Here is a 144,179-nt window from a genome sequence, read left to right as displayed (position 1 = left end):
ACGAACATTTCAGGACATCGCGAGTGCTCTTAGAACACTTTCAAGTTGCCAGCGCACAATACACACAACGTCCTGAGGACACCCCCATAGGACACCGCCAGTGCTCTTATAACACTTTCAAGTTGCCAGCGAACAATACGCACAGCGTCCTCAGGACACCCCCATTTTGATAATTTACGAACATTTCAGGACATCGCGAGTGTTCTTAGAACACTTTCAACTTGCCAGCGAACAGTACGGACAGTGTCCTCAGGACACCCCCATTTTGTTTATTTACGAACATTTCAGGACACCGCGAGTGTTGTTAGAACACTTTCAACTTGCCAGCTAACAATACGGACAGTGTCCTCAGGACATCCCATTTTGTTTATTTACGAACATTTCAGGACACCGCGAGTGTTCTTAGAACACTTTCAACTTGCCAGCGAAAAATACGGACACCATCCTCAGGACACCCCCATTTTGTTTATTTACGAACATTTCAGGACACCGCGAGTGTTCTTAGAACACTTTCAACTTGCCAGCGAACAATACGGACAGCGGCCTCAAGACACCCCCATTTTGTTTATTTAAGAACATTTCGGGACACCGCGAGTGCTCTTAGAACACTTTCAAGTTGCCAGCGAAAAATATGGACAGCGGCCTCAGGACACCCCTATTTTGTTTATTTATGAACATTTCAAGACACTGCAAGTGTTCTCGCACATTTATTCTCTACCGGAAGCCACTGTGCACACTCTGACATTAGGACTTCTCCTGGTTAAACGTGTGTACTTAATCTCCCATGGACCACACCCTGCTGAGTCTGATGGATTTAGAAAACTGTTGGCTCTTAGTATCTCTGAGTTTTTGCTCACTGAAGGCTTTTTGGGACACCATAATCGTAGGATGTTGCTGTGCTTCTGGGTGGAGCATCAAGATCTATGTCAGTGCCATTTGGCTCCTCTCTTGTGCCCCCATGTGCTTGGGGAATTTCAAAATAAAGCTTAATTTGCCGATAAAAAAGTGGAGCAGCCAGGCTAAGACCCAGTTTAGGATAAAGGGTCAGCAAAGGAGGGAAAGGGAATTGAAGAGAAAAATAAAGATAACCAAAACTAAATGCAGGAGGTAAATAACATTTGTTTAAATGCTGAACAAAAGAGTAACAAGGTGAAGAGGGAAGGGGGAGACAAACACAAATTGCATGAGAAGGGAAACTGAAGTGATACCAAAAGAACAGACATAGATTAAAGGTAAACTCAAATGTAAAAAGAGAGACACTACTTAAAAACTTTGGCTGAAAAAGACAGAAGAAAATAATAAAAAAAGATGAAAGAAAAATACATGACATGGAACCATTGGAGGACAATGATACCAGAGAATTGGTGTGATAGTTTGGCACTCATGTCTTATAAGGAATTAATTAATAGCAGCCCCATGTAAAAGAATATTGCAATTGACCTCAACATTCTGTGACCTTATAAAAGCACCCATCCTGCAGGCAGCCTAGTGATCACAGAGATCTCCAGTGACGTGTAATACCCACGTGCCTGCCAGTCGGTGGGACTTTTTCCAGACAGTCACCTCGCAATGTACTTCTTGTTAGATATTCAAAAGCTACGTGTTGATATATTGTTAGGGAAGGTGCAAGGGAAGGTTGTTAGAGTTTATTGAGCACCCGTTCCTTGCAATGAGCTAATGCAGCATTCTCTGGGTCTGTAATTTAAATCATTGAAGTTTCACAGGCACCTCGAGTCACACCAACGTGATTAGCACTATGAAAAAGAAACCCTAGATCCATCTTTTAAGCTTGCTTTTCTCAGCCTATTAGCTAAATACACATCACCCAAGCGCGTCATGATTGATGGGGCTGTGCTGTGGGACACTCTATATGAAGGGCACTTTATACACATATCGATTGATTTGTGTGTTTGCAGGCTGCAATTTTCCTAGGCCATTTTCCTCTGCTTTCCATCTCATAAACAACAACAGCAATGAATTAGCATCCTGCCTCCCAACAGCCAAATACATACACACTATACCTTTTTTTTAACATCAGCAAGGCAGGCAGGATCATGCCTGCCATGTAAAAGTCTTCCAACAAGTTTAGATTTATAACTCTCATGACTCTCCTGTTTTTGTTCAATGCTAACTAACTAGGCATTGTTTTGCCATGGCACAAACAAGGAATGTGGGAAAAGCAGATCTCCTCATTTCCTTCCCAATGTGCCTCCCGCTAGTGTTCATTCTGACAGCAAAATAGACACTCAACCTTATTGCATACCGATTTAATAAGTCGCAGTGAGCTGCTGTAAGTCATATAAAGCACGAGGACCAGTGCATTCAACAGGCACAGAATTTTATGTTGAATTGTAATGTTCTTAAGTTGAACCAGACGGGGTTAGGGGTTTCCAGATCATTCTGGGTATTCTCCTTTTGGTGTATTTGATAGGTATTCTGGTGTTTGGAAAACATTTTCCAAACATTTTCCACAATTGTTAAAGTGTGCTATTGGACATCTAATATACCCAAGCCACCGTTCCCCAGAGTGGAAGATGGGCTTTGAGGGTGAACGATATCTGCTTTAGTACATGTGAGATCGCTTTGTATGTATCACGTGCTTTTTAATCAGCCATATCGATCTCGTTGTCCACAGATATCGATGTGGTTACAAGAGGGAATGCCCCAACAATGGTAGGAAATGGGGACATCAAAGTAGAACACAGGAGGGTCCCTCCTGAAACAATAAATGCAACTATTAGAGGAAATCTATTACAATTATGTGTTCGTATCAGCTGGCATAGCACAAGTAATTTAGCTACACTAGTCAAGGCTTTATTCAATCAAGGCATTTCTATTTTATTATATATTTTATACAGACACCAATGTTGTTTCTCTCATGTTCATTATTAAACACGGTCTCATTGATTTGAATATATTAATATATCAAAGTGCAAAACCAAGCACCAAACACCGAAGTGAGACAACGCTGATTCGTGGATTATTTGCACGGAAAAAAACGGATTTGTGCGCCATTCTGCCCACAAATCCCCGTTTAACAAATGGGGATTTGCGGTCAGAATGGCGCACAAATCCCGTTTTTTTCAGCGCAAATAATCCATGAATCAGGACACTCAACGTTACAAACTAATACACGAAACACAGTACAAATCACATTTTAATCGCGACATTATCCAGGAGTGATGCATAACAAACCGTGTCAGAGGGGAAAAATAATATACTGCCTTCAGGACTGGACACCCTGGCAGAGGGAAGAATAAATACAGTCATTACCCACTGAGCTACCTCCTGATAACAATAGATGCTGTGCACATTTACAATTATCCACTACTTTCGCTCACCAATTTCCTTGCAATCCAGCAGAACCCGATATCCAGAAAAGGAATACTCTAATAACTCTCCCCAGAAACTATTCTTTTTTCTCCTTCTAAGCACAGATTCTAGAAAGGGGGCATTAAAGCACGAACAACAGGGCATTAGTCCCTATTCTCTTATTCTGGAGTGCCAATCAAAAATGAAAGTCAACATTGAGAAATCTAGAAAAGCATACATACTGAAATAGTATGTCATTAGTATTTATTTGTTATTTCGATTTAAACGTATCCTTCTTTTAGTGGCATGTGTTTTTATATAATCTTACTTTTTTCGCACATGTAATAAACACTGAACATTGTTGCCGGTGACTGTTCAGTCTGTGTGAAGTGTTGCTTTTTATTATTTATCATGTGCATTTATCTCCTCTTTTTAAAGTACTATTGAAAGCATGGGCGTACTGCATTGGTATGTACTGCATTGGTATGTACTGCATTGGTATGTACTGTATTGGTATGTACAACACAAAATAGAAATAATCTATAGCACACTTCACGATGAACCTCCACTCCACAGCATGAGTTAAAAGCATGGCCCAGCTCACGGTCAATATGCCTTCTCCTCGCACGCAGCCTCTCCTCCAGTCATTGACAACTGACAGCAATAGGATCCAATATGAAAAGGTGCAGGGTGTGTGCAATGTGCATGTGACTAGATGTAACACACATTCTGCAGGAGGTTAACAACAGTATGAGTGATGCACCTCATCTCACAGCCACAAAACCCCGAAATTCCAAGGTACTCTTAGATGAGTATGAAATGAAAACATTACAGTTCAAACCATATCATTAATGTAACAGACATTCTTCTTCTTCTTCTTCTTCTTCTTCTTCTTCTTCTTCTTCTTCTTCTTCTTCTTCTTCTTCTTCTTCTTCTTCTTCTTCTTCTTCTTCTTCTTCTTCTTCTTTTTCTTCTTCTTCTTCTTCTTCTCCTTCTTCTTCTCCTCCTCCTCCTCCTCCCTTTCCTCATCCTCCTCCTCCTCCTCCTTCTTCTTCTTCTTCTTCTTCTTCTTCTTCTTCTTCTTCTTCTTCTTCTTCTTCTTCTTCTTCTTCTTCTTCTTCTTCTTCCTTTTCTTCTCCTTTTCCTCCTCCTCTTTCTCCTCCACCTCCTCCTCCTCCTTCTCCTCCTCCTACTTCTTCTTCTTCTACTTCTCCTCCTCCTCCTCATTCTCCTTCTCCTCCTTCTTCTCCTCTTTCTCCTCCCCCTCCCCCTCCTTCTCCTCCTCCTTCTTCTTCTTCTTCTTCTTCTTCTTCTTCTTCTTCTTCTTCTTCTTCTTCTTCTTCTTCTTCTTCTTCTTCTTCTTCTTCTTCTTCTTCTTCTTCTTCTCCTCCTCCTCCTCCTCCTTCTCCTCCCCCTCCTTCTCTTCCTCCTCCTCCACCTCCTCCTCCTCTTTCTTCTTCTTCCCAGAAATGAAAAACAATGGGTGTCAAGTTCTGAATCTTCATTTGTTGATGATATCAGGAGGTTATTTCAAACCATCCCTGGGCATCTCTATAAAATGAGCAAATCTTTGCACAGAACCACAAGCCGCAAAGGGTAGCTGCTCCGCCAAGTGTAAATAAGTGTACTTAAGTACCGTAAGATGTATTCTTCTTTTTTTTAATTGCTTGAAGACTGTCGAACTGAAGCATCAAAATGCATTTTTAAAGTGGGCAATTCCTAAAAGTTGTTTGTAGAGGTGGGAGTCAAGCCCTATTCCTCTGCTGGCTTCTTGACACTGGAGGCAAATACCCATGCCTATTCACAACTCACACTGTGGAGACGAAGCCAGTACAGGTACATCAGAGCATGACGCCACCCCCCAACACGTCACAATCAACTCTCTACAAAACGACAATGACATTGCACTATACTGTAGTATGCAAGGCTCATTGCAACTCCGAGTGTCTTTACAGTGTTACAGAACTATCAAAAAAGTATTTGCAAAACTACTGTTGGTTTTTATCTGTATTTGCCCCAGGCATTCACCATACACCAGTCATTTGCATCATTTGCTCTATTGTACACATCTTATGAGAGGTATCACATGCCAGCTATTGCCATAGAAAGAAGGTTGTCAAACCATTGCCCACTTTTAACACCAAACGTCTGGGCACTCAGACCATTACATGTGATTGCACTCAAATATGCATACTCAAATAACTGATAATAACATACTCTCTAGTCAAACACGTAGAAATGTCAAACCAGAGGTCAGTCACCCTTCGTGTGCATGTTTAATTACTTACAACACAGCTGAGAAGGTTTCTTGTGTATTATCTTCCCTCCCAAGCTCCACCCCACTGCATTCTAGTGTATAGATGAATCCTCTCTCCTCTTCACCTCCAATTGCTTTTACAGCAAATCAGAACACTATAAAAGAACTACTTTATTTTGTCCTCTTTTGCAATTATCGATGGTTGTCAATGGTTTCCAATCAAATTTTAAATGGAGTTTTTTTGTCAAATCTTAGCTATGCACAATAATATCTGATGCCATGGATAGTGAGGGTGTTACAGTTTGAGGTAGAGCTGGTGATATTAGGGACAGCCAAAAATGTATCAATTGAACAGATAAGCAAAATGGCAGAAATGTAGGCTATGCCAAAGAAAACACCCAGGGTGCAGCGTTCCAGAATATAAATGTATTGGGGGGGGCACAATATGAGAGAGTCTTCTCCACTCTCATCCCCAATGTCCTATGGAATACACAATCAACAATTAGGAAGGAGGAAGCCTTTGTGCTGCACCCTTTTAGGTTGCTGTCCCCTTTTAAAGCGGTCAAGTATAAGCCATTCATATTTACACTAAGGGATCTTCAACCTTTTGCTCCAGATGGACTACAATTCACTTCAGCCCTTGCCAGTGGTGTCAATGGCGAGGGATCACAGGACTTGTAGTCCAAACATTGGAAGAGTTGCAGGTTGCAGATCCCCATACAAAAGCTCAAACTAGCTTTGCCAATGCTGGTTTCTACTGGTGTGGTAACAATGTAAGTGGAAACCAAAAGAAAAACAGACATGGTCAGCGTGGCAATGAGCAATGTGTGCAGTGGTATAGTGCAACACGATTGCTACTTTTTTGCAAAGCATATTGTGATGCATGGACATGGGGTCATACCCTTTTATGCATCTCCAGGCTAAATCTTAAAGATGTTGGTGGTGACTTTTCACCTTTTTTTGCAGGAGGCAAATGGATCTGTATTCGACTCTAAACCCCTCCAACGCCTATCTGCATAGGCCATTTTAACATTTATTCTGGTGCTTTTGTTTTGATGTCTTCAACAACTAAAACAAAACAAAAAAGGATAAAACTAGTAGTGGCAGCCTAGAATACTGTGTACGTGTATGTATGTACACATGGAGCAGCATCTAGCGTCGCAGCTTAGTTGGTCAAAGGAATCTGTGTAATGACCTGCTAGCTGGAGATAGTCTCTCCATGAGTTGAGTTACCAGGGATGGTTTCAAACAATCTAGTCATCAAAGAGTACTGGCTCAGAACTACTTAACAAACATTATCATTGTGGACATTTGCGCAAAAGGGTGTGTCTGTGTTCTGGTATCTTTATTAAAATGTGTTGTAGGTTTTGGGCTGCCATTTCTCAATGTTTACCTTCTATGCAATACCTTCAGATTGTGAAATTTGTTGAGTGCTTATTACTGCCTTTGTTCACACCTTCCATCTATTCACATGGGACATCTCTATTGTCATGAATGAACTAGTGAGCAAGAGAGGTGCGTGAAGGGAGGGCCGTTTGAGCACTTAAAGACATTTTAAAAAGTCAACCGTCAGAGTTGCATGGCTCGTAAAGTGTGCTTTTGAATAGAGGATAAAAAGCAGCATTGGGCGCAACAGAGAACCAAAATGTGCACCCATTTCAAAGGCCAGCAGCTACTGTATTGCCTATGATACAATTATAACATTAAACGTATAGCGCATGTCTACTCCCATTTCTCCTGTTTGCGGTTTAAGATTTGATTTGACAAAAGACAGAAAATCGAACAAAGTAAAATAAAGTAAGGTTTGGATGATAAGAGGGTGTACATCGTTGCAATACAAGTGGAATAGTGATTGTTGGCTGTCACATGAATTTTTCAACAAGTCATCCAAGCTGTAAGATTAGCCGCACACTGCATTAGCAAAGACCACATTCTGTTTATTTTAAATCTGCAGTTCTGTCATAAATACAATGCCAAAATACAAGGAAAATTCTCAAAAATATTTTTGCAGAGGTGGGTTTTGAACCCTGATCTCATGACTGTTCCTCATTCAGAAGGTCAAGCCACATCACCTTGTCAGTTCAATGTTGTGTGATTAAAGTGAACACGTGTGCAGATGAGCTCTAACACATCCTCATATATAATATTCAGTGAAAGAAACGTTGTTAAAGGGTCGTTATGGTTAAGTTGCACTAGTAAAAAGCTATGAAATTCAATGTAAATACATTGTTATAGGGACGTTATGGTTACAGGTAAAACCGAAAACCCCAAGAAATGTGCCAGTTTGGTGAGCTAAGCAACCATAACTTGCACTACCAATGTGCATTACAAGGACTAACTCCCATGACTAACACCCATGACATCAAAGATGACATCACAAATGTCATTGATGGCATCATTGATGACATCACATGTCTGGCTCCCTTTTTTTTGTTCACTGACATATCTCGGGCAGTTGGTTTTCTTCACTGACAGTCAGGAAGTAAGAATGCAAAAGGTACTAAGGTTGCAGACCTTAACCTTTGCATATGTTCTTACAGTGTTTTCCGTAGGGTTCAGGCACATCATATGATACATATACATAGGGGAAGAAGGCAGCATGAAATACAGCAATCATTTCTGTGCATGAATGTAATCAGTTAGGTTATGAACACTTTCTGGTAGTACTGCTACTTTTTTGCTTACTTTACTTGCCCTGTATATGCTCATATTTGTATGCGTTGTGGTGTCTTTATGTTTTGTGTGTAGTAGTACCATTATATAGTAAGTGAGGCGTTCTTAGTGACTTATTACATGTTTCACAGCACACTAAACTCTGAAACGAAAGCAATCATCATTTTACTATCCAACATGGGAATATTTTGAATATTGCACCTCTATGAAGCATGCTGCAGACAATGCCTACGTTTCTACATGAGGTGGTGCATTTACTGGAAAGAACTCTGTAATGCAATGGTTTTTATAGTAATGCTTTGGTTAATGAACTATGTATGTCATGATAGTTCTTTCAATGATCTCTGGCAGTTTTCTGCCAACATTAATTACAATGACAATCCCTTTTGGAGGCTTTTTGTGAAAACTAAATACGCATGTGATGTCATCAGTGATCTCATCAATGACATCTGTGATGTCATCTTTGATGTCAACGGTGTTAGTCCTTGCAGTGCACAGTTGCTTAGCTTACCAAAACTGGCGAATTTCTGTTTTTTTTTTGCTCGGTTTTACCTGTAACAAAAATGTCCCTGTAACAGCGTATTTCCATTGATATTCATAGGTTTTGACTAGTGCAACTTAACCATATCGTCCCTTTAACAACATTTTTTCACTGAATTTCATATTTATTTTTTTATCAGGATACCCTTAGTTTGTAAAGATGTACTGTAGAACATACTGAACCTGCTGGCACCATGTAAATGTGCACAGCAGTCGGGGACTACACGTCTGGTTGCAGATTTTGGGTGGCATCCGACCTGCTCAGAAAGGCAAGGGCTCTCTTATGTAGTGGTGCCATTCACCAAACACAAGGAACATATACAAACAGCAACATGTGCATGACATGCAAGGGAAAATAGAGGAGGTCTGCAAACTGTGTACTTATGAAACAAACAACACAAAGGCACAGGGAGTACACCATAACAGAATGAACCAACAAGAGATGTGGCATCTGCCTTCAACAATCTTACTGCACTGCTATTTTACATAGTAACAAAGAACGAATGGGCAGAGTAAGGACTGGCCCATTCGTACTACAACGTAGTAAACACACTGAAGTTTGTCTGATAATTGCACAGGTGGTGCAGTATGCAACAGTTGCGAAGCATAACGTTTCTTTTTTTACGCAGCAATGGCAAGCATCTTAGATTGGCACGAAGAAAATTTCCCTCATGATGCAATGACCCCATTGGTACGCAGCACAGTCTGAAACGTAAAATATGTAATATCTATTGCTTCATGTACACCTAAGAGATTTCTTTTTCTTTAAGAGAACATATTGGAAAGAAAAGCAGTGCAGCACAAGCGGTACCTTTACGACAGCAGCATACAGGCACAGGAAAGCAAAGAAACTCTGTAAATAGCAAACTTGACAGCCTGGAAGGCAAAATGGAAGAATTGGTGAACAATTTTGCAGCCTTAAAGGATGACGTACAAGGACATATTATGGTAAAATAAAATACCACTGCCCGACCTGCACGTGTACCCCTTCCCCATTTCACAGCCCATCATCCCCTCAAAATCCATGTGATTAGAAACGTAGCGCTGCTATCTCAATCCCTTCTTCCCTTTGTGACCAACTTGTGCAAATCCCCAATTCCGAACAATAAATATCCACTTCTGCTTCCCCTCTCTTTCCTAATGACATGTATGAATGTGTGGAAGTAAACATTGATATGTAAGTTGTTGCTGAGTGTACATGTGGCTTTTCCTTTGGTTTTAAAAATCCATTATGACACAGCGGTGCACAGTACTAGTGGAAATTACTGCAATTAAGCAAAAGGGTGGTGTCCTACTGACAGCACACCTGCCCGCCGTATCCGCAATCACAATGGAGGCATCTGTACCACGCCAGTATGAACTGCATGTCTGCACCTTGTGAACCACCTATATCTAACTGTGGGTGCGGAGGTTTGTCCGTTGTACAAGTAGGCGCATGCACATCTCTTCCTCTGTCTCCTGGTAACACCACCCCTGTCCAGCATATGGAAAGAAACTTGTGACAAACTTCAAGTAGTTCGAGGTGCCCACCCACACCGTACAGGTAACTGTGCACATAAACATAAACATCCCACCTACTATACCCTACAAACACCCAGTGTGTCCCAAAATGGTCAGCGCACGTGTGTCGCACTATTAATCAGTGCAGAGATCCCAATGGTGCACATAGGACACCTATGCACATGCACACAAAATATTCCATCCAAAACGTGTCCTGGGGACAGCCGTCCCAATGGAGAACATGCGCGTCATCACCATGAGAGGGCACGCATGCTGCGCATGAGCCCTTATGTCACGGACACGATCCGTGCTCTCAAACAGTGGAAAAGGGCAATGTTCTGTGATCTACAAAGCGTTATTGGGAAATTACACGCTTACAAACTCTGCACAATGTGCCATTGCACATGTATGGATTTGGTTCAACGATGTAGGCCTCTTTGCCGGTTGCAAGGTCTCTGCAGCAGCCCTGCAAAAAGTCACACCCCAGACCTGCTCCGCATTCTGTTTGTAGCTTTTCAGAACAGAGTAGCTGTCATGATCCATCGATCACGCCCCTTTTGGTCCTCCTGGTCCCTGGCACGTCGGGGGTTACTCGCTGTAGTACACTCAACATGACCGTATTCGTAGAACGCGGTCTATCGACCTTTACTTCCATGCAGCACGTTCCATAAAATAACCACGCCCCTGCGGCTCCGCGTGTCTCAACGCTATCGTTAGCTGAGGCTAGACGTGCGTCGCGTTGTGCTCCTAGAACTGAGTTGCTGCTCTAATTCCCGGACCCTCTCCTTCTCCTTCCCTTTCCTTGTACCTGTTCTTTCCATGATCCACGCACACCTCCCCCGTGTGCACTCTTCCTTCCTGGTCTTCCTGGAGTTTCCTTGGTCCCGCACGAAGAAGCTGAACGAATCCTGGAATCCGACGACGGCCAAGCAGGCTTATACAAGACCCGAACAGCATGGAAGAAAACCCCGGCGAAGGATCCCGCAAGGCAACATAAACAGGTGAGAAAACACGAAACCTGTGACAGATTGAGACGCCACCTGACTGAATTCGACACAGACATGGAAGCGGCCATCCAGGACCTAATGCGTGGCATGCAAGAGCTGACAACCGAAGTGCAAAATTTAAAGGCAGAGAACGCTGCCTTAAAGCAATTGGTGTTGTTCCGTGAATCCACTACGAAAGAGAGTGTAATACTGGGCGGCGTTGTTGATAAATATGATGGTTCCGCAAAGAGTCTTCGTGGATTCCTTGACTCATGTTTGCTCCACTTTACTTTCAAGCCTTATTATTTTTCTACGCCCAGGGCTAAGGTGAGCTTTATTATTTTGCATCTTTCCGGCAATGCCTTGACCTGGGCCACCCCACTGGTTAACTCTGGGGATTCTCTCCTGGATGATTACGATGGCTACATACAGGCCCTTAAAACCATGTTTGACCGCCCAGAGCAGGTCTACAGTGCCCAGGAATGTCTACTCGACTTTCAACAAGGAACCCATGATATGCTTACGTATGTCACACGCATCAAACAGCTGGCTATAAAGAGGCGGATTGGTCCCCTGAAGCTTGTTTTACCCTATTTCGAAGAGGGCTAAACGAAGACATCAAGGATGAACTAGCCAGAGTGGCGCACCCAAGTTCTTATCAGGCACTAATGGATCTTGCCAGGCAGATTGACTTTCGCATTCAGGAGAGAAAGGCAGAGAAAAAGAAAAGCAAGTCGCCACTCCAGAAGAGCCCCATTGGGATACCCTCGAACCCCGAAGGTATTTCCACTTCAAGTAACGAGCCTGAACCTATGCAGCTAAAGGCATTCCGTGGACCCATATCCTCCCAAGAAAGAATGCGTAGGATCCATACCGGGTTGTGTATGTATTGTGCATCAGACAAACATTTAGTAAGAGAGTGCCGAATAGCCCCCCCCACGGCGCTCGGGAAACGCCAGCTCCCGATCCTAAATGGAGCACAGGTTCGGGAGAGAGATGCCTGCTCCACATCAATTCCATCCTTGAACTCTCCTGGACAAAATTCCTTGGTGACTTTACAGGCCTTCTTATCGCCATCCAAGAAGGAAACGCATCCCATCCTGGCCTTGGTGGACTGTGGAGCTATGGGAATTTTCATAGACCAAGAATGGGTTCTTAAACACCATATTCCTTGCGAATCCCAGACTATCATGCAACCTGTAGAAGCTATTGATGGAAGACCCCTTTCTTCAGGACCCATAACCCTTCAGACCAAGGACGTCGAACTTGCCATAAACCACCATCGAGAAAGGATAAAATTTGACATCATCAAGTCGGCCCACTACCCAATGGTTTTGGGAATGCCCTGGCTTCAAAAACACAATCCGTACATCAATTGGGCAGCGGGTTCCTTGTTCCTGGGCTCAGAATTTTGTATGTCCCACTGTTTATTGTCAGACCTTACTCCACCATCAGAAGTACCTCCTACGAATCACCAAGGTACAATCACTGTCTCAAACATTATCGGGGTTCCGGAGATATACCAGGAATACTCTGATGTCTTCTCCACTGCCATTGTCCAGGCGTTACCTCCCCATAGACCAGAAGACTGTGCTATAGAAACGGACCCTTCCCCTGTAATTCCCTTTAGGAGGATGTTCATCTTATCCGAACCTGAAAAGAAAGCCCTTCGAGAATACCTGGTTACTAATCTTGCAAATGGCACCATACGACCCTCTAAATCCCCAGCAGGGGCCTCACTGTTTTTTGTTCCCAAGAAAGACACCAAGGAACTCAGACCGTGTCTGGACTATCGTGGTTTAAATCAATGCACCCTTAAGGATCGCTATCCGTTACCCTTGATCTCGGATATTCTGGAGGCAGTAAGGGGCACAATTGTTTTCACCAAGTTGGATCTCAGGGGTGCCTACCATCTGATTCGAATTAGGGCAGGAGACAAGTGGAAAACGACCTTTAGAACACCCTTTGGTCATTATGAATACTTGGTCATCCCTTTTGGACTTGCTAATGCCCCGGCGGTCTTCCAACGCTTCATGCATAGGGTGTTCTCAGACATGCTATTCCTTTTTGTGATTGTCTATCTGGACGATATCCTAATATTTTCGAAGGACATTTACAAGCACGAAGAACATGTAAAGGCAGTGTTACAACGACTACGCGAAAAACATACTCCTGGCAAAGCCCGGGAAATGCATCTTCCATGTTTCTACTGTACACTACCTAGGATTTGTCCTTAGCCCAGAAGACATTGCAATGGATCAATCCAAGGTTAAGGCTATACTATCCTGGCCAAGCCCCACCTCTGTGAAACAAATCCAGTCTTTCCTGGGCTTAGCTAATTTCTACAGGAAATTCATACCTTCCTTTTCCGAGATAGTCCAACCAATCATTGTCCTATTAAAGAAAGATGTACCCTTCCTTTGGACCACAACTCAAGAGGAAGCCTTTCAACGGTTGAAGACTGAGTTTACACAAGCTCCCATCCTGCCTCAACCTGATGTCAACCGACCATTCATAGTGGAGACAGATGCCTCCAGTTACGCTATTGGAGCCGTCCTCAAACAGCTAATCGGGGACAGGAGGAACACCCCATTGCTTACCTTTCCTGGACGTTAACTCTCAGTGAAACCCATTACTCAGTCTTGGAAAAGGAACTGCTGGCCATCCGTCAAGCCTTCACCAAGTGGCGTCATCTACTCCTCGGAGCGAAGTATCCTGTCCAGGTCCGCATGGACCATAGAAACCTCCAAGTACTGCAGGCCTTGGAATGTAGGAACAGCCGTCAAGCCCGCTGGGCCTTCTTCTTTGCCCAGTACCAGTTCCAGATTCACTGCGTTCCCGGACACAAAATCTAATAGCTGACGCCCTCTCTCGACGTCCAGACTACAAACCTCCGGGAGATTGGGCATATCCCAAGATGTTTCCCCATACAATATTTGTAGCTCAAGCAAACAATCTCCTGGAAGGCATTCATATGCAAACTCAGACTTCGGAACTCTGGAAGGATCCTTCGAAAAGGACTCAATGGGATCTGAGAAAGCAGGACGTATACCTGTTTAAAAATAACAACCTGTTTATTCCTACACAGAAACTACAACAAAGGATAATAAACCTCTGCCATGATACCCCTCACTCTGGTCATCGCGGCATTTCCAACACCCTCCGTCTAATACAAAGACAATTTTGGTGACCCAGAATGAAGGCTGACGTTCAACTGTACGTGCAATCTTGTTCTGTCTGTAATCAAACAAACATGACAACCAGAAACCAGCAGGACTCTTATTACAGCCTACTCCACAAACAAGACCTTGGGAAGTCATCGCTACAGATGTTATTGTAGAATTACCGCCATCCAGAGGGTACACCACTATCATGGTCACCATTGACTTGTTCACTCATATGGCCCATTTTACACCTTTGTATGAGTTACCATCCTCGTCAGAACTTGCTGGAATCTTCCTGGAACACAACTTCCGACTGCATGGACTGCCTTCCAAGATTATATCGGACAGAGGACCACAGTATATCTCTCAATTTTGGAAACACCTCTGCAGGATACTAGGAATCCAACGAGCCCTCTCCCCAGGATATCATCCCCAAACCAATGGAGTCACAGAACAAGTGAATCAAACCCTTGAACAATACCTTTGTTGTTTTTCTACTAAGGTCCAGGACGATTGATCGCTTCTGATACCAGTGGCAGAATTCGCCTACAACAACTCGGACCATTCGGCCGTTAAAGCCAGCCCTTTTTTTTTGCAGTCATGGATTCCACCCTGCGGTACTTCCTCCAGTCCTTCCGCATCCTAAACCAGTTCCAACAGTCGATTCCTGGATTGAAACACTCATCAATGTACAGAGAGAAGCCAAGGAACATCTAGAAAGAGCACAGATCCAAACTAAGCACTATGCAGATTCGAGGAGAAGGCCAAGGCCTTCTTACACCATTGGGGATAAAGTATGGCTATCCTCGAAGCTACTGCCCCGACATCTCCGACCGAATAAGTTGGCTCCTCGATATTATGGGCCCTTTCCTATAAAAGAAGTCATTAACCCTGTGGCCTTTCGACTTAAACTACCAGACTCTTGGAAGAAAATCCATCCAGTTTTTCACAAATCTCTATTGAAGCCTTACATCCAAACCACCCGGACTAATCTTAGACCCAGTCCTGTGGTTGTCAATGAGGTCGGAGGTTACTCGCTGTAGTACACCCAACATGGCCGTATTCGCAGAACGCGGTCTATCGACCTTTACGTCCATGCAGCACGTTCCATAAATTAACCACGCCCTGCGGCTCCGCGCGTCTCAACGCTTTCGTTAGCTGAGGCTAGACGTGCGTCGCGTTGTGCTCCTGGAACGGAGTTGCTGCTCTAATTCCAGACCCTCTCCTTCTCCTTCCCTTTCCTTGTACCTGTTCTTTCCGTGATCCATGCACACCTCCCCCGTGTGCACTCTTCCTTCCTGGTCTTCCTGGAGTTTCCTTGATCCCGGACGAAGAAGCTGAACGAATCCTGGAATCCGACGACGGCCGAGCGGGCTTATACAAGACCCGAACAGCACAGAAGAAAATCCCGGCAAAGGATCCCGCAAGGCAACATAAACAGGTGAGAAAACACGAAACCTGTGACAGTATCAGCCTACATAGCTGTGAGCTGTAACTGAGTTTGGAACAATTTCTGCTATGCCACATTACCTTTGCAAGTAATGGCAACCATGTCAGCCTGGCTCACGATGCATAGTAATGGAGAGAAGTATTAACACCCCTTCCTGTGAAGCACACTCTCAGTACTGATAATACCCACTATCCCATTCCCATGGGCAGCATGCTCCCAACGGAAGTAGGTGGCACGTTCGCTTCCCGAAGTACTGTGAGGGCCGCACCCGAGAAAAAGCAGTAACAGCCCTTCTTCCCTTTCCACTATCTCCTTTCCAGCACCCCCTGAATCCGTACGGATAAATAGTCACACACACATCCACCAATCACAGTAAAGAGCTCTCCATGTAACACTATCAGTTCTGAACAACATTCCTCTGCGTAGACACCACGCCCAGAAATGTTATTGCGCAATCCCTTAGCCTCCACAGTCTCATTTCCATGCCCACCATCCTCAAAAGACCCGGATGTGGCTTTCGTGCTGTGTGCAGACATGGGGGAATAAATTGCAACAAGGGTAGGGGATTTCATCATCACTGGTGGCTCTGAAAAGAGCCTTTTTTTAAACGCTTCTAGAGAAACACCTTTATTTTCGGTAATTTATAGGGTTTCTGTTTTCTTCCCCTTCTCACATACTGTAACGCTCACCTGATTACCGCAGAGGCGCCGGTCTTGACTGGGTGAATGCCGTATCTTCAAAGGTGATGTGTAACATGCGGTTGGCTCTTTGGGCTGGACCTCTGTGCACTGTATGTCTGATTCGAAGAGTAAGATGTCTGCAGATAGAAAATATGGGATTAATGAACTGGGGTTATTGGGTGCCTCTCTCCTCTTCCCTTTCTCTTCTCCTGTAGAACCCCAAAGGTTAACGCCCTCACCTTAGGTAAGTGAACGCCGAGCTCTCCATCTGCCTCGGGGCAGGGTGCCGTAACCAGTTTCTTCACTGGATAAGGGTGCAGGCCTCTTGACCTCAGAGGATTGCTGTCCGTCGTTAACTGCACGAACGGTAAGTTCTGGGCACTTAAAATGTCTTAAAAGTCTTTTGTAATGATATCTCTTGTTTTGCAGGGTTCCGGCGATGGCGGATGGCGGGCTGATGAGAGTTGAGGACCGAACCCGCGTGAGGAATAGAAGCGCCTGGAAGCACGTAAGTAAGCGCTTGTAGCCTGCTTCACGATGCGCACTAACTGTCCCTTTTATCTTGCAGGTACAAGTTCGGAGCTTTAGAGAAGCTGAAGGGTGCTGGAATACCCACTGGATTCGGCGTTGGAAGGAGTAATGGCACGTGAGTAATAAAGTTGCCCAATGTCTTTAAACGCACCTTCTTTTGTCTTTCAGATGCGGGATGCAGCGCCGAAGGCCTCCGGAGCGTGCGAAGAGCTGGTAAGCTTTTGTCTTTCAGATGCCGGAATGCAGTGCGAAGACCTCCGGAGCATGCGAAGAGTAGGTAAGCCTTTGTCTTTCAGATGCCGGAATGCAGCGCGAGGCGTTAGTGACAGCCGATGGACCAGGTAAGAGATGCGCTGCCACTGAAGACCGTAGTGCTAACCTGTTCTTTCTTTGTCTTTACAGGTGCTGCTGAAGACTGGATTCCAGGATGGTAAGCCTTTGTTCCCTTAGGCCCAGGATCAGAAGCAGAAGACACGATGAGCGTTCTGCTGCAGAGAATGCAGAATAACGCAAAGCAAGATTCATCCATCGGGTGTGGTTTAAATAGCCTCCTGTAGTGCTTAGGTGTCTCCTTCCACAGCCACGCCTAGGTAAGAAAAGAGTTCCTGCTTTCCAGAAGAGTTCCAGTGTTCTGAACCTAGGGAGTGGCTCCTGCCCCACCCAACAGGAAAAGTAGTCCCAAACAGAAGAGGATCAGGGGTTCAACTGGCAGGTAAGTAAGCAGCATGGTCTGCTGCAGGTAAGTCCACCCAAGCATTATGAGCCCGGCGCTTCCAGCGCTGGGACTGGGCATCTTTATGAGCCTGGTGCCACTGGCGCCAGGACAGGGTCCAAAAGGTCCCAATTGGGACTGGCTGGCACTCGGAACCGGGGTTATGGGTCTGCTTCCAAGGGAGTCGGGCAAGTCCTGATCTTTTGGAAGCAGAGATCATGACAGCACCCCCCCTCAAGGCCCCTCCCAAACCGGGCTTCTCCGGGGGTTTGGGCTTGTTAGGAAATGTTCGATGAAATCTTTTGATTAGACGAGGCGCATGGACATATTCTGCAGGTTCCCAGGATCTTTCTTGGGCATCGTAGCCTTTCCAGCCAATCAGGTAAAATAGTTTAGATTTGGAGATCTTGGAATCCAGGATGCTTTTGACTTCAAACTCGAGTTCTCCATCAACTAGAAAAGGTTTTGGAGATGTAGTTATTCGGGTTTGAGGTTGCACGGGTTTTAATAGAGAGACGTGGAAGACCGGATGTATCTTCATGTGAGGGGGCAAGTCCAACTTGACCGCTACTGAATTTACTATGGTAGTGATGGAATAGGGACCAAGGTATCTTGTGTTGAATGTGCGTGGTCCTTTTAGAGGTAGATATTTGGTGGATAACCAGACTTGATCTCCTACTTGATATTGGGGGGCTTCCTTCCGATGTTGGTCTGCTCCTTTCTTGTTTTGTTCTTTAGCCCTTTGAAGGTGAGAAACGGCTTCCTTAAAGGCTTGGGTGATTGTAGAATGCAGGTGGTCTACTGCTGGTGTTCCAAGATCTTGGAGTGGATCCAACTCCGAGGTTCGAGGGTGACTACCGTATAAAAGAAAAAACGGTGTCTTCCCAGTTCCCGAGTGGACAGAGTTATTGTAGGCATATTCGGCTATCCAAAGGATATCTTTCCAAGTTTTTTCAGTTTGTTGTAGCATGCAGCGCAAATACTGTTCCAGAGTTTGATTGGTCCTCTCGGTTTGTCCGTCGGTTTGAGGGTGGTGGCTGGTCGAAAGTCTCACATCAATTTGAGCCGACCGACAGCAACTTCGCCAAAAATGAGAAATAAATTGACTACCTCGATCCGAAATTAGAACTGAAGGAAAACCGTGCAGTCGGACGATGTTTTCGAGAAATTCTCGGGCCAGAGTTGCTGCTGTTGGTAAGCCTTTGAGTGGAATGAAATGCACCATCTTGGAGAATAGGTCCACGATTACTAGGATCGTATTGTATCCGGAGCATGGAGGTAGATCGGTGATGAAGTCCATAGAAAGCGTATGCCAAGGGCGAGGCGGGACGTCAATAGGGCATAAGAGGCCGGCTGGTTTTTCCTTTTGACTCTTATTTTGGGCGCATACTCCACAGGACATTATAAAGTCTCTGATATCTTTTTTCCAAGACGGCCACCAGAAGTAGCGCTTGATCTTTTCCGAGGTCTTGGTCATACCGGGATGTCCTTCCATTAAAGAATCGTGATAACAAGAGATTACCTTTTTCTGTAAATCTGTGCTGGGCAGGTATAATCGTTCTTGGAAATATAATAGGTTGTCCTTCACCGTAAAGTCCTTTCCCTGCAGATGCCAATTCTGTATGTCTGCTGGAGTTACCAGTATCCTGGCTTTATCCTTAACTTCCTCTATGGATTGTGTGGCGATTACACCTAGAATTCTTTGTTCGGGAATGATAGGTACAGGTTTAGGATTGATCAAATGTTCTTCCACTCCCATCCGAGAAAGGGCATCAGCTTTACCGTTTTTTGTACCAGGTCGATAGGTAATTATGAAGTCAAACTCGGCAAAGAATAGTGCCCAACGGAGTTGCCTAGACGATTGAGCTTTTGCGGTTTTCAAATATTGCAGGTTTCGGTGATCTGTAATCACAGTAACGGTGTGTCGGGCCCCCAGAGGATAATGCCGCCAAGCCTTAAAGGCGGACTTGATAGCTAGAAGTTCCTTATCAGTAATAGTGTAATTGATTTCAGGAGGCGAGAATTTGCGGGACCAAAATGCCACGGGATGCAACTGATTGGTTACTGGGTCCTTTTGTGATAGAACTGCCCCCATGGCAAGGCTCGAAGCATCAGTTTCAACGATGTAGGGGAGTTCTGGGCGAGGATGTTTTAAGATCGGTGCAGAGATAAATCTAGTCTTCAAATTCTGGAAAGCTTGTTCCGCCTCGGTAGACCATTCAAAATGTTTGTTTTTCTTTAACAAGGCGGTGATGGGCTGGACTATTCGAGAGAATTCGGGGATAAACCTGCGGTAAAAGTTAGCGAAGCCTAACATGCTTTGAACACCTTTTACGGAGGATGGCGATGGCCATTTGAGAATTGCATCGACCTTCTTTGAATCCATACGCACTCCGCTAGTTAATAATATGAATCCCAAGAATTCAACTTCAGTCAAGTTGAAAACACATTTTTCCAACTTAGCGAAAAGTTTGTGTTGACGCAATCTCTCGAGGACCATTTTCACGTGTTTCCGATGTTCAGTTTCCGATGAAGAATAAACGAGGATGTCGTCAATGTAAACAACAACACACACATCTATGAGCTCTCTGAGGACATCGTTCATAAAATATTGAAAGGCGGCCGGGGCATTGCAAAGTCCGAAGGGCATGACCTGATATTCAAATAGCCCATACTTGGTGCGGAAGGCCGTCTTCCATTCTTCGCCCTCTTTTACTCGTACCAAGTGGTAGGCTCCTCTAAGATCCAGCTTTGTATATATGCATGCTTTTCTGACTTGGTCCAGGAGTTCAGGGATCAAAGGTAACGGATATCTATTCTTAACGGTGATCTGGTTCAGGGCGCGATAATCTATACAAGTTCTAAGGTCCCCTTCTTTTTTTGGAACGAAGAACAAAGCTGAGGGAGCAGGGGACTTGGAAGGACGAATAAACCCATTCGCTAGGTATTGATCCAGGTATTGTCGGAGGTGAAGATTCTCAGGCTCGGTGAGGGCATAAATTCTACTACAAGGAGGAGTAGATCCAGGTATCAGGTCTATCTGGCAGTCATAAGACCTATGAGGAGGTAGAGAGTTAGCCTGATCCTTCCGGAAAACATCTTGGAATTCTAGGTATTCAGGAGGTAACTGGGGAGCCTCCGAGGAAATTGCTGCCAGTGCAACACCAGGTCGAGGGTGACAAGTAGAGACACATTCTGGAAACTGAACCGTTCGTGCTCGCCAATCGATCTGAGGATTGTGCTTCTCTAGCCAAGGAATTCCTAGAATAATCTGGAACTGAGGGGTCTTGATCACATCGAACACGATCTTCTCATGGTGTCCATCTTGACTTACTAGCGTCACTTCTTGGGTGGTATGCGTTACTGGTCCGGAGGCTATCTCCGTACCATCCACCGTAGTAATGACGTCCTTTACAGCCTTTGGACAAAGAGTCAGATTCATCCTCAAAACCATTTCATGATCCACATAATTGCCGATGGCACCGCTGTCGACGTAAGCTTCAATCGCATGTAATCGATCCGGATGTTCAGGGCTAATGAGGACCATAGGTATCACGAAATGCGAGGTCACGGAACTGGTTTTAACGCTCGGCAAGAGGACCTCTATTCTTGTTGGGCGAGGTCGTTTCCCTGCTCAGAGTTTGTGACCCTGGTAACTGCAGCTCCTACTGCCTTCTTGGCTGGTTTCACCGGACAGTCTCGAAGAAAGTGCCCCGAGTTTCCGCAATAGAGGCATAATTGCAGCTGTTTTCTCCTTTCCCGCTCCTTTTGTGTTAGTGGTCCTTTCAGGCCCCCTATTTGCATGGGTTCCCCGGAGTCTACTCCTTTGGTAGGAGTTGGTGGTTTGGAAAATACTTGAGCATCAAACTTGGAACAATCGGCCTTCCTGTTCTGCAGTCTGTGGTCAATTTGAACGACTAAGTCAATATAGTCCGAACAGTCTTGCGGGGGATTTACTACTTGGGCTAACACATCTTTGAGCTCTCCACGTAGACCTCTATAAAACAGCGTAATCCTTTTGTCCTCAGGCCATCGAGTTTCCACTATCAGTCTGTTGAAAGACGCAATATAAGCCAAAAGGTCTTGATTACCCTGTCGCAATGAAAGGAGCTCATTGTCCAAGGCCTGCCCCTGTGAATGTCTTGCAAACAGTTTTTCCATACTGAGCTGAAAAGCTTGAAAATCATGGAGAACCGGATCATCTTGATTAACTAGAGGGATCGACCAGTCTGCCGCATTGCCACTAAGGTACGAAAGCACGAAAGCTACCTTAGCTTGATCAGTTGGAAAGGCTGCTGGCCGGCATAAGAAGTGCAACCGGCACTGATTAATAAATACTGCAAACCTCTTTGGGTCACCAGAAAATCGTTCGGGCGGAGCCAGAGGTACATTCCCAGGTAGGTTGATCTGCACTGGGTTCATAGAGGATGTTGAAGGAAGATTTGCCCCTTATGCGGTTAACGGAGTTTGTCCGGCTTGTGACTGTAGCAATTGTCTAGCGAGACCGTCTGTTCGCTCCTTGGAAATAATCAGTTCCCTTCTTAGAGCATTCGTTTCCTGACGGGCTGCATGCACTTCTGCTCTTAGTTCCCCAAGTAACTGGGCTAGCTGGTCGGTATCCAAGGTTTCCATAGCGCCTGGGTGGGAGTTTTGCGGTAGGCTTTGCGTTCTGTAACACTCACCTGATTCCCGCAGAGGCGCCGGTCTTGACTGGGTGAATGCCGTATCTTCAAAGGTGATGTGTAACACACGGTTGGCTCTTTGGGCTGGACCTCTGTGCACTGTATGTCTGACTCGAAGAGTAAGATGTCTGCAGATAGAAAATATGGGATTAATGAACTGGGGTTATTGGGTGCCTCTCTCCTCTTCCCTTTCTCTTCTCCTGTAGAACCCCAAAGGTTAACACCCTCACCTTAGGTAAGTGAACGCCGAGCTCTCCATCTGCCTCGGGGCAGGGTGCCGTAACCAGTTTCTTCACTGGATAAGGGTGCAGGCCTCTTGACCTCAGAGGACTGCTGTCCGTCGTTAACTGCACGAACGGTAAGTTCTGGGCACTTCAAATGTCTTAAAAGTCTTTTGTAATGATATCTCTTGTTTTGCAGGGTTCCGGCGATGGCGGATGGCGGGCTGATGAGAGTTGAGGATCGAACCCGCGTGAGGAATAGAAGCGCCTGGAAGCACGTAAGTAAGCGCTTGTAGCCTGCTTCACGATGCGCACTAACTGTCCCTTTTATCTTGCAGGTACAAGTTCGGAGCTTTAGAGAAACTGAAGGGTGCTGGAATACCCACTGGATTCGGCGTGGGAAGGAGTAATGGCACGTGAGTAATAAAGTTGCCCAATGTCTTTAAACGCACCTTCTTTTGTCTTTCAGATGCGGGATGCAGCGCCGAAGGCCTCCGGAGCGTGCGAAGAGCTGGTCAGCTTTTGTCTTTCAGATGCCGGAATGCAGTGCGAAGACCTCTGGAGCATGCGAAGAGTAGGTAAGCCTTTGTCTTTCAGATGCCGGAATGCAGCGCGAGGCATTGGTGACAGCCGATGGACCAGGTAAGAGATGCGCTGCCACTGAAGACCGTAGTGCTAACCTGTTCTTTCTTTGTCTTTACAGGTGCTGCTGAAGACTGGATTCCAGGATGGTAAGCCTTTGTTCCCTTAGGCCCAGGATCAGAAGCAGAAGACACATGAGCGTTCTGCTGCAGAGAATGCAGAATAACGCAAAGCAAGATTCATCCATCGGGTGTGGTTTAAATAGCCTCCTGTAGTGCTTAGGTGTCTCCTTCCACAGCCACGCCTAGGTAAGAAAAGAGTTCCTGCTTTCCAGAAGAGTTCCAGTGTTCTGAACCTAGGGAGTGGCTCCTGCTCCACCCAATAGGAAAAGTAGTCCCAAACAGAAGAGGATCAGGGGTTGAACTGGCAGGTAAGTAAGCAGCATGGTCTGCTGCAGGTAAGTCCACCCAAGCATTATGAGCCCGGCGCTTCCAGCGCTGGGACTGGGCATCTTTATGAGCCTGGTGCCACTGGCGCCAGGACAGGGTCCAAAAGGTCCCAATTGGGACTGGCTGGCACTCGGAACCGGGGTTATGGGTCTGCTTCCAAGGGAGTCGGGCAAGTCCTGATCTTTTGGAAGCAGAGATCATGACACATACCTACAATAAACTTTTCATCGCTTCCTGTATATTGGCAAACAAAAGACCATCCCCAATGCTGGACAAAGAAATGCCATGTGCATGGAAACACACTGCTATTTAAGAATGAATGCTGTTATGGTTGCAGAAGAACATCCCACGAGCTGACATAAAAATCACACATGCTTCTATTGATGAGACCCCTTCCAGCCTATGGCTGGGAACAGCATACATTAGGAAAGTCCTATGCTCTTCTTGGTGTTATGGCAGAGAAAACCACCTGGGTAGTGGGAAAAAGCCTCTTCCCTGCCTTCATCAACCTCTTCAGTTGATGGAACAAACGTGAACAAGTCATGTAACCCAAATGCATGCCACCATAATGCACAATGACAACGTGCACTTTAGCAAAACTGGCCACTTGTCTGCAAAGGTCAAGCATAACGGCAAAACTGCAGACATGGACAGCACACCACAATGCGTCCACTCCTTCCAAACCGAAATTGGCATCAACATACATTTCCTGGGAATACTTGTGCAGATCTACCATAAAGGCATCACCCAAAATCAACACAATGCATTTCTCCATGTCAGCCCTCCTCAATATGCAGAATAATGAAAAATAGTATTACCACCCCTTCCTGTGAACCACACCTTCAATATCTAATTGATAATCCCCATAGTCCCTTTTCCATTGACCAGCATTGTGAGAAGCGCAGACTGTGGGATGTGCGCTTCCCCAACTACCGTGAGGGCTGCGCCCCAGTAAAGCAGGACAAGTCCTTCTTCCCTTTCCACTATTTTTTGTCCAGCACTACATCATTGGGTACTGTTAAATAGTCACACATTTATCCACCAATCACATCGAAGACACCAGCATGTAATACAGTGAGTTTTGTACAACACTTCATATGTACCGTTACACATTCAGAGTGCAAGTGGCGTGTGATTCGAAAGCACCTCCAGTAGAAAGTTCTGTAAAACTATCCAAGATTTCTGCATCCACATTCATCCACATGGCCTCCCATCACCACAAAGTACAGGGAGAAATATTTTCTGTACACTATTTTTACAAGTCTGTTATAAGTGACTCTGAGCACGCTGTCTGCCACTGAACATCCACCACGTACTTACAAGACATACTGTTCTTTCTCCCATCACATACCATGTAGTGCCACTGCAATGGAATATGCTTTCAACTTTTTCATTTACCCATATTAGCCATTCTAATATCCAAACAGTAACTGTCTTCTTTCCATCCGACAATGCTACAAATTTTGTTCAGCTCTAACCCATTTCCTGCGAAATGTGTACAAATATCGCACAAAAGCAGCATTCATTGTTTCTTAGTACCGTACATCAAGTACATACAATGCATGCATACAAGCAGGATGCCTTCTCCTTACCTTGCACACTTCAACCATAACTTTCTGCAGTTCTCTGAACAAATAGGCCTTCTACCACAGTTTTTGCGTACAAACCACAACCAATTGAGCAATGCATTAGCCTCCAGAGTCCCATTTCCATGCCTGCCATCCTTAAAAGGGCCGGATGTGGCACGTGTAATCCTGAAACTTCAGCGGAATCCGCAGAGTTATCGTGCTAGGAAGGGGAGCGGGGAAAGAAATTTGAAACAGGGTAGGGGATTTATTTTTGTTATGCATTCAGCAACTTGTTCAGGTGACGGAGCAAATGTTCACACGACGTGTAACCCAAATATAGACTTCCATAATGCACCACAACAACATTAACGGTAGCCACGGAGGCCACATATATGCAAAAGCGAACCATCACGCGGAAACTGCACTTATAGAGAATGCCCCACAAAGCGTCCACTCCTTCCTACCCGAAATTAGCAGCAATACCTATTTGCATGACACACCTGTGCAGATGTTGCACAAAGGTATCACCCACGATCAGCACTGTGTGTCTCTCCATCTCTACCGACCTCAATACACAGAGTATTGGGAAAAAATAGAACCGCCCCTTCCTTTCATCCACACACTGAACACCTGATTGGATAATCCCCACAGTTCCATTTCCATGCCCACCATGCTCAGAATGGCAGGATGTGGCACGTGTGCTTTTCAAGCTACAGCGAGGGCCACGTCCCAATAAAGCAGGGACAGTACTTCTTCCCTTTCCACTGTTTATTTTCCAGCACTCCCTCATTTGGTACTGTGAACCATTCACACATGCATGCACCAATGACAGCCAAGACCTCTGCATCCAACACTATCATTTCTGTATAGCACTCTATATTTACCATTACACACTTCGAGTGCCCATCGTGTGTGCTTCTAAAGCACCTCCAGTAGAAAGTTCTGCAAAAGAATCCACAATTTCAGCATCCAAAATCATCCAGAGCGGCACCCATCACGAATTTGGGCATGCACGCAAGAGTCTAGGCCTTGCCCGCACTCAGCACAACATAATGGAGCCATGCATGTGAACATGTGACAGATACCACAATCCAAAAACATAACATAGCCAGCTGAACTTCTACCCAACCCCTGCACCATAACACAGTGATGTATAGAAACATGTAACAGTTAGCAGAATGCACAAACATACCACAGCCTCCGCCACCCCTACCCAGTTCCATTCACTAAGTATTGTGTCACTGCCAACCAATCCCCAAAATCTTCACAACATTGGCCCTACTCCCACCAATCTGCACAAAGCACAGTATCCAAGCACATAGATGATCCACTTCAACCCTACCCTCTTCTATACTGACAGTATTCCAACACTGCACCCAGTGGCCACACTGCAGGACTTGTCACTGCACCATCTCCAGCCATATACTGAAAACTGTAGGATGTTCTAACAATGACCACACCCATGGAACCAACAATGTACGCAGGTCAGCTCAATTCTGGTGCTATGTCAAGTCTAAAATGTGCTCTACCACCATTCTTTATAGGTCACCACCCTCTGACTGATGCAGAGTCCAAACTGCATTGCTGCACTGGGTGTGGTCAAGGTCTTGGCTCTTGGAAGTAATGTCAAACCTACTTGCAACCAGGGCCCATAGATGTCGATGTGTTATTGGACCTGCATGCTTGTGGGTATCCTACATTGTGCCCTTGTCTGTGAACCATGTGGATGGGTCCTCAGAATTGTATAGGCCTAAGAACCTCACAAAAAGTGTGCCCTTGGTATGCATGGGTCATGAGGGCCTGGTTGGGTGCACCTCCATGCAGCTTAGTGCCAGCTTTGGCTATGTCTATGGAATTGGTGTGGGGGATTGCCCCAATAACATCTGGCCCACCTAGGTGTGATAGTGTCACTGTGACAGACCCCTGCCAAGGAACTCGGATAGAGGGAGAATGATCTGGATATCTTCACAATTCTTGCCCCAGCACATCATCCACTAGCACAGGGAAATCCGCAGCCCCCAGGACACTGTCCCAGCCATCCAGAGAGCCAGCCAGAGGGCTTTGTCACAGGGTGCATCAAGTGTTAGATGACATTGCAAATGTCAATGGAAGGTACTGTATCAACTATGATCTCAGGTACTAAGCATTTATTGACATCATTTCTAGCCTTATAATGCAAAAACAAACTGGTGATGGCTGGAAGGTTTAGAATGAATCTTAACCACAGCCTTATAATGACATGAATGAGTTCCACAGAAAGCAACTAACACATACACGTTTCTAAATGCTGTATCTTCCTAGTAAGATGACAGCTATATCCCATTGACGTGACATCAGCATATACTTCAATGCTTGGCAGTCAGCTGCTGTCACTCTCATGCAAACCAACATTTTTGTTACTGCTCAGGGATGATAGTAGAGCCCAAAACCTGGCGATTAAGCAGGCCCATGGGCCCAGTGCTGTTAAAATGCAACACATATGCATCAGATAGTCTTTATGTGCCAAAGGCCAACTGCTGAGGGAGGACTTGCTTTGTGAAAGTGGCAGCACTGCCTTCTTGTTACAGTGACACTGTATGCAACTTGAGCACTGTTTGAAATGAAATATGCATCTCGAAATAGTAGGAAGGATAGCTAATGGAGGAGGGGGCCATATGAGAGTCAGAGAATTAGAGGGTCTGGGACGCAGAGAGCAAAAGAGACAGACAAGCGAGAACGCTATGCTTGGCAGGGGAATATACCAAGCTGGTACATCATCACTGCAAGTCCGGTACTTGCACCCATATGAAAGTCTAATTGTACCTCATTCAAGAAAGCACTGGGTCTGGGACCCAAGGAGATAAAAAAGGAGGAGAATAGCAGAGATGATCAGTTATGATTTCCTGGGGTATGTTTTACAGGAAAGGGAACCAGACATAAGCCTTCCGTGAACCAAGAAGAGGTGTTCATGGGAAACCTGGAAACGTTGGTTGTGCATCATTGGGATACCTTGAAATCCCCAGGGAAATGGAGGCAGGTCCCCTGGCTGAGTGAACATTGTGTTGCAACCTGTGAAGGTCTAGAAGTAGCCAGGGTGTGTGAAATACTTTCCCTGGACTGAAGGCACGTTCTATGGTATTGTTTTTGCAAAAGCAAGGAAACCATCTAAGAGGAAACTAGCTCCTAACTTGTCAAGTAGAACAAGAAGGGGTCCAGGGGAAAGGAGCTAATCCCTAGTCTTTGGAACATTGCAAAAGGAACATTGTTTTGTTTATTGCAACCTGCAGTGTTCAGAAATGTCTGTTGGCAACAAACTGTCATTATCAAATAAGTGGAGAATATAGCACGTTACATTTATGTTAATAGTGTTGGAGTCGGAATTGGGTGTTTGGACACAACAGTGACTGACTATTTGACATCCTGACATTTTCCTTAGATTTCATTGAGACAGGGAAGACACTCTTAGCTTTAAGGACAGAGAGGCAATTTTTTCAAAACTTATATTGGGTAAAACAAGTTTATGACCAAAACTATGCCACCTTTGTGTCTGACTCCTACTTCTGCATCCTTACAAATTGTGCCCACCATTCTGAAAGAACTTTGATCAGCAGGCAGTAGAACAAACTTTGCAATAACCCCTGAATACAATTCCAGCCTCACAAGCACCGATCTGAGAAATTGAATCAGACACAGCTCCACTCCCAAAGTTGCATCTGCCTGCACATGCACAGGGAGATTTACTAGTCAGTGACATGATGGCAGACCCGTTTTTTAAAGCTGCTGTCCATCCACTACATCCTTCCTTAGTAGTGGCTTGCACAACAGATAATCCACAACATATTTTCAAATCAGACCAATGGAAAATTAAATTGAATAAAGGCGCACACTTTGCAATCCTGATCTTGATCGAAGTCTGGATATGGGCGAATGGGAGAAACAAAGATTGATCAGGGGAGTAGCAGACATTGGATCCAGGTAGGTGGTTTTGGGAGCGAAGTGAGAGAGAGAGAGAGAGAGAGAGAGAGAGAAAGAGAGAGAGAGAGAGAGAGAGAGAGAGAGGGAAAAAGAGAGAGAGACATAGTGAGAGCGAGAGAGAGAGAGAGATTGAGAGGGAGAGAGAATGTGATGGAAGAGGACATCAGCGAACAAGAGGAGGTATTAGCAGTGATTGTTGCTGAGAAAGGAGAGGCAGCAAGCAGCATAAGGAGAAGATCTTAAGAGGTTGTGAGGGGGAAAACAGAAAAGTTGAAAGAAGAAGCGCAGCGGTTAAGCGGTTAGAAGCAGGAAACCTGATGAGTGTGGAAGGAGTAGATCTTAAGAAGTTTGAAGGAGGAAAACAGCAGAGGTTGGAAGGAGGAAAAAGCTGAGGCTGGAAGACAGAGAATGCCAGAGTTTGGAAAGAAGAAAGCAGCGGAAAGCTTCAGACTCCTCGAAATTGTAATTCCTCCTAATCAAACATCTCCTCCTTCCAACATCTGCGGTCTTCTTCCTTCCAATCCCTGCTGTCTTCCTCCTTTCATCCCCAAAGGCTGCATCTACCCTATTCCACTTTCCTTACTTTCAACCCCAGATGCTTTGTACCTACCCACTCCTTTCCTGCTCTTAGCATCCACACTTACCCCTTCACAGACTTCCGATTTCTCCCTGGTCTTATCTACCCCGTGGATTTGGCTCGGTTCTTAGGGACTTCAGGTGTGTACCATTATTTACTTTCATTAGCCACTCAATTGTTTTATTTTCATGACCATCCTCTTGTCAATTCTTTCCTCATCACTGCGTTGCTGTGGTTTTCTTTATTGTGATACTTTTCTCTTGAAAGAAGATATATTTTTTTTCATGGAGACCATGTATCATATAGCCATTTCTGATGGAGTATTGCCTTCTGTTTATGTTGTCAGGCGCAGGACCTAGCACTGCGTTCCTCTACCGTGCCCCTTGCTGGGCAACTGTGTCATTCTATTGAACATGGTGCTTATCTCTGCCACGATTCACACATCAAGGCGCACTTATTTAAGCTTGCATGGAGAGCCATTGAGAGACTCTGGGCTCAAGCGCTTATGCTTCTCCTTGCTTTTTTTTTGTTGTACAGAATCACAAAATTCTTGTTCTTTTCTTCAACTGACTCTCCTTAGTTTGCTTGTACTGCCCTACTTCTGCATTCATTGGACGGCCACTGGGTGGGTCAGCATCCAGATAGTGAAGACAGAGCTATTCACCAAATTGTTGCATTCTCTTCCACCTCTTAAGAACACAAAGGACACAAGTAATCTTTACTTATGTTTAAGGAAGGATGATTTCGTAAGCTGCAACATCCTCCCTCCCTCGCCCTCCTCATTATTCTGGAATAGCAGCCCCTCAGATAGGGGAAGTCAGTGCACCATACCCTTTCTAGATTCCACCAATATCAGGTAACCTAACATAGACATACCTTTTATTAATGTGATGAATATGATACATCTTTCCCCTTTAACACTTTGTAGGCTGTGTTTCAGTGCGATGCGCAATGCGCTTAACCCCCATAACAAATATTACAAGAAAATGCAATGGAAATGCAGTGAAACCGCGTGTTTGTTATAGGGCTATTTTTGATTTTCCTTGTTGCTTTGCAGGGGTTGATGCAGCTCATTTTTCACCAAACTGAGCCACTTCGCTGTATTCTGAACAGTCTGTGCATTGTTCAGGTCCATGTCTTCCTGCTCCACCCACACATCTTTGAGCATATCTAGGATATCCATGGATGTCATTTGGTGGTTGCCAGGGGTCTCAGTTGCTACCCCTAACAAAAAAAATAACAAAATTACATTGAAGCTCTTGGACTGTGGGCAGTGGCAGTGCCATGTGACTCTTTGTTTCTGGAGTGGCCGGAATGTATATTGAGGCCTCCTCAAAAAGACAGGGGGTTCCACAAGTGTAACACTTTGAGCAGTGACCCTAAATAAGAAGGAATATGAATAACAAATAATTAGTCTTTCTGGAACTCTATACAACAATTGTTAGATGCATTAAAGGGGTGAAAAGTCATGTTCTGTCACTTTCCATGATGTCACTTTGGGGCGGGGTCAAATAACATCATTTCCAGAACAATGAGGAGGGCATTTGGCCGAATTACCATCAAACTTGATTATAGTTACCACCATTTAGTCCTGTGTGGTTCCTCATGATTACAAGTGGAGTTAACTCCCCATTCTTGGAGTCCAGAGGACGGCATGGGCATTTCTGGTGGATTTGCCACTGGCGGAATTACTGTGCAGTAAATCTGCCGATTTTTGGAGGTTAAGTGGATGATTTACCAGCTGGAGGTGAATCTACCACGTTTCCTCCAAAAATCGGCAGATTTACCACAGAGTAATTCCACCACTGCTAAATACGCCAAAACCTGCAATTTGGTGGTGCGAGTTAAACAGTGGTAAATCCTATACCACCAAAAGAGTGGTGACCTAGAAATTATCACCACTTTGTTGCATCACTGCCAAACTTTTAATGAGGCCCATTGTTCCTTAGGGCAAAGGCCTCAGGGCAGGGAATGGCATAGTCATCAATAAACAAAATGTATGTGTTCCCCCACCGACGATGCTATGCGGGGCCCCATTATGCCCCTCTCGTGTATTAAAATGGAATGTCCATCATCAGTAGTCTATATATGGGTGCCATACCTATATCAGTGCAAAAGGTTTTCTGGCACATGTAGCAAGCTTTGCATTATTTCCTGATATGCTGAGATATGCCTGACCATAAACACTGTATCAAGATGTGATCTTGGATTTTGGTAATGCCTTGGTATCCAGCTGATCGGTGGGAGTATCCAAGAACGAAAAGAAGGTTTCTGGAATTGGTGAGGGACTAGCAAATGAAAACCGGGTTGACCCTTCCAGCTGGGATTCGTCTCAGGCCTAGATAGAACCCCCTTTTAGTTTTTTAAGTAAAGTGTTTTCTTACACCGGCCTTCTGCCAACATAATGGCTTGCTGAAAAGCTGACTTTAAATAGGGGTCATTGCTCTGGTTGGAAGGAACTATGCAGCAAAGTGCACTTGTGCTAGTCTTGGGGAGACTTGGTAATGAGGTTTCCGAGTTGGTCCTGCGCTTCTAAGGCAAGGGGATGAATGAAGGTAGCGGAATGATCCCCTGGTCTCTGCTGTTAGGAATGTGCAGAACCAAACTCCTCTCGATAGAGGACAGTCTGTGAGTTCCTGCATCTGAACCAGAAGATATACCTCACAATCTATGTAATGGGGTGCCATTCTTGAATCACAAAAATATTATTTCCCTATGGTCAAAGAACTGGACCTTTACAACTCCCCTCTAGCATGTGTCCACAATACTATCTCCCACATTAAAGCCATGGTTAACAGCTAGTTCTGACTTGGCTCTTATTCTTCCATAGCTTCCGCTGGAAGCTGGATCTTTCAACCAGTCTTCCCCTCGAGGTATTTCAACATCCTCGTTACAAAAAACCTTGAATCTTGCTGAATCTGGTGTCGCCCTAGACGACATCATTGCCCTCCGAGAGGTTCTAACAACTTTCAATGTACTAACGGATGTCACAAGTAGGCTTATAGTCTAGCCTCTGCGGGTGCCACTTATGAGACCATCTACCATGGGGCTTAATGGTGCCCACAAAGAAGCAACTAACAGAAAGACACTTCTGACATGATGTATATAGGGCTAGGCACGGTCTTTTCAGGATGTCTTCGGATAAGCATATGAAAACGGCTCTCAGTTTCAGACTCTTGGGAAGTTCAGAATGTATCCCAGTACACTGACAGTGCATTATGCCTTGGCATGTGGTAGGTCTTGGTGGTTCCTCTGTGGATGCCAAGTTATTTGGGCACAAAGTCTCTCCCTCCTGCAGGCTCCAATGACTAAATAGTCAAAACTGCTATATGGCACTGACCACCTCCCTGCCTCAGGGTCATCACCAAACTGCCCATGAGATAACTTGAAGTCTTCTCCAGGAAGCCTCTCTGTCATATAGCTATTTCTGCTTCTCCTGGCTTCTTTTTAGGTGCCGACAAAATACATATCACACCAAAAAGAGCTTCATTGCCATTTTCTGAGATAACCTAATGGTATTGAAAACAGCCTCTCATCCTTCTTTGCGCCTATCCAAGATATCTCTTGGTTACCATCTCGAAAGACGAAAACCTGGGGGTGCATTTCAGGGTTTTTTACATAGCAAACAACACCAGAGGCTGTAGCTCAGCTTTATTCTTAGCATCTTCATCCATCAGCTTCTGGAGAATATTTTTAGGATATGGTTGAATCATTTCTTCAAGCTATCTCTTTGTGGTCTACGGGTGGACGTACGTAAGGTGTCTACATGTAGGATTCTGTAGATCTGTCATGATTTTGTACATGAAGGCAGAACCTTGATTAGTAGTTCCTTAGGGGACCCGCCCTTGTGCACTATGGAAGCAGGTGCTTAAGAATGTATTGCCCAGTATTATTCCCCAGGGTAAATGCCCCTATGTAGTGAGTGGCATAGTTTAGAATAGCCAAATATTTTTGCTACTCACTTATGAAGACATATAGGGCGCAGTGGGTCCATCTGAAGTCATGGAAATGGAATGACATGTATTGGTTCTGGTTCTATAGGTACCTTGCCAACATCACTAGAAGAGGTTCGGGGTAGGAATTATATGACGGTAGGTCATGTGATAAAGACCCCATAGATCTTTAAGTTTTGTGGTATTTTTACCGCCGTTTTATACCACATTACTTACGGGTTCAAAGCACAGTGTATTGCACATGTGATGATTCCCCTTCCACTGCCTATGGGTGGGGAGGGTAAGCAGTGGATCATCTCCAGACCATCTAAGGGCCCAGCCCATCTCCGCAGGTGGCAGCACCTGCCCTCCCCTGGTTACACCACCACACACATTATGGTTGAGGCTGGACACTATGTCCCAGTGGCCACCCAACCATGGGAGTGCCATAATCATACTTCTTGGGTCTGTTTCCAGGCATTTGGCTGTGATGTGTATTCTTCCCAGTAAATACCTCAGACATCCTTTAATACCAGACATATCCGGGCTGATTCTGAACTGACCCATCAATTTGGCTCCATCAGGAAATGCTCATTTTAGGCTACTTCTGTATAATCGATTTTATTTTGTGCCTGCAATATTGGATGTTCCCACTACCCGACAAAAAAACAGATCAGCTGAAGACACCCTCACAGCATGTCATATTTGCATTTCACTTTTGTCGATACATAGGTCTGACAGGTCTGACTTGTGTACACCATGTGCATTTTAATAGGGTGCTCTGTAGAGTCGCCTCTGGCCACTCACTGCCTGAAGCCAACCGATAATTAGGAGCACTGCTACCGACAAATAGGTCATTTGCAGCCAGACATAAGAGAGTGTTTACCCAGGTCTAAACATGGTGCTTGTTATTTCCTGACCCTGCGAGGCTTACCGCCTCTCAGTAGAACATCAGTCACATTTGCATTCCTGCCAGGCCACTGTTAAGGACACAGAAAAAAAATATATATCATTATAATAGTTTTTTTTTAAAACACGCTTAATACCGAAGCGGTTTCTAAGCACGTACTGGTGATTCGAACCGGTGTTGCTTTGCTTAGTCTTGCTTACAAGACTGGGGGTTTGCCACTGAGCTATACTATCTGTGCCTACATCGGCGAGATATTGCTCTTCCAGGTGAACGTCTATGTAAAGGAAGACATTTCAGCTAAACAGATTGCTTTCCTATGCTGCAACTTCAGAGTTACTCAGCAATAGATGCATGGCTCCAGCGCCTTGGGAAAATACCCTGGTGCAGCCTTGTAAGTAATCATACAGCCGTGTTGCATTCTGCACTTCCTCTCTTGCCAAAGGTTGCAACAATTGGAAAAAAACGTTTCCAATACCACTGGCATCACTATTAATTCATACTTTTCCCTGCTCGCCATGTACACACAAAGTTCGCACCCATTTCCAAATGTAGCAGTGTGGAGCAGTGGGTGATCCAGTGCTCCTTTGTAATTGCAACAGTGCACTGTCAGTCACTTCAGCTGGCACGAGCTTGGTCTTGCTGCAAAGTGCTAATGCGTGTCTCCTTAGTGTTATTCTTTTTTTTTTTTTTTTTGGAGCTTCAGCCATGGTTTGTTGTTTGTTTTTTTGTGTCTATTTGTTGGCCCCTTTTGATTTTTTGCATTGCTTTCTCTATTCTCCATCCCTTCAGATGACAGCAATAAAGAGGTCTCAGAAAATGCACAGAAGTTATCATACAATATAATAAAAGGCCAGAAGTATGTTTGGCCGATGCAGTCATGCACAGCAGAGACTGCCCGCTTCGCCTGTTGTCACTGCTAGAGGAAGCTTTTGCCTCAGGAAACACACTTTAGCCCATGTAAACCTGCTTTCACACTAGTTTAATATAATTGCACTATTCCATACCGCATCTTCGGTAGGTCCGCCTCCAGGACTGGAATAGGACACAGCATAGCCTCTGTAGGCATGGATCAAGGCCTGACATAAGGATTATCCTTCCAACACAGAACTGATGTACTTTTGCATTATCAACCAAAATGCTGAGCCATAGTGGCCCAATTACTTCTACTTTTTGCTACTGGCTTCAACATTTTGACTTCCGCTACCTTGGGTTCCAGCATATAGGCTCATACTGACCTACAGGGCAATAGGGCAATGCCCAACGTTCAGGCCCAACATACCATTGTGGGACAGTTTTTCTGATCAAAGTGGGACATGTTTTTTTGTGCCAAAGTGAGAGAGTTTGAAGAGTTCCCTATGCAACTAGTAGTTTTGACCAGTGTGTCTGAACAAATATTCTTTAAAGTACATAATTAGCTACATTTAACCAAAAAACCCTCCCTTTGGCGCTACTCGAATAGTCAGTAACAAATGTTACACACTGATGTGCCGGTAATACCATGACCACTTTTCCATTGGTGCCAGGGCCAGTTGTATGCCAAATTCCCACCCTGCCAGCATACCAAGGCAACCAAAAGCTTCCAGAGGGTCTACCCCTGAGTCCGATTTACTTGTGCCTTACATTTTAAGACAAGGAAGAGACTTTTCAGTGCTTAAATAGGATTGGGGCTAGAAGCCCATGGCGGAAATGTTCGAGGGAGAAAAGACTGAAAATTATTTTTCCGAAAACTTTCGCGTTTTTCTCCCCTGAACATTGTAGCCATGGGCTTCCAAACCCACACACACTCACACCCACCACTCCACCCCTCTACTTACCTTGCAGCAGCACACTTCGCTGTGTGCCACTGACTCGTTGTGTCCCTGCAACGCCTGATCTCTTTCACTTCTGTGATCGGGAACCGGCGCGCAGGGACCTTTCCTTTTTTCTTTTTCTTTTTTTTACCTCGTACTGGATCGGCAGCGTGGGACACCCCTGCAAAACCCCCATTCACTGTATAGTGAACAAAGGTGCGGGGGACAGCCCCTCAGCCCCTGCAGCCCTTGCCACCAAATGGGGGATTTAGTCGAACTTTTTTGGACATTCAGAGTTTTCGAACGGCCAGAATTCGGCCAAATCTCCCATTCAGGCTTTTGTTATGGGCTTATTGGATGTTTCCCTTAAATAAACATATAATACGCGTACTGAATAGATTTGGGATGGCATTTTTGTACACCAGGCCAGGCTTCTACCCCACTCAATGAAAGGGAAGGAAATGGGAAGGTATCATGTTGCCAAACACCCTAAACAGCCACAAACAAAATCAGTGGTAGTTTATAATGAGCAGCATCAAGGAATACATCTTGCAAATATAAACAGTTAAGGGCTGTTAGCAGAGGTTGTTTAACAGTTGTTTTCTGTTTATGGAGACTGTAAATCTGAATTCCATGCTCAACACAGCAAAAATATCACCTCAGCCCCAAACACTTGGGCTTCATTACGAGGTTGCTGGCAACCCCGTAACACCTTTACTACCGCCTGACATTCCGGTGCTACCGGGATATCACAGACAGCAGCGGTACGGTAACTTCCCTTTCCAATGGGATTCCATGAGAATGGGAAACCTGAAACACTGGCACCGTTAGTAACTGTGCTGGTGCTTTAGTGAGAAGCCTGCTGGTATGTGCCTGAACTCCCAGCAGGTCAGGCTTGCCAGGAGATCTGTGGCCCCCACCAGCAGACTCAAAGTGAGCCGGTCCAGAAGAGGTGCCGTCACTTTTTACCAGCAGCTTTATTTCCTGGCTGGCTCACTTGTAACGAAGGCCATTGTCACTGCGGAAAGTTATGTTTCTAGCACATTCTAGAGAGAAAGATAACAAGTCAATTAAGTTAAAAGTTTATATGCACATATAAATAGAGTTCTTTACTGATCGTAGCTGCTCGTTTCACAGGGTAAGGCACATACTATCGCCCCCACCATTCCATTCTTACTCTTCAGCTCATTCCCAAAATGTCACTCTGACTTCTAAAAAACACCACTGCAGAGGTATGCAGCCTTTTTTTGCTCTGCAGATGTTTTTGGATATGAAGACCATAATCCCTCACCATTGATTGTACTGGATGGGGCTAATTGGAGTTGCAGTCCAAAACATCTGGAGATCAAAAGCTTTCAAACCATTGTATCAAAGTAAATGACTGAATATAAACAGTTTTATAATTAAGGCTCTTGCTTTTATGGTATTTAATTTTTTGACATTTCCGTCTGTATTAATTCATATTTATTTGTTGGTCTTTTTATCTGTATTTATCCCCATGTATTAGTTTTCTTTACTGAAATTAAGTTTTACTAGTATTTTTCCACATTTTTTCAAATTAAATGTTGATATGAGCACTTTAACTTTGAAGATGCATTTTCAAATGTAATATGCATAGGAGAATGCAAAGTAAACTGCCCCTTCTCAGGGCTTGCTGAAAATGTGTCTCGGCCTTTGGGGGCCCATTTTAGCATGAAGGTTGGGGGCCCCCATTGCTTAGATCAGAGAACAGCAACCTGAGGCACCCGTGGGATGCATACATTATACACAGGTTGGCATAACAGACAGTTTTACTAAAATGCACTGACGTGCTCTAAGGTGCAAAACAGATAACATCAATGGAACCAGCAATCGCGAGACCATACGGAAAACGCACACTAAGAATCTGGATGACTCAAGTTCTGAATTGTCTAAGTGCCTCATGTATGGGCCCCATTACATGTTTGCCGGTATACAATAAGTAATTCCCTATTCCATGGAGTCCATATGACTGGGGGATGGGGGGTTTGGAGGGAATGCTTGTATTACCGGCACTAGAAATATTGGGGTCAGTAATAATGGCTATTTTTTGCATGTGGGGTGCCTGATATAACTCCAACTTTTAGCTGGATGTAAATCAGGACACCCCACCGGCAAACTTGTAGTTTACTGATCTGGAATAGTGCCAGCAAACAATATTACTGGCACTTTAATTTCGGATTGGCAAACTTATAATGAGGCCCTTGGCCCTCATTACACATTTGCTCGTAGCCTGGTGCTAATAGCGCCAGAATACTGGCAAGCAGTATTACACTTACCGACACCTGACATGCCGGTATTACTGGCAGATTTCAGGTGCCGGCAACGGTAAGTAATTCCCCATTCTATGGATTCCATAGGACTCCTCCATGGGGGGAAATGCCGGTATTGCCGGTACCGGTAATAACCGAGTCGGTAATACTGTCAGTAAATTCACTGTTCTAAGAAATGGGAAAAACAAGTAAAATAGGGGGAACTGCTGAATAGATCAATTCACAGAAAATGCCCCACTTTTACCATTTCCACTGTATGTTAAATCTCTAAATCAGAAATACCAACCCTGCGGATGGATATCAGCAATTGAAATAGCATGTCTTGCTACCTCAAGCTTTTTTCTAGCACTTCGAGAAGTTTCCCTTCCATAAAACACATATTGTCAAAGACAATGGGCCTCATTACAAGGTCAGCGGTAACCCACCGGTGCTACAGGCGAGTTGCCGCCGACCTCATAACAATGTTTCCCCAATCTGATATCACGGTGCCACCGGGATATTACAAGTCCCGGTGGTCCGGGATGTGAGTCGGCGGAAACTATAAGTCCCCATTCCCGTGGAGTCCTACAGCCTGGAGACATAGAAGCAATGGCACCTTTGCTAACAGTGCCAGTGCTTCCGTGAAAACCATGCCTGCAGGGGCTCGTACTCCCGACAGGTCAGACATGCAAGGAGCACCGGCCCCTGCAGGCATTCTCATAATCTGCTGGTCCAGAAAGGGTGCTAGTATGTTGCTACCAGCCCCCTTATATCCGGGCCGCCAGATTTGTAGTGAGGCCCAATAGTTTTGACATTTGCAGTTGTGCATTGCATTTTACTTGTATATGTAAGAATGCAGTTAACAATCCAGTAATTACAAACATGTCTGCAAGTTATTGTTTGCAGACAAATAACATCAGTACCCGACATAGTGGAAATACTCTTTACTGTGGTGTACGCAACGTTTTTTTCTATGTGTATTACAGATGTTAAGTGATTGCAAACACTAACTTGCAGACATGTTTGAAACTTTTAAGGTGAGCATGATGTTTATGGGAATGAGCTATGTCGGTCAGGAACATATCTGAGATAAGGTGGTAGGCAGCAGGCATGGCTGAGCATGGTAGGCCTTGTTGAGTCAGTGGGAGTGGGAGTGGGGGTAGGCAGAGCTGAGGTACGGTGAGTGAGTTTAAGGTTGGCATTGAATGGGTGGACAGGTATATGGTGGGGAAGGTGTGGTTAAGTGGGATGGGGCAGTGTGGGATGGGGTAGTCTGGACATGGAGTGATGGTGAGGTAGTGTGTGATGGGGTGAGGTAGGGGTGCATGGTGTTAGGGGGCGTTGGTGGCAGTAGATTGTGGTGAGGTGGGGAGGGAGGGTAGAGAGAGGAGAGGTATGGTGGAAGATTAAGAGTGTGGTGGAGTAGAGAGAGCTAAAGGTGGTTGGAGGGTGAAGCGGGGCCAGGGAATCTAGGTGGTAGCAAGGGCTGAGAGAGGGTCAGTGTTATGGGGAGGCAAGCAGGGGTTTGTTGTAGTATGATTAAGGGAAGGAAAGTAGGAAGGATGGTAGAGAGGGCAATGGAATGGTTGGTGGGTGTTAGGGGCAGTGAGGATGGGTGACAAAGAGTTGCAAGGTGGTGCACTCGGGGATAGTGAGTGAGATTGACTGGGGAATGGGAGAAGGGAAGGGTGGATGGGGCTTGGGAGGGCAAAGAATGGTGGGTAATTGCGGGTAGAGATGGTTAGAACGGGTACTTGGTGTTAGGGTGGTGTAATGAGTGGTTAGGATGGGATAAGGGAACAGTGGTTGGATGGGGTGGTTAAGAGTGAGAAATGGTGTGGGGTAGGGAGGAGTGAAAAGGGTCAGTGGCAGTAGGGAGGCATGAGCAAGGGTGGGTGGGGGTAGGGAGGTGTGTGGAATGGTGGGTTGGGGAAAGTTGATCAAGGGAATGGTGGGTGAGTAGGAGGCAGAAGGTCTTCATGAATGAGAGTGATTTGGGTAGACATTAGCATGGAAGAGTAGGTGGGTCAGGATTGAGCCTTCTTGTTACCATGGGACATTGTTCTAAAATCATCAAGAAATGTTAGGACTAAACGAGGAGTAAGGGAGATAACCTTTTCCTCCAGAGTGCTGTTTTTTTTTACGAACTGCGAAACAGGTTATTCAATTTGGTTACATTTCCAATGTTTCTTGAGAGTCTATTACCACCCTGGTTTATTATCAGATTTGCTAACCATGGGCATGTCTCATTGATGACTTTATTTTTCATTTTGATTATTACCTGGGAATGATCACTAATTTCGTTTACTACAGCCTTCATTTCCTCACAGAGATCGAACAGGGCTGGCACAACGGCAATGTAATCCAGAAGGGAACATCTGTTACTGGATCTCCAAATGGGACTAGGGGGAACATCCGCTGATACTGAGCCATTCATGATTCTCAGATTCCAAGTTAGGAATCGTTATTTGCATTGTTTACTGTCCACCAAAACTTCAGAATTAGATCCATGGGTCTCACCCTTCTGTTCCTTACCGTATTTGTGTGCCAAAAGGCAGTCCGTATTTAAATTGCCAGCCACCAGTATGTAGGTGCCATTTTTTTCACACAAGAAGGTGTCAGAAGCATCTCCCAAGCCATTTAAAAGACTACCTATAGCGGTTCGACACATGTTATTATAGATGTTTACCAACAACAAGCCTTTCCTCACCACTCTAATAGCCGAGAGACCAGATATGGTGTCAGAGATAACCTCTGATTCCACCAACAAAGAATTCTGAACCAGTGTTATTAGGACTCCTGCGGGTCTTCCTCCCATACTCTTCATTGCCATTTGTTGGAATACAGTAAACCCATCAACAAGCAAAGAAACACATAGCCATCCCTCCTGGAAAAAAATTATGTTATACATCTAGAAAATGTTTTGCCTTTCATTATTTCCCAAGAAGGTGTTAATTCCACGAGAATTCCAACTCAAAATGTCTAGATTAGCTGCTTAATTTCTTTTGACTCTGTCACACTTTCTCCCAGCTTCCTAAGGACCACAAAAGCGACTCTGGTAACCAGAACCAGTTGTGCATGCATCATTTTGCCTTAACCTTTACATGGCGTGAAGATTCTACCCGCCTCCAACCACTGTCAATTGTCAAGCAGCTAATTTTCACTGGTGGGTGAGACTCCAAATCGAAAGACCAGCACATGAAGAGTCAATCTCTTCCACCACCATAGGGTCTTCGTTAAAACAGCTCCTTAGGTCGTATCCCATAGCCCTTAAGGTAATCTGCACTTCTATATTTGACTTAAAGTACAATTGGACATCGTCTGTTCGCTCGTCATCCGGGAAATAAACCCTATCAATGTCTCTGGAATCAAGAAGCCGTAGCTGAGGAATTTTATGTAGCAGTCTTATTGTATTAGTTCTAGTTAACAGTACAACATATTGGCCATGTTCCAATCTTTCCAGGTAGAATCGAGTGGAGGGAACAAAAACTTGAGAACTCTTTCGCACTAGTGAGCGTAACACTATAGGATTGGTCTGGCCTAAGGCCAGGGAATCTCCAACTCTCTCCTGCGATAAATCAGGCTTGTGTGCCAGTTTCCGACCCTGGGACAAATTTGAGTCAGCCCTTTCTTTCTCTTCAGCTCCATCCTTATTAAAGTTAACCCCTCGCTTCAGTCAACACCAGGGTTTATCACAAACGCTCGTAGTAGACAGGCTACTCTGTTTGATAGGCTTAGCAGCAGACTTATTCTCAGAAGCACAGCTCTTTTACGCTAGAGAACTATCAGGACATGCCCCCTCACGTCCTACAAGACCAAAGTTACATTAAGATCCCACTTCTCTTATACACTGATCTTCATTGTTTCATTGTTCCCAACGTGTAGTGGGAGTTCTGCCACAGTATTCTTTCATAACACTGCTAATTGGGACATTCCAGACCTTTCCCGAGTTCCTCCTAAATCACATTTTAAACCGCCAGTATTGTAGCTCTTCATTCGGTGTTCAAAGGGTTCTGTCTCCTGGTTCTTGTGCAACTTTGCAAAGTGGGGCTGACCAGACATTTCTTGGACTCCTCCAATGTCGCTTTGCAACCGCACACTGTTGAGTCACTTTCTGGCTTTACCAGACTCCTGGTTTGGCATATGTCTCTTCGCCATACTTTCTTGGCCTGTGTGACTAGATCTCCCTCTCTTTGACAGCAAACCATAACATCTACAGACATTTAGCGATCCCACCTTTAAAGGCTTACAGGGGAGACCAATGTCAGTTGTATTCTCCAATATGATTCCTTTTGTGAGATTGGAATCGCCAACAGATGCTATTCCCTTCTACAGCAACCTCGAGGGGCTGTAGACTTGCAGCCCTTTTCTCAATCCAAACAGCCGGCTCTTTGCTATTACCATCAGTCTCAGGTGAATTGTGATGAATTGTGTAGGGAACATTATCGGACCCCCGGGTAGGTCCTGCAAAACTTCACCCCGAGAACTTGTGCCTGAGATTGCTTGTTGGCAGGAAATGTTGTTACCATTTGTTGGGAAGTATTAAAAAAATGGGAAAGCTCTTTAATATATCCCGATCCTGCAGTTCCTTGGTTGAAGCCATTCACGTCTTATGGGCGTTAATGATTGAGCATTTAGTCCCTCCAGTAGATCAGATAGAGTATAGCCTTGCTCTTTACCCTCTTCCAATACAGAAACCCTTAACGAGGCCATACCATGGACTCTTCTTCATCTCAATTCCGTGTGTTCTCATCTTGGGCAGCTGTTGCCAGTTTATCTGTCAAATCGGGGTTTCTAAGGAACTTTCTCGCATTGAGTTTGTTGGACCTTTTTCTTTTTTTCTTTCCCTTTTTCCAAAGTTTCCCAGAAGAATCACATTGAAGGGCTTGTATCTTTGGTGACACAAGGGCTCCCTGTTCTGGGACAGTCGGAAGTACTGGAGCAGTCATGACCTTTCCCAATGACCACATTGATGCAGTCAACTCAGTAAGTGTGTTGTGGATCGATTCCAGGTTTATTTTCACGTTGCTCAACTGCAGGGTAAGGGTGTTTAATTCCAAGCGAATATTATCATATTGGGCAGAGAACAAACTCAGCAAAATATTTAGTGCTGATATTTCAGGTGCTGATAGTATGAGTTTGTTGTCCAAAAATGTAAATGTGTGAAGCATTGCATATTGGGGTATTGCTGGAATTTGCCCAGGAGCTACCAATTAGTTTTCTAGTTCACTGTTGATATGGACCATTTTATTAGAATTAGAATTGGTCCTTTTCACCGGCTTGCACAACTCGGTCCACTGTTACTGAGTCCTGTTACTGAGTCCTTCTCTGGCGGCCGTATACTTTTAGTAGGATGCGATCGCAACTAAAGATGGCACTGGTTATATTTCGATCACATTCAGTGCGCGCAATTGCCGGGTGCCTAGGACACGTACTAGTGATCAGACCCAGCTTTCAATAATATTCAGTCAGTTTCTTCATCTTCATTTTTTTACTCAATGGTATTTCCTTAATTAAGTCGGTATTATGCATATGTTCCCGACTCATGCCTGCCCCGTGATCGGGATTTGGTATGGTAGTTTGCAGATGGTCGAACAGGGAATCTGAGCCCTGTTTGCCACAAGTATCATGGATAGAAGACCAGATTGTATCAGGGTTCGGTGCTTACTGGTTGGGTGGAGGCTCTGCGCCACCGACCCTAACACACTTTTGTTGTCACTGGATGCAAGATGATCGGGGCTTCAACATGTTCACGCAGCTCCTGCACTTCACCGACCTCCTTTAGCAATGGAGGTTCAATGTTGGAGGCATCGATTATCGCTACCAGTGCCTCTTGCCAACCATCACCATAATCAAGAGGGGTATCTTTGAAAGCAAATTCTGAGCCTTTTTTCTGTAACCGTTCTCAGTCTCTAGTAATACAGGCATTACAAGCTTATTTTCCTCCATAATCCTTTTCTAGTGCTTGTGACAATAGAAAATCTTGTGGACTCTCGTAAAGCGGCTGGTGGAGGTGCTATAGATTTATGTGGTTGTGATGGTGTCAAAGGTGCCATTGTTGCGTAATCCGACAGTTCATCCAAACAACTCAAGGACCAAACATTCACAGGGGCTGTCTTTAAGGTTTGTAGGTCCAAACTTAGAGCAGCTACTTTTTCCTCACTTATGAGTGGGCCCTCCTGTGTTACACCCTTGAACATGCAGGTTGAAATGATCTCCTCGCCTGTGGCCTCATTTGAAAGCCTAGTGCGGGATCCCAGCCCCTGCGTGGGGCCGCAGTTGCTAATGTTTCTGGTGACCATTCCTCCTAGAGCAGTGGTCTTCAAACTTTTTTGGCCAGGGCCCCCCTGAGCAAAATTTGGGCAGGTCGGGACCCCCCAGAAATGCCAAATGGACAGTATATATTGCGCGCCGTCACCTGCTCCCATCAAAGTCGCTGGGCTCCCTCATCCCACTCCTACCCAGTCGCTGGTCTCTCCCCACCCCATCACACACCCAGGGCTCTCCCCACTCTGCTCCCATCACTATCCCATGGTTCCCGCCCATTGTGCTCCCACCATAGTCCCTCGGTTCCCCCATCCCGTTCCCAACACAGTCTGAGGGCCAGTGGCGGCTGGTGAATCTTTTTTAAGTGGAGGGGCATTAAGGGGAGGTTCGGGGGGGTTTCCCCCTGTGAATTTTTTTTTAAATAATAGGTTAAAATGTTGCATTGTAGAGCATACTTTTAACAAAAAATGGGTAAATAGCCAAACAGTTTGCAATTGTTGCTGGGAGTCCAGGGGGCAGGCATTGATATTTTATTTCTATCGCACTCGTACACAAGTGTTTCAGAGCGTGACAAGGCAAGGGAGGGGAACAGAGGAGAATAAAACAGCGATCTTACTAGGCCCAGTGACATTGAGAACGCGCAAGTGTGAGGGGAAAAGTGCATGGAAGGGGGGAGAAGTGGAAAGTGCGAAGCAGAGGAGAAACAGATAAATAACAATAAATAAATAATAAAGGCAACAAACAGTGGTAGTGCAGCCAGCAATTTGCAAGTGCTACGTTTAAGGCAGCAGACAGGGTAGGTCTGATAAGTGCAGGAAGAAAGATGGTTCTCCTCAAGTTTTAGAGTGGCAGGGCGCTGTTCCAGAGGGAGGCCCCAGCCGAAGACGGAGATCTACCCCCAGCTCGTTTCTTTGATAAACGACTGACCCTGAGGGAGTTGGAGGTAGAGGAGTGAAGAGCTCGAGAGGGGAGGTATTTGCGGAGGAATAGCTGAAGGTATTTTGGACCGAGGCCCCAGAAAGCCTTGTGGACAAGGCAGAGGGTTTTGAATGATAGATGTCCGGTAAAAAGATACCATCCCTGTCCCCTGGGCCCCACTGGTCCTAACACAATGAACATGATTATGTGTATATGCAAGGCGCTGCACATTCATACAGCAATCACTCTATCATTCACATGAGCATCCATCACCATACACTCACTCATAACGCATCCATACACATGTTTAAATAAAAACAATGAACATAAACGTACCTTCTGCATTGGCCTGTGTGTGGGTGCTGCTCCAGCTGCTCTGTCCCTATGTGCGAGGAGGCGCAGGAGCTCCCCCTCGGACATACAGACATGCAGTGCCCCAGCCAGCATTTCCAATGAGCTATGCAATGCTGGCGAAGCAAAACGCCCCAGCACTTGCATGGCTCAGTGAGCATGTGCGGCTGGGGAACTAAACTGAACTGTCAAAGGGAAACAGTGTTCAGCCAGCCCAGGAGCACTCCATTAGCTGGATAAAGCAGCTGAGGGAGTGCTCACTGTTTCACTGGGCTGGCTCCTTAGCTCCTCCATAATGGGTGAGGGGCCACTATGCAGTTAGTAATGTTGACCATTGTTGCTGAATATATCACAATTTACTTACATTTTAACACAAAGCACCCATTTGGGTACTATTGAAACAGTGGGCTTCATAACTACTCTGGCGGTAGCTGTGCTGCTAAAACCGGCACGGCTGCCACTGGAGTTGCATCCGGGTCTGGCACCCGCGAATGGGCAATTACTAGGTCATGCCGAGTTAGGCGGACATGATAATTGCCCTTTCGAAGGTGCCGGTAGATCCCCATTCCCATTTGAGCCCCATATGGCTCAAATGGGAAGGGGGAGCTCGGATGCACCGGCACCGTTAATAATGGTGCTGGTGCATCCGACGAGCTGAGGTCAGACCTGGCGGGGGCTGTCAAGCACCCACGAGCACAACTCTTACTATGGCGGAACGGTAGCAACGGTGCCGGTAGCTTACCAGCACCGTTGTTACTGGTCCGCCATAGTAGTAATGAGGCCCAGTCTGTGACTAAAGGAATGAATATCCATTTACAACTGTGGGCCACTTTTTCATTGTTGCCTGAGACAGTTTCATACTTCAGCCCGCCCATGTGGGCCACCCCTGCCCATTTCTTCCAATCTAAAAAAAAAAAAAAAAAAAAAAAAAAAAAAAAAATCTTTTTTCATGCTGAGCTCTCAGGGCCCCCCTGGGATGCACCCGCAGACCCCTAGGGGGTCGCGACCCACAGTTTGAATACCACTGTCCTAGAGCCAGGCGTTTGTTTATTTTCACTCATACAGAGTCCTCATCATACCCCTGTAACTGGCTCCTCAATTGCATGCCACTAGGAACTACTTATAGGCACAAACGTTCGCAAACGTTAGGATTTGCAGTTTTTAGAGTCTGAGCAGTTACAAATCTGTCAAGGTTGAAGGCCTGGAAACACTTAGTGGCCACACTGTTTGGGTCCACCCAAGATTACTTAAGCGACCATGACACCTCTGAGAATACAGATGGGGAGGTTCTCCCGGAGGAAAGGAAAATAGCGCACAAAAGCTCGGGTTAGGCGGAGGGCAAGGGGTAAGCAGCAAATACCTAAACAATACGTACATGATGCTAATGTATGAAGACAAGTATTGCTGGATTCCTTGAAATGTTGATTGTTAGTTTGAAAAACCAATAAAAATTGTTTAAAAAAAAAATCTGGCAAGTTTGATGCTGGAAAAACGCCTTTGAAGAAAGGAGTAAGCAGGGAGACAGGAGTGCCACGCCAGTAACACCAACACCACTTGCTACCACTTCAGACTCTGTGGGCAATCAAGAGGCGACGAGGTAGTAATATGTGGAGACTTGCCCAGCATGACTGTGTCCGACACACAGGTGCTTTACTCTGCAAACCTTACGGTGATTTTCTGAGTAAAAAAACAGACTACAGCAGACTGTGTCCTTGAGGTGCTGCAAACCATAATAAACTACTGGTCCGCGAACAGGTCAAAGGGCCCCTATAATTGGTAACCACAGTCACTGTGCGCAAGCTCCTGGTCAGCTTTAAAAGTGCACACAGAGGGTTGTGAGCACACGTAATGATGGCAAAAGTGATAATTAAGGAAAAACGAATAACTTTCAACTAAATAGCACGGTGCCCGTTGTCCAACTCGCCTCACCTCGCCAACAGCGCCCTCTGAATATAATTGTTACCATCAGGCATCAGGTGAGAAGTACCGGGCATGCGTGCGGAGCCATGAGCCCATATGGTGGCAGGATCCTGAGCCCAAGAATGGGGCCAAAAACTCACCTAAGACCAGCCCTCAGGCAACCTGCTGGTTGTCCTGCCGGAAGCCGCCAGCCTGCCTGCTGCGCTGCCACAAAGGCTTCTCCAAACACGGTTACCGGCAGTAGCCAGCAGTAGCTGCAGGTTTAGCTAGAGGAGAGAACCTCCACTCGTCCCTTAAGTTCAGGACGTTCAATGTGTCAAGCCACACGGATGCAAGCACGTCTCCACCACTTCCGACACAATCGGTGTTGGGGAAATGGCAGAGTGGGATGGGGTAGAATGTGATAGAGTGTTGGGGAGGTCAGAGTAGTTAGGTAGAATGTGTGGTGCAGTAGAGAGGCGGTGCTGTACTGGGGTGGTGTAGATTTGGGAAGGAGTTGTGTTGGGAGGGGATACAGATATGAGAATGTGGGCAGAATGGGGTAGGGCAGAGTTTGGGGGTGAATTCTGGGGTAGCTACAGGGAGACCACCAGAACAAAAAACAGACTGTACACTACTTAGCACCATACTGCTGCTGGGGATGGGGGTTTGGAACTCTAAATACCATAAAATGAACACATTTAAGAACAAACGAAGGAATGCTTTTCCAACAGTGAGCCCTCAAAACTAGTAAGTGGACATTGCAGTGTGGCCATTTTGTTACCAGCCATTTCGACGTGATGTCATCGGCGCAGATCCTAATAGGTGCAACCTTTTCGCAATGACCAATAGGCGGCACTGATCTATCCGCAGCAAGGATGTTACTGTTTTCTTAAATATATTCTCATCCTAAACACTAATAAATGCAGTGCTCTGGATTACGGTCTATATCACTGACACAAACGAGGTGCTCAGAATACATGGAAATGTTACAGCTCCAGTATACTGAGTAGGTCGTGTTTGTTATCTGAAGCAATGCGTTTATTAATGCTTTGGACGACACTATATTTAAGCAATCAGAGAGATTCCTGTGCCATGAAATTACTGTTTGCGGTAACATCCCGGCGTGGAAAGGTGCCCTTCTGGCCGCGGCCACCTGGGTATGCCTAAATGGGAGCGGCACCAAAGGCTCTGTGCCCAAAGATGGCCTACCACTTAAAACTGGTGTGAAAATAACAAATGTGGTAGGAGAACCAAAAGATATGCCGGGAAAAGGATTACACTTACAAGGAGTACTAAGACTACTTACAAATTAATGCACCAATTCTCTGAATTAAATCTCATTCAAAAGTATACAATGCACGTTTAAGCCATCCTCTTAACCAATAACTGTCCAGCTTTGCGAGCTCTCTTGACCAACGTATTCTGCACAGCCCTTGAACCCTCTTCTTCACATTGTGTCTGGACCCTCATCATCTATACCTTAACGCCATCCCTTATTACCCCCAAATTGATTTCCACTACCTGCTCCCACCGACCATATGCGATCCGCCATATCTCCCTCCAGTGGCGTAACACAAAATGTGGGGGCCCCCCTGCGAGCCATGCTGAGGGGGCCCCCCAACTCGGCAACAAATCACGGGTTGCGCCACACTCTGGGCCGGCCTAGACTGTCACGCTTGCACAATACGCATGAACGTGCTGCTGAAGGGGTATGCCGCACACTGCACTAGGTAAAAGATATAAATATGTGTTTTAATGCAATATACAGAACACTTTCTGAGATAAATTGGCTATAAAGTCAGAGTGTTTGCAATTGTTTTGTAGGGTAACACAATCCAATACATGCAAGTCACCAACAGTGCACAGGAACATTAATGCTTCCAACTGGCTGCACAATGTAGACCAGTGTAAACACGTAATAACATTATAGTACAGAATGCCAGGCCACATTTAGACATACCTAGACTGTTTTCAGCAAAATGCCAGTCAAAGCAATAACACTCATCAAGAAGAGAGCACACAATAAAGCATGTGTCTCCATGGCCTCGAACAACACGGCCAAACTCTTTAAAATCTGCAAGGAACTGGTCAATCCTGTTGTGGTCTATACCTCTTCTGTTCCCTCCCATGCCCTCTGTACAGCTCTGGCCTCTCATTTCTCTGCTAAATCTCAGGACATCCTGTCCTCTATGTCCTCTTCCTCTCTCGGCCCATTTTGGCCATCTCTTCTCTCCTCCTCCTTTTTCCTCTTTCTCTCTGACAACACCTGACGAGGTTTCTAGACAAGTCCGATCTATGAAAGTGTCGTCCAAACAGATGCTCCGCTGCTCCTCCAGAACCATCAAAGCCCATATTGACACCCTCACTCCAGCCTTGGCCGATTTCTGTAATCACTGTTTCGCCACTGCAATGTTCCCCTCTCTCTTTGAGCACTCCCTTGTGCACCCACTCCTCAAGAAGCAGTCTGCTGATCCTACCTGCTGGAAAACTATCGCTCAATCTCCACCTTTCCTGAGCAAACTCTTGGAAAAGCTTGCCATCTCCCAGCTTACTCTCCACACTGAATCTGTTGGTTGTCTCCATGACCATCAGTCTGGCTTCAGAGCTGCAAGAGGCATGGAAACTGCTCTCCTTAACACCTGTGCTGCTCTCTAACCTTGATTCCAGCATTCCTTCTATTCTCATCCTTCATCTTTCCTCTGCTTTCGACAGGGTCAACATCGCCATCCTGATCAATCGACTCTGTGAGAACCTGGGCATCACAGATCAGACCCTAGAGTGACTGACCTACTTCCACTTGGACCGCCACTCCGCTCCCAGGTCGATCGTGGTCCCATTCTCTCCGCCACCTCTCTCTACCTGTGGCATTCCCCAGGGCTCTATCCTCTCACGCTGGTTTTTCAACCTCTACTTGGCCACTTTGGCCTCCCTGATCTCTACCTTATCCTCTAACTTTCAGTGTTGTGCGGATGACTCAGCTTTCCTTCAGGCTCCCCTCATCCTCCTCTCCTCTCTTGCTCATTCCTGACTGTCTATCCACGATTCAGGATTGGTGTGCCTCCAACAATCTCTGCCTTAATGCCAGTAAGACAGAGATCCTTCTCATTGGGACCCTTGCCACTGTGTTTCCTCTCTCACTATAGTAGACCACCTTGGGCCCTCTTCCTTTGCCTTCCTGCGAGGCAAAAAACCTTGGTGTCATCTTCAACGCCACACTCTCTTTCTCTCCTAACATCTCGGACATCACCAAGAAGTCCCACTACCAGCTGCTCCTCCTCAAAGGGACTCTTCCCTTTCTCACTCTCCACCAGAAGCTCACTGTCTCTAAGCTGGACTACTGCAACAGCCACTTTCTCAATTTGTCTTCCTCTAGTCTCCGTCATCTGCAAATAATCCAGAACAGGACTGCAAGACTTAGCCTTGGCCTCAAGCCCTGGGATTGTATTTCTCCAGCCCTGAAATCTCTCCACTGGCTGCAAGGATCAAGTTCAAGAACCTTTGCATTGCCCACAAGGCTTTCTGGGGCCAGTGCCAACACTAACTCCAATGCTCTCTTCCAAAATACCTTCTTTCTCTAACCCTTCACTCAGCTACCTCCAACTCTCTAAGGCTTAGACATTTCTCCAGGCAGAGAGTGGGGGTAGACCTCTCTCCTCTGCTGGTGCCTCCAACTGGAATGGCCTCCCTGCCCCTCTCAAACTTGAGGCAGACAACCTGAAGTTTCGGAAGCAGCTAAAAGCTTTCCTCTTCTCTGCTGCTTTCACTCTCTCTCCCCCCCTGCTGACCTACCTGACCTACCTGTCTGCTGTACTGACTGGCTGCTTGGCTACCCTCAGAGTCTCTCTGAGTCCAGGCTCTTTCTTGATTGGTCACCCTTGCACTGCCTCCGGGCCTACCATGCACTTAGGGGCTGTAACTGTAACCCTGCAGTCCATTGTTCTCCTTGCACAACCAATAGCTGCTCTGCCCTGGCTGCACTTACTGAGAGCATTGCTGCCCTGTTTTCCCCTCCCCTCTCACTTGCACTTCCCTGCTCCCTTTTCCCTTGCACTTCTCGTTCTCACAATGACACAAGGCCTAGTGAGATCGTTTGTCTTGTCCTCCCTCTATCATCCCTCCCTTGTGTACACTTGTGTACAGGCGCATTATAAATGACTTGAATCACATCATATCATTTTATCACAGATGCCCAAAAAAATATACAATGCCGCAGTAAGAAATGGCTAGACTGGCAGCACCCAAATGTCAATCTAGCCAGGTAATTAAAGTTAGCAGGACTACTTTATCAGAAATGTCCAGTTAAAAGAAAGTCATACCAAACTGAGGAATGACTAGACTGGCTAAATCAAAATGCCTCTCTAGCCACTAATACCACATATCATGCCTGCTTAGCCTGGACATGGACAACCATTATGATTTATCACACAATCCTGCCCCCCCACACATCCACTCTCCCTCCCACCCACCACCCCAACCTCACAATCAGCTCCTTGGCCCAGAATTACCTCTGCGTCCCTCTTCCTTGTCCCAGAGCTTTCGTATGAGGCTCCTTGCCTCATAGGTAAGTACTGGGATGAGGAACAGTGGGACTAGGAGTGATGAAGATTACAGGTAGCTAAATCAGGCATTACCTCCATGTACCTCTACCTCTTCCCAGTACTTTTGTATGAGGCAGAGTGCCTCAAACACACATACTGCCTCGTATATAAGTACTGGGACGAGGAAGAATAGGGCTAGGAGTAAGCAAGGCATTAAACACAAGTAGTAGCGCAACACCATTGAGTTGACTGGGCTTCAGCACTACCCCCCCTGACATTTTGGGCTATATTGACTCAACTTGGCTAACCTTTAGAGCAGTTGCCAGACCGAACAGGACACAGATTTTAAACGGCACCTGGTTTTTGCTGTTAACAAGAACCCAGCAATTACCAACGTAAAGCATTTCACTGTTAGTACCTGCATTCAAATGCCACATTGTTTAGGCGATTGAAATCGTGATGTGGGTTTAGTACTTGCATGCCAGGGGAGTGATTGGAAGGGTAGAGAGGGAACAGGAGACTTATAGGAGAGAGTTAACTGCTTGTAACATTGAATCTGCACTAGAATAGTCTCATTAAAATGCGTAAATAATTTGGATGCACCCACACAAATAAGTTTCCCCCTCCCCACCGCATGTGAAGTTAGCGCCTCTCCCAACATTTGAAGGGTTAGCCCCCCGAAATGAAGGTTTTCTTGTGCCCCTGTACACAAGCACACACACCATTCACCTTATACACACCCAGTCATCTACACATTTAAGTGTGCACCCTTTCACCATGCAGGCACACCCCCACAGCCACCCATACATTTAAGTGTGCACCCTTTCACCATAGACTCATACACGCACACCTCATGGAGTTGAGGGGGGGCCCTATTACTTAAAAAAGAAATTGGGGCTCATTACGGGTCCAGCGGTAACCGTGCCGGTGCTACCGGCGGGTTGCCGCCAGACCCATGAAAAATTACTATGGCCTGACTTCCCGGTGCCACCGTGCTATTTCAAGTCCGGCGGCTGGGAAATCAGGTGCCGGTAATTTCGTTAAACCCCAGACTCCACGGGAATGGGGACACAGAAGCACCTGCACCATTGTTAACGGTGCCGGTGCTTCCGTGACAGGTCTGCCTACCGTGGCTGCTGTGCCTGGCAGGGTCAGACCTGTCGGGCACGGCAGCCCCACCAGGCAGACCTGTAATATGCCGGTCCGGAAACAACAGTGCCTGTAAGCTTACCAGCACCGTTGTTTCCGGACCGGCATGGTCAGAATGAGCCCCATTGTTTCTTTTTTAAGTCACTATAACTTCATTAAGAAATTATTTCAGTTAAGGACCGAACCATAATCAAAATAATTTCTTTATGATGGCTGAGTGGCTTCAAAAACAAACAATTTCTTTTTGAAGGCATAGGGTTCCCCACCCCCCCCCCCCACGACATGGAGGCCTCCAGCCTATGGTCTTCCATGTCATGGGGTACGGGGGCCCTCAGACTTCAAAAAGAAAGTTTCTTTTTGTAGTCACTCTGCCTTCATAAAGAAATTATCTTTATGAATGCAGAGTGAATTTCAAAAGAAACTTTTTTTTTTTTTTTAGAATTTTTTTTTTTTGAATTTTTTACTGGGGCCCCCTCCCAGCCATGTGCTGGTGGGGCCCCCCACACCGTGGGCCCCCCCGCACCGCGGGGGCTGCGGGGGCCCCTGTTACGCCAGTGTCTCCCTCTCATTTTACCTTCCCCCCCTCCCATCCCTTACCCTTCCTCCTCCCCCTTCTACTCTCCTCTTTCCTCCTTATGACTAGACCCCTTTACCATCCTCTCCCCCACTCCCTCAATCACCCCCTTTTCCCCTCTCACCGTCCTCACCTTCTCTACCCCCCTACTGCCAAACACGCTTCCCTTATAAACATTGCTCTCTGGAATGCCAGATCCGTCTGTAATAAAGCCGCTGTTACCCTTGATCTATTCTTCCGTCTTAACCTCCATTTCCTCTGCCTTACTGAAACCTGGATTCCTCCTCATAACACCTCTGTCCCCGCCTCCTTCACGACCTCCTCTTCCTCTTTTCTTTATACCCCCCGCCCCTCCGGTCGTGGTGGTGGTGTCGGTCACCTGTATCACTCCAAATACATCTCCTCCTCTTCTTCCCCAACTCTCCCCTCTTTCTCTTCCTTTGAATTCCTCTACAAGTCCTTCTCCTCTCCCATTCCTATTTCCTTCCTGATCATCTATCAGCCTCCTGGCCCTATCTCCCCCTTCTTTGAAGACCTAGATCAACTCCTCTCACTCATTTCTCCCTCCTTCTCTCTTCTAACTGTACTTAGTGACTTTAATATTCATCTTCCTTCTCCCCCCCAATCTTCTCCCCTCCTCTCCATCCTTGATTCCTACCTCCTCTCCCCCCTTCCTTCATCCGCTACGCACTCCTCTGGTTCCACTCTTGACCTCATCTTTAACTCCTCCTATCCCTCCTCTCCTGTCTCTTCTCTTCCTGTTTATCTCTCTGACCATGCCTTACTCTCGTTCTCACTTTATCCTCTCTCACCACCCTCTAACACTAATCCCTCCCTACCAATCTACTCACGTCGTGACCTAGTGATTTTGATACTACCCTCTTCTACCACACTTGCTCTTCTTCTCTTCCTACTCTCCAAGACTTTGAACTACTCTCTCCCGATGATGCTCTCTCCTCCCTCTCATCTGCAATCACCACTGCCCTAGACAATTTCTACCCCCTTTCTCTCTTCCGCCCTACTCAAAAACCTTCTCAACCCTGGCTTACTTCCCATCTCGGTTCTATGCGGCGTTTTCTCAGACGTCTTGAGAGACTCTGGCTCAAAACTCCCTCGCTTCCTAATCAAATCTCTTACTTCTCTTACCATTCACTTTACAATTCTTGTCTTACTGCGGCCAAATCCGCCTACTACTCTAACCTTCTTCAGTCTCAAGCCTCCCATCGTTGTTGGATTTTTCACTCTTTCCCGTCTTCTCTCTCCTCCCACTCCCGATCCCTCATCCAATTCCATACTTTCTCCCTCTGATTTTGCCAACTACTTTTCCTCCAAAATCTTCACAATTAGGCAAAAACTTAACTCCCTCTCTGACTCCCTCTCTCCCCCCCTCTCCTCCATCTTCCACCATGTCTGTCTTCTCATCAGTTTCCCCTTCTGATATCTCCTCCCTTCTATACAAAGCCCACCCCACGTCTGCCCCCTTTGACCCTCTCCCCTCTGTTCTCATCCCTAAGGTCTATCATCTTATTATCCCTTACCTCTCCTCTTTCTCTAACTCCTGTCTCTCCTCATCTACCTTTCCCTATGCTTTCAAACATGCAACGATAATTCCTATTCTCAAGAAACCCTCCGCTGATCCACTGCTCACTGCTAACTACAGACCTATCTCTCTCCTACCTTTCCTTTCCAAACTCCTTGAACGCCTTGCCTACTCCCAACTCTCTTCCTTTGTCTCTATTTCCTCTCTTCTTCCTCCTTTTCAATCTGGCTTCTGTCCCAAACACTCCACTGAAACTGCTCTCATCTCTATTCTGAATTCACTCCTCTCTGCTCGTCATGCTAAGCAATCCTCTATTCTTATACTCCTTGATCTCTCTGCTGCTTTCAACACGGTTGATCACCCACTCTTGCTCCATACCCTCTCCTCCTTTGGGTTCAGAGGCCATGTTTTAAAATGGCTATCCTCTTATCTTTCCATCCGTTCCTTTGCTGTTTCATGGAGTGGCCAGACCTCTCCTTCCTTCCCGTTAACTTACGGTGTTCCTCAAGGCTCTGTACTTGGCCCTTTCCTCTTCTCTCTCTACACCTCCCTCATTGCCCCTGTTATCTCCTCCTTTGCTATCTCCCATCATTTCTATGCGGATGATACTCAACTCTTTCTCTCATTCTCCTCCTTCACACCTGACATCCATCTTAAACTCTCCTCCTGCCTCACAGCCATTAAGAACTGGATGTCTTCCCGCTTTCTCTCTCTCAACACTGGTCAAACCAAAGTCTGTTTCTTCCCCTCTAATACTCTTCCCCCTCCGTCTCCCCCCCTTTTATCCATTTTCCTCCCACTGATCTTCCTATCTCCACCCATGCTCGCAACCTAGGCGTTCTATTTGACTCCTCTCTCAACTTCTCGCAACACATTTCACTCACCTCCCGCTCCTGCCGATTCCACCTCTACAACATTCGCAAAATCCGTCCCTCCCTCACTTTCCACTCTACTAAACTCCTAATCTCCTCACTCATCTTTTCCCGTCTTTTCTACTGCTCCTCTTTACTCTTCGGACTTCCTTCCTCTCAGCTTACCCCTCTCAAATCCGTTTACCACTCTGCTATTCGTACCCTTTGTTTCCTTAACCCCTGTGATTATATCTCCTCTTCGCTCTCTCATCTCGGCTGGCTACCTTTCCACCTACAACTAAAATTCCACTTTCTCTGCCTCGTTTTCAAATCCCTCCATGGTCTTGCTCCTCCTTATCTCTCCTCCCTCCTCTCCTTCTACTCCCCCTCTCGCTCTCCCTGCTCCGCTGACCACTTCCTTCTCACTGTACCCCCTTCCCCCTGTGCTTCCTCCCGCTTCCGCTCTTTGCATCTTCTTGCTCCTCTACACTGGAACTCTCTCCCCCCCAATCCGCTCCTCCACTACCCTCACCTCATTTTGCACTTCCCTTAAATCCCTTGTCCTTCATTCCCCTCCGTGAAGCCCTCCCTGCCTTCTCAACTCCCCCCCCCCGATTTTCCCCACCCTTTAATTCCTCTCTCCCCTCTCCCTTCACTCTCTACCCTTTCCTCTACTTGTATTCAATCCTTCTCCTGGTTCCCCTCAACTCACTAATTCTCACTTCACTCTCCCACCCTCAGTTAATTGCTCTTTGCACTGTTTTGTGGAATGATTCATGCTGTAATTCTTGCTCACAATGTTAATTGTTGTTATTTCTCTGTATTTGTTGTTACAATGTACAGCGCTTTGGCATAAAGCACTCTATAAGTAAATCAATCAATCAATCAATCAATCAATCAATCAATATCAAACCTCAAAGTTTGGTAAGCACCCAAAACATTAAAAAAACAATCAAGGCTTCCATAAGTCAAAACATCTTAGTTTTGATCTCGTCTGCTTCTTTTCATTATAATGGTTGGTCAAAACAATAACCATTTAGCTATAGTCCCTTCAAAAGTATTAGTGAGTCTTCCACTTAAAGCCCGAGGCCAAGCAACGCAAGGTCAGCAACGGCTGAACCTCTGCAACATGTCATCCCATCCCCATGCAATCCTGCACATAGATGAAAAAGGAACCTGCAAGGTAGATCACAGGCGTGAAGAACCTTCACAATAAGTCAATCATGGCCCAGGGTGAGCAGGTACAGCTGGAGAGTGAGGTTTATCACAATCTCTGTCTAGGACAGTGGTCTTCAAAGATTTTTATGCTGAGCCTCCTCATTGATTAAACATATTCCCTGCTGGACCGCCAAATGCAATAGCTGCCTAGATTTCCTATTAAAAGAAGTTATTTGGCCTCATTCTGAGTTGGGTGGTAAGGGTTTACGGTCACCGGTAATGATGCTGCTGCCGTTAAACCTTTACCGCCCAATTCCGAGGTCCCCTAGCGGGACCCGCAAAGGACGTGTGGTCTGACCACACGTCCTTTGCGGGTCCCGCTAAGGGATCAGGGCGCTAATAGCGGGCCCGCTATTTGCGGGCCTGTAATTAGCGCCTTCCTCAAATGGGAATGGGGAATGGTCTACAGAATGGGGACTTACCGGGTCCTCCAAGGTCGGAATAACCCGGTAAGTCCCCATTCTGTCAGACCGGACCCGGACGCCGGTTTGGAAGCAGCCATGGCGCTAATAGCGCCATGGCTGCCTCCAAACTCGTAATGACCCCCATTGTCCTATCTTTTGGCAGGTCCTCTGGCTTTAAGCTCAGGGAATGTACTGTCTATACAATGAAGCACACGCCACACATGATTCTCTTTTCAGGCATACTCGGTTGTCAGGCTGTGCCTCATTCTAACGTGTCTTATCACTCACTCAATTACTGACAATGCGTAAGAGCCGCTAGATATCCTGCAGCATCATGGGATAGCTAATGTGTGCCTGCCATTCCTGATTGAAGCTTAATGTGTAACGTGAGGAGACACAAGGGACAACCAAGCGCAGCATCTCACCAGTGCAGATACAAGCACTGGTGGAAGCCTAAATCATGTTAATCCCCTTCATCACCTTCATCCCCTTCCACAATGTTGTCCCACTGTGCAGCTGCCTTATACACCGCGAGCAGACAATGAGTGGGTGAGCCAAGCAGTTAGTGCACACTCCTAGGAGAAGCCTGAGTGCAGGCTCTGTCACTTGCAGGCTATATAATGCTAGTGAAGGCCTCAGCCAGTGGGCTTTACTCCTGATAGGCAATGTGAAATATAACAGCCACTCATTGGTTTAAACAGTAGCAGCCTTGCCACTCTGGGTGGGCAAGCGCCACCCCCTCGCCTGAGTGGCAGTCTGCCACCTATAATTGTACATTTCAATAATTGTTCTTTTATCATGCGCTTAATACTGGAGACCAGTTTCTAAGCGTGGGCCCGGGATTTAAACGTGTTTTGCTTTGTGTTTTCTTGCTTCCAGGGCCAAAGTGTTGCCCCTGAGCTATCCTCCCGAGCCTGAGTGACAGGCAGCACAGTCTGCCGTGTGCTTTATTTGCACGAGGGACTGTGCTGACTGCCTCTCAGAAGGAGCGCGTCCCCTGCTACACATTTTGTTTGTTGCTCTGCCCTTTTAATCCACAAAAAACATAGCACACATTAATGGGAGCTGGCAGGGCATCAGAAGACGTTCCCGGTCGCCTCCCATTATTGCGCTAGCAGCATGGACAGGCTGCCTGACAGGGGAGAAGCCATCTCCTGTCAGTCAGTGTGTTCACATTGCGTAGATCCACAATGTGAACACTATGACTAACATGTGAGGACTCTTCTATCAGGCAGCATGTCTACATCACATTCAGGAGGGGAGGGCCATCCTCATGGCGGCATGGGCATGTGTCGAGGGTGCATGAAGGCAAATTCAGGATTTTTATATTTTATGTGTATGCATGCATGTATGTATGCTGGTGAAACAACACAACATGGGTCATTATGAAATAGGCGTTATTCTGGCAGTAAATCCGCTGGAATACCGCCCAATGGACTTACCATTACCGCCATTTGGTTTAGCAGATTTAACGCCGGTTTACAAGTGGTAAGTCTCCAGTTTTTCAGCATCCGTTGGAATCGGGGGCATTTTTTGCAAAATAATTGAGGCGTAAATTCTGCGGTGGTAATTCTCTCAAATCTTGGTTGAATTTACCTCTAGCTCATGGCTTGAAGTGAATCCTCCAACTTTCCGCCAAACTTGTTGATGGACGGTGGGGTAATGGTATTACCACAACATTTTTACTGCACCGCCCAACTCGTAATACCCTCAATGCACCAACCAGAATTGTGAATGCAGTGTGCCTTTTGAGTGACATCACCAACTCACTCAAAACCTGAATCTGTGCTCTTCTTTGAGACATTCTCTAAGGATTCTGATTGACACTGCTGCTTTATTTGTGTTATGTGTGTGCAAGAGCTGAGCAAGGGATCTCTAACAATGGTAGAACATCATATTGCGAAACAGCAAACCATTGCGCTCTAATCAGCACAGTCATTAGGATAGTAAGCAACATACATTATCTTCATGTACCCCGCAAAGTCTTTTGAGTAACTAAAGTGCATGAAACCTTGGATGTTCTTAAACATCTTACAGATCCCAATCGCCCCTCCCCCCGCAGATAATTGAAGACCTAGAAGTACCATACTTGAAGGGCTTGTGATCTACACAATAGTTAATAGTTAATAGAGCAGCATGCCTGAGGCGCACGCAATTCTGCATTTTGTTTCTTTTACACACTAATGCTTTATATGACACACTATGTCAGCAAAGACATACAAAGTATAGAAACAAGATTACTACCTGCCTTATCCAATCTGGATGCTACAGAAAGGTTTCTGAGAACCCCTAAAGCCGTGCTGTGTACCTTGGCTGACTTGTTTTTCTGTTGGTGTGCATACAATAAACAATTCTGAGAAATCAAAAACATGATAGCAGGATGTTGGAGAAATTAAACAGAGAACGTTTTCTTATGGTACACGTCTTTTTACGGTGAGGGCAATATTTACAGAACATCTGCGTTGTAGTTTCATCTTCGCAAACCAGCAAAACCAGGGAAGCATTCGACTGATGCATAGTTTCATTTTATGAGACGCATAAACAACCCATAGACTACATGTTCTGGATGTACAAGAAAACATCTGTATCAGATGGCCCGTACAGTGCCAGCTGATACATATGGCCTTGAAAAATCAATTAAACATACACAAGGTAGCAAAACAATATCCGAAAAGGCTACTGGGGCTATCATATCTGCATCATCATTTTCCCTTCACAATCTGCTGAATTTCAAGGGTTAACTTAGAATTCAGATTGCAGAAGGGAAACATTTGACTTCTTAAGGTTATACATTTATACAATAAAAAAGCCAAATGAACACATTTTATTATGAACAATTTCATAAATAGTGAGAGAGTTCCTTAGAAATCTTGTCTAGAAAAATATCTCAAATTCCGTGTGTTAATTGGTTTACAAATCTGTTGACTTTTCTCGACAGTGCCGAATATCAAATATCCAATGATCTTTAGGACAGATGAACGGAATTTGTCAAGTCTGTCAACCTTTAAATAGGGTGCATGTTTTAATATTAACACCTGCTAAATGGAGGAATCACTTTACTGGTAAAGTTTGCTTGGCGAGAAATGGATTTTGACTCATATCAGGTCTAGTCTACTTTCTTTGGAAACAAACACATAAGCATTGTTTAAATTTAGATTGATTTCTCCCATTTCTTCTGAATGGACGTTTAAATAATAATTTACCAAAATATTAAGGGGGTAATTCATAGAATTCAGCACACAAGTGGCGCACCCGGCTGGCGCACAGTGTGCGCGTGGGAATCCCTGCGCCAGCCGCGTGCGCTAAAATCCATTTCCGCGCACAGCGTATTCATGGATTCCAGCCACCAAAACCAGCCGTGGCGCACAGTGGCGCAGCGACCCTGCAGCAGCGCCAGTTACGCCCCCAAGAACGCCTCTCGCGCAGGGAAAAGTCATCAATATACCCAATCCAGCGCAAAGGGCTGCGCTAACCCTGTACCAGCACAGCAAGCGGGCTACGTGTATCACTGGGGTGCGCGGGAAGTACCTCACGCGATTGGCCCCGTGCGAGCAGGGTACGCGTATTTCAGGGGTGCGCGGGAAGTTCCACACGCGATTTCATCATGGTACGTGTATTTCAGGGGTGCGCGGGAATTTCCACACGCGATTGGGCCTGTTCGAGCAGGGTACGCGTATCTCAGGGGTGCGCGGGAAGTTCCACACGTGATTACATCAGGGTATGTGTATTTCGGGGTGCGCGTGAAGTTCCACACGCAATATCAGCAGGGTACGTGTATTTCAGGGTGCAGGGGAAGTTACACACGCGATTTCCGCAGGGTACGTGTATTTCAGGGGTGCGCGTGAAGGTCCACACGCGATATCAGCAGGGTACGTGTATTTCAGGGTGCAGGGGAAGTTACACACGTGACTTCCGCAGGGTACGTGTTTTTCAGGGGTGCGCGTGAAGTTCCACACGCGATATCAGCAGGGTACATGTATTTCAGGGTGCAGGGGAAGTTACACACGCGAAATCAGCAGGGTACGTGTATTCCAGGGCTGCGCGGGAAGTTCGACACGCGATTCCATCAGGGTACGTGTATTTCAGGGTGCAGGTGGAGTTACACACGCGATTTCAGCAGGGTACGTGTATTTCAGGGGTGCGCGGGAATTTCCACAAGCGATTGGGCCTGTGCGAGCAGGGTACGCGTATCTCAGGGGTGCGCGGGAAGTTCCACATGCGATTCCATCAGGGTACGTGTATTTTGGGGTGCGGGGGAAGTTCGACACGTGATTCCATCAGGGTACGTGTATTACAGGGGTGTGCGGGGAGCACCACACGTGAATTGCACGTGTGGGCCCTCCCAGGTGTTCCCTCTACACCCTCCACGGCCCCTGCAGGTGGCTCACACCACAGGGGCCTACCCTGCACATGTCCTGCAGGCACCCCATCCACCATGGACATGCCCCCCAGCCAACCCACATGTCAACTTGCACTACTGCCCACCAACGTATGTCCCCCTGCACCCCCAGCCACCAGGGGCACCCTCCACAGGCCCCCACCCATGTCTCCCACCACCCCCCAGCAGTGCAGGGGCAGCCTCCACCAGGCCCCCACCCATGTCTCCCACCACCCCCACCCCCAGCCACCAGGGGCAGCCTCCACCAGGCCCCCACCCATGTCTCCCACCACCCCCACCCCCCAGCAGTGCAGGGGCACCCACCACCAGGCCCCCACCCATGTCTCCCACCACCCCCACCCCCCAGCCACCAGGGGCAGCCTCCACCAGGCCCCCACCCATGTCTCCCACCCCCCACCCCCCAGCAGTGCAGGGGCACCCACCACCAGCCCCCACCCATGTGTCCCACCACCCCCACCCCCCAGCCACAGGGGCAGCCTCCACCAGGCCCCCACCCATGTCTCCCACTCCCCCACCCCCCAGCAGTGCAGGGGCACCCACCACCAGGCCCCCACCCATGTCTCCCACCACCCCCACCCCCCAGCCACCAGGGGCAGCCTCCACCAGGCCCCCACCCATGTCTCCCAGCACCCCCACCCCCCAGCAATGTGGGGCACCTGCCAGCAGGACCCACCCATGTGCAACTCATGTACCCCTGCACCCCCCACCCCCCAGCACTGTGGGGCACCTGCCAGCAGGCCCCCACCCATGTCCAACTCATGTTCCCCACCACCCCCACCCCCCAGCACTGTGGGGCACCTGCCAGCAGGCCCCACTCATGTCCAACTCATGTACTCCTGCACCCCCACCCCCCAGCACTGTGGGGCACCTGCCAGCAGGCCCCCACCCATGTCCAACTCATGTTCCCCACCACCCCCAACCCCCAGCACTGTGGGGCACTAGCCAGCAGGCCCCCACTCATGTCCAACTCATGTACCCCTGCACCCCCACCCCCCAGCACTGTGGGGCACCTGCCAGCAGGCCCCCACTCATGTCCAACTCATGTACCCCTGCACCCCCACCCCCCAGCACTGTGGGGCACCTGCCAGCAGGCTCCCACCCATGTCCAACTCATGTTCCCCACGCCCCACCTCCCAGCACTGTGGGGCACCTGCCAGCAGGCCCCCACCCATGTCTCCCACACCCCCACCCACCAGCAGTGCAGGGGCACCCACCACCAGGCCCCCACCCATGTCTCCCACCACCCCCACCCCCCAGCCACCAGGGGCAGCCTCCACCAGGCCCCCACCCATGTCTACCACCCCCCCACCCCCCAGCAGTGCAGGGGCACCCACCACCAGGCCCCCACCCATGTCTCCCACCACCCCCACCCCCCAGCCACCAGGGGCAGCCTCCACCAGGCCCCCACCCATGTCTCCCAGCACCCCCACCCCCCAGCAGTGCAGGGGCACCCACCACCAGGCCCCCACCCATGTCCTCCCACCACCCCCACCCCCAGCCACCAGGGGCAGCCTCCACCAGGCCCCCACCCATGTCTCCCACCCCCTCCCACCCCCCAGTAGTGCAGGGGCACCCACCACCAGGCCCCCACCCATGTCTCCCACCACCCCCACCCCTCAGCCACCAGGGGCAGCCTCCACCAGGCCCCCACCCATGTCTCCCAGCACCCCCACCCCCCAGCAGTGCAGGGGCACCCACCACCAGGCGCCCATCCATGTCTCCCACCACCCCCACCCCCCAGCCACCAGGGGCAGCCTCCACCAGGCTCCCACCCATGTCTCCCCCCACCCCACCCCCCAGCAGTGCAGGGGCACCCACCACCAGGCCCCCACCCATGTCTCCCACCACCCCCACCCCCCAGCCACCAGGGGCAGCCTCCACCAGGCCCCCACCCATGTCTCCCACCACCCCCACCCCCCAGCAGTGCAGGGGCACCCACCACCAGGCCCCCACCCATGTCTCCCACCACCCCCACCCCCCAGCCACCAGGGGCAGGCTCCACCAGGCCCCCACCCATGTCTACCACCACCCCCCAGCAGTGCAGGGGCACCCACCACCAGGCCCCCACCCATGTCTCCCACCACCCCCACCCCTCAGCCACCAGGGGCAGCCTCCACCAGGCCCCCACCCATGTCTCCCAGCACCCCCACCCCCCAGCACTGTGGGGCACCTGCCAGCAGGCCCCCACCCATGTGCATCTCATGTACCCCTGCACCCCCACCCCCCAGCACGGTGGGGCACCTGCCAGCAGGCCCCCACCCATGTCCAACTCATGTTCCCCACCACCCCCACCCCCCAGCACTGTGGGGCATCTGCCAGCAGGCCCCCACTCATGTCCAACTCATGTACCCCTGCACCCCCACCCCCCAGCACTGTGGGGCACCTGCCAGCAGGCCCCCACCCATGTCCAACTTATGTTCCCCACCACCCCCACCCCGCAGCACTGTGGGGCACCTGCCAGCAGGCCCCCACCCATGTCCAACTCATGTTCCCCACCACCCCCATCCCCCAGCCACCAGGGGCAGCCTCCACCAGGCCCCCACCCATGTCTCACAACACCCCCACCCCCAGCCACCAGGGGCAGCCTCCACCAGCCCCCACCCATGTCTACCACCACCCCCACCCCCCAGCAGTGCAGGGGCACCCACCACCAGGCCCCCACCCATGTCTCCCACCACCCCCACCCCCCAGCCACCAGGGGCAGCCTCCACCAGGCCCCCACCCATGTCTCCCAGCACCCCCACCCCCAAGCACTGTGGGGCACCTGCCAGCAGGCCCCCACCCATGTGCAACTCATGTACCCCTGCACCCTCACCCCCCAGCACTGTGGGGCACCTGCCAGCAGGCCCCCACCCATGTCCAACTCATGTTCCCCACCACCCCCACCCCCCAGCACTGTGGGGCACCTGCCAGCAGGCCCCCACTCATGTCCAACTCATGTACCCCTGTACCCCCCAGCACTGTGGGGCACCTGCCAGCAGGCCCCCACCCATGTCGAACTCATGTTCCCCACCACCCCCATCCCCTAGCACTGTGGGGCACCTGCCAGCAGGCCCCCACTCATGTCCAACTCATGTACCCCTGCACCCCCACCCCCCAGCACTGTGGGGCACCTGCCAGCAGGCCCCACCCATGTCCAACTCATGTTCCCCACCCCCCACCTCCCAGCACTGTGGGGCACCTGCCAGCAGGCCCCCACCCATGTCTCCCACCCCCCCCCACCCCCCAGCAGTGCAGGGGCACCCACCACCAGGCCCCCACCCTTGTCCCCCACCACCCCCACCCCCCAGCAACCAGGGGCAGCTTCCACCAGGCCCCCACCCATGTCTCCCAGCACCCCCACCCCCCAGCACTGTGGGGCACCTGCCAGCAGGCCCCCACCCATGTGCAACTCATGTACCCCTGCACCCCCACCCCCCAGCACTGTGGGGCACCTGCCAGCAGGCCCCCACCCATGTCCAACTCATGTTCCCCACCACCCCCACCCCCCAGCACTGTGGGGCACCTGCCAGCAGGCCCCCACCCATGTCCAACTCATGTTCCCCACCACCCCCACCCCCCAGCACTGTGGGGCACCTGCCAGCAGGCCCCCACTCATGTCCAACTCATGTACCCCTGCACCCCCACCCCCCAGCACTGTGGGGCACCTGCCAGCAGGCCCCCACTCATGTCCAACTCATGTACCCCTGCACCCCCACCCCCCAGCACTGTGGGGCACCGGCCAGCAGGCCCCCTCCCATGTCCAACTCATGTTCCCCACCCCCCAGCCCCCAGCACTGTGGGGCACCTGCCAGCAGGCCCCCACCCATGTCTCCCACCTCCTCCACCCCCCAGCAGTGAAGGGGCACCCACCACCAGGCCCCCACCCATGTCTCCCACCACCCCCACCCCCCAGCCACCAGGGGCAGCCTCCACCAGGCCCCCACCCATGTCTCCCAGCACCCCCACCCCCCAGCACTGTGGGGCACCTGCCAGCAGGCCCCCACCCATGTGCAACTCATGTACCCCTGCACCCCCACCCCCCAGCACTGTGGGGCACCTGCCAGCAGGCCCCTACCCATGTCCAACTCATGTTCCCCACCACCCCCACCCCCCAGCACTGTGGGGCACCTGCCAGCAGGCCCCCACGCATGTCCAACTCATGTACCCCTGCACCCCCACCCCCCAGCACTGTGGGGCACCTGCCAGCAGGCCCCCACCCATGTCCATCTCATGTTCCCCACCACCCCCACCCCCCAGCACTGTGGGGCACCTGCCAGCAGGCCCCCACTCATGTCCAACTCATGTACCCCTGCACCCCCACGCCCCAGCACTGTGGGGCACCTGCCAGCAGGCCCCCACCCATGTCCATCTCATGTTCCCCACCACCCCCACCCCCCAGCACTGTGGGGCACCTGCCAGCAGGCCCCCACGCATGTCCAACTCATGTACCCCTGCACCCCCACCCCCCAGCACTGTGGGGCACCTGCCAGCAGGCCCCCACCCATGTCCATCTCATGTTCCCCACCACCCCCACCCCCCAGCACTGTGGGGCACCTGCCAGCAGGCCCCCACTCATGTCCAACTCATGTACCCCTGCACCCCCACGCCCCAGCACTGTGGGGCACCTCCCAGCAGGCCCCCACTCATGTCCAACTCATTTACCCCTGCACCCCCACCCCCCAGCACTGTGGGGCACCTGCCAGCAGGCCCCTACCCATGTCCAACTCATGTTCCCCACCCCCCACCCCCCAGCACTGTGGGGCACCTGCCAGCAGGCTCCCACCCCCCCACCCCCCAGCAGTGCAGGGGCACCCACCACCAGGCCCCCACCCATGTTTCCCACCACCCCCACCCCCCAGCCACCAGGGGCAGCCTTCACCAGGCCCCCACCCATGTCTCCCACCCCCCCACCCCCCAGTAGTGCAGGGGCACCCACCACCAGGCCCCCACCCATGTCTCCCACCACCCCCACCCCCCAGCCACCAGGGGCAGCCTCCACCAGGCCCCCACCCATGTCTCCCAGCACCCCCACCCCCCAGCAATGCAGGGGCACCCACCACCAGGCTCCCACCCATTTCTCCCACCACCCCCACCCCCCAGTCACCAGGGGCAGCATCCACCAGGCCCCCACCCATGTCTCCCACCGCCCCCACCCCCCAGCCACCAGGGGCAGCCTCCACCAGGCCCCCACCCATGTCTCCCAGCACCCCACCCCCCAGCACTGTGGGGCACCTGCCAGCAGGCCCCCACCCATGTGCAACTCATGTACCCCTGCACCCCCACCCCCCAGCACTGTGGGGCACCTGCCAGCAGGCCCCCACCCATGTCCAACTCATTTTCCCCACCACCCCCACCCCCCAGCACTGTGGGGCACCTGCCAGCAGGCCCCCACTCATGTCCAACTCATGTACCCCTGCACCCCCACCCCCCAGCACTGTGGGGCACCTGCCAGCAGGCCCCCACCCATGTCCAACTCATGTTCCCCACCACCCCCAACCCCCAGCACTGTGGGGCACCTGCCAGCAGGCCCCCACCCATGTCCAGCTCATGTTCCCCACCCCCCCACCCCCCAGCACTGTGGGGCACCTGCCAGCAGGCCCCCACCCATGTATCCCACCCCCCCACCCCCCAGCAGTGCAGGGGCACCCACCACCAGGCCCCCACCCATGTCTCCCACCACCCCCACCCCCCAGCCACCAGGGGCAGCCTCCACCAGGCTCCCACCCATTTCTCCCACCACCCCCACCCCCCATCCACCAGGGGCAGCCTCCACCAGGCCCCCACCCATGTCTCCCACCACCCCCACCCCCCAGCCACCAGGGGCAGCCTCCACCAGGCCCCCACCCATGTCTCCCAGCACCCCACCCCCCAGCACTGTGGGGCACCTGCCAGCAGGCCCCCACCCATGTGCAACTCATGTACCCATGCACCCCCACCCCCCAGCACTGTGGGGCACCTGCCAGCAGGCCCCCACCCATGTCCAACTCATGTTCCCACCACCCCCACCCCCCAGCACTGTGGGGCACCTGCCAGCAGGCCCCCACCCATGTCCAACTCATTTTCCCCACCACCCCCACCCCCCAGCACTGTGGGGCACCTGCCAGCAGGCCCCCACTCATGTCCAACTCATGTACCCCTGCACCCCCACCCCCCAGCACTGTGGGGCACCTGCCAGCAGGCCCCCACTCATGTCCAACTCATGTACCCCTGCACCCCCACCCCCAGCACTGTGGGGCACCTGCCAGCAGGCCCCCTCCCATGTCCAACTCATGTTCCCCACCCCCCAGCCCCCAGCACTGTGGGGCACCTGCCAGCAGGCCCCCACCCATGTCTCCCACCTCCCCCACCCCCCAGCAGTGCAGGGGCACCCACCACCAGGCCCCCACCCATGTCTCCCACCACCCCCACCCCCCAGCCACCAGGGGCAGCCTCCACCAGGCCCCCACCCATGTCTCCCAGCACCCCCACCCCCCAGCACTGTGGGGCACCTGCCAGCAGGCCCCCACCCATGTGCAACTCATGTACCCCTGCACCCCCACCCCCCAGCACTGTGGGGCACCTGCCAGCAGGCTCCTACCCATGTCCAACTCATGTTCCCCACCACCCCCACCCCCCAGCACTGTGGTTCACCTGCCAGCAGGCCCCCACTCATGTCCAACTCATGTACCCCTGCACCCCCACCCCCCAGCACTGTGGGGCACCTGCCAGCAGGCCCCCACCCATGTCCATCTCATGTTCCCCACCACCCCCACCCCCCAGCACTGTGGGGCACCTGCCAGCAGGCCCCCACTCATGTCCAACTCATGTACCCCTGCACCCCCACGCCCCAGCACTGTGGGGCACCTCCCAGCAGGCCCCCACTCATGTCCAACTCATGTACCCCTGCACCCCCAACCCCCCAGCACTGTGGGGCACCTGCCAGCAGGCCCCTACCCATGTCCAACTCATGTTCCCCACCCCCCACCCCCAGCACTGTGGGGCACCTGCCAGCAGGCTCCCACCCATGTTTCCCACCACCCCCACCCCCCAGCCACCAGGGGCAGCCTTCACCAGGCCCCCACCCATGTCTCCCACCCCCCCACCCCCCAGTAGTGCAGGGGCACCCACCACCAGGCCCCCACCCATGTCTCCCACCACCCCCACCCCCCAGCCACCAGGGGCAGCCTCCACCAGGGCCCCACCCATGTCTCCCAGCACCCCCACCCCCCAGCAGTGCAGGGGCACCCACCACCAGGCTCCCACCCATTTCTCCCACCACCCCCACCCCCCAGCCACCAGGGGCAGCCTCCACCAGGCCCCCACCCATGTCTCCCACCACCCCCACCCCCCAGCCACCAGGGGCAGCCTCCACCAGGCCCCCACACATGTCTCCCAGCACCCCACCCCCCAGCACTGTGGGGCACCTGCCAGCAGGCCCCCACCCATGTGCAACTCATGTACCCCTGCACCCCCACCCCCCAGCACTGTGGGGCACCTGCCAGCAGGCCCCCACCCATGTCCAACTCATTTTCCCCACCACCCCCACCCCCCAGCACTGTGGGGCACCTGCCAGCAGGCCCCCACTCATGTCCAACTCATGTACTCCTGCACCCCCACCCCCCAGCACTGTGGGGCACCTGCCAGCAGGCCCCCACCCATCTCCAACTCATGTTCCCCACCACCCCCACCCCCCAGCACTGTGGGGCACCTGCCAGCAGGCCCCCACCCATGTCCAACTCATGTTCCCCACCCCCCCACCCCCCAGCACTGTGGGGCACCTGCCAGCAGGCCCCCACCCATGTCTCCCACCCCCCCACCCCCCAGCAGTGCAGGGGCACCCACCACCAGGCCCCCACCCATGTCTCCCACCACCCCCACCCCCCAGCCACCAGGGGCAGCCTCCACCAGGCCCCCACCCATGTCTCCCACCCCCCTCCACCCCCCAGCAGTGCAGGGGCACCCACCACCAGGCCCCCACCCATGTCTCCCACCACCCCCACCGCCCAGCCACCAGGGGCAGCCTCCACCAGGCCCCCACCCATGTCTCCCAGCACCCCCACCCCCCAGCAGTGCAGGGGCACCCACCACCAGGCTCCCACCCATGTCTCCCACCACCCCCACCCCCCAGCCACCAGGGCCAGCCTCCACCAGGCCCCCACCCATGTCTCCCACCCCCCCCACCCCCCAGCAGTGCAGGGGCACCCACCACCAGGCCCCCACCCATGTCTCCCACCACCCCCACCCCCCAGCCACCAGGGGCAGCCCCCACCAGGCCCCCACCCATGTCTCCCAGCACCCCCACACCCCAGCAGTGCAGGGGCACCCACCACCAGGCCCCCACCCATGTCTCCCACCACCCCCACCCCCCAGCCACCAGGGGCAGCCTCCACCATGCCCCCACCCATGTCTCCCACCACCCCCACCCCCCAGCAGTGCAGGGGCACCCACCACCAGGCCCCCACCCATGTCTCCTACCACCCCCACCCCCCAGCCACCAGGGGCAGCCTCCACCAGGCCCCCACCCATGTCTCCCACCACCCCCACCCCCCAGCAGTGCAGGGGCACCCACCACCAGGCCCCCACCCATGTCTCCCACCACCCCCACCCCCCAGCCACCAGGGGCAGGCTCCACCAGGCCCCCACCCATGTCTACCACCACCCCCACCCCCCAGCAGTGCAGGGGCACCCACCACCAGGCCCCCACCCATGTCTCCCACCACCCCCAGCCACCAGGGGCAGCCTCCACCAAGCCCCCACCCATGTCTCCCAGCACCCCCACCCCCCGCACTGTGGGGCACCTGCCAGCAGGCCCCCACCCATGTGCAACTCATGTACCCCTGCACCCCCACCCCCCAGCACTGTGGGGCACCTGCCAGCAGGCCCCCACCCATGTCCAACTCATGTTCCCCACCACCCCCACCCCCCAGCACTGTGGGGCACCTGCCAGCAGGCCCCCACTCATGTCCAACTCATGTACCCCTGCACCCCCACCCTCCAGCACTGTGGGGCACCTGCCAGCAGGCCCCCACCCATGTCCAACTCATGTTCCCCACCACCCCCACCCCCCAGCACTGTGGGACACCTGCCAGCACGCCCCCACCCATGTCCAACTCATGTTCCCCACCACCCCCATCCCCCAGCCACCAGGGGCAGCCTCCACCAGGCCCCCACCCATGTCTCACACCACCCCCACCCCCCAGCCACCAGGGGCAGCCTCCACCAGGCCCCCACCCATGTCTACCACCACCCCCACCCCCCAGCAGTGCAGGGGAACCCACCACCAGGCCCCCACCAATGTCTCCCACCACCCCCAGCCTCCAGGGGCAGCCTCCACCAAGCCCCCACCCATGTCTCCCAGCACCCCCACCCCCCCGCACTGTGGGGCACCTGCCAGCAGGCCCCCACCCATGTGCAACTCATGTACCCCTGCACCCCCACCCCCCAGCACTGTGGGGCACCTGCCAGCAGGCCCCCACCCATGTCCAACTCATGTTCCCCACCACCCCCACCCCCCAGCACTGTGGGGCACCTGCCAGCAGGCCCCCACCCATGTCCAACTCATTTTCCCCACAACCCCCACCCCCCAGCACTGTGGGGCACCTGCCAGCAGGCCCCCACTCATGTCCAACTCATGTACCCCTGCACCCCCACCCCCCAGCACTGTGGGGCACCTGCCAGCAGGCCCCCACCCATGTCCAACTCATGTTCCCCACCACCCCCACCCCCCAGCACTGTGGGGCACCTGCCAGCAGGCCCCCACCCATGTCCAACTCATGTTCCCCACCCCCCCACCCCCCAGCACTGTGGGGCACCTGCCAGCAGGCCCCCACCCATGTCTCCCACCCCCCCACCCCCCAGCAGTGCAGGGGCACCCACGACCAGGCCCCCACCCATGCCTCCCACCACCCCCACCCCCCAGCCACCAGGGGCAGCCTCCACCAGGCCCCCACCCATGTCTCCCACCCCCTCTACCCCCCAGCAGTGCAGGGGCACCCACCACCAGGCCCCCACCCATGTCTCCCACCACCCCCACCCCCCAGCCACCAGGGGCAGCCTCCACCAGGCCCCCACCCATGTCTCCCAGCACCCCCACCCCCCAGCAGTGCAGGGGCACCCACCACCAGGCTCCCACCCATGTCTCCCACCACCCCTACCCCCCAGCCACCAGGGGCAGCCTCCACCAGGCCCCCACCCATGTCTCCCACCCCCCCACCCCCCAGCAGTGCAGGGGCACCCACCACCAGGCCCCCACCCATGTCTCCCACCACCCCCACCCCCCAGCCACCAGGGGCAGCCCCCACCAGGCCCCCACCCATGTCTCCCAGCACCCCCACACCCAGCAGTGCAGGGGCACCCACCACCAGGCCCCCACCCATGTCTCCCACCACCCCAACCCCCCAGCCACCAGGGGCAGCCTCCACCAGGCCCCCACCCATGTCTCCCACCACCCCCACCCCCCAGCAGTGCAGGGGCACCCACCACCAGGCCCCCACCCATGTCTCCCACCACCCCCACCCCCAGCCACCAGGGGCAGCCTCCACCAGGCCCCCACCCATGTCTCCCACCACCCCCACCCCCCAGCAGTGCAGGGGCACCCACCACCAGGCCCCCACCCATGTCTCCCACCACCCCCACCCCCCAGCCACCAGGGGCAGGCTCCACCAGGCCCCCACCCATGTCTACCACCACCCCCACCCCCCAGCAGTGCAGGGGCACCCACCACCAGGCCCCCACCCATGTCTCCCACCACCCCCAGCCACCAGGGGCAGCCTCCACCAAGCCCCCACCCATGTCTCCCAGCACCCCCACCCCCCCGCACTGTGGGGCACCTGCCAGCAGGCCCCCACTCATGTCCAACTCATGTACCCCTGCACCCCCACCCTCCAGCACTGTGGGGCACCTGCCAGCAGGCCCCCACCCATGTCCAACTCATGTTCCCCACCACCCCCACCCCCCAGCACTGTGGGGCACCTGCCAGCACGCCCCCACCCATGTCCAACTCATGTTCCCCACCACCCCCATCCCCCAGCCACCAGGGGCAGCCTCCACCAGGCCCCCACCCATGTCTCACACCACCCCCACCCCCCAGCCACCAGGGGCAGCCTCCACCAGGCCCCCACCCATGTCTACCACCACCCCCACCCCCCAGCAGTGCAGGGGCACCCACCACCAGGCCCCCACCAATGTCTCCCACCACCCCCACCCCCCAGCCACCAGGGGCAGCCTCCACCAGGCCCCCACCCATGTCTCCCAGCACCCCCACCCCCCAGCAGTGCAGCGGCACCCACCACCAGGCCCCCACCCATGTCTCCCACCACACCCACCCCCCAGCCACCAGGGGCAGCCTCCACCAGGCCCCCACCGATGTCTCCCACCCCCCCACCCCCCCCACCCCCCAGCAGTGCAGGGGCACCCATCACCAGGCCCCCACCCATGTCTCCCACCACCCCCACCCCCCAGCCACCAGGGGCAGCCTCCACCAGGCCCCCACCCATGTCTCCCACCACCCCCACCCCCCAGCAGTGCAGGGGCACCCACCACCAGGCCTCCACCCATGTATCCCACCACCCCCACCCCCCAGCCACCAGGGGCAGCCTCCACCAGGCCCCCACCCATGTCTCCCACCCCCCCACCCCCCAGCAGTGCAGGGGCACCCACCACCAGGCCCCCACCCATGTCTCCCATCACCCCCACCCCCCAGCCACCAGGGGCTGCCTCCACCAGGCCCCCACCCATGTCTCCCAGCACCCCCACCCCCCAGCAGTGCAGGGGCACCCACCACCAAGCCCCCACCCATGTCCAACTCATGTTCCCCACCCCCCCACCCCCCAGCACTGTGGGGCACCTGCCAGCAGGCCCCCACCCATGTCTCCCACCACCCTCACCCCCCAGCAGTGCAGGGGCACCCACCACCAGGCCCCCACCCATGTCTCCCACCACCCCCACCCCCCAGCCACCAGGGGCAGCCTCCACCAGGCCCCCACCCATGTCTCCCACCCCCCCACCCCCCAGCAGTGCAGGGGCACCCACCACCAGGCCCCCACCCATGTCTCCCACCACCCCCACCCCCCAGACACCAGGGGCAGCCTCCACCAGGCCCCCACCCATGTCTCCCACCACCCCCACCCCCCAGCAGTGCAGGGGCACCCACCACCAGGCCCCCACCCATGTCTCCCACCACCCCCACCCCCCAGCCACCAGGGGCAGGCTCCACCAGGCCCCCACCCATGTCTACCACCACCCCCACCCCCCAGCAGTGCAGGGGCACCCACCACCAGGCCCCCACCCATGTCTCCCACCACCCCCAGCCACCAGGGGCAGCCTCCACCAGGCCCCCACCCATGTCTCCCAGCACCCCCACCCCCCAGCACTGTGGGGCACCTGCCAGCAGGCCCCCACCCATGTCCAACTCATGTTCCCCACCACCCCCACCCCCCAGCTCTGTGGGGCACCTGCCAGCAGGCCCCCACTCATGTCCAACTCATGTACCCCTGCACCCCCACCCCCCAACACTGTGGGGCACCTGCCAGCAGGCCCCCACCCATGTCCAACTCATGTTCCCCACCACCCCCACCCCCCAGCACTGTGGGGCACCTGCCAGCAGGCCCCCACCCATGTCCAACTCATGTTCCCCACCACCCCCATCCCCCAGCCACCAGGGGCAGCCTCCACCAGGCCCCCACCCATGTCTCACACCACCCCCACCCCCCAGCCACCAGGGGCAGCCTCCACCAGGCCCCCACCCATGTCTACCACCACCCCCACCCCCCAGCAGTGCAGGGGCACCCACCACCAGGCCCCCACCCATGTCTCCCACCACTCCCACCCCCCAGCCACCAGGGGCAGCCTCCACCAGGCCCCCACCCATGTCTCCCAGCACCCCCACCCCCCAGCAGTGCAGCGGCACCCACCACCAGGCCCCCACCCATGTCTCCCACCACCCCCACCCCCCAGCCACCAGGGGCAGCCTCCACCAGGCCCCCACCGATGTCTCCCACCCCCCCCACCCCCCAGCAGTGCAGGGGCACCCACCACCAGGCCCCCACCCATGTCTCCCACCACCCCCACCCCCCAGCCACCAGGGGCAGCCTCCACCAGGCCCCCACCCATGTCTCCCACCACCCCCACCCCCCAGCAGTGCAGGGGCACCCACCACCAGGCCTCCACCCATGTATCCCACCACCCCCACCCCCCAGCCACCAGGGGCAGCCTCCACCAGGCCCCCACCCATGTCTCCCACCCCCCCACCCCCCAGCAGTGCAGGGGCACCCACCACCAGGCCCCCACCCATGTCTCCCATCACCCCCACCCCCCAGCCACCAGGGGCTGCCTCCACCAGGCCCCCACCCATGTCTCCCAGCACCCCCACCCCCCATCAGTGTAGGGGCACCCACCACCAGGCCCCCACCCATGTCCAACTCATGTTCCCCACCCCCCCACCCCCCAGCACTGTGGGGCACCTGCCAGCAGGCCCCCACCCATGTCTCCCACCCCCCCACCCCCCAGCAGTGCAGGGGCACCCACCACCAGGCCCCCACCCATGTCTCCCACCACCCCCACCCCCCAGCCACCAGGGGCAGCCTCCACCAGGCCCCCACCCATGTCTCCCACCCCCCCACCCCCCAGCAGTGCAGGGGCACCCACCACCAGGCCCCCACCCATGTCTCCCACCACCCCCACCCCCCAGCCACCAGGGGCAGCCTCCACCAGGCCCCCACCCATGTCTCCCACCACCCCCACCCCCCAGCAGTGCAGGGGCACCCACCACCAGGCCCCCACCCATGTCTCCCACCACCCCCACCCCCCAGCCACCAGGGGCAGCCTCCACCAGGCCCCCACCCATGTCTCCCACCACCCCCACCCCCCAGCAGTGCAGGGGCACCCACCACCAGGCCCCCACCCATGTCTCCCACCACCCCCACCCCCCAGCCACCAGGGGCAGGCTCCACCAGGCCCCCACCCATGTCTACCACCACCCCCACCCCCCAGCAGTGCAGGGGCACCCACCACCAGGCCCCCACCCATGTCTCCCACCACCCCCAGCCACCAGGGGCAGCCTCCACCAGGCCCCCACCCATGTCTCCCAGCACCCCCACCCCCCAGCACTGTGGGGCACCTGCCAGCAGGCCCCCACCCATGTGCAACTCATGTACCCCTGCACCCCCACCCCCCAGCACTGTGGGGCACCTGCCAGCAGGCCCCCACCCATGTCCAACTCATGTTCCCCACCACCCCCACCCCCCAGCACTGTGGGGCACCTGCCAGCAGGCCCCCACTCATGTCCAACTCATGTACCCCTGCACCCCCACCCCCCAACACTGTGGGGCACCTGCCAGCAGGCCCCCACCCATGTCCAACTCATGTTCCCCACCACCCCCACCCCCCAGCACTGTGGGGCACCTGCCAGCAGGCCCCCACCCATGTCCAACTCATGTTCCCCACCACCCCCATCCCCCAGCCACCAGGGGCAGCCTCCACCAGGCCCCCACCCATGTCTCACACCACCCCCACCCCCCAGCCACCAGGGGCAGCCTCCACCAGGCCCCCACCCATGTCTACCACCACCCCCACCCCCCAGCAGTGCAGGGGCACCCACCACCAGGCCCCCACCCATGTCTCCCACCACCCCCACCCCCCAGCCACCAGGGGCAGCCTCCACCAGGCCCCCACCCATGTCTCCCAGCACCCCCACCCCCCAGCAGTGCAGCGGCACCCACCACCAGGCCCCCACCCATGTCTCCCACCACCCCCACCCCCAGCCACCAGGGGCAGCCTCCACCAGGCCCCCACCGATGTCTCCCACCCCCCCACCCCCCAGCAGTGCAGGGGCACCCACCACCAGGCCCCCACCCATGTCTCCCACCACCCCCACCCCCCAGCCACCAGGGGCAGCCTCCACCAGGCCCCCACCCATGTCTCCCACCACCCCCACCCCCCAGCAGTGCAGGGGCACCCACCACCAGGCCTCCACCCATGTCTCCCACCACCCCCACCCCCCAGCCACCAGGGGCAGCCTCCACCAGGCCCCCACCCATGTCTCCCACCCCCCCCACCCCCCAGCAGTGCAGGGGCACCCACCACCAGGCCCCCACCCATGTCTCCCATCACCCCCACCCCCCAGCCACCAGGGGCAGCCTCCACCAGGCCCCCACCCATGTCTCCCAGCACCCCCACCCCCCAGCAGAGTCAGGGGCACCGACCACCAGGCCCCCACCCATGTCCAACTCATGTTCCCCACCCCCCCACCCCCCAGCACTGTGGGGCACCTGCCAGCAGGCCCCCACCCATGTCTCCCACCCCCCCACCCCCCAGCAGTGCAGGGGCACCCACCACCAGGCCCCCACCCATGTCTCCCACCACCCCCACCCCCCAGCCACCAGGGGCAGCCTCCACCAGGCCCCCACCCATGTCTCCCACCCCCCCCCACCCCCCAGCAGTGCAGGGGCACCCACCACCAGGCCCCCACCCATGTCTCCCACCACCCCCACCCCCCAGCCACCAGGGGCAGCCTCCACCAGGCCCCCACCCATGTCTCACTGCACCCCCACCCCCCAGCAGTGCAGGGGCACCCACCACCAGGCCCCCACCCATGTCTCCCACCACCCCCACCCCCCAGCCACCAGGGGCAGCCTCCACCAGGCCCCCACCCATGTCTCCCACCCCCCCACCCCCCAGCAGTGCAGGTTCACCCACCACCAGGCCCCCACCCATGTCTCCCACCACCCCCACCCCCCAGCCACCAGGGGCAGCCTCCACCAGGCCCCCACCCATGTCTCCCACCACCCCCACCCCCCAGCAGTGCAGGGGCAGCCACCACCAGGCCCCCACCCATGTCTCCCACCACCCCCACCCCCCAGCCACCAGGGGCAGCCTCCACCAGACCCCCACCCATGTCTCCCACCACCCCCACCCCCCAGCACTGTGGGGCACCTGCCAGCAGGCCCCCACTCATGTCCAACTCATGTACCCCTGCACCCCCACCCACAGCACTGTGGGGCACCTGCCAGCAGGCCCCCACTCATGTCCAACTCATGTACCCCTGCACACCCACCCCCCAGCACTGTGGGGCACCTGCCAGCAGGCCCCCACTCATGTCCAACTCATGTTCCCCACCCCCCCACCCCCCAGCACTGTGGGGCACCTGCCAGCAGGCCCCCACCCATGTCTCCCACCACCCCCACCCCCCAGCAGTGCAGGGGCACCCTCCACCAGGCCCTCGCCCATGTCCCATCCATGCCCCCCTGCACCTGAGTCCCACCAATCCCCAATCATGTCCGTAATGGCCATCCTCCCCTGCCAAAAGGCCCAACCAACTATCACATCCACCCACATATCAAAGGCAATTACATGTTACACACCCACTGTAAATAATGCAAATGAACACATGTCTGTCACACACAATGGCTGCAAGTGAATGTTAAAACACCCAACATGACATGCATGAAAGCAATGAGATGATACGACACATTGAAGGATGAAAATATAAATGTATTTAAAATCAACTTGAATGGAAATGAAATGAGAAAAACCACAAAGCAAAACAACCAAAAGAAGATGAATGTCCATGAAAAAAATCAAAAACACACAGCACAATCAAAATAAATGGTGTCCAAAGTCACAGTCAGAAAAGAAATCCAAGGGTAAATGATAAACAAAAACCATTGCTCCATGGCGATGAAAAAACTCCATAAAAAAGAAAAATCCATTGAAGAACTATTTACAAGATAATCCCGGGTCCATGAGCCCAACCAAATGAAGTGTATAACAAGGGGGGTGGTTGCCGCCGTTCAAAAGTTAAGCCATTCTGAAAATGTAGAATGTGATATTTCTAGGGAACTGTAGTGTTAACTAGTAATCACCCTATTCCAAACTTGCAAGAACTGAAACATGAACTCGCATTTCTCTATAGATCATAAAGCAGATTAAATCATTCTTTGTATGCCCTTATTACTCAGGGAACATGTATTTATTTACATATGGTAAAGAAGGAAAAAATCATATTCGCATCTTTAGGTAGAACAAACTTTTTATGTTACAATTTGCCATAGTATATAGAGCAACAAAATTCTAAACAATATTAGCCACTAGGATTGTCCATGTAAAGGAAGAAACAAAGGTTCTATTATAATCAACATTTGCATTTTAGTTTCAGGTGTGACTCTTGTGCATAAACTTATCTGCAGAGAAGAGTGTGTTCTTAATACAGCAAACTAAACTTGTTTCTTCAGAAATAATCTGTGTGTTGATGTTATTTCTGTGATTTACTGACAGAGTTCTAATCCTATCTAGTAAAATCCAACTATGTACTCATTGACCCGTTTCTGAAAGTACTCATAGCAATTGAGATGCATTTTTGTGGGCTCTGTTGTGTACAGAGCATTGGGGTCAAGGAAAAAGAAAAAAACCAAATAAATAGGTCAAAATGAACAAACGAGCAAAAGCTCCCACACTTGACAAAACGTGTGGTAGCCAAGTCTTAATGTTTTGTATTGAGGTCTTTTCACATCAATGTAATAGTAGCCAATCCTTGGTCAACGTCGGGAACAAAAAACAATCCCTGATGTTTAACTGGAGACAGGCCAAAGCCTGCTTCAGTGACGTTTCGGCCTTAAAGGTGACGGCCTTCTTCTGGGCCAGGAGGATGGTAAAGGCCTGCAATAATGTGTAGAGAAGGGGAATGGAATTTAGATATAGTACAAGCATAGGAAATGTAGTCGTAGCTAGTACAATCTAGATAACAGTTAAAACATATAGCCAAAGACTGCACATATAAAGGTGCATTCTGGTCTAAAAGAAAGGCATTAAAAACAACTGACCTTAGATGAGTCCGGGCTGAGGGAAAAAGTGGAGTGGAGGGCAAATCTTGAAGTGAATCGTGTGGAATAGGGAGGGGGGAGGATCCAGTCACGCGGTGTAGGATAACCCTTGTTAGGGTGAGGAGGATAGTCGTTATTTGTATCCTGCAATAACCAAAAACAGGGCTTCATAAGTAGTATGCCAAGAGGTTGGCTTCGGCAGACTGTAAAAGTTTGTACTGTGCTCCTGCAGGGCAACTGACATGCAGGGGCACTGGGCATAAATCATAAATAGTGTAAAAGAATAGTGTAGAAAAGTTGCACATACCTACTGAGCATCCGCTCGGTTGGAGGCGAATAGGCGTGGGGCATAGGCGAGAGGGGGTGGGTCCGTGTGTCTGGTGGGACAATCAATGAGCCCGCATCACTTACAATGTAAGTTAATCTAGAAAAAGAGGGCAAGGTACTGGTTAAAGCGTACTTCCAGCATATAAAAAATGGGCCACTAGTGAACTAGAGGAGCTGGCTAGAGTAAGGTCCCCTCGCGTGAAGCAACTTACTTGCGCCAGGCCGTGAGTATGGCTGCCTGTAAAGCTGCTCGCCGCCGCGAAAATGCGTCCAGTCGGTAGAGACGCTGGGCTCGTCGATGGAGAGGTGCGCCTGTGCTGGGAAGTAGTGAAACCTCCATCCAATGAGACAAGGTTGGCGCTGCGCTTGCGTGGGGAGTTAGTGGCTCCGGAACAGAGTGGGAAACGTTCCTGGTGGGGAGCCACTACTCATCCTGCACCTGCGCACAACAAGAGGCAACAAAGTTGCATGTCCCTCGTAACTGGAAAAGCCCGGCCTCGGGCAGGCGGCCTGGGCAGAAAAAAGCACACAAACGGAACTAGCATCGAAAAGTGCTATACAGGTAGGCCAAGGTGAATGTATGGCCGAGCCATGGTGTTACAATATTTCAAATGTACAGGATGGAAGCTGAGTGTGGTGCTGTGGGCCACAGTCAAGAAAGGAGAAAAGTAGGTAGTTGAAAACAAACACAGACACACGGGTCTTGGACTGTGATGCGCTTGGAATGTGTCTAATAACAGTTTGCCAGGACAGACACTATGGGCGCGGTATATCCCAACTGTGGATAGAAATGGAGTGCTAGATGAGCAAGTGGAAAAGTGGAAAAAACATGGAGGAAAGAAAGAGGAGTAAGAGGGGGGGGAAATGATGGGGAAAGGAGGGTGGGAAAGGGGGAAGAAAGAAAAGAAAAGAGGGGGGGGAAAGGAGGGGGGTTTGTGGTTAAGGGAGTGAGGGTGTGAATTGGTTCGGGGCAAGGGTGGTAGGGCTATGGTTTAGTAATAGTTTTCTGATGCTGCGGCTTCATTCAGCCCATGTTCAATTGTGCGTAATTTGAACATCCACCACGCTTCTTTGTAATTCAGGGCATTTCTGATGTTGGACGTGTGTTGGATTTTATCAAGAACCCACCATTTCAACTGTTCCTGGGTGTGTTTAGATTCCACGTAGTGGGAGACCAGTGGTGCTGAGGTTGTGCGGCATCTTATTTTAGAACGATGTTCTCCGATGCGTTTGTGTACTGGTCTTGTTGTCTGGCCCACATATCGTAAGCCGCAAGGACATTCAATAGCATAGACCACGTTCGGTGTTTTACAATTGGTAAATTGCCTCAGCGTCCAATCCTTACCTTCAATTTTGAAGGATTTTATTTTCCGTGTGTATTTACAGGCTGTGCAATTTCCACAGGGGTGGTGACCTATCGGTGTTCTGAGGTCCCACAATCCTGTTCTAGTAGGTTTCTTAGGTAGGCGAGCGTGTGTAAGCCACTCGCTAAGATTTTTAGACCTTTTCAGTGCCATCCTGGGTATGGGTTCATCAGGAAGGTTTTGGTGTACCAAAGGCCAGAACTGTTTGATGATTTTTTTAATCTTGTTTGTGTCTGGTCCGAAGGTGGTTACACAGGTAATGCGATCTTCTGATGTATCTTGATCCTTAGGTTGGAGCAATGTTTCTCGTGGGATGCAGAGTACTCTTTTACGGGTGTTTTTAACCAATTTTCTGGGGTAACCTCGTTCCACAAGTTTGTTTTCAAGGTGAGATGCATGTTGGCGGTATTCTTGCATGGCTGAGCAGTTTCTCCGAACCCTGAGAAATTGTCCAAACGGTAAATTGGTTCTTAAACTTTGTGGATGATTGCTATTGAAATGGAGCAATGTATTGCGGTCAGTTTCTTTCCGATATAATGTACATTGGAGCCTATTATCATCTGGGGAGATTGTTAAATCCAGAAAATTAATGGTAGTCCGACTGTGATTGAGAGTGAATTGAATTTCTGTTACTTGGGTATTGAGCCATGTAAAGAAAGTGATGAGATCTGGTGTGGTGCCTTTCCAGACAAACAGGATGTCATCAATGTATCTGTACCAATGAAAGATTTTCTCAAGAAATGGATTTTGCTGATTCAGTACAAAGGAAGCTTCATATTCTGCCATAAAAATAATGGCAAGACTGGGGGCAAAAGCTGCTCCCATAGCAGTGCCACTAATCTGTAGGTAAAATATTTCTTCAAAGGTAAAGACATTTTTGGTTAAAGCGATTTCCAAAAGTTCCAAAATGAAGTTAACCGGAACTCTGCTTTGCTCCATGTGATGAGTAAGGTGGTGTCTTATGCAGTCCAGGGCTGCTGTTTGAGGAATGCTGGTATAGAGGGCTTTAATATCCAGAGTGACAAGAGTGTCATTACTACTGTCAAATGGCAGATCTTCAAAGATATTAATAGTAGCCATAGTGTCTTTCAGGTATGTCGGTGTAAGTTGGCACAAAGGCTTCAGAAAGAAGTCAATGAATTTACAAAGGGGTTCCAAAATGGAGCCACAACCTGAAACGATAGGTCTACCAGGTGGGTTAGAGGCATTTTTGTGAATTTTAGGAAGTGCATAAAAAGCTGGAATTCTTCCTTCAGAGGTGTTAAGAAATGTTTCTTCATCCTGTGTGATCCAATTTTGTTCTCTGGCGTATCTAGTACTGGTGGAAATTTCTTGTTGGATCGCCTGAGTTGGATCTTGTCTAAGTTTTCTGTAGTTGTTTTCATCCTCAAGAAGTGTGGTGACCATCCCTTTGTATTGACTTAGACTTTGTATTACTATGCCACCGCCTTTGTCAGCTTTCTTGATGACAATGTTGTTGTTAGATGATAGATGTCTAAGGGCTTGCTGTTCTCTGTTCGAAAGGTTATGGCGGAGTGGCTTCTGTTTCTTCTATAGTTTTTTGATCTCCTGTATGACACATTTCTCAAAAGTGATGAGAGCTGGTTTAGTTTCATTGTCACTTGGACAAAACCTAGATTTAGGTTTCAAGCCTGTGCTATCTTCCCCATTGGGGGGCTCTGAATCTTGAAAAAAAGTTTTCAGACGGATTTTGCGAAAAAAACTTTGGAGCTCATTTTCCAAAGTGAACCAGTTGGTAGGATTGGTAGGTACATAAGAGAGCCCTCTACCAAGGACAGCTATTTCTTCATTAGAAAGATTATAATCCGAGAGATTGAAGATTGGCAAAGTGTCCCTATTTGTTAACGTCGTCGGTTGCGGCGGCGGCCCGAGGGCGGTTGCCACTGGGGGTACATTTGCATGGGTGGGGGGCCCCAGAACATGTCGCCGGGACCCCCTCTGCCTAAAAAAGGCGGCTGATGTTGAAAATATGGGGGTCTCTGCGGAGGGTATGGTCTGGAAGGCTGATTGGGATCTCCTGAGTCTGACCCAGAACTGGAGGTGTCAGAAAACTTGACCCATCTTCTTCTTTGTCTTGCCGAGCCTGCATTACTTTGCACTCTTTCTTTCTCCTTGTTCTCTTTAAATTCTGGAGCCAAGTATGGATACACTTTTTCCAGTTTGAACTCATTCATATCTTTAGCTAGTTTTTTATGTTTTTTTTCCAATGTATCAGACATGAATTGGTCCAAAATTTTGTTGATTTCTTTCAGTTTTTCTTTGGCATTGTCAAGTGCGGTATTGTTCAGGAACTTTCTCTCTTCTTTTTCTAGATCTAGCTGAATCCGAAGATGGATACGTTGCGCCGTTGTGATGGTTAAAACCATCAAATCCCTGCTGCATTTGGTCGCAATTTGGCTGAAGCCCAGCATATATTCCTGATCTTCAAGAAATAGAGCTGGTTCATTGCGTACAGTTAGGCCCATTGGTACTAAATTAGCTTTTAGATACTCCCTTAAAAAATGGCCATGGACCTCAGTCCGAAAGCATTTCTTTTTTAATTTCAGGAGTTCATCTCCTGATGCTGTGGCAGTGGTGGTCTGTAGTGCCCCTGGCATGTTGAACAATGAGGGGCCCTCTATGATGGCGTTTATTTGGTCCTCTGTAAAACTCATAGTTCGGTCCATAGTGAGGAAAGGAGGGAGGGAAAGGGAGGGAGGGGTGGAGTGTGGCGGACGACCTAGGTCAGTTGGGAAAAATATATCCCTATAGGTCAAGTAACTAGTCTTTAAAGGGAGTAATTGTATACTCAGACAAAGTTTATTTGAACTGTGCCCTATTGCAGCAAGTGCTGCATCGAAGGGGTGGTTTTACAAAAGGGGGGAAGCAATACTGGCGGAACCTGAGGCTTCATACAAAACTGTATAACAAGGGGGGTGGTTGCCGCCGTTCAAAAGTTAAGCCATTCTGAAAATGTAGAATGTGATATTTCTAGGGAACTGTAGTGTTAACTAGTAATCACCCTATTCCAAACTTGCAAGAACTGAAACATGAACTCGCATTTCTCTATAGATCATAAAGCAGATTAAATCATTCTTTGTATGCCCTTATTACTCAGGGAACATGTATTTATTTACATATGGTAAAGAAGGAAAAAATCATATTCGCATCTTTAGGTAGAACAAACTTTTTATGTTACAATTTGCCATAGTATATAGAGCAACAAAATTCTAAACAATATTAGCCACTAGGATTGTCCATGTAAAGGAAGAAACAAAGGTTCTATTATAATCAACATTTGCATTTTAGTTTCAGGTGTGACTCTTGTGCATAAACTTATCTGCAGAGAAGAGTGTGTTCTTAATACAGCAAACTAAACTTGTTTCTTCAGAAAAAATCTGTGTGTTGATGTTATTTCTGTGATTTACTGACAGAGTTCTAATCCTATCTAGTAAAATCCAACTATGTACTCATTGACCCGTTTCTGAAAGTACTCATAGCAATTGAGATGCATTTTTGTGGGCTCTGTTGTGTACAGAGCATTGGGGTCAAGGAAAAAGAAAAAAACCAAATAAATAGGTCAAAATGAACAAACGAGCAAAAGCTCCCACACTTGACAAAACGTGTGGTAGCCAAGTCTTAATGTTTTGTATTGAGGTCTTTTCACATCAATGTAATAGTAGCCAATCCTTGGTCAACGTCGGGAACAAAAAACAATCCCTGATGTTTAACTGGAGACAGGCCAAAGCCTGCTTCAGTGACGTTTCGGCCTTAAAGGTGACGGCCTTCTTCTGGGCCAGGAGGATGGTAAAGGCCTGCAATAATGTGTAGAGAAGGGGAATGGAATTTAGATATAGTACAAGCATAGGAAATGTAGTCGTAGCTAGTACAATCTAGATAACAGTTAAAACATATAGCCAAAGACTGCACATATAAAGGTGCATTCTGGTCTAAAAGAAAGGGATTAAAAACAACTGACCTTAGATGAGTCCGGGCTGAGGGAAAAAGTGGAGTGGAGGGCAAATCTTGAAGTGAATCGTGTGGAATAGGGAGGGGGGAGGATCCAGTCACGCGGTGTAGGATAACCCTTGTTAGGGTGAGGAGGATAGTCGTTATTTGTATCCTGCAATAACCAAAAACAGGGCTTCATAAGTAGTATGCCAAGAGGTTGGCTTCGGCAGACTGTAAAAGTTTGTACTGTGCTCCTGCAGGGCAACTGACATGCAGGGGCACTGGGCATAAATCATAAATAGTGTAAAAGAATAGTGTAGAAAAGTTGCACATACCTACTGAGCATCCGCTCGGTTGGAGGCGAATAGGCGTGGGGCATAGGCGAGAGGGGGTGGGTCCGTGTGTCTGGTGGGACAATCAATGAGCCCGCATCACTTACAATGTAAGTTAATCTAGAAAAAGAGGGCAAGGTACTGGTTAAAGCGTACTTCCAGCATATAAAAAATGGGCCACTAGTGAACTAGAGGAGCTGGCTAGAGTAAGGTCCCCTCGCGTGAAGCAACTTACTTGCGCCAGGCCGTGAGTATGGCTGCCTGTAAAGCTGCTCGCCGCCGCGAAAATGCGTCCAGTCGGTAGAGACGCTGGGCTCGTCGATGGAGAGGTGCGCCTGTGCTGGGAAGTAGTGAAACCTCCATCCAATGAGACAAGGTTGGCGCTGCGCTTGCGTGGGGAGTTAGTGGCTCCGGAACAGAGTGGGAAACGTTCCTGGTGGGGAGCCACTACTCATCCTGCACCTGCGCACAACAAGAGGCAACAAAGTTGCATGTCCCTCGTAACTGGAAAAGCCCGGCCTCGGGCAGGCGGCCTGGGCAGAAAAAAGCACACAAACGGAACTAGCATCGAAAAGTGCTATACAGGTAGGCCAAGGTGAATGTATGGCCGAGCCATGGTGTTACAATATTTCAAATGTACAGGATGGAAGCTGAGTGTGGTGCTGTGGGCCACAGTCAAGAAAGGAGAAAAGTAGGTAGTTGAAAACAAACACAGACACACGGGTCTTGGACTGTGATGCGCTTGGAATGTGTCTAATAACAGTTTGCCAGGACAGACACTATGGGCGCGGTATATCCCAACTGTGGATAGAAATGGAGTGCTAGATGAGCAAGTGGAAAAGTGGAAAAAACATGGAGGAAAGAAAGAGGAGTAAGAGGGGGGGGAAATGATGGGGAAAGGAGGGTGGGAAAGGGGGAAGAAAGAAAAGAAAAGAGGGGGGGGAAAGGAGGGGGGTTTGTGGTTAAGGGAGTGAGGGTGTGAATTGGTTCGGGGCAAGGGTGGTAGGGCTATGGTTTAGTAATAGTTTTCTGATGCTGCGGCTTCATTCAGCCCATGTTCAATTGTGCGTAATTTGAACATCCACCACGCTTCTTTGTAATTCAGGGCATTTCTGATGTTGGACGTGTGTTGGATTTTATCAAGAACCCACCATTTCAACTGTTCCTGGGTGTGTTTAGATTCCACGTAGTGGGAGACCAGTGGTGCTGAGGTTGTGCGGCATCTTATTTTAGAACGATGTTCTCCGATGCGTTTGTGTACTGGTCTTGTTGTCTGGCCCACATATCGTAAGCCGCAAGGACATTCAATAGCATAGACCACGTTCGGTGTTTTACAATTGGTAAATTGCCTCAGCGTCCAATCCTTACCTTCAATTTTGAAGGATTTTATTTTCCGTGTGTATTTACAGGCTGTGCAATTTCCACAGGGGTGGTGACCTATCGGTGTTCTGAGGTCCCACAATCCTGTTCTAGTAGGTTTCTTAGGTAGGCGAGCGTGTGTAAGCCACTCGCTAAGATTTTTAGACCTTTTCAGTGCCATCCTGGGTATGGGTTCATCAGGAAGGTTTTGGTGTACCAAAGGCCAGAACTGTTTGATGATTTTTTTAATCTTGTTTGTGTCTGGTCCGAAGGTGGTTACACAGGTAATGCGATCTTCTGATGTATCTTGATCCTTAGGTTGGAGCAATGTTTCTCGTGGGATGCAGAGTACTCTTTTACGGGTGTTTTTAACCAATTTTCTGGGGTAACCTCGTTCCACAAGTTTGTTTTCAAGGTGAGATGCATGTTGGCGGTATTCTTGCATGGCTGAGCAGTTTCTCCGAACCCTGAGAAATTGTCCAAACGGTAAATTGGTTCTTAAACTTTGTGGATGATTGCTATTGAAATGGAGCAATGTATTGCGGTCAGTTTCTTTCCGATATAATGTACATTGGAGCCTATTATCATCTGGGGAGATTGTTAAATCCAGAAAATTAATGGTAGTCCGACTGTGATTGAGAGTGAATTGAATTTCTGTTACTTGGGTATTGAGCCATGTAAAGAAAGTGATGAGATCTGGTGTGGTGCCTTTCCAGACAAACAGGATGTCATCAATGTATCTGTACCAATGAAAGATTTTCTCAAGAAATGGATTTTGCTGATTCAGTACAAAGGAAGCTTCATATTCTGCCATAAAAATAATGGCAAGACTGGGGGCAAAAGCTGCTCCCATAGCAGTGCCACTAATCTGTAGGTAAAATATTTCTTCAAAGGTAAAGACATTTTTGGTTAAAGCGATTTCCAAAAGTTCCAAAATGAAGTTAACCGGAACTCTGCTTTGCTCCATGTGATGAGTAAGGTGGTGTCTTATGCAGTCCAGGGCTGCTGTTTGAGGAATGCTGGTATAGAGGGCTTTAATATCCAGAGTGACAAGAGTGTCATTACTACTGTCAAATGGCAGATCTTCAAAGATATTAATAGTAGCCATAGTGTCTTTCAGGTATGTCGGTGTAAGTTGGCACAAAGGCTTCAGAAAGAAGTCAATGAATTTACAAAGGGGTTCCAAAATGGAGCCACAACCTGAAACGATAGGTCTACCAGGTGGGTTAGAGGCATTTTTGTGAATTTTAGGAAGTGCATAAAAAGCTGGAATTCTTCCTTCAGAGGTGTTAAGAAATGTTTCTTCATCCTGTGTGATCCAATTTTGTTCTCTGGCGTATCTAGTACTGGTGGAAATTTCTTGTTGGATCGCCTGAGTTGGATCTTGTCTAAGTTTTCTGTAGTTGTTTTCATCCTCAAGAAGTGTGGTGACCATCCCTTTGTATTGACTTAGACTTTGTATTACTATGCTATGCTATGTTTTTAATCCCTTTCTTTTAGACCAGAATGCACCTTTATATGTGCAGTCTTTGGCTATATGTTTTAACTGTTATCTAGATTGTACTAGCTACGACTACATTTCCTATGCTTGTACTATATCTAAATTCCATTCCCCTTCTCTACACATTATTGCAGGCCTTTACCATCCTCCTGGCCCAGAAGAAGGCCGTCACCTTTAAGGCCGAAACGTCACTGAAGCAGGCTTTGGCCTGTCTCCAGTTAAACATCAGGGATTGTTTTTTGTTCCCGACGTTGACCAAGGATTGGCTACTATTACATTGATGTGAAAAGACCTCAATACAAAACATTAAGACTTGGCTACCACACGTTTTGTCAAGTGTGGGAGCTTTTGCTCGTTTGTTCATTTTGACCTATTTATTTGGTTTTTTTCTTTTTCCTTGACCCCAATGCTCTGTACACAACAGAGCCCACAAAAATGCATCTCAATTGCTATGAGTACTTTCAAAAACGGGTCAATGAGTACATAGTTGGATTTTACTAGATAGGATTAGAACTCTGTCAGTAAATCACAGAAATAACATCAACACACAGATTTTTTCTGAAGAAACAAGTTTAGTTTGCTGTATTAAGAACACACTCTTCTCTGCAGATAAGTTTATGCACAAGAGTCACACCTGAAACTAAAATGCAAATGTTGATTATAATAGAACCTTTGTTTCTTCCTTTACATGGACAATCCTAGTGGCTAATATTGTTTAGAATTTTGTTGCTCTATATACTATGGCAAATTGTAACATAAAAAGTTTGTTCTACCTAAAGATGCGAATATGATTTTTTCCTTCTTTACCATATGTAAATAAATACATGTTCCCTGAGTAATAAGGGCATACAAAGAATGATTTAATCTGCTTTATGATCTATAGAGAAATGCGAGTTCATGTTTCAGTTCTTGCAAGTTTGGAATAGGGTGATTACTAGTTAACACTACAGTTCCCTAGAAATATCACATTCTACATTTTCAGAATGGCTTAACTTTTGAACGGCGGCAATCACCCCCCTTGTTATACAGTTTTGTATGAAGCCTCAGGTTCCGCCAGTATGGCTTCCCCCCTTTTGTAAAACCACCCAACCAAATGAAACCTAACTATAACAACTAACTAAAAACTGAACTACATACAAAAACGTGGTGCATTGTCCAATCGCAACCAAATAAAAAAAAAAATAAAGGAAACCTAACACTAACTATATAACTATATACAAAGGCGGCGGGCAAGTCCAGTGGCTCACTCCGTGGTGTTCTGGGCCAGGGCATCATCGAACTCCTGTTCGATGTCCCGGAGGCGGTCCTGTTCCATGGCCCCGAGGGTCCGCAGGGACGACGCCGTCACCTCCTCCAACCCCCTGCGGATTGCCTTGAGGCACTCGGCCCGCCTCAGGGCCCTCCGCATGGAGTTCTCCGCCCTGACCATTGTGAGCCCCGCCTCTTCAGCCCGCCGCCGCTCCGCACCTATCTGCTGGCCCAACCGCTGCCACACAGAAGACACACCCCGTCCTGGGTCCACCTGCCCTCCGGCCGATGCCTGCCCCTCCGATGTTGAAGGCCCAGAGCCTTCATGGCTCCCACCACGTTGCTGCTGCTGCTGTGCCTCTGCCTGTGCACTGCCTCCTGCTGCCTGCACATCCTCCGCCGGCTGGGGTGCAGTTGTTGATGTGGCCACCCCTGCTGGACGTCCGACTCCCGACTGTGGCAGGGATGCCTCCTCCACCAGCCTGGCCGCACCGTCAGAGGCAGCTCCACAGGGCACCCAGGTGACTGATGGGTGGGAAGATGGCACAGAGGACGACTGGCGCGTAGGGGGTCCAGTTGAGGAGGGGGTCAGAGCAAGCCCCATCAGACGGAGGAATCCGGCCTGGGTGACCTGTCCCAGCAGGCTGACGTGGTCAACGAGCCATTCGAGATGACGTGCAGTCTCTTCATGAAAAGACTGCAGGTCACCTTGCATGGCCCGTTGACGCAACGCCACACCAGCCAGGACAGGCTCAACCCGGACCTGGATAGCCACGTCCGCAGGCAGAGGAAGGCCAGTTGACGTGAGCTCATCCCCTGCCTGAAAAAGGGTCTGGACGTAGGCATCCCTGCTGGTGCAAGATGATGCAGGGACAGGATCAGGGACAGGATTGCACACAGGCACCTCCGCGGTGGCCTGTGCTGCCTCCTGTCCCTGGTCCTGCACTGCACCACTAGCACCAGTGGGATCCCCACCTCCAGACCCCGTCTCTGGTGCTTGCACGGCCTCCTCCTCCACCAAACCCCCCACCAACCTGGATGACTCCCTGCCATCTTCCCCTGTTGGGCCCTGTGGGGTCCCAGCTGCCCCTTCTGCTGCCGAGGAGTCCAACTCCAACCTCCGCCTCTTGGACCTCCCCCCGGCAGCTGCGGCCTGGGACGCGGCACCGGACTCCTCACTCCCCGACGAGATGACAACACGGGAGGGGAGCCGGGCCTTGCGTCTCCGGCTGGCGGTCGGATCCCCGCCGCTGTGCTCCACAGCACCTTCTCCGCCCTCTTCATCAGTTGACGATGCAGACAGGGAGAAACAAAACACAGGCATCAGGGCACTGTACAATGGACACATACACACATGACAGTTGTACATGAGTGGCATTGGCAAACCTCAGACATGTCATCACAATCCCCAACACACATGTCATTACAACTCGCACACATGAGCCATACCACAGCCATATCGCAACTGCCACCACCATCCATACACATACAACAGCATGAGCAGCCAAAGGTGAGCCAGACATCACATGCAACACAGGATGTGCACCACACATGTACACACACCACCACAATTGCATGCATGTGTACACCTCTGCCAAGTGTCGCACTGTTCAGACGGGCATCCATGTCACATCTGCCAATCAGGCTTCCACATACCGCTGTCACATGCATCCATGTTGCATCACTGTTGCACCCTTGTCAAATACACACACATGCACATGTACACAGTGCTGATACATGCAGCCGAAAACAACATACATGCGTGACATCACGGACATGTCTACTTACATACACATTCATGCAAACATGTGTGCCCACACAACTGCATTTGGCATGCAAGCCTACACACACAAGCACCATCCATGTCTCACACATTACAGCCCTTGCATGTGTCAGCCCCACGGCCCTGTACACCCCCACCCATACTCGACCCCATACAAACAGATGTGCAACCTGCACACTACTGAATAATCACCACACGCACTGCTCACAATCAAGATGCATGTACACTCACCGCTCGACTCCAGACGGGTCTGCTTCTCAAGGACCAGGACGTGGAGCGCTGGGGATATGCGTTCCAGGACCCTCATCTGTTCTTCCGACAAGTGGCCCCGGCGCCCCTTGGCATCCCCTGCCTTCAAGAGGCGCCGGGCCTTGTTCAGGGTCCTGGACCTGAAGTCCTCCCAGCGCTTCCTGAAATGTTGTAAGTTGCGGACTGCCACCCCCTCCGCGTTGATGGCAGTCACGATGTCAGTCCAGATCCGAGTCCGTCCTTCCTTGTCGGCGCCGGAACTTCCGAAGAGGGCATCATACTGCCCCAGGACTTGCTCCACCAGGACACCAACTTCGGTGGCACTGAAGCTGGTGCCCCTCTGCCTCTCTGGCCGGGGGTTGTCAGTGGTCACAGATGGTGTTTGCCCCGACATGACAACCCCAGAGGCAGGAGTGGGTGGGCAACTGGGTCCTGGGGCTGGGCTGTGGAGCGATGGAATCCCAGTCGGGAGTCTTCGGTTCCAGCAGGGGTGGTCACAGCAACAGCACCCCTGGCTGATGTGCAGGCAGCAAAAGGCAGTGCACGTGGGCAGCAGGCAGTCAGGCAGCAGCAGATGGCAGGTGGGAGCGTGCTCGGGGCTCTGGGGGGCAGTAGTTCGGCCTTCTGGGCAGGAGCGTGGTCTTCCGTGTGCTTACGCGTGGCCAGCTTGATACGGAGTGATTTGGCACGTGAAAAATCTGCACGTCAGCGTGTAATTCGAGGAAAGGCCCTTAGCGCGTAAGCGTGTCTGCACGCATATGCATTTTCATTGGACAGAAGGCCCCTCAAGCGCAAGCGCCCCTGTGACGTGACGCGTACAGACGTGCATGGGCATTTCAGCGCACGTGAAAAACTGCACGTCCGCGTGTAATATGAGGAAAGGGCCATGCGCGTAAGCGCGCGTGGAAACTGCACGTCCGCGTGTAATACGAGGAAAGGGTCCATGCGCGTAAGTGACGTGACGCGCGCGTGCGTTTCCCTCAGCACGGGTTAAAGGTGAGCAGGCCCAGCAGTTCGCTGTACGTGCCTTTCGTGGAGACCGACGTGTGTTGCTGCTTCCTTTTGTTTCGCGCGCCATCACAACTTCACAGCTATCAAGGACGTATCTCTTCTTTTGGCGGGGGTATTGGCTACGCGTGTTTTTCTGCATCGCGCTAGTCAGACGGTGAGTCACACACGCTCTTTTTCCCACTGCGGGTGCCCCTGTGTATCGCACCCATTTTCGATGTCATAGTAGCCTGCGTGTCCCACGCGTACGCGTTATTCGTGTTACTGGGTGCCACCGCGTACTGCGGGAGGTTGAATCCACGCACGTAGGCTGCAGGGTTGCGTGCACGATTTACTGCAGTTTTGGGGTGCCTGAGCGTTGCGTGACCCGTCACCACATCACCGGGGTCACATACAGCCTTGCAGGTGCAGGGGGGCTGTTAACATCTTGCTTCCCACCCCCTTCACCCCAATTGCCCAGGTCAATTGTGGTGTACACCTCCCATTGGCACCACTCCATCTGTGCCAGCACTACTACATCTGTGCCATGGTTGGGAGGCCACCAAAGGTGAGGGGCGCCTCAGCTGGGCGTACTCCTCGTGGCGGGCGTGGTCGGGGACGTGGCCGTGGTGACCAGGGAGTAGGGGGACTCCAGGGTGTCCTGGGCAGCCACAGAGGGGGAAGAGGCAGGGGTGCGCCACTTGAGCACAATGTTGTGCCATGTGTCGGTGCAGCCATGCCACCACCCCCTGTGGTTCCGGGGGATGCAGCTCCTGCATCTGGCACTGGCACCCATATGACCCGGCAGTCCGTTCCATCGACTGCCACGGGCCCAAGGGTAGTGGTAGCTGCAGGTGCAGCTGTGGACACCGCCACCCAGGCTCAGGGTCTGCCAGCGCAGGCTGCGTTGGCACTTGAAGAACCCTTGGTAGATCTCCAACAGGCCAGGGGGGAAACCATAGGGGCAGGCCGGGCTGCTCAGACCAAGACACATGTCCCTGGGGCAGTCATGTCATCTGCTGCCCCGAACAGCCGGGTGTTGGCAAGTGCAGGGGCAGATGCACCCAACAGCACCCCGGTTGTGAGTCTGCCAACCAGGACCGTTGCGGCCAACGATCCTGCCACAGCTGATGTTGCTGCGCAGGGTCCATTAGTGGGCACCCAGCTGCCACTGACACAAGTCAGGCCTTTGGTCATCCCTCCACCTGCCACTCCCTTGGCTCAATCCACCGAACCCACTGGCCATACTGATCAGGACGGCATTATCCAGCCAGGGTCTGCGCCACAGTCCAAGAGGAGGAAGGTTGCACCTGCAGCACAGGCTGGGACCCCACACACAGCCACGACCTCCTGCACATCGAGGTAGAAGCCTTTCTGTAAGCAGGAACTGGACTTCCTCGTGGACTATGTGCGGGGCCACAGCCGTGACATGCTAGTGGGTGCCAATAGTCAGACACGGCTGCCCAACGTGACACCCACTGGAAGCATGTTGCGGAACATGTCAGTTCATTCAGCCATGAGGTGCGCACGGCGCAGGAGTGCAAAAAGCGTTGGAATGACATCAAGCGCAGCACTAAGGCCAAGCGTGCCTCAAATTACAACTTGACTCTGGTGACTGGTGGTGGGCCTGCACCAGAGGAGGAAGAACTCACTCCGCATGAGGCTCTCGTTGCGGAGTTCATACCACCTGAATTGGTCGAAGGAGTGGGAGAGAAGCTGGACTTTGATGCCCAGTCCAGTGAGTGTTGATGCGTGTTTGTTGAGGACGTGTGTGTTTCACTTGTGGGATGTGTTGTGCATGATTGCTGCTACATGTGACGTGTACATGGTTCTGATGTCATGCCGTCTCCTCTGCCTGCATGCGGGACTCCATGTAGGCATGCTCCCTTGCCCCTCCTCTGCCACTCTGCACCCCACTCTGCACCCCAGTTCCACCTTTGCACTGGTCTGCTTCAATCTTGCCAATGTGTACTTTCTTGTTCATGTGTCCTGTGTAGATGCTAACTTCCAGCGTCGAATCTGCCAGCCATATGCCATGTGGTACAGCCTTAGTACTCGATGCAGGGTATCTCACTTGTACTGTGCATGGGTCAGATGTCCCGCAGGGACATGAGTGCCCATTCATGCTCCATGTGCATTGCACGCATGCCCCTATGTGTCCTTGACTGGATGATCACTGTAATATAAGTCCTTGGTTACATACATTGCCTGCCATCTCATCAGCCTTCCAATGTCAACTGTGGCTCAGTCCTGCGTTGCACACATGTTTAGGCTCTGACAATCTGTGTGGCTCACAGGCCTCAGCCTGTTCAATGGCCAATGACTCTGTCCAACTCTTGTTGTGTCTTCTTCACACGTGGGCGGCCTCCGGAGTTTCCATCATCTGTCCTGCCCACTGTCCCAGCATCATTTGCAGTGTTGTAATTTGAATCACATTAAGCTGTTGAGGCCAGTCAACACTGCCTGTCAATACACAGGTGTATGGTCAGCCTTTTGATACCATGCTAGGCATCCCTGCTTTGGTACTGGGGTGGAGGGGTGCTTGGCTTCTAGACATGGTACACATTGAATGCACAATGCACGTGATGTCTGAATTTGACATTGCACTGCCTTCACATTTCCTGGCACACACCATGTAGTGCTTGTACATGTAGGTAGTGAGTGGCGTACACATTTTCTGCACTGCATAGACCCACTTCCATGGAAACTGCCACCTATCAACAGGTCTGATCACAGAAGCTATTCAAAGTATACCCAGCATGCATGCCAGGTCATATGTTGTGTGTCACATGTCTGCCGGATGCCTTTGCTGTTGGTGTGTGTGTGTGTTGTGTGCTTCTGACATGTGTATTGACCTTTTTCTCTCTATTTTTCAGGTGATGACGCAATGGAGGCAGAGGATGGTGTTGTCATGCCAGACACAGGGTTGGTAACACCACATCAACCCGGCACTAGTGGGGGTCGTGGGGTGGTAGGCCACAAAAACCCCCAAGTGCTGCAGTCCATCTTGTCTCTGGCTGCCTATGAGTCAAGCCTTGATGACGACTCTGACGTCCATGTTGAGTTGGATGAGCATCAAGTCCATGTGTCAGGGGTGAGTGATTCTGATGTGGACACTCCTCTGTCTGCGACACCTGCACTGAGGGATCAGACAGTCTTGGTTCCTCCGCCCGTGGTGGATCGGGACGCAGGGTCACCCTCCACACCAGTCACTGATGTGCCTGGGACATCACGTCGACGGGGGCATGTAGTCGTGCAGCCGCAGGCGGTGCCAACACAGCGAGGACCCCCGGTCCTTGGGTCCCGCAGGGGTCAAGCCCGGCAACGCGGTCGCCGCGCGCAACCGCTGTATACTGAGTGGGAGCAAGACATGACTGCCAATTCCGAACGGCAGGGGGCAGCAATGGAGAACATCGCTGAGAGCATGGAGTGTGTGGCCCGATCTGTCCTCCCCACTGCTAGGCAGGTGCTTCTCCAGCAGCAGGCGGCACGGTCCACGGCCCGCTCGCTCAGGCTGGGCATGGCGGCCTCAGACAGGGCACGCCAGGCTGAAATGTCGTCTCTGCGTCAAGCAATTGCTGCTCACGCAGAGGCGCACATGGATGCCCTGAGGGAGGAGTATGCTTCCCTCAGATCCAATCTGGGTGTCCTTATGATGTCCCAGAGGCAGCAGGCAGAGGAGAGGTTTGCACAGCTTGAGCGTACCATCTCGGCTGAGCTACAGGCTTGCCGGGAGGTGCAGCGGTTGTCCAGCCAGGCCTTGCAGGAGGAACTCCGTGTTACACGTGCTACCTTGCAAGAGGAAGCACATGTATCACGTGAGGTTCTGCATGCAGACCTACGTCACATCGCCACACAGAACCAGGCTCACCCGTCCGGCAGACTTGCTGCCGACGAGGGGCAAGCTGCGGCTAGGCGTGGCCAGGCTACTGTGCCACGTCCTCCTTTCCAGGATGAGCCAGACTCGGACGACCATCTATCTCCCACATAGGTCGTGCTGTGCAGGCGTTGAGCCCATGGAGGATTTTTTTTTTGGCTCAGCATCATCGCATGTGGATGTTGAGCAGCACCCTGTACCTCCCCCCTCCTGGGTGCCTCCCCTCCCCCCCAGGTCGTATGTGGCCATTTTTGATTTTTCTTTTAGTTTAGTTAGTTAAGTTTCTGTTTGATAGTTAGTTTAAATAGGTAATGTAGGTTTTCCATAGTTAGTGTAATTAGTTAATAGTTGATTTAGTTTAAATTGCTAGTCTATTGTGCTTTCATGTGACGGTGCGGTGCTTTGTGGCTTTTGAAGGCATCCACTGTCTGTTCCAGCTGGGCCCTTCATGGTTGTCTTGTGTATGTGTTTGCTGCTTGGGTTCCTTGACTCACATATGCCACTCCTGCCTCCCTTATCCATGGGCTCGCAAGGATGGTTCGGTGTTACAGCATTTTACACAAGGGCTTTGGACTGTCATATCTGTGGCATGTCTGGTGCTGTGTGACTTGTGTTGACACCCCTAGTGGGGATGATTTAGGTGTCATTGTTCACTGTTCAGCTTTTGCTAGATGGGGTGTGTCATGATTAATGTGGACATTGATTGCTATGCATTGTGTAGTATGTTTCATATCTTTCCTGTACATGTGCTTGTTGCAATTCATGCTGTAGATAGTGTTCCACACTTTGGAGGTGAAAGACGGACTGATGGTGTGATTTGTGATGTGACTCTCTGACATGGTCAAGTAATGAGATGCCTGATGAGACACACACAGATGACTTTGAAGCATTAATCATGTGTTTCATGCCCTTTCTGCAGGGGGATGAGCCTCCAGAGCACCTTTGCCAGCAGACATGGCCCATTGGACGACGGAATTCTGGACCCGTTTGTTGGTGCCCACATGCACATGTGTGCAGAAGCAGAGGCACAGTGATTGCAGACCCACATCTTGGGAACTGCTGACATGTTCCAAGGTACTCCAGGCAAGGTGAGCATCACAGGGGGGCCACGACACAGCAAAGCTTGCACCAGGCGAGTTGCACATGCAGGCTTAGTTACAGCACTGAGGGTGAGCTTAGACAAATATTGGTGTTGAAGCACACAATGCAGCTCAGATGTGTTTGTGGACTGATGGCTGCTGATAGTAGGGTTGTCTGGAACACATGCAGGGGCAGTGGCACATACCCTCTGGTACACCAAGGTCCATTGAGCCACTTGTATCAACCATGTAGCCTTCCGAGACATGGAAAGGGGCAGCTCACAGGGACATACAGCAAGGGACATACTCGGGTGCAGTGCATGTCTTTTCCACGTACTTCATGATAAATGCACTGCCAACTTTGTTTCGGTCATGGTGGTACGCAACTTGCTCTGTAGTCATGGCTTGCTATATGGGTCTGTCTGCTTACCCAGGGAACATTGCATGTTGTGTGAATTGTGACACATTGGTGTTCCATTTGCCACGCACCCAGCAGTGGCTGCCTTACTGCATTGACTGTGTATGACCCGTCACAGGGGTGATGTTATATATGGGTACGAAGCATCAACCACAGATTGTCTGTTTGTAGAGTAGTCTGTTGCTATGGGGCATGTTTGGTGTTGTGTTTTTGTGCAATTGGCACGTACAGGTTGTTGACTGTGTCTCTCTTTGCAGCATTGCAGTGCTCCTGTAACCGGACCTGAGAGTGCGCAGGCAGGAGGCCAGCACTCAAAACCAGAGCTAAGTGTCTTGTTGTTTTTCTTACGAACTGCTCTGCATAGGCTTGCTGGGGAGTGTACTGATGCATGGATGTATGTGTGGTTCAATTTGGTATGTTTTTTTCTCCCTAATCACCCGTGATCCTATGCAATTTTGAAACCTGTACCCTCTACCCGGTGTTCCTGCTTCCCGTGCCTATCCAAGCAACGTTCCCTGACCCTCTTTCCCCACTGGGGTTGCGGATGCCTGTGTAAGCCCCAAACTTGCAGGCGCCAAAACCCTAGAGGGGGTGGTTGGTTCGTACCACTCCTGAGCCTGGACTACAGAAGGCCATGACAATGATGTCCAAGTTTGTTTGGATTGTGTATGTGTTCATGCAGGTTGTACATTTTCGTGCATTCCCTAGTTTCATGTGTCATTCCTCCTCCCCTCTCCTGCCGCTCATTCCAGTCATCCAGTGTGTCAACACCTGTCCCGACTGCATATCCCTGAACCTCATTCCCCACCAGGGTCTCAGGGGCCTGTGTGAGTTTGACCTTGCAGGCACCCGGGACATGGTGGGGGTGGTTGTTTCGTGACACTCCCGCGCCTGTACAGGGGACCTGTGACAGTACACATCCATTCATGGTGCATCATCCTATGTCATGTACCACACATGTCTCACATCCTGTCGTGACATTGTTTTGCTGTGCTACCTTGGTTGTTGCATCATTGTGGTAGTACTTGGCCTTTGTGAGTTACTGCTACGTCAAGTCATCTACTGGAGGGTGTTCGGGTTCGTTTTTATGCCTTCGATTTTGTGATTTTGGAAATGAGTGTGGATTCTGAGGGTTCAGGCATCTTTTTACACACAAGGTTGGAGATGGTGACGAAGGGTAAAGGTGATCCTGTGGCCAGGTGGAATCGAGGTTTGGAGGCTCCATGACCCAGGTGCAGTTGTTCAGTGGGTCATGGTCATTTGTGAGGGAGGGGGGGTTGTTGTTGATAGTTGCCTTGCCCTGCAGTGTGATGGGAACTCTGACATAGTAATGGTGGTATCCTATGTACATGTTGTGTTCTGCTGATCAATGCCTGTTCATGTGTTGTGTTTTCCTTTCAGGTGCGAGGGGATAGTTGTGGTTTGACATGCTGGGGTGTACACATGGTGGATGTTCACATGTGATGTGTAGGGAACACTGATGGTCACTTGAGTGCACATGCATATGTGGAGTGCATGTCCTTGCAGAACCACACACTTGCACTCTGATGCACTACATGTACTCCCACCCTTGCATATCCACGTGTACACTGTTTGCCTTCTGGTGCCCACTGTGTCCCGGCAGCACATGTTCTGTGACCGATCATGGATCCAGTACATGCCTAATTTGATGTTTGACGTGGTCTGTCACTTAGATGTGATGCTCAGGGTGTGCATCACACACAATGGCTGTTCACTGTGCTGTGTGCTGAGCAGTGTGATGCAGGAGTAGGACACTGCACACATGAGCTGCAGTGTTGATTTTGCAATGCATAATGTGCATGTAGACAGGCATTCATTGTGATGTTACGTCTACGACTGTTGTAATGCATTTGGAAATGACTTATTTTGGGTGGGAGGTTGTTGGTCTGTCATTTCATCTGATTCCGGGTCAGGCAGCAGTGTCCGATGCCACTGTGCATTTAGGACATGGCAATGTGTACCTTATCGTTACTGCATTGGTGTATGGGTATTGCGTGCCATGTCATGTTGATGTTTGGGAGGGTTTGAGTGACATGACTGTGATGGCCATGGCCTGGTTTGCAGGTGTGTGTGATGCACACCTTGCATGTCCGTGGCATCCGCTTCTCAGAGCAACTAGCTGGGGGTAGATTTCTCTCCGCAGCAGGGCCCCCCCCCTGGAACAGACTTCCGGCCTGACTTGAACTTGAGGGGAATCATCTCCAGTTCTGGAAGCACCTCAAGACCTTCCTCTTTGCTTCTGCTTACTGTCTGCCTCTCCCTTGCAGAATTCTCCACTGGAACTGCACAGGAGCTGCAACTGGGCCACTCTCACCGACCTCGGTCCCTGGCCCAGCCACTCTCCACTTGCACTGCCTCCCTGGCAACCCCTGCACTGCAGTACTGTCTCTCTATCCCTACAGCCCTCACTTCCCAGCACTTGTCTGCACTTACCTTTGTAGTTGCCACCAGGCGACCTATGTATTATTTTTTTGGGCTACTTCCCCTGTACTGGACTCCCCCCCACCCTTCCCCTTGCACTTTTCCCATTCCCCCTACCCCTGCACTTGCACGATCCCAATGACACCTGGCCTAGTAGTACCGTTCTCTGTGTTCCCTTGTTCCCCCCTCCCTGCCTCATTGCGCCTTGGAATACTTGTGTATGGCCCATATCATGTCATATGTCATATGTGTGCCTTTTGGTCACACAGGATAGCTTGTGTTTAAGTAGCTAGGGATGCAGACGATGTGGCACTTCCATGGCAACTTTCTCAGGGTGGTAGGGTTGTGACAGTTAACTGTCTCTTTGTCATTATCGATTGTCACCTGGTTTGTGCCAGGCGTGTGTGCACTCCGCAGGGGTGGGAGTTTAGGTGAAAAATGTGGCCACAAGCTGGGTCCGGGCTTCCTCGCCACGTGCCCTGTCCCCTCCCATGGGCAGCGCCTGTGCCTGTGGTTGGGGATGTGGGGGCACCACCATGTCCACCGGGACGCCCTGCCGTGTTGCAACATTGTGCAGGACACATGCTGCCACAATGATCCTGCACACTACTGTTGGTGCATAGAGTAGTTGCCCACCAGAGCGGTCAAGGGAGCGGAAACGTGACTTGAGCACTCTGAATGTGCGCTCCACTATGCCCCTGGTTGCAATATGGGCGGCGTTGTATCTTACCTGGGGTGGTGTGGTGGGGTTCCGGATTGGCGTCATCATATGGTTGCTCAGAGGGTAGGCACTGTCCCCTGGGGAGGTGATAATAGTTGAGATTATTAGGGTTTGGATATTTGTCTGTGTGTGACTTGCATGCATGTGCAAGGGCATTTGTACTGACCTAGGAGCCATGTGTCGCCATGCTGCCCAGCTTCCAGGGCCCGGCTCAGGGAGGACATTCTGTATATGAAACTGTCATGGGTGGAGCCAGGGTAGTTTGCATAGACAGAGGTGATGATTCCCTTTGCATCACATACCACCTGTACATTGATGGAATGCCAGTGCTTGCGGTTTCGGTAGATGTGCTCAATGGCCCTAGGTGGACGTAGGGCCACATGGGTGCAATCTATGGCACCGAGCACTTTGCGGAAGTGTGCCACCCTGAAAAAATCCAGGACAACGGCCGGCCTTTCTGCGGGTGTTCTGGGCATGTATATGTGCCTGCGGACTGAGGGGCGCGCTGTCATGATTGCCAGTACCTGGTGTAGGCAGCGTGACTGCGTGGCCTGTGAGACCCCCCCACTATGGCAGTGGTCCGCTGAAATGACCCAGTGGCCAAAAAATGCAGGACATTGAGCAGCTTCTCCAAGGGGCTCAATGCTTGGGAGCAGAGGGTGGGGGATGTGAGGTCATCTTCCCACTCCCTGACCAGGTCTAGGATGATATGGGGTGGAAACCTATACCTGCCATAGACCTGGTCGTCAGGCATCCCAAAAAGGCTTGTCCGTGGTGCGAAAATGCGTGCCCTGGCTATTTTCCTCCTCCTGCGGTGTCCCACGATCAGTGCAGCGACAAATGGGGCATTCATCGTAGCTGTATATACGCGTTTGTTGTTTGCGCGCACTTTTATGCTGTGCGCGGGGACGCTTCCGCCTGCCTTCGTGTGGCAGACGCGTTGACGCCTGTGCACGTCTTTTGCCGTGCGCGGGTTTCTCGTATTCGGATACGGTCCGAGTGTCATCGCGTGTGATCGGAGGGGAGTGAGCGTACACGCAACTGGCCTGGGTACGTGTGTTTCGGGTGCGTGGGAAGTTCCACACGCGATTAGCCTGGGTACGTGTGTTCCGGGGTGCCGGGAACTTTCACACGCGATTGGTGGAAATCCACGTGTGTTCTGTCATCACGTGCAATGAGGGAAACACCTGCGCGCGTCACGTCACAGACGCGCTCACGCGCTAAGGGCCTTTGGTCCAATGAAATCGCATATGCGTGCTGCCGTGCATACGCGCTAAGGGCCTTTCCTCGTATTACACGCGGACGTGCAGTTTTTCACGTGCGCTGAAATTCCCATGCACGTCTGTACGCGTCACGTCACAGGGGCGCTTGCGCTTGAGGGGCCTTCTGTCCAATGAAAATGCGTATGCGTGCAGACGCGCTTACGCGCTAAGGGCCTTTCCTCGAATTACACGCTGACATGCAGATTTTTCACGTGCCAAATCACTCCGTATCAAGCTGGCCACGCGTAAGCACACGGAAGACCACGCTCCTGCCCAGAAGGCTGAACTACTGCCCCCCAGAGCCCCGAGCACGCTCCCACCTGCCATCTGCTGCTGCCTGACTGCCTGCTGCCCACGTGCACTGCCATTTGCTGCCTGCACATCAGCCAGGGGTGCTGTTGCTGTGACCACCCCTGCAGGAACCGAAGACTCCCGACTGGGATTCCATCGCTCCACAGCCCAGCCCCAGGACCCAGTGTGCCGGTTGCACATCTTTTTGTATGGGGTCGAGTATAGGTGGGGGTGTACAGGGCCGTGGGGCTGACACATGCAAGGGCTGTAATGTGTGAGACATGGATGGTGCTTGTGTGTGTAGGCTTGCATGCCAAATGCAGTTGTGTGGGCACACATGTTTGGATGAATGTGTATGTAAGTAGACATGTCCGTGATGTCACGCATGTATGTTGTTTTCGGCTGCATGTATCAGCACTGTGTACATGTGCATGTGTGTGTATTTGACAAGGGTGCAACAGTGATGCAACATGGATGCATGTGACAGCGGTATGTGGAAGCCTGATTGGCAGATGTGACATGGATGCCCGTCTGAACAGTGCGACACTTGGCAGAGGTGTACACATGCATGCAAGTGTGGTGGTGTGTGTACATGTGTGGTGCACTTCCTGTGTTGCATGTGATGTCTGGCTCACCTTTGGCTGCTCATGCTGTTGTATGTGTATGGATGGTGGTGGCAGTTGCAATATGGCTGTGGTATGGCTCATGTGTGCGAGTTGTAAAGACATGTGTGTTGGGGATTGTGATGACATATCTGAGGTTTGCCAATGCCACTCATGTACAACTGTCATGTGTGTATGTGTCCATTGTACAGTGCCCTGATGCCTGTGTTTTGTTTCTCCCTGTCTGCAGCGTCAACTGATGAAGAGGGCGGAGAAGGTGCTGTGGAGCACAGCGGCGGGGATCCGACCGCCAGCCGGAGACGCAAGGCCCGGCTCCCCTCCCGTGTTGTGATCTCGTCGGGGAGTGAGGAGTCCGGTGCCGCGTCCCAGGCCGCAGCTGCCGGGGGGAGGTCCAAGAGGCGGAGGTTGGAGTTGGACTCCTCGGCAGCAGAAGGTGCAGTGCAGGACCAGGGACAGGAGGCAGCACAGGCCGCCGCGGAGGTACCTGTGTGCAATCCTGTCCCCGATCCTGTCCCTGCATCATCTTACACCAGCAGGGATGCCTACGTCCAGACCCGTTTTCAGGCAGGGGATGAGCTCACGTCAACTGGCCTTCCTCTGCCTGCGGACGTGGCTATCCAGGTCCGGGTTGAGCCTGTCCTGGCTGGTGTGGCGTTGCGTCAACGGGCCATGCGAGGTGACCTGCAGTCTTTTCATGGAGAGACTGCACGTCATCTCGAATGGCTCGTTGACCATGTCAGCCTGCTGGGACAGGTCACCCAGGCCGGATTCCTCCGTCTGATGGGGCTTGCTCCGACCCCCTCCTCAACTGGACCCCCTACTCGCCAGTCGTCCTCTGTGCCATCTTCCCACCCATCAGTCACCTGGGTGCCCTGTGGAGCTGCCTCTGACGGTGCGGCCAGGCTGGTGGAGGAGGCATCCCTGCCACAGTCGGGAGTCGGACGTCCAGCAGGGGTGGCCACATCTACGACTGCACCCCAGCCGGCGGAGGATGTGCAGGCAGCAGGAGGCAGTGCACGGGCAGAGGCACAGCAGCAGCAGCAACGTGGTGGGAGCCATGAAGGCTCGGGGCCTTCGACATCGGAGGGGCAGGCATCGGCCGGAGGGCAGGAGGACCCAGGACAGAGAGTGTCTTCCGTGTGGCAGCGGTTGGGCCACGCCATAGATGCGGAGCGGCAACGGGCGGAAGAGGCACGGCTCACAATGGTCAGGGCGGAGAACTCCATGTGGAGGGCCCTGAGGCGGGCCGAGTGCCTCGAGGCAATCCGCAGGGGTTTGGAGGTGGAGACGTCGACGGCCCTGCGGACCCTCGGGGCCATGGAGGAGGACCGCCTCCGGGACATTGAGGAGGAGTTCGATGATGCCCTGGCCCGGAACATCCACAAGTGAGCCGTGAAACTAGCCCGCTGCCCTTGTACATAGTTTCTAGGTAGTGTTAGGTTTCATTTTTGTTTTTATTTTATTTGGACCTTTCGGACATTGGTCACATTTTTATATATAGTTTATTTTATTAGTTAGTGTAGTTAGATAGGTTTCCTTTATTTTGTTGGGACAATGGACCCTGGATTGTTCCCATGTACATAGTTGACAGTTGGATTGTATTTTTTTTTCTATTTTTAACCATGGAGCAATGGCTTTCTTTTTTATTTCCCATTGGATTTTGTTTTGTGGACATTGACTTTGGACATTACTTTGGATTTTTATTTTTGGTTTTGCTTTTTTTGACGGACATGCTTCTTTTCATTTTTGTACATTCACGTTTCTGTTTCTTCATTTTTTATTCTATTGATGTTTCCTTTAATACATATTATTTTTGGTGAACTTCAATATGTGGTATCTCATTGGTTTCATGCATTTCATGATATGTGTTTTGAGATTCACTGACACCCATTGGGTGTATGTGAGGGAAATGTGTTTGTTTCGGAACTTTCAATTGGTGTTCTGCGATGTAATTGCAAATTATGAGTTGGTGGATGCAATACTCGGGTGGGTGTTTTGCATTTGGAGGCTGACCATAGGGACCAGGGATCTAGATTGTGATGACATGTTGGCTGGGGAACATGAGTTGCACATGGGTGGGGGCCTGCTGGCAGGTGCCCCACAGTGCTGGGGGGTGGGGGTGGTGGGAGACATGGGTGGGGGCCTGGTGGTGGCTGCCCCTGCACTGCTGGGGGGTGGGGGTGGTGGGAGACATGGGTGGGGGCCTGGTGGAGGCTGCCCCTGGTGGCTGGGGGGTGGGGGAGGTGGGGAACATGATTTGGACATGGGTGGGGGCCGGCTGGCAGGTGCCCCACAGTGCTGGGAGGTGGGGGTGGTGGGAGACATGGGTGGGGGCCTGGTGGAGGCTGCCCCTGCACTGCTGGGGGGTGGGGGTGGTGGGAGACATGGGTGGGGGCCTGGTGGTGGGTGCCCCTGCACTGCTGGGGTGTGGGGGTGGTGGGAGACATGGGTGGGGGCCTGGTGGTGGGTGCCCCTGCACTGCTGGGGGGTGGGGGTGGTGAGAGACATGGGTGGGGTCCTGGTGGAGGCTGCCCCTGGTGACTGGGGGGGTGGGGGTGGTGGGAGACATGGGTGGGGGCCTGGTGGAGGCTGCCCCTGGTAACTGGGGGGGTGGGGGTGGTGGGAGACATGGGTGGGGACCTGGTGGAGGCTGCCCCTGCACTGCTGGGGGTGGGGGTGGTGTGAGACATGGGTGGGGGCCTGGTGGAGGCTGCCCCTGCACTGCCGGGGGGTGGGGGTGGTGGGAGACATGGGTGGGGGCCTGGTGGTGGCTGCCCCTGCACTGCTGGGGGGTGGGGGGGGGTGGGAGACATGGGTGGGGGCCTGGTGGAGGCTGCCCCTGCACTGCTGGGGGGTGGGGGTGGTGGGAGACATGGGTGGGGGCCTGGTGGAGGCTGCCCCTGGTGGCTGGGGGGTGGGGGTGGTGGGAGACATGGGTGGGGGCCTGGTGGAGGCAGCCCCTGCACTGCTGGGGGGTGGGGGTGGTGGGAGACATGGGTGGGGGCCTGGTGGTGGGTGCCCCTGCACTGCTGGGGGGTGGGGGTGGTGGGAGACATGGGTGGTGGCCTGGTGGCGGCTGCCCCTGGTGACTGGGGGGGTGGGGATGGTGGGAGACATGGGTGGGGGCCTGGTGGAGGCTGCCCCTGGTGACTGGGGGGATGGGGGTAGTGGGAAACATGGGTGGGGGCCTGGTGGAGGCTGCCCCTGCACTGCTGGGGGGTGGGGGTGGTGGGAGACATGGGTGGGGGCCTGGTGGAGGCTGCCCCTGCACTGCTGGGGGGTGGGGGTGGTGGGAGACATGGGTGGGGGCCTGGTGGTGGGTGCCCCTGCACTGCTGGGGGGTGGGGGTGGTGGGAGACATGGGTGGGGGCCTGGTGGAGGCTGCCCCTGGTGACTGGGGGGGTGGGGGTGGTGTGAGACATGGGTGGGGGCCTGGTGGAGGCTGCCCCTGCACTGCTGGGGGTGGGGGTGGTGGGAGACATGGGTGGGGGCCTGGTGGAGGCTGCCCCTGGTGGCTGGGCGGTGGGGGTGGTGGGAGACATGGGTGGGGGCCTGGTGGAGGCCTCCCCTGCACTGCTGGAGGGTGGGGGTGGTGGGAGACATGGGTGAGGGCCTGGTGGAGGCTGCCCCTTGTGGCTGGGGGGTGGGGGTGGTGGGAGACATGGGTGGGGGCCTGGTGGAGGGTGCCCCTGGTGACTGGGGGGTGGGGGTGGTGGGAGACATGGGTGGGGGCCTGGTGGTGGGTGCCCCTGCACTGCTGGGGGGGTGGGGGTGGTGGGAGACATGGGTGGGGGCCTGGTGGAGGCTGCCCCTGGTGGCTGGGGGGTGGGGGTGGTGGGGAACATGAGTTGGACATGGGTGGGGGCCTGCTGGCAGGTGCCCCACAGTGCTGGGGGGTGGGGGTGGTGGGGAACATGAGTTGGACATGGGTGGGGGCCTGCTGGCAGGTGCCCCTGGTGACTGGGGGGTGGGGGTGGTGGGAGACATGAGTGGGGGCCTGGTGGAGGCTGCCCCTGGTGGCTGGGGGATGGGGGTGGTGGTAGACATGGGTGGGGGCCTGGTGGAGGCTGCCCCTGCACTGCTGGGGGGTGGGGGTGGTGGGAGACATGGGTGGGGGCCTGCTGGCAGGTGCCCCTGGTGACTGGGGGGTGGGGGTGGTGGGAGACATGGGTGGGGGCCTGGTGGAGGCTGCCCCTGGTGACTGGGGGGGTGGGGGTGGTGGGAGACATGGGTGGGGGCCTGGTGGAGGCTGCCCCTGGTGACTGGGGGCGTGGGGGTGGTGGGAGACATGGGTGGGGGCCTGGTGGAGGCTGCCCCTGGTGACTGGGGGGGTGGGGGTGTTGGGAGACATGGGTGGGGGCCTGGTGGAGGCTGCCCCTGCACTGCTGGGGGGTGAGGGTGGTGGGAGACATGGGTGGGGGCCTGGTGGAGGCTGCCCCTGGTGGCTGGGGGTGGGGGTGGTGGGAGACATGGTTGGGGGCCTGGTGGAGGCTGCCCCTGGTGGCTGGGGGGTGGGGGTGGTGGGAGACATGGGTGGGGGCCTGGTTGTGGGTGCCCCTGCACTGCTGGGGGGTGGGGGGGGTGGGAGACATGGGTGGGGGCCTGCTGGTAGGTGCCCCACAGTGCTGGGGGGTGGGGGGGTGGGGAACATGAGTTGGACATGGGTGGGGGCCTGCTGGCAGTTGCCCCACAGTGCTGGGGGGTGGGGGTGGTGGGAGACATGGGTGGGAGCCTGGTGGAGGCTGCCCCTGGTGGCTGGGGGGTGGGGGTGGTGGGAGACATGGGTGGGGGCCTGGTGGAGGCTGCCCCTGGTGACTGGGGGGGTGGGGGTGGTGGGAGACATGGGTGGGGGCCTGGTGGAGGCTGCCCCTGCACTGCTGGGGGGTGGGGTGGTGTGAGACATGGGTGGGGGCCTGGTGGAGGCTGCCCCTGCACTGCTGGGGGTGGGGGTGGTGGGAGACATGGGTGGGGGCCTGGTGGAGGCTGCCCCTGCACTGCTGGGGGGTGGGGGTGGTGGGAGACATGGGTGGGGCCTGGTGGAGGCTGCCCCTGCACTGCTGGGGGGTGGGGGTGGTGGGAGACATGGGTGGGGCCTGGTGGAGGCTGCCCCTGCACTGCTGGGGGGTGGGGGTGGTGGGAGACATGGGTGGGGGCCTGGTGGAGGCTGCCCCTGGTGGCTGGGGGGTGGGGGTGGTGGGAGACATGGGTGGGGGCCTGGTGGAGGCTGCCCCTGCACTGCTGGGGGGTGGGGGTGGTGGGAGACATGGGTGGGGGCCTGGTGGAGGCTGCCCCTGGTGGCTGGGGGGTGGGGGTGGTGGGAGACATGGGTGGGGGCCTGGTGGAGGCTGCCCCTGCACTGCTGGGGGGTGGGGGTGGTGGGAGACATGGATGGGGGCCTGGTGGTGGGTGCCCCTGCACTGCTGGGGGGTGGGGGTGGTGGGAGACATGGGTGGGGGCCTGGTGGAGGCTGCCCCTGGTGACTGGGGGGTGGGGGTGGTGGGAGACATGGGTGGGGGCCTGGTGGAGGCTGCCCCTGGTGACTGGGGGGGTGGGGGTGGTGGGAAACATGGGTGGGGGCCTGGTGGAGGCTGCCCCTGTACTGCTGGGGGGTGGGGGTGGTGGCAGACATGGGTGGGGGCCTGGTGGAGGCTGCCCCTGCACTGCTGGGGGGTGGGGGTGGTGGGAGACATGGGTGGGGGCCTGGTGGTGGGTGCCCCTGCACTGCTGGGGGGTGGGGGTGGTGGGAGACATGGGTGGGGGCCTGGTGGAGGCTGCCCCTGGTGACTGGGGGGGTGGGGGTGGTGGGAGACATGGGTGGGGGCCTGGTGGAGGCTGCCCCTGGTGACTGGGGGGGTGGGGGTGGTGGGAGACATGGGTGGGGGCCTGGGGGAGGCTGCCCCTGCACTGCTGGGGGGTGGGGGTGGTGGGAGACATGGGTGGGGGCCTGGTGGAGGCTGCCCCTGGTGACTGGGGGGGGTGGGGGTGGTGGGAGACATGGGTGGGGGCCTGGTGGAGGGTGCCCCTGGTGGCTGGGGGTGCAGGGGGACATGCGTTGGTGGGCAGTAGTGCAAGTTGACATGTGGGTTGGCTGGTGGGCATGGCCATGGTGGATGGGGTGCCTGCATGACATGTGCTGGGTAGGCCCCTGTGATGTGAGCCACCTGCAGGGGCCATGGAGGGTGTAGAGGGAACACCTGGGAGGACCCACACGTGCAATTCACGTGTGCTGCTCCCTGCGCACCCCTGTAATACACGTACCCTGATGATATCGCGTGTGGAACTTCCCGCGCACCCCTGTAATACACGTACCCTGATGGAATTGCGTGTGGAACTTCCCGCGCACCCCTGGAATACACGTACCCTGCTGATGTTGCGTGGGATACTTCCCCCGCACCCTGAAATACACGTACCCTGATGAGATCGCGTGTGTGACTTCCCGCGCACCCCAGAAATACACGTACCCCGCTCAATCGCGTGTGTAACTTCTCGCGCACCCCCGAAATACACGTACCCCGCTCAATCGCGTGTGTAACTACCCGCGCACCCCCGAAATACACGTACCCCGCTCAATCGCGTGTGTTACTTCCCGCGCACCCCCGAAATACACGTACCTCGCTCAATCGCGTGTGTAACTTCCCGCGCACCTCCGAAATACACGTACCCCGCTCACTTGCGTATTTAACTTCCCGCGCACCCCCGATATACATGTACCCCGCTCAATCGCGTGTGTAACTTCCCGCGCACCCACGAAATACATGTACCCCGCTCAATCGCGTGTGTCACTTCCCGCGCGCCCCCGAAATACACGTACCCCGCTCGATCGCGTGTGTTGCTTCCCGCGCACCCCCGCAATACAATCAGTCGTTTTTCCAAGCAGAAAGTGAGGGGTAGATCTCTCTCTTTCGCAGGTGCCTGCCTCTTGAATGGCCTCCCTGCCACTCTCAGACTTGAACCGGATCTCATTAAGTTCTGGAAGCTCCTCAAGACCTTCAATTCTCTTATTCCTTCTCTCTCTCCCCTGCTAATGTCCCATCTGCCTGTGACTACTGGCATGATGTCTTCAGAGTCTAACAAGGCGCCAAGCCCTCCCCTGCACAGTCTACCTCTGCACTTATTCTCCCATCACTGCCCCTCATCCCACACTTGCCCTCATGGCCCCGCAGCCTACACTTAGCTAGTTGGCTTGCACCCCTTGTAGCCTTTCAGCCCCTTATTTGCACTTGTGGACCCCCCTTACTCTCTTCTTCCCCCTGGCCCTGTACAACTGTCCTCCCTGGCACTCTCCACTAAATGAATGCACTGCAAAGATAAAGTTTCCCATCTGGGAAACTACGGGGGAGGAATACAAAGGAATGCAGACCTTAACTAGTGCTAACTTACATGGCGAATATTTTCTTCACTGCTCCAATATTTCAGCGACTTCCAGCTGATGATGTCCGCTCTTTGGGCCTCATTACGAGTTGGGCGGTATCCCGGCAGTAATTCTGGAATACCATCCCAACGAATTGCTGTTACCGCCACCTGGTCTTGCGGAATTTTCACCGGATTAAAAGTGGTGGTGTAATTCCCCATTTAATTTGAGCGCATTGGACTCATGGGGCTTTTTTGGCGGAATCTGCTGCGGTAATTCCAAGGATTCTGCAGATATTTAGGTAGTGATTTGGTGAATTTACAACCGAGCACCAAATGTTCCACTCCAGGCCCAAACCTGTAATTTGGCATAGTGGTGAAGTTGGCAGTAATGGAGTTACCGTCAACTTTATCACTTACCCCAAAACTTGTAATGCGGCCATTTGTATCTTCAATTCATGGGATTACTGCATTTGATAACCTCAAACTGTGCATCAGCTAATGTCACACCACAGGAGAATGCATATACTCCTGGCATCTAATCGAACCCTGCCTTGATGCTTACTATATATTTATAGTGTGAATAGATTTTTATTTTTTCAGAGGGGATGGGCTCTGCATGTATTGTGTGAGCCCAGTCTCCTGTGAAAGAAACAAACGCCCTCATTATAGGTTTGCCGGTATCCCGCCGGTAATTATGGCAGGAGACTGACAATCTGCCCCACCGTTTCCACTGACTGATATCCCAGTATTACTGTGATATTAAAGGCAGTGGAAACGGCGGTGAATCCTCATTCCATGGAGTCCCATATGTCTCCATGGAGGGAATTGCAGGTATTACTACCACTGGCAATAACAACGTTGCCGGTAATATCTGCCGGTGGGGACCTGATTTAACTCCAGCTCTTGGCTGGAGGTATATCAGTGACCCCCACCAGCAAACCTGAAGTTTGGCGGTGTGGTCAAAGTGCTGGTACCGGATTTACTGGCACTTTTAACACATGGCCAAACTTATAATGATCTCTAAAATGTCCATTGTAATAGAAAATAGAAAAGGGACTAAGACACTTTACAATTTCTATGGCGGCCCAAGATGGAAGCCACAGCAGGCAAGTCGGGTGGGGGAGGTTGCAGAATGACGTGCCGCTGTGAGGGCAAGTGGGGCTGGTGAGGTTCCGGGCCAAGGTCTAGAGGCACCTAAAAAAGTGTGGCACTCAGGAAGGGCTTCAGGTGGCTGGTAGAATGCAAGTCAGACGCTAGAGGTTCTCACCGTGTTTTCAGAAACCTAATTGACTGTGCATCCTTCCACAGAGGGAATCTGTCTCAGTTGCCCCTTACCATTGCTTCATGAGTGATGCCATCGTTTACAGATTCTTACACGATTCGTAGATCTGATCTTATTTGTACAAACCACCATGCGTTCTGGCACTTGTAGATGACTAGTTCACCCAGTCCTTCTCCTTCTCCATATTCCAGGATTGAGGGCTACTATGTCTCGTCTAGAGTAGCAGAGCAACCGGAAGTTGCTTCATCTACCCTCACGGAAGCACAATGGGTAGGCGCTAGGCCAACCCCACCCCAAGCATCCTGCTAGCCCACATATGTCAGAATAGAGAGCTCAAGAAATGTACCACAAGTGTGTGTTTTATTTTTAATTGGGCAGAACTGCTATACTCTTCCACTTTGTCTCCCCATTACTTCCCTCAATGCCATGCAGTAACTATTTGTTTCGCAAGTTTAATTTGCATGATAAAGAAGTCAAGCGGCATCATACAGTGCATCTTATAATGAGAATCCTCAAAACGAGTCCATGGGTCTCAAGGCCGCGACCCTCCCGATGAAAAAATATGAAGTAGCTTGGCTGAGAATTAGTTTCCACTAGTTATACAGAGCTGTGTCCGTACAGCCCCGTGTCTGTACACACATTCGATGACGGGCAATACAGCGCAAAGGCCGAGCATGCTCGTCCTTTTTGCATAGACTTGCATAATAGCCTGGCACTGAAGGCGTTAACAACGTTGCTAAAACAAGCACCTGCACCTATAGACAATATTGCATATCAGGGTATTAGAACGGAGCAAGAATGGGCAGGTAAAAAAATAAATAAATAACAATGGCTTATGCTGCATGTGTCAATCTATGCAAACAACGATATAGTTATACAAAAAAGAACTTGCGAGACTGCAAATGTGGCGCAGTTATGTGTGAGGATGCATAACTCGTTTGTGTATAACACATCAGGCAGTTCATAAAGTTCCTGCAAACACCTCAATGTGGTATTTTTGTCCTCATACCAATATTAAATAAATAAAGAAAATATGATCTAGAATTTCTATTATAAACCCAGTAAGTTAATTGGGTTTCTGAAGAGATGGCATTTTGGGCAATTTCTTTGAGGCATTTTGCGATCATCTTAATGCATGCCCTGTAATGAGGAAAACCTGAAACCACGTGTTGCTGTTTCTTCTTGCATGACTAGAAGGACAGAGCTGAACTATCAGGGAATGCAAAACCATGGGATCAGAACTTCCTGTCTCACCCATATTTTCACATTGAATATTTGTGCTGATTTTAATTGCCAAAAAAATGCTGGCAGCTGCAAGTGAAATGGATCCTTTGTGTATGCTTTGGCTTCATGTATATGACAGCTATAGCATCTGAACATTCTGTCCACCTCTTTTGAACATTTATGCATGCGAAAGCAGTATATTATTTGGGTTACAAGCGAGCAGACTGCTCATTTTTGTATAATAATATCTGAATGTTGACTGTTTTTTACTGTGTAAGGCTAGGAGAATAGATTATGAACATCTGTTGGGCGGCCTCGCGGAAGGTTATGTTAGCACATTGAGCTAAATCCTGGAAGTTGGAAGCAGTTGCTGGACGTGTCAAGGACAATATTCCCGATGTACAGTAGTTGAACTTGGAAGCAGAATCTTTTTTCCAAAGAACTCAGGGTTGGTTACCATTTGTGTTTCTTCATATTGATCTATTCAGAGGACATGCTGCTTTGTAATTTGCACTGGGTGACCTACTTTAGGAATAAATGGGTTTGAGGTCCTGCAAACCTTCAAACATGTCCAGACAATCATCTGAAAATGTTTGTGGTTCACACAGGGATTATCGGTTAGGGTCCTGTAAGGGAGGGTTGGCTCCTTCTATCAGCCCAAAGTCCCTGTTCAGTAAGGGGGACAGGCAGGCCCCCAGAGCGAGGTTGGGCATGTTTGGGACTTTTTTCTATTACTACTGCTCCTGAACCAGGAAGAGAATGCAGGTTGTACACTTCCTGCAGAGTTCCCCTGGGGAGAATGGGGAACAGTGAGGTGGGAGGAGTGCATAGGGGTGCTTTGGAGTGAGAAGTTGGCTCCTTTGTCCCGCAAAAAGACCTATACATCTCCATAGTTCTTTGAACATTAATCAGTGACCCACAAATAGCCCTAAGGTGTTCCTGTTTGGGTATGTGGTGATACTCTTGATCTATGCACTGGGTATTTCCTATCACACATGTTACAATCTCAAAGGTTGAGAGATGCAAGGAAGGTAGAATTGCTATGCTAATTTTAAACCCACATTATTGCAAGGCCATTGTTACCGCTTTGCCACCTCTTGTTCTGTGGAACCGTACCATCAGGGATACTCTGCAACACACTAGAACTTTAAACAATCAAATGTGTGGGCTAACTAATCTTGGACTCTATAACATTCCTTCAGCATAATGATAAAAGTGCCACACTCTCATACGGTTTTGTATTTCTCCTCTCCTTTCAGTGAACTGGTAACTGGTACATCAGCTGACAAAGTTAACATTTGTGAGGTAGGTCAAATCTAGAGATAGACCAAAAGAGTTATTGAAAATCTTTTTTACATATATGAATTGCTGAGCTTGCAAGCTAAAATATGCAGATCATACAAGTTTAACTACTGAACATCGGGAATATTGTCCTTGACACGTCCAGAAGCTCACTGTCTCCCGAGCCCTGGTTCTCTCGAAGCTGGACTACTGTAACAGCCTCTATCTTAATCTGCCTGCCTCCACTCGCCGCCCTCTGCAACTCATCCAGAACAGAACTGCAAGACTTGTCCTTGGCCTCAAGCCCAGGGACCGTATCTCTCCAGGACTGAAATCTCTACACTGGCTCCCAGTGGCTGCGAGGATTAAGTTCAAAACCCTCTGCATTGTCCACAAGGCCTTCTGGGGCCTGGGGCCTAAATACCTTCAACTCTCTCTTCCTAAATATCTTCCTTCCCGAGACCTTCGCTCATCCGTCTCCAACTCCCTCAGGGTCAGCCGCTTCTCGAAGCAATGAGCTGGGGGTAGATCTCTCTCCGCGGCAGGGGCCTCCCTCTGGAACAGCCTTCCTGCCTCCCTGAAACTTGAGGAGAACCATCTCCGGTTCCGGAAGCACCTCAAAACCTTCCTCTTTGCTTCTGCTTTCTCTCTCCCTCTCCCCTGCTAAATTCTTCACTGAAACTGCACTGAATCTGCAACTGGGCCACTCTCAGCGACCTCGGTCCTGGGCCCAGCCACTCTCCACTTGCACTGCCTCCCTGGCAACCCCTGCACTGCGGGACTGTCTCTGTATCCCTACAGCCCCCCTTCCCAGCACTTGTCTGCACTTACCTTGCACTTGCCACCAGCTGGCCCTATTTATTTATTTTTATTCTATTTACTTTGTACTGCACTTCCCCCCTCCCCTTCCCCTTGCATTTCTTCCCTTCCCCCTACCCCTGCACTTGCGCGATCTGAATGACACCTGGCCTAGTAGGATCGTTGTCTGTCTTCCCCTTGTTCCCCCCTCCCTGCCTCGTTGCGCCTTGAAACACTTGTGTATAGGCGCGTTACAAATGCCATACCATATCATATCATGGGGAACCCTACACACATGCGAAAATCGCAATATTATGCATCTATACACACTAGACCCTAATGAGGATTATCAGGCAGGTTGAAATCTGTTTGACTTCAACAGTCGTCTGGATTTCATACCTATGGCACAGTTACATATTAAATGGCCTTGATGAAACCTACTTTTAATGTAGATGATGCAATTCCAGCCAGAGTCTGGAAAAGTGTATCTGCTTCCTCACCTTTGTCCCAATACATTATTGTTGTATAAGTGTATTCGGATCATAAAAGATCCATTAAACATACAATGCAAAATTCATCATAAAACATTAAAGCCGGGAAAAAGACAGCATGAACTAATCAAACAAGTTAAAATCATGATTGCAATTTCCTGACTCGCCATGCATTTTTGATATAGCACAGTAGAGCCCATACTACTATCCTTTCTTCTGCTTGCGACAGATACAATAGAGGAGAGTGACAGGGTATAAGCTTTGCAGCATTCAGGACTGCCACAATAGTTTCGTTTCTGATATGACAATACGCTGGACAGTACAAAACAAATGTGTAATGTACACTCGAGAGTAGTCACATAATGGACAGTTTGACTCTTTGGGAAATCCACGCCATTGTACTGTGTCAGCTCTAAGCATAAGAAGTTTAAACTGGGCCATTGTAATGGCCCCTCTATCTGATCTCAGATTGCCAAAAGTAAGATAGGGTTGCATACCATCAGTCCTGCTCATTAGAGCTATGTCTCTGGTTGCCCCGACTTTCAGTCTCTGTGGGGGTCATTACGACCTGGGCGGTAAGGGATACCGGGCACCGGTAAGGAGACCAGTGCCGGTAATCCCTTACCACCCTATTCCAAGGTCCCTTGGCGGGGACCGTAAGGAACGTGTGGTCTGACCACACGTCCCTTACAGGTCCCGCTAAGGGACCAGGGTGCTAATAACGGGCTTGCAAGTCGCGAGCCCATTATTAATGCCCTCCCCATTCCCATTGAGCCCTATGGGGGCTCAAATGGCAATGGGGAATGGTTTGTTCAATGGGGACTTACCTGTCCCGCCAGAGTCGGACTGCACCAGTAAGTCCCCATTGAACGAGACCGGACACGGGCACGGTATGGAAGGCAGCCATGGAGCTAATAGTTCCATGGCTACCACCCACCGCGTAATGAGGCCATGTGTCTCACTCTGGGCTTCAAAACATTTTACAAAGCATTTCTTATAAAAGTTCCTCTCCTGGACACTCAAAAGATGTTCTGGAGGGGAAAGGGTAAAGACATTCATTTATCACAGCCTAAATTGAATGTATTTTAACCGAGGAAGTTTACAATAGCCTTCCTCGTCCATGATGTTTCCCAATATGTGATTAGTCAAGGACGCCCTGTCGTTGTCCCATAGTCTGAGCCAGAATAAAACTGGGGCCAGCGACCAGTCGTCTTCAATCAAACTCAGGCCCACCTCTGTATGGACAGCATATGAGGGAGTGAACACAGGAAGGCCCAGTAGACCCGTAAGGAATGTTTTCCTTGGTTTGTAGCACAGATACACTTCCAAAGCCCTGAAGAAAGGCACTGTAATTACTGGATGCCTTTGTCCTGGCCTTATAGACTTCTAAAAATAATTTTCCATGGTTGTCCTTGGGCCATGGCCGTGAATCGAGACAGTCCTCCAAAAGATTAGCCCATCTTAATGACTTGCCTGTTAATGCGTGCATGGCCCGTAACTGACGAGGTAAAATGGATACCAAGATAGTCAAAATCATAAATACTGGGTATCACTAAGTCATTGCTTACCATGGAGTTCATCTTAATGGACTTCCTCCCATACCCATATGCCATTACTGCTGACTTAGATGTATTGATCTTTATATCGAGGGAGTTCATAAACGTAGCATATTCCATGATCAGTTTCTGGAGGGCATTGGGTGTCTTAGCAATAAGGACAGTGTTGTCTGCATATTCTAACAGCGGGAGGGCCCAATTGCCCACCTTTGAAAGTCTGCTCCAATGTTGACCAGGACCTGGAAAAGTGCCTTTATGCAAAGGGTGAAAAGAACCGGGACCAGCACACAGCCCTGACGAATCCCCAGACACACCTCGAAAAAGGACATGCACTGACACTGGTCACCAAATCATACGCAAGCCTGATTCCCATTATGCACCTGAAACAGTTCCTCAGGGCATTTTAAGGACCTAATCATGGCCCACAACTTCACCTGATTAACCTTATTGAAGGCAGTGCCCAGGTCCATAAAGGCCAAGTACATCTTCTCTCTACGGACAAAAACAGACTTAGCCACCAGTTGATACAGGTTTAGAGAATGTTCAGCTGTGCCAACCCCCGGCCTATATGTCAGTTAAGACATTACAAGCCGAGAGCCACTGCTCCATGTGGCCCAGAATGACCCTATCAAAAATCTTGAAGAATGTGTTGAGAAGGGAAATAGGCCTACATCCACTGGGGAGGATTGATGCCCTTCTTAAAAATTAGGAACATGATTGCCTTTTTCAAGGAGGGAGTATAGCCCCTTTTAGCCAGAGTTGCGTTAAAATTGCATGTTAACAGCAGGGAACCACACATCTCTCCAAAATTGAAACAAATCAGCAGGTATAGCATCAGCTATCGAGGCGCGATTGTGGGCTTGTTTCTCAATGGCTCACGAGACCTCATTCACAGAAAAGAAAAGGGGCAATATGGGAGAATAAACTACCGGTGTTTCAGGGTCACCAAAGTAAAGTCCTGAAAAGTGATGTACCCAGGTCCCTGCCACAACATGTGTTTTGTTGATCACTTATGTTCGATTATATGCTGGGCCACTAGCCACAAATTGGCAGAACATTTTGATATCATTTGCTTCCACTGCCTTCAACAATGCTTCCCACACTTCAAGCTCCATTTCCTGTTAGCTATGGCATGGTGGTCTGCAAATATAGCCTGAATAATATCATAACTCTCTCATCCAGGTGCCTTCAAAAGAGAGAGAAGTTCATGTTTACACTTGCGTCAGTCAACATCATACTATCCCCTGACCGGTCGATGCTTTGTCGAAAAATCTCGATGAAAAAAATCAGTAAGATTACCAAAAGCCATGAAATACATACAGGATCCATCTTCTGATAGAGAGCCATTGGGTCATTCCTTTCCCATTGTATTTGCCTTTGCCAAGATGGGTTGGCTGATACCTCCTCAAATTGCTTATGGGATGTGAAATACAGATGCCCCCTCTGCCATCATATTTTAAGATAAATGGGCAAATGGTCATAGTGTGGATAGTTCAGGACCTCAAATTCCTGGACAAAATGCCAGTTTTTCATCTGCATATAAATTATCGAGGTTCCCATGTGGTTGCCAAAGTAACCTACTCCAGGTTAAGTAGTCACTTCACCCATTCCATAGCCCAAAAGAGAAACTAAAAACATTTGGCACAGGTACGTACATCTACCATGGAGGCTGCATGAATCTCCCATACAGCATCTTCATTAACATCACAAAAACCATCCATAAGGCCATTCCCCATTTTTATGTTCAAATCTCCCCAACAATAAGGATGCTGTCAGCTTTTTGGCCTGGGAGAACACACCCCTCAATGTAAGTCTTCAAGGTACCCAATCTGTCAGCTCCGGGCTATTGTAGAAAATGAATGATAGACAACTGATGGCCCTTACTGGGGATCATGTCAATGTGCTGTAAACAAAGTGACTCAGGATTCTGAACTCTCACCACCCCTTCTATTGATGCCTTAACAGGAATTTGCATTCCACATTAACGTTGGCTATGTTTGTTCTTATAGGCAGGCCCTGAGAAATATCTAAAGTCACCCACAAAAAGCTCTCCCTCCGATTCAACCCAGGTTTCTTGCAAAAGTACGACATCGAAAGATTTTAACAATAACATTGTTTTGTAATCCTGAAATTTTGTTTTTGCACCAGATATATTCTATGAGACCAAAGATAGTCCATCATTGTCAGTCTTCGCTGGGCACACCCCTCCAACCACATGCCCAGCCTATATTCGACAGCCTCACTGTGGTCCCTGGGTCGGTTTCAGTTCACTCAATCTATCTCCTTCAAGGTCGACAGGAACTCATAATAGTTCTCGACCACAACAGCTCCTATATTTGGTATCCGAGGTTTAGGCATGGGAAATATAGAAGTTAGAGGGGTCATTGAGAACGCTGAGTTAGATAACGACTCCCCTCTCTCATCACATACCCTCCCCTCCCAAGTAGATGGAACAACAGACACTGAATTGGGTTCTAAATTACATCCACTGGGATACAAGTGGGCAAAGGAACAAAGCTACTCCTTGGTTCTTCACTTTGAAGAGTCTGCCTTCTAGAGAATTGAGTTAGTTAGATTAGACAGCAGTGAGAGTGTAGACAAGGTGACAACCACACAATCTCCCTCAATATTCTTTCTGGGAGCTACCCACCCACCCCACGCTCCTAGCCATTGAAATAGACAGTGGGTCAACTTTAGGCCCCTGAAGATTGTGATTTATCCAGTGTCTGGCCTTGTTCAACAGGGCAGCTGTGGGTTTGATCAGTCCCGTTGTTAGCACTGAGACTCCTATTAGTACCTCTACAAGAGGGGCCACCTCAGGGGGTAGGTCCAAAACTTCGCAATTGCCCAGACTACACCTAAGTACCTGGGATAGCGAGCCATCAGCCCTGCCTACCCTGGCGCCTATCTTGAGACCACGCCGGGTAAGGCCAGGCCATAGTGGGGGCGAAATGTTGGCCTTAACATAGTGCTGTGTTGTGAGGCCCCAGGAACTTTCCCTCAGTGTAGAGGGTACGCCTGCCATAGTACCATGGGTCGTGCCCTCTCCATTTGAAATTGTTTCCTGAACCATCTTATTCACCTCTAAAAGACAGCTTGATTGACCTGATAGAGTAATGGAATATGGCCAAAGAGCCCATCACCACTTTTTTGGAATGAAAGTAGTTCAGCACTAGCTGCAATTTTTCCTCAAATATGTTATCCAAACATTTCAACTCATTACACATAGAGTCGTGCTTTCCTGGGCTGACACACTAAGTATGGCGACCTCCTCTACCCTCTCTGCTGCTGGCGGCACCAGAAAGTCATTATGGCCAGGCCGAGCAACCTTACCAATACATGCAGGATCTTATAGACCTGTGGTCATTACTATGGGGACAGAACCACTGATTGGCTCAACTGCCATTATTCTTTCTTCCCCAGTACACTGGTGAAAACAGCAGGAGGGGGACAACCACTCACCCTTCCCCCTCATTTTTCTCCAAATGTGCTGCCTCAATGGCATGTTCTGTGACCATAATATGCTCCTCAATCTTCCCCGCCATGTACTTAGGTATAAATCTAGATATGAATGGACAGCTGAACCCCCTCAATCCCCTTTCTGGCATTCTGTGCATTCTGAGCCTTTTTATACAATTACTAGCCACATGCCCTCACTAGCTTTGCGTTTATCCATGGTTACGTTTAGGCGCTGGGGAAATGGCAACACGTTCAATAAAGATGGCTAAATCTTCGGCCCTCTGTCTCCAGTCTCAAATCCAATCCCAAGTCCTGATCATTTTGAGTAAAGACAAAATGTGAGCAGAAATGTTTAAATGTGCAAACATGCAATGCCTAAAATCAACTAAGATCAGCTAAGATCACCTAAAATCATATGAAATAAAATCTGATTGCCTAAGTTAAAAGTGTAACAAATCTGAAGTCTAAATTGGGCCACAGAACAACAGAGCCACACAGCTACCAAGCACTTGCTGTGGAGTCCACACAGGGTTAGGAAAGCATGACAGCCAAGGGGCTGCCAGACTCCGACAACCCCCCTGAAGCCTGTGTAAAAATTCCAAGTGCCATGAGTGCCAGACAGCGTGCTGCACCGAAGTATGGAGATGGTGAAACAGGGGAACAGCAGGTAAACAGCCTGCCCTGCCAGCCACTCTGCTCCACTCCATGGTCCGTGGCCTGTGAAGTTATGTTGATTGTTGTGTGCTGCATCGGACCAACCCAATTAGCAGAATGCCTCCATAGCAGGGAAACATCCTGCACCGCCAGCCGCTCCACTCCCCCGTCGGCTGCCTGTGAGGGTATATTGATTGCTGTAAGCTGCAGTGGACCGCTCAGTTAGCAGAATGCCTCCACAGCAGGGAAACAATAGACAAAAGTTGTGGCCCAGCAGTTATCGAGTCATATATCGAAACACAGCCTTTTACGAACTTACCATTACGGTGTTTGTTGTCAAAATACTAGTGAATTAGTGACTATGCAAGTGTTAGATGACATTCACCACATTTGAGACAACAATAATGTTTGTCTATTGGTTTTATTAGATTTGTCCGCAGCATTCCATACGGTGTCACACAAGTCTCTTCTAAAATTATCATCTGGACCTATGGGCCATGGTTGTGTATTTTTGCACTGGTCTGACATGTGTGTGACACTAGGTAAGCAAGCCATGAAATTGGGTTCAACACACTCTCCACCTCTTTTACTCTTCAGTGGCATGCCACAAGACCCAATTCTACCTCCAATTCTCTTTAATCTTTATATCGAACTTTTAGGAACATTATGCAGAAATATAAAATTGATATTAATCAATATGCTAACGACATTCAGCTGTATCTGAAAGCTTATATGGGTGATATTACCAATTTTACACAACGTCTGAACGATATTGAAGCCTGGATGCCTTTTGCCAACTTAAAATGTATTGCCTCAAAAATGGAATCCATCTTTTTTTCTATCTCTAAAAAACGATCTCTTATTTATACTTGGCTGACCACCTTATCCTCTAATGATGATTAATGTAATCTGTCACAGGTAATAAAATCCGTAGGTTTCCATATTGATGACAACTTGACCCTGAAAGACCATCTCTATATATCAAAATGGGAAAATGGTGAATATGTGTGTGTGTGTGTGTCTGTTCAAAATGTTCAGCATACTTCCTAACATGCTACAAATCTGAAATTTGGCAAGTGGGTAGGTTCCATGGTGTAGACAATGTAACAAGTATACAATATACATATTCTAATTAAATTATTTTTTAAGCAGTTTTTATTACGAGGTCTGAAATTCTTGGATATGTGTGTGTGTCTGTTCGAAAATGTTCAGCATACTTCCCAACATGCTAAAATCCTGACATGTGTCATGTGGGTAGGTTCCATGGTGTAGATAATGTAAAAAGTAAAAAATATAAATGTTTCTATTCATTTTTTTATGCGGTCTGCAATGTTTGGATATGTGCGTGTGTGTCTGGTGCTCTAAAGGTGTTGTGTTTTTCCCGTCCACAAACATCTGTAACCAAGTAAAGGAAGTGGGAGCAGAGAACTAGTCCTGAAAAGAAAATTGCAGAAATAAACTTCATGCAAAGCAATTACTACAAAGTCAAAAGGATGATAGCAGAAAGCATGTACTGCAGGGATCAAGCAGGGTAGGCAGCATGTCATTTCCTCTTCCTGTGTTTCCCTCGTGGCAGCCTTGGAACTGATGATGGCTAGATCTTCCTGACTGAATTTGGATGCATCCTCTCTTCTGAAGTGTTTTCTTCACATTTATTTCATACTAAAACGTTGGTAATTACTAACTACGTTAATTAGAACACATTAGTTCATTTTAGATTAGCTTTTCTTAACGTTTTCGTGTGGGATGGAAGAGGCCATTGACATGTTGATCATTTCATTGCAATGTATGCTTTATTTGTGACTGCGGAGAGCCCTACGCAAGCAGCACAACCGAGGAGGAGGATGTAGGGGGGCATGTCAGGCTGGCACTTGTACCAAGTGCGGGCTAGCAGGGGGACAAGGCAAATGATGTGTTGACTGGAGCTGTTGGAGCTCGAAGCCATGTTGTTTGTTGAGTTATTTTGTTTATTCTGTGTGCATGCAGGCTAGCACATTTGTTGTCCATTTTGGGAACATGGGGAGGACTGATGGGCTCAAATGTATAGTAAAAATCATTCGGTGCATGACAATTAAAAATACATTATTTTATTTTTGATATATTCTGGGACTTTTCTTTAACTGTGTTAAAGAAATACACTTTGAACACATATTTATTCATTTACTTACTTACTTATTCATTTATATAAGCACACTAAACCCAGAGGAATCGAGGCTCTGGTTACAAAAGTTACATCAACATGTGAAACAATTAGGGCAATGATAGTTCTATATGATAGAATTCCTACAGTGACAAGACCTTTTACGAAATGATTCTATGCTATTAGCGCCATGGTTCATGCCGGTAAAATACCGGTACCGTAATTAGCTCCCTGGGTCCCTTTGCGGGTTGGTTTTTAACGCTTGCAAAAAGCAGGCGTTAAATCCCCCAACCCGCAAAGGGACATCGTAGTAAGGCGGTAAGGATTTACCGGTACCGGTATTTTACCGGTACCGGTAAATCCTTGTGTTAAGGCATTCCAGTTCTTGGAGGCAATGCCCGGGAAGCTGAGCCCCCCTGATCTGTGTACTCTAAATCTTGCAATGATGAGCCACTGAGTGTTGGAGGTGCAAATGAGTCTTTCCAAGTACCCTTTTAAGAGCTTTTGCGAATAATAACTTGGGGCAGTGTCGACGGGCATTTGTGGGTGATGGCTAGTGTTTTGAAGATAATGTGCTCATGAATCGGAAGCCTGTGCTTACTTCTTCTCGGGATGTTCAGCACTGCCTTAAGCACACTGTTCTGTCTAACCTGACGCTTGATAATGTTTAGAGCAGAGGTGCCTTCAAATAGCACATTAGGGGGAAAGATGCACTGGCTGAGAAAATGCTAATAGATCTCTTGGTCAGAAAAGAGGAGATCCAGGCGATGGCTTTGGCAGAGAAATGTGCTGCAAAGGGGAGGTGTTGACACAGGATGTGGAGGTCCACCAGAACAAAGGCAGCTGACAAATCCAACAAGAGGAGGAGGGCCATCTTGCCTGTAAATTTGAATGTGCCCAATTGTTTTTTTAAGTCCTTTCTGTGCTGTGGGATGGTCGAACCCCAGATTGGTGCAGACCCAGGAGGTTGTTGGATTTGAGGTGCGACTGGATCTGAAGGTATGCTGTGCGATTCAGGATTTTGAGGAGGAATGGGATGGTGGTGATCAAATGGTAGTTCATGTGGGTGGGCGGGTCTAGAGTCATATTTTTAGCAATGGTTTGACCCATGTGTCCTTTTTTAAAAATGTTTTTCATTTTTTTATTTGTTATTGTGTTATACCCGTATAAAAGATTTCACATATCAACATTTCATCATAAAAAACACATTTAAAATAAAAATAAGAGAGAAAGAAATCTTCAAATTCATCTGAACCACACAATTAGACACATACGTATATCTAAAGAGAAAAAGAAGACAAACACAAATCAAAGGAGTAAGAAGACTAATAAGAATCAACAATTACATAATAATTCATTTGGATAGGACTATTTCATTTCCAACTTTTAAAATACTAATCGCTCTTAGTTTTTTCAAAATTTTCATCACTTCCATTATTAGCATTTCTTTTGTTTCCTACAATGATTCTTTCGCAAAACAAAATGATGAAGAGAATAAATAATAAGAATTTACATAGTAGTTCATTTGGATATGACTCCTTGATTTCCAGCATTTAAACCACCAATCAAATGTAAGTTTTTCAAGATTTTCAGCACTTCCACTGTTGACATTGTTTCATGACCTGCTACCATTCTTTCTCAAAATGAAGACATATTTAGCCCCCAGTCATTACCTACACATCTAGACAGTCTATTAGCTCTGAGCGCCCAGGTCCCATCACATTCTATAAACATGTGTTTCAGAGATTGTTCTTTTCCACCTTCCACAAAGTGGGCAGAGGTTATCTGTGTACAATTCCCATACCTTTTGTTTAAGATAACCCTTGTTGGGAGTAAATTGAGACGAAACCTTAGAAATGTCTTTCTCCACTGAGAAATACATAGGGCACCAACCTCTTAGTCTATCCAAACTGGATAATGATTGAGACATTTTCAAATTACGCATCTCTGAGATCGTATTTATCCAATCCACCCTCCTCAGGGCTTCTTTTACATTCATTGACTTTTGAATCAGGTCTCCTTGATCGTGATCACATGCCCTAAAGGCTTCCAACACATTTGATCTTATACCCTTCAAAAACGAATTGGTATTCTTTTTCAACATTACCTCTATCTCTTCATACAAGGAGTTCTTTGGTGGAACAACTATCAATCTGTATAGTGACAATACCCTCCAGTTTATTCTCGATCGCAGGGACTCGAGACCCAGTTTGTATCTCAGAGCTACTATGGGCAGTGATTATGGTAGGTCTAGTACATGTTTCCACAATTTACCTTCCAGTTTTTCCGATTTAATGAATCTCGCCATTGGATTTACATCCATACCATAAATCAGAGATATTATTTATTTTGTATTTATTGTTTGCTTGTTAGACGCTTATACAGAAAGCCACCCACAGGGCCAGGGGAGGGAACAAGGGAGTGAAATACATTACAAAACACAATATTTAATGAGAGCAGTGGAGCAAAAAGTAAGAATGGACGCCCTACTATGCCTTGTGAGTATTCAGAAGTGCAGCAGGGAAGAGGGAAAAGGGTGTAAGTGCTGGTGAGTCCGGGCTCATGGGTGAGCCACAGATGAAGTGCATGGGTTGTTGAAGTGCTACACGGCCAGAGGCCACATTAAGAATAAGTGTGAACCTCCAGGGTGGAGGGTGTGCCAAGGCAAGTGCTGGGTGTAGACAGGGGCTGGGTCGAATGGGTGTGGGAATTCAGGTGCCCAGAGAATGCATAAGGGCCCTGGACACCAAGCACAGCAACTGTGGGATTAGCAGAGAAGAAGGGAAGGTGGAGGTCAAGAGGAAAGTCTTGAGGAGCTTCTGAAATTTAAGGAAGTCCTGCTCAAGGCACAGAGGCAGGGGGAGGCTGTTCCATAGGAGGGAACCAGCTGAGGAAAGTACTTGATGGGATTACATTTACATTATAATACTTTAGTAATGGCATCAAAGAAAATGTACTGCACTTGTGCAAGATCAACTTCAAATGGGCACTCAATTGCATCAATTTCCTCTCAAATATTGATGTCAATGATCCCACTGTCGGAAAAGACCTTGGTTTGAAACCTAAATATGTTAATTCCTGAGCCACCTCTATTACTTGGCCATCTAAGTTTCAGGGGTGCCCAGTCAAAGGATCAAATACAAAAGGTGAGGGTCAATAGGATCGAAAACAAAAGGGTTGAATTTTTTTTTAAATGATATATTTCTTTTTGGGTTTTTGTTTAGGTAAAAAAAGTGTTTTTTACCACAAAAACAGGGGTTGGGGGGGACCTATAACCGGTGTCAGGTACAAGATTGATCTCGCTTCAAGGGCTGTTGAAACTTTAAGATCTTTGATTTTGCAGGATTCTTCTGTAGATCATTCCGCCCTGCATATGTTTCAACTGCTCTCAATAACTGTTGGAGCCCTTTAGGGGCGTAATCCAGCAGTACAATGTCGGCCCCGTAGGTGATTCAATTCAGTCTTTCTTTCCCAATCTTAGGACTCGCCAAACCAGACCCCTCCTTACTCTTTGCCAGATCTGCAAGGTATAGATTAAAGAGGCAGGGTGCTAACACGCATCCCTGCCTCAGCCCCCTTTCAGTCCTTATTGGGCCAGTTAGTGTGCCCTTCTTATCCAACCTCAGCTTCAGCTGAGTACCTGTGTATAATTTGATGATAATTGCCAGCAATGAGGGAGGTAACCCACAGGCTTTTAACATATTCAGCAGATGGTCTCTGTTCACAGTGTCAAAGGACTGTGAAAGGTCAATCCATGCTCCATACAGCGTTGGACCGCCCTTCACAAACAAATCACTACTACCAGACTAAGCACCAGACCACTAAGGGAGTTGGAGAGCCCCCTCCGAAAGTCTATTTGTTGTCTTGACAAAACATCTTTTGTTTCTGCCCAACTCTCCAACTCCCTCAAAGTCCCATGAAGCCCCTTAAAGTGCATCCTTTGCTGCATTTTTTTGGTTTCTTATAAAGCTCTGTTAAGTGCTTATTTCACCCCTCTTCGCCTATAACATTGCTGGGCACATTACTCTGACTCTCATCAATAAATTAATAATGGACAAAAAACTCTTCAAATTGGGTGACTTACAGCAATCAACATCATTTACCCATCTTTCTGAATTCAAAGAGACTTACATGCTTTTGACCAGTTCTTATATTTATTTTTGCAGCTTTTTCAATTGACTTTTATATAGCTCCCAGTTACCAGTCATTTGGTCGAAAACCAAATGATCGAATGACCATTTGATCGAAGTAAAATGGTCGGAAAAAAAAGGTCACATTTTTTAAAAAAAATTTATTTTATGGGGGGGTTCCCTGCCCAACCCCCCTTTTTCTTTATTAAAAATATTTTTGAACCAACCAAAACTAAAAAAAATATATATATAGATAAATAAAAAAAATCGACCTTTTTTTCTACCATTTTACTTCGATCAAATGGTCATTCGATCTTTCATTTTTTGACCATTTGACCGGACACCATAGCTCCCCTCTTACATTCTTGGCCTTCAGTGAACAAAGTTCTCTCCTCAAATCTCTTTTTCTTTCCAAGTTGTTATCATCAAAAGAGTGTTTATTCAAGATCTTTGTTTGAGCTCCTGTAATAATGGGCTTGTCTATATCCCATAGGAAATCTACAAAGTTGGGGGGACTACATGCCATTATGTCTTTGTTACCCAATTCATCAAATACATTTCGAAGTTTACCATTGGGAACTGTCCCACCTTTTCCAATTATTTGTATTCTGTTTTTCCCATTATTTACTATGAAAGCTTCACGTTGACTACTCAGACTACTTTTTGTCTCATGCGCCACCACCCCTACAAGCATATTGGATCACTACTGCTCTCTTCTTTGATTGTGAAATATTCACATCTTTCAAATAGATCTTTTGATAGAAGCAAGTAAGCAATGGTTGACCACAGTACCCCTCTCTTCCAACTGTGCATCCATGAAACATCCCCCCATATGTTCCCATTAACCAAAGGTAAATTCCATTCCAAAAAAAAGAGAGCCATTGCTTACCATTTTCTGATGGCTCTCTCAATTGACTTCCATTTTGATGTATAGCTTTAACACACTGAGAGTTTAGGTAACCCATCAAGACTATGCTGACTGAGTCAAATGTTATCTCTATTCTCATTCAGAGGTAAGACAAATACTCTAGGAAATCTTCAAGGTGGGCCCCTGCGGGGTTCCAGCACATTGATCATTATTACAATTTGGGTCCGTTTTTACTGTCAAAATGCCCTGTTGGCCATTACACAGTAATTACATCTTTTTTAAAGATTAAATTGCGACAGGCGATAAGGAGTCCCCCCCCAGAGAGTCAACCCTCTGTCTCGCCTACAGCATATTGCTCAGCAGTCTCAAATCCATCAATCTTAAAAGCTGAATTGAGCCAGGTTTCCTGGAACATAGTTATGCCATAATGTTTAAAAATCTCTTCTCTAGCTGACTTGTTTTTTAACGAGTCAGAACCTCTAGTGTTCCATCCAAGGAGTCTAATGTCTTGTTTTACTAAAGAGACTCCCCAGGAAGCTCAAGCTTCTGAAAGACTTGTGTTAGTATTTCTGGCAACACTGCCCATGCATTTGCCCCAATGTTTAATTGTGGGCTCAGCTTAACCATCTTCTCACTGTCTTTAAGATTCCCATTCTTGATTTCACTCCTCCATCTCAAACCCATTTTTCTTGTCTGCTTATCTTCTTTCCATTCAACCCTTTCACACAACAACTCAGATGATACATCATAACCTCATATTTGCAATTCTGCCTTTGCATCTAATATTGCATTCACCCCCAACCAAGAATTTAATCCTATTTCTGCTATACTGGTACAGTTAGTATGAGGAAACGTTATATGCTCTATATCAGCAGATGAGAAGAAAAACAGATCTGCAATTTCCTTGAACATTGAAAGAATCATGCCACGATTCAGAGGCTTTGTTTTTTGTTTTTTTTCTGATCACACTTTTCATGCAGACCCTTGGGATCGCAAAAGACACATTTTTGAATATTTTTTATTTCTGTGACAGACAGTGCATCTTCTCATGTACCCCCTTGCAGTTACAGCTCTTCATTTTCTGTCCCTCCAAATGATTGTAATGCAGGGTTAATGACGTTAGTTTGGTCTCTTCTTCCCTAAGCGCCTTTGTATTTGCTTTGTCGCCCGTCTTATTTAGGCCATAATCTCTGCTCTGTTCCTGCAAAATGTTGTTGTTTCTCTCGCCCTTCATTGGGCACTGGTAAGGCCCATCTATACCTTCACTCCCCTTAAAAATATAGGAGCTAGCATCACTGGCGGTTCTTGAGTATCTGTTTTGAACTCCTATTATTATTGCCACTACTATTGGATCATTCAAGTTTATTCCTTTTCCAATTTAATTTTTGTCTCTGCTCTTTTTTAAGCAGTCTGTTTCCACTCCTTCCTCCCTGATCATCTTGGTAGTCTTCACTTTTCTCTTTCGTGAGTTTACAGCTCCTGTCACCGGTGGCAAAGTGATTCCTTTCACAAACTGGTTTGTATCCGCCTTTCGGATCCTTTGTTTTTTTAATGTTTTGTTTTTGGTTCATTTTGAGCTGTGGGTACTGTCTCTTTCACCACATCCTGTTAATGTTTCTTTCATCTTTTCATCGTTTTGCCATTCAGCATAATCCTTGAAGCTAGTAACTCTTCACTTGTATGCAGTTGAATCATCTCTGAGGATGCTGGGCTCAGTAGACGATAATGCTATTCCTCTGCAATTTGAACCAGGCAAATTAATTCTTCCAACATAGATTCTGACAAAGGTGTATCATCCAGAATCTGATGCCCAGTTTCTGTGGGTATAATCTTTATTATCAACCTTTCTTTATTCTGTTGTTCGACCTCCTTTGCTAGCTGAGTTACATTTACATCCATCAATTCCAACTGATGGCTGCCCCCTGCCCATTTGACAACCAAATCTGTCATTTGAGATGATTGTTGATTTATTTTAATCTTATTATCTTTATGGTCAGACTTCCAAGAATAATTTACAGCAGATTTGAGCCCTGCAATTGAGCTTTGACACTCCTACTAGTTTTGTTAGTTCCAAGAGTATTCTTGCGTGTGACTGTACCTCACCTTCTAGCATTTTAAAAACATTTAGCACAGAGTTCAACACAAAATTCAAGGCCGAGAGGTTGAACCACTTCCCTCCATTTTGTTCATCTGACCTTCTGCTTCTTCTCTCTCCACGGGACCCTCTGCTGGATCATTTCTTTTTTTTGAACTAGTTCATTATCTAAATCGCCCCCTTGCAGATCCATTACTGATGATGAAATAGGCATTTAGTTCAAATGATATCTTAAGACAGTTTTGGGGTTTGTCTGACCCATTTACTCCCAGTCTATCCGTTTCTGTGGTAGATAGAAAGCCTCTTCTTATCATTAGAGACTGTTCCAAAGGTTTGTTTGCCTCCACTTCCTCCTGTTGATCATTGTCTCCCAAACTTTGATATTTCCGCTTGGGAAAGAAGTCCCTTATTGCTCTTTTCATTGTTGTAGCTGTCAATGAATGTTCCAGGTTCTTCCCTTGTGCCACCTTAGAATTTAGGTGATTTAAAATCACAGTACAATCGTAATTCCCCTGATCACTAAGTTCAGACGTTGACAGGCACTGGTTATCCACAATCAAAAACTGTTCTGGGGGACCTTGAAAAGGAGATTTAAAAAAGCTCCTCGCCTGATTCCTTGTTGAATTAACAGAGTTAGCTAACTCATGGAATTCTGGTGCTTTTAAATCATTCCCCAGGGTGGCACTCCTTAGGTTGTATGAACCCAACATGCTCAGTCAAATAAGCATTTACCTCAGCTGTATATTGCACCCTCACTTGGCTTCACCGGATGACAGGGGCTATAGGGACTGAACGGACGGCAGACTCCAGGCTGCAGGGTTCTGTGCTGGCTCTGTATTACTTTTGCACAGAGATGTATTTATTAGTGACCAGGTGTTATGAAGAAACGTACCCGTGATATTCAGGGCTCCTTTAAAGCTTCTCTAAATCATGCAGGATTCAGAGAGCTTATCTTTACTATGCTCCACTCCGCTGCTACAAAAACTTCATTGCCAAAACCTGTAGCTTGCCACCTCTGCCACTGACAACATGCTCTCTGTAGTGTGCTCTGCATTCTCTGTGGTCTCCAAGTGAGCAGTGAGCGGCAAGAGCCTCCGACAGAAGATTCAGGATAGGACCTCTCGAGCATCAAGCCGCACCGTAACTTTCCGAAATCACACTGACAAACAACGGCCGCTTCCGACGCTTCTGACAACTACACTAAAACTTGGCGTGAATGCATCTTTTAGGTTGCTTTGTACAGAGCCAGATGTGAATGATGCATTGATAAATGTGGAGATGAAAGGAGCAAGTGCTTCAGCTCTGTCCTTAATGACTGTGGTGGGCCCGACATCCACTTGGCATCGTGAAGGTTTGAGACCTTTAATGATTTGGATGACCTCAGTTTCCAAGACCAGCATGGAGTTGAATGGTGACAAATTTAGCAGAGTGGCTGGGGGCTCAGCAGCTGGGTGCTCTGCGGGCACAGCTGTTCAGTGTATTTTTCTTCAGCCATATCTTCTTCTCAAGCAAGGTAATGTTATCTAGCAGAGCATCTTGTATGTTGGTCCACCAAGTGCTGTCCTTGATGCAGTTAGTTAAGGGGGGGTGTGTGATTCTAACTCCCACAATGTTGCGAAGAGGTCCCGTGAGCTTGAGTTAGCTTTGGCAATACTTGCGTTATAGTTGGAACATTTCGCTAGAAGTATCAACTGTTTGTAGGCCTTCCCTAGGGATGTGAAGAAGGCTTTATTGGGCTAAGAAGGGTTGTTCCTCCAAGTGCTTTCAGATGCTTGTTTAGTTGCACAAGGTGCTTTAAAGTTGGGTGAAGCAGGAACTGAGATGTGCGATAGGTTTAGATGTGGCAATGGGGCCACAGTATTGATGGCCAGTGTAAGTGATTGATTGTAGATATCTACCAGGATAGCAGGGTCACTGATAAGAATGTGTAAATTGGTGAGCATGTGCAGTAAAGGCAAATTACGGGTAGATGTTATGTTCCAGGAATTCCTTGTTAGTGAATGGGGCAAAGGCTCAGCCAAGTATATGGCCGGAGTTGATGCTGGTATATTAAGTGATATAAGGTTGTGATCAGTCCAGAGGCTGGGCAGATTGGAGTTGACCATGATGGTGCAGTTCAGGTCTGCAAGCCAGTCCACGATGCAGTCTTTGACATGAGTGGGGCAGAGGATACTTTGCATAAAGCCTAGTGCCTTACTGGAGCTAGCTAGGGATAGGGTGTGTATGTCGGTGTCATCTCTAAAGCTCATGTTGAGGTCACACATTAGAAAAGTCTTGGATGATGGTTTGAAGTTGACAGAAAGGAATTGTGTGATAATCTCTTCAAAGGTGAGTGATGGGCCTGGTGGGCGATAAACCAAGTGAATAGTTATGGTAGAGTTGTGAGAGAGGGTTAGCTTAACCTTCAGGAGTTAGCATATAGGGGCGGTAGACCTGCTAATTGCTCTCATGGGGAGGGAATATCTGGCTTTTAGGGTGACCCCCCCACTTCTTGTGTCTACTCTGTCTGTCCGATAAATTATATATTTAGAGGAAACAGCTAGAGACAGAGCTGGGCCCGAGGCGGCATGCAGCCATGTTTCAGAGATGGCTAGCAGGTCGAGATTAGTTGATGGGATGAGATAAGCAATATCCAATGTGTGGGCTAGGGCATACCTGGCATTAACTAGAGCTCCCTTTAAGGTTTGGGCTGTACGGTTTGTAGATGTTTGTGGTGTGTAGAGCCTCAATTAGCATGAGTGCTGATGGGCGACACTTCGTATTACAGGCTGGGGATTGTGGCACCCCTGCATGTTTAAGTAATGAAGCTGCTGAGGTAATGGTGGTTGTGTCATGACTGGTAGAGCAGCTCAACATAGGGCTGGTAGGGTTATGTGGATTAAGCAAGGTGTGGACCAAGGAGGTAACACCAGGAATTGGCTTGATGCCAGTGGTTGAGCCAGCGTGGAGCCTTTGTGGTAGCTGGCATGGTTGGATGGGTTTGTTAGTAGCAAGCCAGACCCGTGGTGATACGTTGCCTGATCCGGTAGGCACTAGGAGGAAGGAAGGTTGGCAGTGGGGTCACCGATGTAATGCGGCAGGCTTGTAGACATTGACAATATTACTTTGGCCCCAGATGGGCAGATAATAACGTACCTGTGAAAAATGATTGCAGGTTGACTTCCATGGCCTGACAGGGCCAGACAGGGGATATGATCATCGGCCTTACCAGTAGGCCTTTGTAGGAGGCAGGTGCTCCCTGAATTGGCAAACAAATATTCAGTGGCCATCCAATCGCATGTATTCGGGAATGGGCAGTACGCCATTGGCAATGTGAATGTAGCAGACAACAGCATCGTGGTGGCCATTGTCGGTTATTCTATATTATTCCACTCATGCATTTTATTTTAATTGTGCGAATATTTCTACAAGTATATACAGAGATAGAGTAAATCTGACATTTTAAAATGACAACAATATTTTTGCAATTTAATTTTCAAATAGTTTGTGTGCCTGAATAAAATATGTCAGTGGTAATTTTATTATTGTTAGAAATATTAAATGTATTCTTTATTTATTCTTTTTGTTCTGTTATTTTGATGAATATTAACAGATACTGCACTGTATGCTTTGCTTGAGCTCCCTGTGGTCCCCATGCAATATGTTGATACTGCACTGTATACTATGCCTGAGCCCCCTGTGGTCCCCATGCAATATTTTGATACTGCACTGTATGCTATGCCTGAGCCCCCTGTGGCCGCCATGCAATATGTTGATACTGCACTGTATGCTATACCTGAGCACCCTGTCGCTCCCACGCCTAATTTATATACTGCACTGTAGCTATGCCTGAGCCCCATGTGTCCCACATGCCAAAAGTAGATATTGCACTGTATGCTATGCCTGAGCCTCCTGTGGCCCCATGCAATATGTTGATACTGCACTGTATGCTATGCCTGAGCCCCCTGTGGCCCACACGCCTAATGTAGATACTGCACTGTATACTATGCCTGAGCCATCGGAGGCTCGTAGTGATATCTCCTTGTTGAAGCCCTCTACTACGTCCGCCTGGTTACCTGCTTCAATGATCAACACCCTCAGGTGTGCTCTGGTCAACCCACGCTCAGTACTAGCCCATGCCCTTGACATAAATGACCTCATCATCAAGGACAACCTCGACCTCCTCATAATTACAGAAACCTGGCTTAATGAAAGCTCAGGCCCAGCACTATCTCTCGCCATCCCTTCAGGGTTTACCATTTTCAGAAAAGACCGTGCCCTCCAGAGAGGCGGGGGTGTGGCCCTCATTTCCCGGGAAACCCTTGCTATTAGAGAAGTGGAAGGGCAACTTGATCACAACTGTGACTACCTCTGATTAAAAATGAATGTCTCCCACAATTGCACTATTACCATGCATATTGTTTACAGACCTCCTGGTCCCATCACAGACTTTCAGGACACCCTCATCCTCTCACTGTCTGACAACATTAAAAAGACATCCCAAGTCATACTTCTGAGTGATCTAAACGTAGGGCTCAATGACCCCAAGGATTCTCATGCTAAATACCTCAAGAAAGCCCTATCCACCTTGGGCTTCTCGCAATCTATCGCCGAACCTACTCATATCAAAAGATGTACACTCGACTGGCTCAGCCAGCATAACTTTTCCATCCAAATCATCACTAACACTCTCATCCCATGGTCCTACCACCACTATATTCAATTCAACATCAATACGAAAAAAAGGGCCTCCTGGGCCCATCAGCCCTTGTCCAGCAGCCCTCGCAAGGAGCTCACGCCAATTGACTGCTGAAAACTTAGCACCATTTGTATGTGTGCCTGACCTGCAAGCTAAATTCTCTAAAAACCCAGAAACGCTAGCTAACATCTTCAAAGAGATTGTCACCCAAGCTGTTGACGCCATTGCTCCACTCACCCTTAAAAAAGCTAAAAAAGCTAAACACTCTAACACATGGTTCTCAAAAGAACTGCTTGACCAACGTTCTAGGAAGAGGCTTGCCCTCTCCGCATGGAAAGCCAACCCCTCTGAAGTCACCAGAAGTACCTTCAAAGCCATTTCCATGGGCCTCATTCCAAGATTGGTGGTGGGCATGGCGCTATTTGCGCAAAGGATACCTGGCACCGATCTCCATACTGGTGCCCGGTATCCCTTACCGCCCACCTTGTAATGACCCCCCATATCTTACAAAGCCAACATCACCCTAGCTAAAGTCGCATCTTTCAATTCCAGGATCAACAACGCCAAATCAGGGTGCAAAGAAATATTCGCCATCTTTAGAGAGTTAGAAATACCCTCCACTCCTCCTCCCTCTCTCCTCAAGGATGAAAAATGGTGCAACAGTATTCAGTCTGCCATGCTAGACAAGCTCAATTCTCTTCAAACCAAAATCCGCGGCCATCAAAAAGCTCTTAACCGCCTCATAGCCAACCTGCACAGGGAAACGCCCAAGCCTGCCAAGACCAAGTCCTCCCCTCCTTTTGACTTTAAAGATATGACTGAGGTGGAAGTTATCGCCCTGCTCAAATCTATCAAACCTTCAAACTGCAAGGGAGACACCTGTCCTCCCCAACTCATCAAAGACTCGGCACATATCCTAGCACCCTTCCTAACTGCATTCATTAACTCATCCTTCCAATCTGGCCACGTTCCAACTGGATTTAAGGAAGCGTGGGTACGGCCACTCCTGAAGAAACCGCCCCTCGACCCAATGGTTGCAGGGAACTATAGGCCCACTACAACCGTCCCATGTTTACTTAAAATCTTGGACAAAGCAGCCTACCTGCAAGTCCAAGAATTTCTGGAAGAGAACCGTCTCCTCGGCCTGCGGTAATCTGGCTTCTGCCCACGTCACGGCACTGAGACGGCTCTCCTAGACCTAAAGAACCAAATGGACGATCTTAGAGACACAGGCAAACCTGCGCTCCTTTTGCTCCTGGATCTATCCGCAGCCTTTGACTTGGTCGATCACAACACTCTGTGCCGCCACCTAGCAACTGAGGCTAATTTCTCCCCTAAAGCGTGTGACTGGATCACTACCTTTCTCCAAGAGAGGGCCATGAAAGTCTTCTCTGATTCCGCCTGTGCCACCCACCCCAAGCCACATTTATTGTGGTGTTCCACAGGGCTCCTGTATCGCGCCTACCCTTTACAACCTTTTCCCAAGGCCTTTGTTCAGCATCCTTGACTCCTTGTGCATATCGTATACCAATTATGCGGATGACACGCAGGTGCTTATCCCACTCACGGGGGACTATGATGCAGATATGAACACACTCACCACCATTACTCCACTATCCAATCCTGGATGGCAGACAATTGGCTTTGCCTCTACAGTGAAAAAAGGGAACTTCTGCTTATAGGGCCACCCACCACTCTGGGCAACCTCAATAAGCAGTACATATCCTTTACTATTAATAATATTCCTATGAAGGTCTCTAACAATGTTAAGACACTTGGATTCTACTTGGACTCGGATCTGACCATGGATAGACGGGTTAATGCCATTGCCTCCTCATCAGCCTATTAGTCTAAAGTGCTTAACGCAGCCAGACCCTTCCTATCTCGACAGAACGGCCTCACCATTGCCAGGGCTATAATTGGATCAAGGCTGGATTATTATAATGCCCTCCTTGTAGGGACTTCTCACAAAAATCTGGCCAAACTCCAGTTGGTTCAAAACAACGCCCTCAGGGCAGCCACAGGAACTTCAAGAAAAGACCACATCTCTGAAGTGAGAAGGCAGGCCCACTGGCTCCCGGTTAAAGAGAGAATTGGCTTCAAAACCCTTACCCTCACTCACAAACGCCTCCATGAGCTCGTACCCCCATACTCGGCCCAGAGAATCACCAAGCACACCGCCACAAGACCTCTGAGGAAGGGCTACTCCAACATGATTCTCATGCCGATAATTTGGAAAGCCCGCGCGGGGGGTTCAGGTTTTCCTACACTGGCTGCCACCCATTGGAACGCACTCCCTACTCATCTAAGAATGATCAAGTCCCACCAAGCATTCCGCAAAACCATCAAAACCAAGCTTTTTGTCTGAAAGCAAAATATCAATGATCCCCCTGTATAATTGTCTCATTGTTATTTTCCTTATATTTGCAACACTGATCATATTTGTACTTCATGCAGTCTATATCTGTAACCAAGAGACTTCTGGTCGCCCATTAACATTTGAATCAAAACCTCTTAAAAATTTTTGTAACAGCGCCTCGATGCCTCCGGCCTTCAAGTGTGCTATACAAATGCAAATAAACAAACAAACAAACAAATAAATACATACATAAATACATAAATAAATAAATAATATTACATGTATTTTGTAGTGATATTTTATTGTCATTAATTTGGTAGTCCTCGTTAATCATGCACAATCCTATTTTGTTTTAATTTTTCATGTACTACTCTTTATTATTTTGATTTAATCTTGAGTATTACTTATAATTATGGTTATTTTGTATTTTATTACTATTTTATTATCAATAATTATTATTATGGTTCATTTTTATTAACAATGAAAATAAATGTGGATGCATACTTTAAGTTGTATTCATATTTTATTATTGTTACAATGTTTGAGATTTTTATCTTGATTACTATTTGCATTACTCATTTTATTTTGAATCACTATTTTATATTTCATGTATTACTATTTTTTTTTTTACTTTTTATATATGGTTTCATTGTGTGGTCTGGTGTGAGCCTCTTGTACAGAGTTACATGGGAGGATGGCAAAGGAGCATGAAAAATAGTTTATGAAATGGTAAATAAAAAGGGAGAAAGAAAAAGAAAATAACTTGCGACTATGCCATTTTTGTTAAATGTAAGGTAGTGCACACTTTCCTGAAAATGGCACACTCAATAATGTGTTCATGTCCAGCTTTCGCTCAGCGTATTCACGAGCCAGGTCCAGCAGTGCAGTCATTATCTCATGCATAAGTAATATATTTATAACAAATGTTCAATTTGAATATGTTCCTCAATAGTTGCATTTTCACCAACAAACCGTGAATACTGCAATTGCATGAATATTTAATATTGTTTTTTCTTACATGCATGTAAAACAAGCAATCAATACAAAATTTGCTGAAACACCTAAGTGGAAATGGCACCTAAAAATATGCTGGAGAAAGCAAGCCAGGGCCACCTTCAAGACAACCAGCAGCACAGATCAGTCTTGAATTTAAACACCCCAGTTGTTCAGAAGAAGTCTACTGTAGCAGTTGTTCAGTGTTGTGCCTGACACAACTACTAGTAGGAAACCTGGTAGTGAGCAAGTTGACAGTGTTGCTGAGCTCAAGGCAACATTCAATGAGTCATGTAGGAGAAAGAAGGTGCCTCTTCTAATCGGTATGCTAATGTTGGAGACAATCTTAGCTTGTGGGATACAGCAATAGGGTCAAAGACTGGAGATAAAAAAACTAGATGGTCCAACTCTTGAAGGCAATGAAAGTCCTTCAGATGAAGATGGAAATATTGGTGGACATTCTGAAAAGACTCACAGCAGACATTCCTCACCATCGCCCATGTAGGCGATTATGACAACGATATTCAATGGAGCCCAGGAAGCCCTTTTAAATGATCTAGACAGGAATCAATGACACATTCTCGTGATGGTGATCTTATGTTGATAACACTGCTGCTCCTAGCCACGGACACGTCAGTGCAAGTGTGAATAAGCAACAAAGGAACACCACAAAGAAAACTCAGTCTGTGGTTCACATCAGCGGCACAGGAAAATAAATTAAGCCACAGTAGGGAGAGCAATGCAAGTCTGACTAGAAACACATTGGTAGCAGCAGGCAACAGACTATTGATGGTAGAGGTCCAGAGCCCTCCAGTGTCCACCTCAGAATCTGCTAGCACCACCGCTCCAATTGTCCCTGATTTTCCTAGTGTGAAAAAGAACACTTCTCCCGCCTTAGATTTTTAGATCATGGACGCGAGGAACTACTGGATTGCAATCTGTGCACTCTGTAAATATCTGTGCATTGTGGGAAACTGGGCACACATTATGACGCTTTGGGTCCATGGAGTCACTTGTAAAACAATCAACAAAGGGAACTCTGTTCGCATAAGTGAAATAGGAAAGGTGTGTCAGCAGCTGCTGAAGGAACTGTGCTTGCTTATGCTCTAGACAAATGATGGCAGTGGTGCAGAAGCTGCCGTAACACATCTGGATTCCGAAAACAGGGCATCAGCACCCCATTTCATCTGCACTACCATCCATGTTGCAGTGAAATGCTTGTTTGTGGACATCAGTGCTTAGTGTGCAAGGCACCCCACCAGCCATAACACTTTCACAAGCACAGTCTGTTAAACTACTTAGTACCAAGACACTTGTCACCAGTCCTACAAAAACCATAGTAACAATCCCTGCTGTGTTTTTACTACAGGTTGATGATGTAGGTACTTACCTATACTTGGTGGACATGGAAGTTTTCAGTAATTTTCAAAGTTGTTTGTCCAAAATATCAGGTATCCAGTCGCTTTCATTTTTCAGTGGTTCAGAACATGATCTTTACCCAAGAACTTTAGTGACAATTGGAAATGGCTGATGGAGATTGCCATACACACCATTCACGTGACAATGGGCTAGTTGACCATTGGAAAGGCTGCAGAGTACATGCGCCTCATCTACTTATTAAGAACTACACACTGGCTGGGGACCCACCATTACAACCTCATCTAACATGTCTAAACAATTAAAAGATGCCAACAAGTAAATCATTCAATGTTTGCCATTGAGAAGGTGCAAACATCCTCATAATATTCAATGTCAAGTTCTTTGGATGGCCTAGATCAAAAAGCATTTACTGTTGTTTTTGTTGCACATGACAATGTAAGAACTGCCATGCATGCAACATAGGATGGCAATTACAACGGTGTGCCCCACCCTGGGACTTGCTGAAAAAAGACACAGCGCTTGCCAACAAAAAGGCTACATGATGCAATACATTAGACACAAATGTGAAATCCCTTGTAATGAGAACAAGCATGGCTTAACTTGCCTGTTCTGTGTTAAGGTACCCACCAATTAGGGTTTACAATCAGCTTGTTTCCCACTCACACCACACTCGATATATCCATTTGCATATCAGTCTAGCCCCACCGACAAGGAAAGTCCAGCACTGAAATGCTATGCAATTCTCGTCTGAACAGGATTACCAACATCGTTCTACCATGTTGGGTATCATCAGTGAAATTACAGTGTATCTTTAGGCACAGAGAGCAAGGGGCCCACATCTGTATTAGACTTCCCAACATAGGGTGAGACTCCAAGTCTTCCAATATTGAGCAAAAAATGTCAGTGCCCCCAGAGAACAAACATGTCTAAAATGGTCTGTTCTGGGTGAAGTAACCCTCATCAAGGGGGTCTACAACCATCGCCTTCTGTGCCTTAACAGTGAAGACATATCTATTTGCATATATATCTGGCCAAGCCAACAAGGACAGACTGGAACCAACATGGTAATCACTTCTCCTCTGAAGAAAAACAAGATCAAGGTTCGACCTCACTAATTATTCCCAACAAGACAGAAACGTGTGTGTGTGTGTGTTGGGTTTTGCTGTTGTTACTCTTGTACAGAGGATATTTGCTTAGACTTTTTGGTGCTGGATCATTCTTGTGTGAGGGACAAGCCTGCTATGAAAATAGTATTTCTCCTGTGGTAAGGCACAATGGACTAAAATCATGATTGTAGACCATCCTGAGGGGGCACGTTCTCCAGATTAGACCATTTAAGCTATGTTTACCTAAGTGGAAAGTCTCTCGCACTTTTGTTTAATTTTAAAACATTAGTGGTTTCACCCTAAATTAACAAGAGTAATTCAGATGTATACACCTTGCTCTGTGCCCTGTGCACCTCACTAATGATGCCTAACAAGGCAGAAGCATGTGTCATAGGGTTTCTGTTGGTACTTAGTTCATAAAGGAATTGTCTTGCATTCTTGTTAGGCAAAACAGTTAGCAAGCATTTTCCTCCCTGATTGGGGGATGGAAATGCAAGTGTGATCACCGCAGTTCAAATAGTGGCTGTTGCAATTAAAGAACAAATGATGACATGGTCAGTAGTTTCCAACAGGCTCAGGAAGATGACGATAATTTCTGCACATTTAAAAGTGAATCCCATTTATTAATATGGGATGCACTTTTAAATGCACAGAAATGTCTCCTGACTTGCACAGATACACAAAAGGTGAAAGAAGACATGTAAATGAGGGGCTATAAGATGGACTCATTCGGATGCCTTGTGAGATCGTCCTGCTCCTGTTTTCAGCACATGTCATGATCATCACTTGCGCTGAAACATGTTTTGAGAATATGGCCCAAAGTGTGCAGAGGTCAGCTTTCTTTAAAACAGATTTCGCCATTAGTCAGTGAATAAGCCATTAACTGCTCTACATTATATGCATGCTTGGGAGTACACTAGAAATTAAGCAATGGCTGAGTCAACATTAATAAAACATTGGAGCATCACAATGCCCGCTACAAGGAAAGAAATATCATACAGTCTTCCCTTAATACAGTATCATTTGGCGTACGGCCTAAATCTTATTTCCCTTCATGTATTAATTAATGTATTTACTCAGTAGGTTCGCCCCGGTACCCTAAACACAAACCTTACAAATAAATAGCTCAACCCGACCAAACATTCTTGTATCTTTTTCCAAGCTATTAACCTGCAATGTCCAACTTAATACAGTTGAATCAGCTCTATATTTCTCTGATGCCAATACTTGTTGACGGTGTCAGAGAAAATTATTGTAAATTGCATCATTGTGAAGCTGTTTGTTTTCTTAAATTCGATGCCAGAAGACAGTGGGGGTCATTCCGAGGTTGGTGCTAAGGTAAAAACGATGCCGGTAAAGGAATACCGGCATCGATTACCGCTACGGGATATTCTGACCTACCAGACCACTATTAACGGCATTGTAAAGTACGGAGCCGTTAATAACGGGCTGGGCGCGTGCACGCGACCCTCCATGCCGGCATTAGCGGCATGCTGTAAACTGGAGTAGATCCCAAGTGAGGCGGAGATGCAAATAACAGCCTCATGAAGTCGGAAAAAGTGCTTACCGGCATGCCGTAAATACCAGCATCGCCGACCTACCATTAAATGCCCTGAGCAGTGTTCACAACTGCCACAGGTGCTCACAATCAGCACAGGTGGGGGCAATGGAGTCTGGCCCAGTACAAAAGGAGCACACCCACACACCACACCCTCTCCCACACAAATATGATTCCAATAGTAGTAGCATTACTGGAGCTGGAGGATTTGCTTGCATTGCCACAAGATAAACAACAACAATAGCCGCCACAACAGAGGAGACGCAGGAGGAGAAAGAGGGTTAGACAGGCCCAGCATGCCTCACCAGTGCAGCCACCGTTACCACGCCGAC

Source organism: Ambystoma mexicanum, chromosome 4q, assembly GCF_040938575.1.
Source record: "Ambystoma mexicanum isolate Mex_15411 chromosome 4q, UKY_AmexF1_1, whole genome shotgun sequence".
Lineage (NCBI taxonomy): Eukaryota > Metazoa > Chordata > Amphibia > Caudata > Ambystomatidae > Ambystoma > Ambystoma mexicanum.
The sequence above is the reverse complement of the archived record's forward strand: the minus strand, read 5'-3'. Positions refer to the sequence as shown.